Below are 118,047 nucleotides of genomic sequence, written 5' to 3' on the forward strand. Positions count from 1 at the left end.
AAGAGCGTGAGGCGTGAACCAGCCACATCTCCCAAGCTGGGGGTCCGTTAGCCGCCACTCCGGGAGCCGGGAAGGGCCTTGGGCCCAAGGACAGGAACACCCAGGCCCCTCGTGGACGGGCAGCCCGGCGTCCTAAGCCCGGCTCTGGAGGGCGGCTTCTGCTCAGTCTCTCCCCTGGGCCCGGGCCCAGCGCGGCAGTGACATAAGGACACGGCAGATGGCAGGTGTGGGTGGCGGGCGGAGACGCCGCCTGAGTCAGCAGGAAGCAATAGCTGCTGGCGACCGGGGTCCGTGCGGCAGGAAGACAGACTCGGGCCGCTGGGTGGAGGCAAACCGTCCTCAGCCCTCAGGCCCCGCCCTGTGGCCGCGGGACCCAGCACGGGCAGCCACAGGGACACCCACAGGCCAAGGCCACGGGCACCACCCACCCCCTCTCCTAGAAGCCAGCGAGGGGCGCACCGGCTACTGGGGAATTGTAATCACGTGTTCGTTCAAAAGGTGGAGATTTCCCCCGAGATATCCTCACAGTTCATTCTTATCAGTTCTTTGATCAATGTCACCTTCCTGAACACCCCTTAGCTTCCTTTCTTCTTAAAAAAAAAAAATATATATATATATATATATATATATATATATATATATATATATATATTATATTTTTTATTTCAGAGAGGAAGGGAGAGAGAGAGATAATAACATCCATGATGAGAGAGAACCCTCAATCAGTTGCCTCCTGCACACCCCCTACTGGGTATAGAGCTTGCAACCCAGGCCTGTGCCCTGACTGGGAATCAGGAGTCAAACCGTGACCTTCTGGTTCATAGGTCGATGCTCAACCACTGAGCCACACCAGCCAGGCTCAGCTTCCTTTCCTGCTACACATTTCTTCACACCAGTTACCGCTAACATAACATTAACCAGTTACTGCTCCCTGTCGCTTGGCTATCCTCCTTCTCTCCTGCCTCAGAGGAACGTGAGCCCTCCACGGTTGGGGGTGGCTTGTTCTGTCCATGGCCGAGTCTGGGGGAGCACGTGTCTGGCATCTGGTGGGCACTCACTCTTCACTGAATGCCAGCATGGAGGGAGAGAGTTATTATTTAGAAAACACATTTCCTTTTTAAACGGTCATACTGTGGAAATAGGGAACGCTAATGCGGAAACGCTAGAATTTTTTAACGTGAGGCGCATTATTTATAAGTTCAGACATAGTGCAATAGGGATTTGCTTATTATGTGCACACTCACACTTTTTAAAATTGACTTGAGAGATGGGGGGGAGAGAAAGAGAGAGAGAGAGAGAGAGAGAGAGAGAGAGAGAGAGAGAGAGAGAGAGAAACGTCGATCTGTTGTTCCACTTATCGGTGCCCTCAGGGGTTGATTCTTGTACGTGCCCTGACCAGGGGCCAAACCCTCAGCCTGGGCGAGTCAGGAGGACGCTCTCAGGGCCCGAGCCCCCGGCCCGGGCCCACGGCCCTCACCGGAAGGGCCAGCGCTGCACACGCAGAGCTCCTGCCGGCTTGAGGCGTGTGCACACGGGACCTCTGGTTCTCCCCGCGGCTAGGCGGCCTCAGATCTTATCGGCTCTCCGCTGCCGAGGTTTGACAAGTCTGGCCTTCGCCTTCTGAGAATTCTTAGAAGGAGGAAGCGATGCTATTGATTAGAAATGCGGGCGCTGCCGGGTGAGCCCAGAATCAGTCTGTGACCGCTGTTCACGTGCCGTCTGCAGCGGGCAGGCGGACGCTGTGCCTGCGGGGGGCGCGGGCAGAGGCAGGCACGCGGGGGGCCCTGGGGCCGGCCCAGCCGTCTTGGCAGGTGCTTCCTTACAAGACGTCACGCCTCCGTCTTTGTTTTTCACGGGACGTCGGAAGCTGTGAAGTGCTGTACAATTTTGTGGAATCATCATCCTCTTATGCAGGTTGCTATGGGTCTGACTTTTCTCACCCAACAATACCTCCTGGACATCCCTCGTCGTCCGGCAAAGCTCTGATTTTATGGCTGCGTCTGTCGTGATGTGGAAATGACACACTGTCTTCACCTGGTCCTGTGTGTACTGACGTTCACTTGTGCCTGGCTTTTGCCGCGGTGAACAATGCTAACACACACACACACACACACACACACACGTGTGCATGCCCCTTTGTTATAGAGACAATCTCTTTCTTTGCAATAGATCCGCAGGAGGGGGCTTTCTGGGCGAAGCAGCTACAGCTAAGTCAACACCCTTCCGCCTGTCTGCTCCGCGCTTGGTAAGCGTCTGCAGTAAACACTCCGTTAGGTGAGATCGCTAAGATTCTCCTCGGGGAGGGAGTCCCGTTCTGGAAAAAGCGGGCTCATTTGTCGATCTCCACTGAGATAACGAACGGCCTTTACGTTAAAGGCCCCTTATCTGCAATCCCCCGGCCAGCCTGCCGCCCTCCTTTGTTTACAGAAGTCACAGGAAGCGGGGCTTCCCCGGGACTGAAATAGACCGGCTGGCTTCCTCCCCAGGGCCTCCCTCACCTCACCTCACATCCCCTCCTCCTCCTCCTCCCTCACCTCACATCCCCTCCTCCTCATCCTCCCTCACCTCACCTCACATCCCCTCCTCCTCGTCCTCCCTCACCTCACATCCCCTCCTCCTCCTCCCTCACCTCACATCCCCTCCTCCTCATCCTCCCTCACCTCACCTCACATCCCCTCCTCCTCCTCCTCCCTCACCTCACATCCCCTCCTCCTCCTCCTCCCTCACCTCACATCCCCTCCTCCTCGTCCTCCCTCACCTCACATCCCCTCCTCCTCGTCCTCCCTCACCTCACATCCCCTCCTCCTCCTCCCTCACCTCACATCCCCTCCTCCTCATCCTCCCTCACCTCACCTCACATCCCCTCCTCCTCCTCCTCCCTCACCTCACATCCCCTCCTCCTCCTCCTCCCTCACCTCACATCCCCTCCTCCTCGTCCTCCCTCACCTCACATCCCCTCCTCCTCGTCCTCCCTCACCTCACATCCCCTCCTCCTCGTCCTCCCTCACCTCACATCCCCTCCTCCTCGTCCTCCCTCACCTCACATCCCCTCCTCCTCCTCCTCCTTCACCTCACATCCCCTCCTCCTCGTCCTCCCTCACCTCACATCCCCTCCTCCTCGTCCTCCCTCACCCCACATCCCCTCCTCCTCCTCCTCCCTCACCTCACATCCCCTCCTCCTCCTCCCCCCTCACCTCACATCCCCTCCTCATCCTCCCTCACCTCACATCCCCTCCTCCTCCTCCTCCCTCACCCCACATCCCCTCCTCCTCCTCGTCCCTCACCTCACATCCCCTCCTCCTCGTCCTCCCTCACCTCACATCCCCTCCTCCTCCTCCTCCTCCCTCACCTCACATCCCCTCCTTCTCCTCCCTCACCCCACATCCCCTCCTCCTCGTCCTCCCTCACCTCACATCCCCTCCTCCTCGTCCTCCCTCACCTCACCTCACATCCCCTCCTCCTCCTCCTCCCTCACCTCACATCCCCTCCTCCCCAGGAGGCAGGACTGGGAAGCTAGGGCTCTGCTCCTGTCCTCGGAGAGGCTGGCTTTGTGTTTTGGTTTCATTGTCGTCAGCCGCTCTGTGTGTCTGATTTGAGAAAGAAAAAGAGGCTCATGGACGTGGGCTCCCTGTGGTGAGAAAGGAACCCATGGGTAGCCTTTGAGGGAGGTGCGTGATGGGCCCCTGTCAGTGAGGTGAATGGCGCGCGTGTGTGTGCGCGCGTGTGCATGAGTGTGTGCATGTGCATGTGTGTGTTACTGTGTGAGTGTGTGTGCATGTGTGTTAGTGTGTGAGTGTGTGCGCATGTGTGCATGTGTACGTTAGTGTGTGAGCGTGTGCGTGAGCGTGTGCATGTGTGCATGTGTGTTACTGTGTGAGTGTGTGTGCATGTGTGTTAGTGTGAGTGTGTGTGCGTGCGCATGGGTGTGTGCATGTGTGTGTTAGTGTGTGACCGTGTGTGTGCATGAGTGTGTGCATGTGTGCATGTGTGTGTTACTGTGTGAGTGTGTGCATGTGTGTTAGTGCGTGAGTGCGTGTGCGTGTGCATGAGTGTGTGCATGTGTGCATGTGTTAGTGTGTGAGCGTCTGTGTGTGCATGAGTGTGTGCATGTGTGCATGTGTGTGTTACTGTGTGAGTGTGTGTGCTTGTGTTAGTGCGTGAGTGTGCGTGCATGCGCATGAGTGTGTGCATGTGTGCGTTAGTGTGTGAGCGTGTGCGTGTGCATGAGTGTGTATGTGCGTGTTAGTGTGTGAGCATGCGTGTGTTAGTGTGTGTGCATGTGTGTGTTAGTGCGTGAGTGTGTGCATGTGTGTGTGTGCATGTGCGTGTTAGTGTGTGAGTGTGAGAGTGTGTGTGTGTGTGTGTGTGTGTGTGTGCATGTGCGTGTGTGTGTGTGTGAGTGTGAGAGTGTGTGTGTGTGTGTGCGCACAGGAACCCTCACGCCCAGGCAGAGGCTGGCGGGGCCCAGCGGGCAGGTCCTGGTTGCAGGTTCTCCGATGCCCAGGAGCCCGCCCTGGCTAAAGCCCGGCCGCTCCGCGAGGGGAGGGCGCGGCCCGGCGCTGGGTTCAGGGTCAGGACGCGGCGCCTCGGGTGGACCCAGTGCCTCAGATCTCACAGTCGCGACCCCGTGGCGTCCGCAGGGAGGCCGGGCCCGGACACAGCCCGGCTCCCGAGGGACTGACGCTGCGAGTGGACGGCGTGGTGCTGAGGAAACGGAAACAGGAACCGCCGTGTCTGCGGCTGAGTTCGGCCGTCCGAGGCCGGGAGCCCGAGGGGAGGCCCGATGGTGTCCCGCCTTGCGAGCACCCTTCTCGCCGCCCGTCTGTGATGTCCTCCTCCCTCTGGCCAGGCTCCAAGCTGACCTCGCCCAGCGGGTTATCTGGCCCTGCCCTCCCTGCCCTCCCGCGGCTGCAGCGTGTTTCCCTCTGACGCCACTGCCCTGGCGACGTTTGTGATGAACTCCCCCCCCCCCCATCCCCCTGGACTCTGCCCCCTTCCATCATGTCCTGCGGCACCTGGGCCAGCGCTGGGCACAGAGCAGGTCCTCCCAGCACTGAGTGAGCGGGCATGACCTTACCTCCCACCCCCGCAGCCTGACCGCGCCCGGTCTCCCACGGCCCCGCTGGCCTTGGGGGGCGTCTGCTTCTTCCTTCCTTCCTGTCTGTCTGTCACTCTGATGGCCGTCTCCGAGATGCGGGGGGGACACAGGGTGCGTGCCGGCTGGGGTCAGGGTGGCGGCGGGAGCCGGTGCAGCAGAGGGCCGCCTCCGTGCCCTCCTGAGAGGATCTCAGAGATGAATACGTCAGTCCGTGGCCTCCAAGAGCCGAGCTGGAGGGCCTGGGGTTGGGGGACAGAACTAACACACAGGGCAGCTCAGGAACGAAGGCCAGCCCTGGCTGGTTTGGCTCCATGGATGGAGCGTCGGCCTGTGGACTGAGGGGTTCCGGGTTCATTCTAAGCCTGGGTTGCAGGGTCGATCCCAGGTGTGTGTATGTGGTGGTGGTGGGGGGGGGGGGTACAAGAGGCAGTCAGTCAATGGTTCCCTCTCATCATTGGTGTTTCTCTCTCTCTCTTTCTCTCCCTTCCTCTCCAAAATCAATAAAAAAATATATTAAGCCCTGACTGGTGTGGCTCAGTGGATAGAGAGTCGGCCTGCGGACTGAAAGGTCCCAGGTTCTATTCCGGTCAAGGGCATGTACCTTGGTTGCAGGTACGTCTCCAGTAGGGGGTGTGCAGGAGGCGGCTGATTGATGTTTCTCTCTCATCGATGTTTCTAGCTCTCTATCCCTCTCCCTTCTTCTCTGTAAAAAATCAAAGAAGAATGAATGGCGATAGTAGCATTTGGTAAGCACCTGCAGTGTGTGGGGCACTCACTGCTCCCTGTCTTTCCGGGGTGTAACGGCCTTACAGGCTGTGAGTTAGTACTACGCTAGTGGCTGCCAGCTCAGACCCGGGAGCTGCCCTATATGTCAGGGGGTAGAAGCTTCTGGCCCAGGATTTGAAACCAGACCTTGGCAAAGAACGGCCACAACTTACTTCTTACTGAGATGTCACCAGGGCCCTGGCCAGGTGCTTCAGTGGGTGTCATCTGGATAATCCGAGGTTGTGGGTTCGATCCCCAGTCAGGGCTCATACAAGAAGCAACCATGAATGCATCCGTAAGAGGAACAACAAATTGATGTTTCTCTCTCTCTCAAATCTATAAATTAAATTAAATCAGATTAAATTAAATTTAACTTAATTTAAAAAGACGTCCCTCGGGGGTGTGCTCCCCTCCCAGTCTCCTCCTCACTGGGACCCTTGCACAGCAGAGTGGGGGCGGACGGGGCCGGGCCTCGGCCACGGCTCTCGCTCTCTGTTCTGCCAGGAACACCTGCGTCTAATTTGGAGGGTGACTCACAGTCCCGTTCCCAAAATAGGCGACCCGGGCCCACACACGCTGTGACCCCCTCTTCCGCTTGTCGCAGGAACCCCGCTTCCCGCCTGCTCTCCGAGCCGGGGAGGGAGCAGGGCGGGCAGCGGAGCGCTGTTCCCACCCTCAGCCCGGACCCCGTCACCGCGCGGGCACAAATCGCCGTGCCAGTGTTTGGTGAGAAACAGGCTGGAAAAGGACAGCTCGCCGAGACGCAGTCAGTGGCTGGGCCGTGTGTGCTTGTGTGTTAGTGAGAAAGGTGCCTGCCGGCAGCGCGGCTCAGGGCCTGAGCGTTGGTCCATGAGCCAGGAGGTCACGGTTCGATTCCTGGTCAGGGCACATGCCCGGGCTGCGGGCTCCAGCCCCAGAGGGGGGCGTGCAGGAGGCTCTCTTTCATCACGGATGTTTCTCTCTCTCCCTTCTCCTTTAAAATCAATAAAAATATATATTTTTTAAAAAGTCTATCTGCAGCCGAAACCGGTTTGGCTCAATGGATAGAGCGTTGGCTTGGGGACTGAAGGGTCCCGGGTTCGATTCCGGTCGGGGGCATGCACCTTGGTTGTGGGCACATCCCCAGTAGGGGGTATGCAAGAGGCAGCTGATCGATGACTCTCTCTCATCGATGTTTCTAACTCTCTATCTCTCTCCCTTCCTCTCTGTACAAAATCAATAAAATATATTTTAAAAAAAAGTCTATCTGCAGAGTTTTCGCCTTTATGTTCTCAAACCAAAGACACCACACCGAGGTGCCAATCACACGGAGATGCCAATCACACGAAGAAGCCAATCAGATGGAGGTGCCAATCACATGGAGAAGCCAATCACATGGAGGTGCCAATCACACGGAGAAGCCAATCACATGGAGAAGCCAATCACATGGAGATGCCAATCACACGGAGAAGCCAATCACACGGAGAAGCCAATCACATGGAGGTGCCAATCACACGGAGAAGCCAATCACATGGAGGTGCCAATCACACGGAGAAGCCAATCAGATGGAGGTGCCAATCACACGGAGAAGCCAATCACATGGAGATGCCAATCACACGGAGAAGCCAATCACACGGAGAAGCCAATCACATGGAGATGTTAATCACATGGAGGTGCCAATCACACGGAGAAGCCAATCACACGGAGGTGCCAATCACACGGAGAAGCCAATCACACGGAGGTGCCAATCACACGGAGAAGCCAATCACACGGAGGTGCCAATCACACGGAGAAGCCAATCACACGGAGGTGCCAATCACACGGAGGTGCCAATCACACGGAGAAGCCAATCACACGGAGAAGCCAATCACACAGAGATGTTAATCACATGGAGGTGCCAATCACACGGAGATGCCAATCACACGGAGAAACCAATCACACGGAGATGTTAATCACATGGAGGTGCCAATCACATGGAGGTGCCAATCACATGGAGAAGCCAATCACATGGAGGTGCCAATCACATGGAGGTGCCAATCACATGGAGAAGCCAATCACATGGAGAAGCCAATCACATAGAGGTGCCAATCACACGGAGAAGCCAATCACATGGAGGTGCCAATCACATGGAGGTGCCAATCACATGGAGGTGCCAATCACACGGAGAAGCCAATCACATGGAGGTGCCAGCCAGCTGGGAGGACTTGACCCCGCCCACTCCAGGGGAGGCCCAGAGCAGGGACTTCGCTTTCCCTCTTACAACGTAGTGTCGCCATGCGCCTGAGGACCAGACAGAGTTTTCTTTTCCCACCGAGTGAATGATCCAATCCACGGCGAGAAGCCGGGCTCCATCCCGGAGGCACCGGGAGAGATGCCCTCTCTGCTCGGAAAGGATTCTGCTTGACCCCAAGGCCAGCCGTACGCCCCATGGATTTCCAGCAGCAGATGTCTTTGGGGTCCACTCCTCAGGACACATGGTGGCCAAATGCCGCTGTTCGAGGAGAGAAGCCTCCATGCCGGGGAGCACCCTGGCGTGGCATGGAGGCCGCCCTGCCCGGCTCCTGCCCGGCTGCGGGCTCCGGGCGCCCTCTGTGAGCGGCCGGCCTCCCGTCTGGCGGGCCCTCCCCTCGCTGCAGCGTCTGTCAGGCAGCGCTTCGGCAGCAGAGCGGCCTGAGCTGTGCTGAGGTCTCGCCGTGGCATCCCTGGAATGTCCGTCTTCCCGGTTCTGCTCGCTCCCGGGAGGGAAGGCAGGGAATAAAGGGGCTGTTTGTGCTGGCCGGCCTTCCCGGCGCATCTCACTGCTGAGCTCTGAGGCCGTGAATGTCAGGGACAACCTGTGAATGGCCGGGGCCTCTCCCGGGCGGGGGGTGCCCCCTGGCATTTGACCCGGGCTGGGGACAGCCTCCAGTGGCCCGGGGTGCCTGCAGCTGCCCAGTGCTGGGCACCTCCCACTAGCAGAGCCACCAGCACCGAGGCCCTGGCACTGAGGCCCTGAGCTCACAGCTGGCTTAGCAGGGTCAAGGCCAAGCTGGCTGTGGTGACTTCTCTAATGAGACTGGCCACCAGCTTGCAGACAGCCCCCTGCAGCCGACGGCACACTTTCATATGCAACAAACCACCCATTCTCCCCTCACAAACTCAGAGAGGTGGGTCTTACTCTCCATATGTATACACATACAAGTGGCCCTCGTGCATGGAATTTGTGCACTGGGGGAGGGGTGTCCCTCAGCCCGGCCTGTGCCTTCTCACAGTCCGGGAGTCCTCAGGGGACGGAAGAGGCTCCCACCATATATATTTCAGAGAGGAAGGGAGAGGGAGGAAGAGACAGAGACATAAATGATGAGAAAGAATCATGGATCCGCTGCCTCCTGCACCCCTACTGGGGATCAAGCCCGCAGGCGGTTCCTGTGCCTGATCAGGAATTGAACCGGGGACCTCCTGGTTCCTGGGTTGAAGCTCAACCACTGAGCCACACCAGCTGGGCTCAAAGTTTCTATTCTTTTTTTTTTTTTTTAATATTTTATTGATTTTTCACAGAGAGGAAGGGAGAGGGATAGAGAGCCAGAAACATCAATGAGGGAGATACATCGACCAGCTGCCTCCTGCACACCCCCCACTGGGGATGTGCCCGCAACCAATGTACATGCCCTTGACTGGAATCGAACCCAGGACCTTTCAGTCTGCAGACCGACGCTCTATCCACTGAGCCAAACCGGTTTCAGCAAAGTTTCTATTCTTGATGCAGAGCTTGATGCTTCTCATCTTCTGCTAGGCCCTGGGATGGGAGGCCCGTACTGGCGGGCATGGGGCACCTATGCCTGCCCCGTGCAGACAGAGCCACGGAACTCGGGACAAACGCTGAACCCGTCAGGCAATGCCCTAGGAGCCAGCGAGACGGCTCTGACAGCTTCCCTCTGTCTAGTTCAGGGACACTCGAGGCCCTTTGGCCCCTGAAATATCCCGTATCTTTGTGTAACAGGATGTTCCGTGAGAACACAAGGATTTATTAGAATTAAAACAATTTTTTAAGTGAAAAAATCTAGCAGCTGCTATGTAGAGAGACAAAGATGGCACAGCAGCCACAGGCCAACCCTGACTTCGAAGCCAGGCCTCAGGGCATCTGCAGAGCTCCGGGCGGGCACAGGGCCTGGGGCAGGGAGAGGCCCCTTTTCCCCACCAGCCGGAAGGGGGCTGTGGAGGACATGGGAGATGGCCCAGGCAGAGCCGGCGTCGGAGCCGGACAGTGAGGCCCGGAGCAGCGCGGTGTCTGAGCTCCGGGCTTCCTCCCGCTTCCGCAAAGGGCACCAGGTCAGCTTCTCCGTCTGGTCTCAGGGCTGCGATGCGTGACCGGTCACGGGCGAGGTGCTGGCCACCCCCACCCCACTGTTTCCATGACCAGTTTGCCTGCCGAGCAGGCAGAATCCACCCAAAATGAGTGCTTTGCCGGCGTTTCTGGGCCGCGTGATGGAGTACAAATATTTCCCTTTCCGAGACTCTCTGAACTCCCAGCAATATTTCCACGGCTGTCAGCCTCCTTGTCCACAGAAATAAACCAGCTAAACTCAGCGTCCCGGGCCCGGGGACGTCCGAAATAGCCTTGTTTGTTGTCGCAGCGCGTGGCTGCGATCACCGCTCCCCTTCCCGGTCGGCTGGGGCCTTCTGGAACTTGTCGTGCTCTGAGGAGGGGGAGTCCGGGATGAGCTGGGTCCCTGGACAGGGCCCAGGGTGACGGAGCGCCCAGGGTGACGGAGCGCCCAGGGTGACGGAGCGCCCAGGGTGACGGAGCGCCCAGGGTGAGGGAGGGCCCAGGGCGACGGAGGGTCCAGGGTGACGGAGCGCCCAGGGTGACGGAGCGCCCAGGGTGACGGAGCGCCCAGGGTGACGGAGGGCCCAGGGTGACGGAGGGCCCAGGGTGAGGGAGGGCCCAGGGTGACGGAGGGCCCAGGGTGAGGGAGGGCCCAGGGTGACGGAGCGCCCAGGGTGACGGAGGGCCCAGGGTGAGGGAGCGCCCAGGGTGAGGGAGGGCCCAGGGTGACGGAGGGCCCAGGGTGAGGGAGGGCCCAGGGTGACGGAGCGCCCAGGGTGACGGAGGGCCCAGGGTGAGGGAGCGCCCAGGGTGAGGGAGGGCCCAGGGTGACGGAGCGCCCAGGGCCGTGGCCAGGTGGGCACAGGGCTCCGGAGCCCACGTGTACACCGTCCCGGGCCTGGACCCAGGTGACAGTGATCGCCAGACACGGAACAGCCGTGTGTTCCAGAGGGTCCGGACCAGCATGGGTCCCGCCTGGCACCTGCTCCATTCGGCTGAGTAAACAGCGTTTATGGCCTCTGGGTGGAACAATAACTTTTTCGACGTGCATGGTGGCTGAGTGGCCATCGGGAGAGAAAGCCCAGAAGCCTCCCCCCCCCCCCCGTCCTCCGCGCCCGGCCGTCTGCCAGGGGCGGTGCCGCCTGCTGCCAGCGTTCGGTCTCACAGGAGCCCGGAAGCAGGTGCAGGCGCCGCCACGTTCAGATTCTGCTCGGAGAGGCTCGGCGACCTCGCCGCCTCGCCCGCAGCAGGGCCGGGTTCGAACCCCGGCTCCCAGTCCTCCGCCAGCATCCCTTCCCTTTTCTTTCTGCCCCGTGTTGCTTTCCCCGTTTTGATGGCAATCCTGCCGGTTAAAGTTTCACCTCGGCCCCGCCCGCGTGGCACCGGGTTGACGTCAGTGAACCAGGAGGTCACGGTTCGATTCCCGGTCCCGGCACATTCCTGGGTGGCAGGCTCGATCGCCCCACGTGCAGGAGGCAGCCAGTGCATGATTCTCTCTCCTCATGGATGTTTCCATCCCTCCCTCTCCGAGATCAATAAAAACATTCGTTCTCTTAAACCCTAGGCTCATGCCGCCCTCACCTGGGCAGTAAGCCCTGCTGCTGGGCGGGAATTCCGGGCCGTGGGCTCGGCACCGGGCCTGGGCTCACGGAGGGCTCCGCGAGGCCGGCACGGGCAAACCCTCATGGCTGCGGGCTCAGAGGGCCGGCAGAGCCCACCGCACCCCGTACAGCCGCACAGGGTGCCGGCCTGGCTTCTGGGACCTCTGACGGGTTTGGACCCTGCCTTCCGCACGGGGACCGTGAGTGGACACCGAAGGGTCACCCAGACCCCTTGCCCAGAGGACTGGCCTCGAAAGTGGCCGGGACACCGTCCCCTCGGAGCCTGCCCTCTGCACCGCTGCCTCAGTGGGGACGGAGGGAAGGCGTCACCTCTGTCCACGGGAGACCGCTGTGAAGGCCACTGCGGCCCCTCCCCCTCTGCCCGACCCTCTCCTTCCTCCCCTCCCGGGGAGGGCGCCGGGACACTTTTAAAATACATACATTTTTTATTGTTTTTTTACAGAGAGGAAGGAAGAGGGATAGAGTTAGAAACATCGACGAGAGAGAATCATCCATCAGCTGCCTCTTGCACACCCCCCACTGGGGATGTGCCCGCAACCCAGGTACATGCCCTTGACCGGGATCGAACCGGGGACCTTTCAGTCCGCAGGCAGACGCTCTATCCACTGAGCCAAACCGGTTTCGGCACCAGGGACATTAAAAAAAAAATGTTATATATATATAATTGATTTCTGAAAGGAAATGAGAGGGAGAGAGAAACATCCATGATGAGAGAGAAACACTGATCAGCTGCCCCCTGCACGCCCCACACTGGGGATGGAGCCCGAAACACTGGCGTGTGCCCTGACCGGGAAGAGTACCATGACTTCCTGGTTCATAGGTCGGTGCTCAACCACTGAGCCACACCAGCTGGGGCGGCAGTGAGACCTCTTCACACACACCCTGTCCACAAGCTCCTCTCCAGGTCTGCTTCCTGGCTGGCCCCGCCGCCCCGCCGCCTCCTCCCCCTCTCACCGCCTGGGCCTGCACCAGCGGCCCACCCCGGCCTCTCCTCCCTGCGCCCCAGCGCCCTCCCTGGTGCCACCACCTAGCCGTCCTCCGGGCGCTTCTGCATTCGCAGGCCTGGGGCTCCTGAGGGTGGCCACCCCGAGCCCCTGGACTCAGTCACTGTGGAGCTGTCACCAGAGGCTTCCGGCCCAGAGGGACACGCTGCTCAGGACGCCCACAGCGAAGAGCAAAGTCCAGTCCGTGGCTGTGCTTCATCGTCTGCTTCCCAGTCTCTCTGGCCCCAGGGGGAGGGAGCGGATCCGGCACCGGCTGGAGACCATCCCTTTTATTGAAATATTTCTTCCCAACTAAAAGAGGCGGAGCTTCTTATTCGACCCATTTTACAGATGAGGCAATGGGGGGGGGGGGGACCCACAGGGTGAAATAATGTGGACAAACCAGGTCAGCGTGGGCACAGAGCCTACGCAGAGCTCTGCTCTACAGTCCTGGAGAGTCTCTCACTTGCAAAACTGTCACTGTTGTCATACAAGGCCCTCACCCAGGAGGCCACACGTTGGGGGGGGGAGGACCTCTGCGGGTGGGAGCTGGGACCAGGGACAGATCCTCTGAGCCTGACGGCCTCACCTTCCTCATCATCATCATCATCATCATCATCGCCAAGGAAACAAGCGCTCCTTTGCTGTTGCCATGGAAACCATCCCACTTTCACCATGGAGACAGCCAATGGGAAGGCAGCTCCTTGAGGGGGAGGAGGTACCTGCAGGGGAGGGGGGGAGTGCCCCGGACACTCCTTTGTTGCCTGAGAGGCTCAGGAATGCGGAGGTGTGCTCAGAGGTGCCCGCAGAGCTCAGGGTCAAGGCCAGGGTGCCCTGGAGAAGCGGAGTGGGAAGAACTGCTCTGCAGGTATTTCTGGCAGCGGCCTGCTCTCTCAGCCGCCATTGTCCGGTCAGAGGACACGCTCACATTTGCGTGTCTCACAGAGGCTGGAAACCGGCCAGGCCAGCTCCTCTCCCTGTCTGAGCTGGCTTCCAACCCGCTGGGTGGCCCTGGTGACTCAACAGCCGCCCTGGCACCTGTCAGACAGGGCAGAGGGGCCACCCAATGGCCCTGGGTCTCCAGACCACCACAAGGTGTGTTTTTTACTTGTATCTATTTCAGAGAGGAAGGAAGAGAGAGAGAGAGAGAAACATCGATGATGAGAGAGAATCATGGATTCTCTACTTCTTAGTGTCTTTGGAAGTAACATTAGGTTAACAATAGCATCGGTCTTTTAAGGTAAATGAGAGAAACTGTGCAAAGCCAAAAGCACTATGCCCAGCCCGTGGAAGGGAGAGGAAGGAGGAGGAAGGGAGAGGAAGGGAGAGGAAGGGAGAGGAAGAAGGAGGAAGGGGGGAAGGGAGAGGAAGGAGGAGGAACGGAGAGGGAGGGAGAGGAAGGGGGGAAGGAAGAGGAAGGAGGAAGGAGGGAGAGGAAGGAAGAGGAAGGGAGAGGAAGGGGGGAAGGAAGAGGAAGGAGGAGGAAGGGAGTGGAAGGAGGGAAGGAAGAGGAAGGAGGAGGAAGGGAGAGGAAGGGAGAGGAAGGGGGAGGAAGGGAGAGGAAGGAAGAGGAAGGAAGAAGAAGGAGGAGGAAGGGAGAGGAAGGGGGAGGAAGGGAGAGGAAGGAGGAAGAAGGGAGAGGAAGGGGGAGGAAGGGAGAGGAAGAAGGAGGAACGGAGAGGAAGGGAGAGGAAGGAGGTGGAAGGAGGAGGAAGGGAGAGGAAGGGGGAGGAAGGGAGAGGAAGGGGGAGGAAGGGAGAGGAAGAAGGAGGAAGGGAGAGGAAGGAAGAGGAAGGAGGAGGAAGGGAGAGGAAGGGGGAGGAAGGGAGAGGAAGGAGGAGGAAGGGAGAGGAAGGAGGAGGAAGGAGGAGGAAGGGAGAGGAAGGAGGTGGAAGGAGGAGGAAGGGAGAGGAAGGGGGAGGAAGGGAGAGGAAGGGGGGAAGGAAGAGGAAGGAGGAGGAAGGGAGAGGAAGAAGGAGGAAAGGAGATGAAGGAGGAGGAAGGGGGAGGAACCCAGCAGCACAGCCCTGTGGCACCGATGGGGAGGGAGGGCAGGGGGCTCTGGCACGGGCAGCTACATGCAGCCACCAGGCAGCTCCAAGGTGAAGGCTGCCCACAGCCCCATTTCTTGTCCAGAGCCCCCCGGACCCCCTCTCTGTCTGTCTCTGTCTGACGGGAGACAGCGTGTGTGGCCCGCGCCCGGGCCTCCTGGGGCTCCTGCCGCCGGCTCCGGCCCCCGGAGGCTGTGGAGGGTGTGGGGGACGTGCGGACTCCCAGGCCCACGCCCCTCCCTCGGACCTGGGACAAAAGTCCTACAGAGAATTCCGCTCCCGCCCTGTGCCAGGGGATATATTTATTTGCGCCTGAGATTCCCATCTCTCTTTTAAAGAAAAACACCACACATTTGGCCAACAGGCAACGTGGAAAAAATGTCCCGTTGCACAAATAGCCAGAATGGTCGCTCAGAATGCCTGAGATGATGAACTGCGCGGAGGAAAACGCCTGTGGCGGATTGTCAGCAGGCTATATTTGGGGGTCCGAGGCCGGGGGCCCTGCCAGCCGCGCTCACACAGCCCTCCTGTTTGTCTGTGCCTATTTATAACCGGCCACACATTCACCCACCAAAAATGCAGTGGGCCCTGGACTTCGCTTATAAATGACTAAAATGTTCTCGAATGCTCAGGTTTCAGCATGTGACCGCCTTTGATTCGGCCCGAGATTAGGCCTGCTTACTGGAGAGGGGATTAAGCAATGTACAGAAAACAGCGTAATTGGACCCTTTGGGAGTTTGAAAGTATGAGAACAAGTTTTTTTTTCTTCATTTCCATTTTAAAAGTGTCATTCACATCAACAAAACTTTATTAAGCACCAACTATAGGAACAGCTTCGTGAGACCTCAAAATGAGGAAGCCCAGCTCTGATCCCATGGAGTTTTCTGGGGAGGCATAGACACTAAAATAAATTATACGGCCCTTGCCGGTGTGGCTCAGCGGATAGAGCATGGGCCTGCGGACTGAAGGGTCCCAGATTCAAATCCGGTCAGGGGCATGTACCTTGGTTGCAGGCACATCCCCAGTAGGGGGCGTGCATTATCGATGTTTCTCTCTCATCGATGTTTCTCTCTCTCTCCTCCTCTCTGTAAAAAATCAATAAAAATATTTTTTTAAATGGAGTGGTTTCCATGTTGTCTGGTCCCTGCAGGTCCTGGGCGGGAGGCCGCACTGTCCTGCTCTCTCAGTTGCAGGGGGCAGTGCTCCGGGTTGTCTCAGGGCACCCAGGGGTTCTGTCCGCCGAGGCCGGCCTCCTGTGCTTCCTTCCAGGCGGGAGTTCAGCCACGAGTGTCCGGGGCACCCACCACCCCCATGGGGAGCCCCACGCTGGTCATGCTGTGGTCAGGGGGACAGGGTCCTCCCCCGCCACCCCCATGGGGAGCCCCACGCTGGCCGTGCTGTGGGTCGGGGGACAGGGTCCTCCCCCGCCACCCCCATGGGGAGCCCCACGCTGGCCGTGCTGTGGGTCGGGGGACAGGGTCCTCCTCGGCCACCCCCATGGGGAGCCCCACGCTGGCCGTGCTGTGGGCTGGTGGACAGGGTCCTCCCCCGCCACCCCCATGGGGAGCCCCACGCTGGTCGTGCTGTGGGCTGGGGGGACAGGGTCCTCCGGGGAGGCAGCGGCCACCGCCATGGGGAGCCCCACGCTGGCCGTGCTGTGGTCAGGGGGACAGGGTCCTCCCCCGCCACCCCCATGGGGAGCCCCACGCTGGCCGTGCTGTGGGCCGGTGGACAGGGTCCTCCCCCGCCACCCCCATGGGGAGCCCCACGCTGGCCGTGCTGTGGGCTGGTGGACAGGGTCCTCCTCGGCCACCCCCATGGGGAGCCCCACGCTGGCCGTGCTGTGGGTCGGGGGACAGGGTCCTCCCCGGCCACCCCCATGGGGAGCCCCACGCTGGCCATGCTGTGGGTCGGGGGACAGGGTCCTCCCCCGCCACCCCCATGGGGAGCCCCACGCTGGCCGTGCTGTGGGTCGGGGGACAGGGTCCTCCGGGGAGGCAGCGGCCACCGCCATGGGGAGCCCCACGCTGGCCGTGCTGTGGGCTGGTGGACAGGGTCCTCCTCGGCCACCCCCATGGGGAGCCCCACGCCGGCCGTGCTGTGGGTCGGGGGACAGGGTCCTCCGGGGAGGCAGCAGCCGGAGCTGACATAAAACCCCCGTTACGTGGGCTGGCTGAACCCCACTTGACCGCCTGACATTTGAAGTCCGGAGAATCTTTCGATTTCCAGACTCTGGCAGGAGGAAGGGAACATCTTGGGTGTTTATACGATCTGGTGACCTCTTGAATCTGTGCCACTGGAAGGAATAGCTGAGTTTCTGGGCCCCGGGTCCACAGCCTTCCCAGAAAGGACGCGTGCCATCGGCGCCCCCTGCAGGGCGAGGCCTCTCGGCCAGGCCTTCCCCGAGGTCCCGCCACGGGGAGCGTGGCTGCTGGGGAGACGGGCCCTCTCGTAGATGGACACGTCCACGGCCAGGGACTGGCCACCTCTCTGCCGGGAGCCGCCCGCGGGCAGCATCTGCGGCTGAGCCACCACAGTATAATACAGGTGCCACCGGCAAGCAGAGGCCAGCGGGAACCCCAGGTCTCGTGAGCATGTTCCTTGCACAAAATGCATTTAAAAAAATATATATATATATATATTTTATTGATTTTCCACAGAGAGGAAGGAAGAGGGACAGAGAGCTAGAAACGTCGATGAGAGAGAATCATCGACCAGCTGCCTCCTGCAAACCCCCTACTGGGGATGTGCCCACAACCAAGGTACATGCCCTTAACCGGAATCGAACCTGGGACCTTTCAGTGCACAGACCGACGCTCTATCCACTGAGCCAAACCGGTTTCGGCAAAATGCATTCTTAATATTCTCTTACCGCTCTCCTGCATAAGAGAGGTATGTGCCATGGCTCCTCAATAGATTCATCACAGATAAAATGTCTCTGTGAGGACCATGTGCTGAGACATGACGTGGGGGCCTGCGGTGTGTTAAGCCCACAACTTGGTTCTCAAGCAGTTGTGTATTGTCCCAAATTTTATATGCTAGTTGTCTCATTCATTCTTTCGTTCGTTCATTCAGGAAATACTGTGAGCCCTAATCGGTGTGGCTCAGTGGACAGAGCATCAAACTGGACTGAAGAGTCCCAGGTTTGGTTCTGGTCAAGGGCACAGGCCCAGGTTTTGGGCTTGATCTCCAGTGGGGGGTGTGCAGGAGGCAACTGGTCGATGTTTCTCTCTCATCGACGTTTCTAGCTCTCTATCCCTCTCCCTTCCTCTCTGTAAAAAAATCAATAAAGTGCCGAAACCGGTTTGGCTCAATGGATAGAGCGTCGGCTTGGGGACTGAAGGGACCCGGGTTCGATTCCGGTCAAGGGCATGTACCTTGGTTGCGGGCATATCCCCATTGGGGGGTGTGCAAGAGGCAGCTGATCGATGACTCTCCCTCATCGATGACTCTCCCTCATCGATGTTTCTAGCTCTCTGTCTCTCTTCCTTCCTCTCTGTACAAAATCAATAATAAATAAATAAATAAATAAATAAATAAAAACATTAAAAAATCAATAAAGTATATTAAATAAAAAATGAATAAAAGTAAAAAAGTCTTTTTAAAAAAAAGCCACTGAAAGTCTAGTCCAGCAAACACGGATTTTAGAATTGCAGACTCCCCCCACCGCCCCGCCCAGCGTGCGCTTCTCTTCCCATTCACAGGGGCACCAAGCGAGAATAATGCACAGGGACGTGTCCCTCACCCGCCTGCGGCTCTGTGGGGAGGCGTCCCCATGTCCCCGCTTACTCTGTTCTCACTGTGTAAGCCGTGGTTTTGTGTGGGGGGGCACCCCACCTTTTTTTTTTTTTTTTTTTATAATTCTCACCTGAGGGCATTTTTCCATCGATTTTTAGAGATTGTGGAGGAGAGAGGGAAAGACAGAAAAAAACATCGACTGGTTGCCTCCTGCAGGAGCCCTGACCACGGAACCTGCAACCGAGGTACGTGCCCTTGACCAGAATCGAACCCAGGACGCTTCGGTCCCCAGGCCAACACTCTACCCACTGAGCCACACCGGCCACGGCCCCCGCATCTTCGCGGGAGAGGGAACCGGGGAAAGGTTCCCTTTCGGGCCTGCCCGCTACGTGCAGCGGCGAGAGCTATTTCTAGAAGAAACGCTTGATCTCCCGCCAAGTTGTAGCTGCGTCCACGTGTGCCAAGTGAGTCGTGCTCCAGGGACAACGACTCACCCAGTTGGCGCCACCCCGCACGGCCAGCACCCGAGGAGCCAGCCGCTCGGGGCTGCGGTCGGATGGGAGGGTTCTGCCACCAACTGCGGCCCGCGGCCGGGCGGGAACGCGAGCCTGCCCACAGGTGTCCCAGCCAGCGCCCCCGTGAACCCGCCAACGCTCCCCATCGCTGTTTAAAAAGCCCAGCGAGCTCTGCATGGCCTCAGAGGGCGGTGGGCAGAAAGGCAGGGCAGCGCGCACCGAGCAGGGAAAGGACGAGAAGTCCCGCTGCCGAAACAGCCAGACGGGGGATCCGAGTGAGCAGCCCCGTTTCAGGAAAGCGGCCGAGCCGGGTTATTTTTAGAGCGGAGGCCTCGAAGGGCAGCCCTCCGCATGCCGACCTCTGCCCGGCTCCGTTCCCCCTCGCCCGCTGCCCTCTGCCCCACTTCCCTAGCTCCCTCTTTAGAAAAGCACCTGACTGCCGAAACCGGTGTGGCTCAGTGGACAGAGCATCGGCCTGCAGACTGAAGGGTCCTGGGTTCAATTCCGGTCAAGGCCATGGACCTTGGTTGTGGGCGCATCCCCAGTGGGGGGTGTGCAGGAGGCAGCTGGTCAACGTTTCTCTCTCATCGATGTTTCTAGCTCTCTATCCTTCTCCCTTCCTCTCTGTAAAATCAATAATATATATATTTATATATATAAAAGCACCGCACTGCGCGTGTTTGTGAGACGCTGGCAATGCCGTGCGCTGCGGTGGGAAGTGTAAGTAAAAATGCCACATTCAAAGCATGAGCGCAGACTTTCCTGCTGGGCTGTGACATCGTTTCAGGTCAGTCTGCTGAAAACATCTCAGATCAAACTCCCTCCCTGAATATAAGTCAAAATCTAAATAGGTGCCCAGCTGGCTCAGTGGTTGAGCATTGATGGACCTATGAACCAGGAGGTCATGAGTTCGATTCCTGGTCAGGGCACATGCCTGGGCTGCAGGCTCAGTCCCCAGTAAGGGGCAGGTAGGAGGCAGCCAATCAATGATTCTCTCTCATCATTGATGTCTGTCTCTCTCTCTCTCTCTCTCTCTCTCTCTCTCTCTCTCTCTCTCTCTCTCTCTCCCCAGTAAGGGGCAGGTAGGAGGCAGCCAATCAATGATTCTCTCTCATCATTGATGTTTCCCTCTCTCTCTCTCTCTCTCTCTCTCTCTCTCTCTCTCTCTCTCCCTCTCTCTTCCTCTCGGAGATGAATAATTATATTTTTTAAGAATCTGAATAGTTACCCTGGAATACATGTGTGTCTATGTGCGGCTCCGCCCACCCAAGGTACCTGATGAGTATTAACTGGGAAACCAAAGCCAGAAGCCCTCCTGCTCAGGCAGGGGGCCCTCCATTCGCCTGGTCTCGTGACACCCTATGTATTCAGACCCTCACGCACCCGTCAGAGGAGGAGAGAACTGATCAGTGATAAAGAAATGGAACTAGTTAGAATGTCACGATTGGATAGTTAATATTTGCCACAACTTCTGAAGAGCTGTCCAAAGATTAAGACACTTTCTCATGGCTACAGTATTGAGCCCAAAAAATTCTAGATGCTGAAACCACATAGCACCATCCTGATATGTCAAGGTTGCGGATTAGATCTTGAGTCAGGGCACATGTAAGAATCAACCAATCAGAGCATAAATAAGGGAGACAAATTGATGTTTCTCTCCCTCCCTCTCTCGCTCTCAAATCAAAAGCCCACAGAACCCGCATGGGTGTCACCTTTTTAAAAAGTCTACACTAATAAAAGAGAAATATGCAAATCGACTGTCATTCCACAACATCACCAGCCAATCAGGAGCGGGTATGCAAATTAACTCAACAAAAAAGGTGCTGCTGGAGTGTCTGGGCCTGTCAGCCTGGCCAGAGGCCGCGGGAGCCCAGCGGCGAGGCTGTATCCACCATCATTGGAGTGTCTGGGTCTGTCAGCCCCTATATGAGGCTGGATGCTGCGTCCAGGTACCACTCACAAATTGTCCCCTTAGGAGTTCGACTGGGAGACCAGGAGTTCCATCACTTGCTATGACGTGCGTTGACCACCAGGGGTTGGCTCAGAATGAAGAAAACCCCAGTCAGCAGCTGGCAGCTGATAGCTGTGGAAGGGAGGCCCCAGCTGGCAGCCGGAAGGCCCCGATCAGCCCTGATCACTGGCCAGGCCTAGGGACCCTACTTGTGCACGAATTTTGTGCCCTGGGCTTCTATATATTTATTGATTTTAGAAGAGGCAGAGGGAGAGATAGAAACATCAATGAAGAGAGAGAATACTGGATCAGCTGCCTCCTGCACGCCCCCTGCTGGGGATCGAGCCCACAACCCGGGCATGTGCCCTGACCATGAATCAAACTGTGACCTGGTGCATAGGTTGATGCTCAACCACTGAGCCGGGCATCACCTGCTTTTAAAGGGCATTTGAGTCACTCTCTTGGGCCCATATCTTGGCTCTCCCATGTATGGGCTGTGTGGCCCTGGGCCGGCAAGCCACTTGCTCAGCTTTCCTGTTTCTAAAGTGAGGATCAGGATACCCACCTGACCAGATAATGTGGAAACGCAACTATTTATGTCCCTCACTCCAGTGACTGGCATGCGGTAAGGGCTCAGTGAGATGAGCAGATAATGACCGTAACGAATCCATGTAGGAGTCATAGAAGCAGATCTAGGGCCCTGCAGGAGCTAGTCACGGCCCCAACAGGATACAACGTCTACCTACCACCCAAGTCTCCTTTGGCACCAAATTAAACCCAGCAGCGGAACTGGGGGAAAATGGCTAATCTTGGAAAGGATTGTAAGTATTTTTAAAGTTGAATAGAAGACGAGGGTCTGGCTGGTGATGCCATTTCCTACCAGTCTGCACGAGAGGGTCTGGGAGAATTCTGCAAAGTGCTGGACGGGACGTTCAGCTCCCTCCGCGGGCTCACGAGTGCTCGGCACCGGAGCGCCTGCCACGTTATAAATAGCAGCCGGTGTCACTCACCGGATTATGCGACTGAATAAGTCACCCCGGGCTGGACGGACGCTTCTAGAAGGGCTTTAACTGAGTGACATTCCGATGTTCCTTTTAAGTCTGAACCAATATTTCTTTTCTAGCACGAACATATATATATATATATATTTTTAATCCTCATCCGAGTATTTTTCCACTGATTTTTAGAGAGTGGGAAGGAGGGGGTGAGAGAGAAATCTGGATGTGAGAGAGACACATCGATTGGTTGCCTCCTGCTGGTGCCCCAAGAGGTCGAACCTGCAATCCAGGTACATGTCCTAACTGGGAATCAAACCCATGACCCTTTGGTGAGCAGGCTGGCGCTCTAACCATGGTACGCCAGCCTGGGCTGCCGGGGCTTTCTTCCTGGATCCTGGCAAGTACGGCACTTGGTATCCAGAGCGGTCGTTGCCCTGTCAGGCGGCTCAGCTGGTTATGCATTGCCAGGCACCGAAGGGTGGCAGGTTTGGTTCCTGCTCAGGGCACACACCCAGCTTAGGGTTTGGTCCTTGATTGGAGTGCATATAGGCGGCAATCAGTTTCTCTCCCACAATGATGTTTCTCTCTCCCTCTCTAAAACCAATAATAATAGTTAAAATAAAATTTAAAAAAGCATATCCTTGGGTGATTAAAAAAAGACTGGGTTTGTCTACCACCTTTGGCACACTCCTCCCTAGAACATCCTGACCCCGGGGCCAGGTGCCACGGACCAGTGTGATGCTGTGAGGTGCCCAGACAATTAAGGTCTCTGAAGACTAGATTATGGCAAGAACACTCAGCATAGGCATGTCATTTCCCCCGCCATTCCGTTTCAATTTTGATGCGTAAAAATTAGTATCCATTCACTTTATCAACACAATGGGATCTAGAATTTTTTTAAAAATGCTGTTGCCGAACACCTGCTTCATTGACAGCAGGTGAAGAAATCTAAGTAACTTCTCTCTCCAGCAGGTGGCAGTGTCCCACGGACCGGTTCTGAGGAAGGAGGGACAAGTGGGCAGTGCCTGGGCTGGAGCTGGGAACAGGCGTTTTTCCTTTTAGAGCAAATCCAGTCTGTTGGTTTGTGTGTTTGAGAAGTCAGGCTTCATTTTCGAATTCTTGGGAATGGGTTGAAGCCAGATCACTTTTCTCATCCGGCAAAAATGTACCCAAGACTACAGAAATGTGGGGAACATAAGCCAGGGTGGGGGGACGGGGCCCCTCCACCGAGAGCGGGAAATAAGGGTGGGGAAAGCCGACTGCAGGGTGGGTGGCCACCCAACGCCCGGTGGGGACTGCAGCCCGAGGGGTGAAGTGGAGGGCGGGTGTCGGAGGATGTAGCTCTGAAAGCAGGGAAGAGGAGACGGGAAGTGCAGTGGGTTGCAGGCCCAGCCACCACACCACTGCGGGCTGAGTGGAGGGAGGGCCTGCAGGGAGCAGTGAGGTCAGAAAGCGAGGCCTGCAGGGGGCAGGGGACACCCTAGGCCTCCGAGGGGGTGAAGGACAGGCAGGGACAGTGCAGGCGGCAGCGTGGGCAGCATGCGCGGAAGGCTGGGCTGGGAGCTAGCTCGGGGCTGAAAAGCCGCTGGAAGAAGACACGCCGGACACGGGAAGATAAAGAACATTCCTTTATAGCACACGTCTGTGGTTACAGAGAGCTCTGTTCACATGATCTTTTGCCCTCGCACAAATCCGTAAAGCTGAACACGTGTCACGTCTCGCGAGTTCAGAACTGCTGCTCAGAAACAAAGCCATCACCTGCGCCACGCTTCCCTTGTTGGCTTTGGGGAGACTGCCTTCCTTACCCCCACCCCATTCCTTCTCAGCAAAGGCCTTTTCTGTCTCCCCTTCCCCACAGGGGCTCAGGCCTCCTCTCCTCCCGCTCTACCCTCGTGAGATCAGCGGTCACCACGTGGGGACCTGTGAGGTCCGAAAGGCTGGTGACCGCTGCGTTAATGACCTCATCCTCAGGGCTGCGGCCATCACACAGACCGACAGCTGCCAGTTCTCACTGAGACCTGGCCTGCTTCAGTCCCACGTGGGAGCACTCGCAGCAGGCAGGCCTGGAGAGAAAGCGGGGGTGGGGGTGGGGGTGGGGATAGGGAGGCAGCTGCGGGGAGGCAGCACGTGCACAGGGCACAGGGAGAAGCCACGGGAGTGCAGAGGTATGTGCATCCTAAACAGGCAGCACTATTTTTCAATATTTTGATTCCCATTTTAAACCTTTATACATGATCTTAATTTCAAGTTGCTTCATATTTTTCTTTGAAAGCGAGAGACGTTTAAAATATAAATGTGGATGATGCTCCTACGGTCCTGTATGGCAGACAAGCCACAGATGTGTGGTCTGATTTTACAATCCACGCACTTGCTACTGAGCACGTCTACGCGCAGGCACTGTGCACGGCTCCGGGCGGGGCGGGCGGTAACGCAGTGACTGAGGCACAGGTGGCACGTGATTCACCAGTGAGGTAGACATCGCCAGGTGCTCGGCGAAGGGCCTGGAGCGGGAGAGGGAGGGGACAGCTAAGGCCTAAAAGCACCCTCTGGGGAGGAGCAGAGCTGCACAGAGACATCACACACCTGCTGGCACAAAGCTCAGAACAGCGGCCAGCGGCCACCACCATCGAGGTCCTGTCTCACACCCACTGAGCCGCTACCTGATGGCCTTCCCACCCGTCCCTGAAGGTGTGGGGCGCCACCGTCTGCTCAGACACAGTCACTGCAGGCAGCCTGAACCCTTCCACCACAGGGATCACACAGAAACTCGAACCAAACCCATGATCTTCACGTTCAGAGGATTCTAATAAGTTACAGATACCACAGATCAGGGAATCCGCTAATTTCCATATATACATGATTGCGGCTGTACACGGCGAAGACTCACTGAGGCACACATGAGCCATCGAAGCATTACAGATGTGTACAGACGTCACAGTGAGATGCGTGTGCACGCCCGCCCACCGCGCAGCAGCTAATGCAGACGTGACCTCGTGTAAGGCAACTGCTCCCGGGCGGACGACACATGCCCTGGGAGGAGGGTCCACCAGGCCTGGCCTCTCGGGGGAGTGGCGCTCGCTGAGGACGGAGCGTCAGGGGCAGGACGTCCAGGTCACTGATGAAGGCCAGCAGGTATGAAGAGCCGCTGTGAGTGCGCGAACCACAGGGATCCCGGAACCCCCGGAGCGAGCGGCTCAGAGACGCTCTGGCCGCGATGCCGCTGCCGCCGGGGGGGCCTCACAGGACCGACCGCTGAGGACCCGCTCGGGCGTCACATCCGCGCGGCGCTCTGAGCCGCTCACACACGGCACCGGCTCCCCTCAGTCACTCGCCTCCCTCTGCTGCGGAGGGTCTTCTTCTGAAAAACCACCAGCAAAAAGGAATCCTGTTAGCGAGGCTTTGAAAGTAACCAGGTAACAGAGCACACACTTCGACTGCAGAGAAAGATGAGGAACGCTGGTCAGGCGCCAGGTGACTGGCCTGAGGCTGCCGCCCCCCGCCCCCGAGCACACTGCAGGCACCCGGAGTTCTCACTCATCAAACCCACAGGAACGTAACTGTCAAGGTGTTCGCCTACGTCCTCCCAGGCGGTGGCTGCCGTCATATTTCTGATGCTCTCGGTTGCTTGCAAAACTTTGTAGTTTGATGTAGTCCCATTTGTTTATTTTTTGAGTTTCCCTTCCCCAAGAAGATAGATCAGAAAAAACATTGCAACGTGAAATGTCCAAAATTTTACTATGTTTTCCTATAAGACTTTTATGGTTGAGTCTAACATTATTCCAACACCATTTATTGAAGAGACTATCTTTACCTCATTGTGTGTTCTTGTCCCCTTGTTAAAATACTTTTTAATGTATTTTACGTTTTTTTATTGATTTCAGAAAGGAAGGGAGAGGGACAGAGAGATAGAAACATCAATGATGAGAGAATCATTGATTGGCTGCCCTCCTGCACTCCTACTGGGGATGGAGCCCACAACCAAGGTACATGCCCTTGACAGGAATTGAACCCAGGACCCTTCAGTACACAGGCCGATGCTCTATCCACTGAGCCAAACTGGCTAGAGCTGTGGTCGACAAACTGCGGCTCGAGAGGCACATCCGGCTCTTTGGCCCCTTGAGTGTGGCTCTTCCACAAAACACCACGGCCTGGGCGAGTCTATTTTGAAGAAGTGAAGTTTAAGTTTAAAAAATTTGGCTCTCCAAAGAAATTTCAATTGTTGTCCTGTTGATATTTGGCTCTGTGGGCTAATGAGTTTGCTGACCGCTGGGCTAGGGCACCCTTGTCAAGTGGTAATTGCCCATGAAGGTGTGACTTTACTTCTGGGCTCTGTCTGTCCCGCTGACCTGTGTGTTTTTATGCCAGTTCCAGGCTGTTCTAATTACTATGGCCTTGATGTCATACTACCTGATACCATGTAGTGCGATTCCTCCAACTTCGTTCTCAAGATTGCTGTACCTTTCAAGGTCTTTGCGGTTCCGTGTAACTTTCTGGATTGTTTGTTCTAGTTCTGAGAAAGGCACCATTGGTGTTTTGATAGGAGTTACATTGAATCTATAGATTGCTTTGGGTTGTATTGGCATTTTAACGATGTTAATTCTTCTTATCCGTGAACATAGTATATGCTTCCACTTATCTGTATCCTCAATATTTTTCCAGAAACCTATGTAATTTTATTAAGCAACATCACCCAGTACATTTTTAAAAAATATTACACAATTTAAAAATCACTGGAACCTTAAATGTCCCAGGCCAGGAAATGGGCGTGCTCACCTTTGTCGGGCTTTCTAGAGTGTTTGCTTTTCTTGGACGCCGAGGGCCCTGCACCTTCAGAGCGCTTCCTGCGGGAGCGGCCCTGCTCCACCTCACACAGGTAGACGTCGATGGGCCCGTTGGTGCTCCGGATGTGCACAGTGACGGAGTCCTGGCAGAGACACGCAAATGTCAGTGTCAACTGGAGGGTCCCAACGGCACCGTCACCTCCCGGACAGAACTGCCCGCTTCAGGGGGCGTTTCTAGACACTAAGCCCAGAGAATGCCCCTTCTGTTGGAGAAAACCACGACCAAGCTTTGCGGCATGACATCCGCTGGCCGAGCCACATCAAACAGCTCCTCGATCACAGAAATCGTCCCAGAGCCACGGCGCTCTGAGCACGCCGCTGCTCCGGAGCCCCCTTCTCCCCCAGGGCTGACCGGCCCTTCCGGAACCTGCACCTGAGCCACCCCAGTGTCTTGATGGCAAACTGAGAATCCCGTGGTCAGATGCTCCGAGCTGCAGACCACTGGAGAGCTACCTGACGACCACTCTTCTGTCCACTTGGAAAAGCAGCTGAGACCAGACAAAATATACCTCATGCCAGTCAGCCTCTGGGATCCACGAGCTGTCAGGAAGTTGGAGCTTCTACAGAGAGTTCTGCTACTTCTTAGGGAACAGCTCCAGTTAGAAACGGTTCCTTGTTCTGACTGGGAGTGGGTTCGACTGTCTTTGTCTCCCGTCCGTGCAGTGGGCCTGCTGGGTGCCACGGCAGCACTGCCCAATGCCCAGCCCGGATCCCGGAGCAGAGCCCGGGAGAGGCTGTGCGTCAGCCTCCTGGGCCCACAGCAGCGGGAGCAGCTGCACCCACTTGGACAGTGCTGCCGGGACAAGGAAGCGGTGTTGAGTCCTCCCCCTACAGAGAGGCAAGTCCCTCCAGCATCACTGAGCTCCCAGGGCCTACCAGCCTGTCCGAGCCACCGGTCTGTCCCAGGAATGCCCACACCCCTTGTTCTGAGTCCGTCCTTACCAAGCACCCTTCCGATGACAATTACCTTTCAATGCACACGTCCCTATAAGGGTAGGAGTGTGCTGAGCACGGCTGCTTGAGAGAGTAGTATTTTCATTTACAGGGTAACTTTACTTCCCATTTTTACTGTATAACTTAACAGTCTAGTTTCCTCACCTGTCTTTTGAGTTGGGTTAGTGCCGTGGTTGGCAAACTGCGGCTCTTTGGCCCCTTGAGTGTGGCTCTTCCACAAAATACCACGGCCTGGGCGAGTCTATGTTGAAGAAGTGGCGTTAGAAGAAGTTTAAAAAAATTTGGCTCTTAAAAGAAACGTCAATCGTTGTCCTGCTGGTATTTTGCTCTGCTGACTAATGAGTTTGCCGACCACTGGGTTAGTGAATTATAATTCCCTAGAGCCTTGGCTGACACCAGATTTCCTCCTGGAACTTCAAGACTTCAGCCAGCCGAAACCGGTTTGGCTCAGTGGTAGAGCATTGGCCTGTGGACTGAAAGGTCCTGGGTTCGATTCCGGTCAAGGGCATGTATCTTGGTTGCGGGCACATCCCCAGTAGGGGGTGTGCAAGAGGCAGCTGGTCGATGTTTCTCTCTCATCGACGTTTCTAGCTCTTTCTCTCACTCCCTTCCTCTCTGTAAAAAATCAATAAAATATATTTAAAAAAAAAAAAAAAAAAAAAAAAAAAAAAAGAGAGACTTCAGCCAATTCCTGGGGATTCCTCTAAGAGGCTTACAGCCCAACAGTTAAGAAGACTCTGAAGACACACCCCCTGGGTTGAGTCTGGCTGTTTCTTACTCTGACCGCGAGGAAGTCCATTCCTCTCTCTAGGCTGCAGGCTCCTCGTGTGGGCTCATTTCAGTGCGATTTCAGTGAAACCGTGACGGGGCTTTGAGCAGGACCAGCGTGCGTGCGAGGCCACAGCAAGGCTGCCAAGAAGCTGCCTCCGCAGGTGCCTCCCCATGACGTTACCTACCTCTCTGGGGGCGGGGACGTCCAGCCTGGTCTCCGCCGGCGCCTTCACAGCGATCACAATCTGCTCGTGGAAGGCGCGGATGCTGTGGATGTCTTGGTATGTCACGTACGCGAGCGTGAAAACCAGTCAAGGAGCTGCAGGGGTCGGCTTGGCGGGGAGGGAACTTAGCTCTTGTGACAGGAATGCGAGTGGAATGTTTGAACATCACAAACAATTAAGGGGCAGGTGGTAAAAATACTTCCATACATAGCTCGTACTTCATGACTTAGTGTTTTACATCTACAACTCAAGAGTTCCTTTAAACTGTACTAATGTGATTATGATGACAATTTCTGGAGAAAAATATTAATAAAGACAAACACAACTCAAAGGTATCAAGTCTACCCACCCAAACCCATTCTCTATTCACTGCTAGGACTCACTCCAAGAACCTCTGGGGAAAAACAGTCAGAGTTTAAGGGATGAGAACCCCTAAAATAAAGGCGGGAAAAACCTGTAAAAATTAGAAACAGCTCAGCTGGTGTGGCTCAGTTGTTGTCAACCTGTGAACCAGGAGGTCACGGTTCAGTTCAGGTCAGGGCACATGCCCGAGTGCATGCAGGAGGCAGCCGATCAGGGATTCTCTCTCATCACTGATGTTTCTATCTTTCCCTGTCCCTCCCTCTCTGAAATCAATAAAAAATATGTTTTTTAAAAAGTAGAATCAGAGAATATAGTTTTTCAGGATTAGCACCTACTTATGGGACTTGTTGTCCAACTACCTGAATGTTTGTTCCTGGTTACTGTGTTGAGTAAAAGTGTAACAATTGCACATTTTACTGGGTTACCCCCGCATTCTTTTTTACTCCACAGACCTCCTGAGGGCAGTAAGGTTAGCAACGTCTTTCCTTTTAGTAGCTGCTGAACAGCGGCCTAGACTGCTGTCGAGTTTACATAAACCGGAAGCACAGACAGCTCAGCCGGTAACACCTCCCCAAGGTGCTAAGGGGACCAGCAGCAAACAGCTCAGGAGACCAAAGACCAGCGGCAGAGACAAGCCCCTCGGACCCAGACACTGAGCTCGGAATGCACACTCACTGCCTCGGCCCTGTGGCCTGGAGGCGCAGTCCGGGTGCCATTTCATTCCGTTTCAGAAGTACATGCGGCTTTCCAACAAGCCTTTTACCTCATGATAGTAACCAGGCTCCGAAAAGGAACAAGAATGCCCACTGGTTTAGTTTCAAATGCAGTGCCAACCGTGGCGTCTACTGCCCGGCTCAGGCCAGGATGTGGCGTTTACCGGAACGCCACACTGAGCAGCCATGGGCCAGGCTGTGTCATTGGCTGCATGACTAGCCCTTCGCTCACTTTGACTTCTAAAGACCTAATTTTGTTTACATGGAATACCACCCCCTTCCCAAGCTGGCGGCTAATGAAGGGCGCCGCTCTGGAAGGAGACGGCCCGAGAGGCAGGGCTAAAGGATATCTCTCGTTGTCTTTGTCGTCCGTCAGCTCGAACAGCTGCTGGGCACAGTCCTTAATCAGGTCATCCAGAGCCACCTCCATGGCCGACAGGTCGGACAGCTCCTCCCGCAGCTTCTTCTGCTGCGGCACCGCTCCGAAGTTGTTGAGGTCGGTTCCTCTGGAAAAGCATCCACAAGACCACGTCAGCCACACGCAGGAGACGGCAGAGCGCGGCACACTGGTTACTGCCTTCCCCCAACGCTTCCATCACACTCCCCACAGGACACACTGACTCCACCTCTGCCCTCCTCCTTCCAGATCGCCATCATTCTCCCGCCACACTGACTGGGTTTGTCCCCATTCCCAGTCCCTTCCACAGGGACTCACACACACACTTGGTGCCCCCACGGAAAGCTGAATGAGGAGCAGGGCACGCTTCCTGAGATGGTCACTGAGCCCCGTGTAGCTCAGCTCCAGCACACACAGCCCGGCTTTGCCAAGTGAGGACCTTCGTCCCTCAGTCCCTGCATGTAAGAACCCAGTGCTGGCTACGGACAGCTCCCCTGCTCAACGTCCAGGCTGTGTTCCCCTAGTGTGCACATGCCATCTAGTTCTACCTGAACACAATGATTGTAATCACTGTTCTTAAAAAACTTACTTTCTTTATTATTATCTAACCCAATAGAGGACCTGAGTAACAGCTGCTCTTTTTTTCTTCAAGCTAAATGAAAATAAAGACAGAAAAGACTGCTACCACTATTTCTCCTTGCTAGTTTTCAACCCGATTCCCATTAGTGATTCAGGACACAAACAATATTACCCCCCGGAGCTGGTGAATGTTATTTGGTAAACACATTCAAATTAGAATTCAGTCTGCATTTCCGTGCTATTGAGAAAAACCCACCTCCTTTACAAACTCCTTGCCTCTAATAACCTGATTACTGTGTCATTTTCCGGTCTTTGTTGGCAGCTTCGTTTGCCTGAAAGGTCTGTGTGCTCAGCTGCTGGGACTGTCTCCTCCTGTGAGCTTAGAACTATTCCCCAACGACCGGTCCATGGAAGCCCAACGGCTGTCTTCTCACGCGCATGTGCAGCCCGACCCCAGCACACACCCAGTCTGCCTACATCTGCACTGTACGGGCCTCCTTCACGGGCTCCTTCCTCACCACGTTGTCTTAGCAACTGCCTTTTCAATATGAAGTCCACCCTTTCCAACGAGGGCCAGGAGCTTCCAAGTGATCCAGCGCCTATCCGCATCCTCCTCACGACGGGGCGGGGTGTGTGTGTGTGTGTGTGTGTGTGTGTGGCTGACACTCTCCTCCAGAGCAGTGCTCACAGCCCTGGGTGTCTATCACACTACCTGCAAGGACCACTGTGTTACAAACTCCCCTGATTCCCCTGGTATGAGACATCAACAGGAACTGAAGAAATACTTCGAAAAGTATCTTAAAACCAATCATATTCCATTGAACTTATCCATACTATCCCACTATGACTCCTCAGTAGGAAAAAGTAGCGATGTATTTTGTGGGACAACGTAAAAGATGTTATAGAACACCTGTTCTAACAGAAGTCACGTGCTCTTCCCTGAAACACTGCTGAGAGCCGGTCTGTTCTGAGCACGGCATTGCCGCCTGCTGAGAGGGAAAGAGCCGTGAAAAGGGTGAAGCCAACTCACATCCATCGGATGTGGTTCTTGGACTTCTTTTCCACCAGGTCGATGCCATCCAGGACGTTGGTGATGTCGTACACTCTCCGCTTCCGCACGCCCAGCTTGGTGGCCACCTTGTTCAAGTCGAGAATCCCGCCGGGAGCATTCCTGACCAGATCCATGAACTTCCGGGTTAAATACACCAGCGACACATCGAACCGGGGCGTCTTCACTTTCAGAGTTTCTGGGAAACAAAACAAACCCATCTGTAAAATTGTAAATATCATTTCTTTCTAAACTCGTTAAAGATAAGTATTTCCTCTTGATTAGTAAGCACAGACACCTACAGAAATTCTATACACTGTTCAAATCAGAGCTCATTTTTATGAAAGATTTATGAAATAGATTTCTCAAACGGGATAAAAATTAGCCTATCCCAGGTAAAAGGCTTTATTTAGACCAAGCATGTCAAACTTGCGGCCCAGCCAATATAACGGTATGTAAGAATCGTCCTAATAAAAATGTCGTAACTTTTGAGAAACGATCAGCTGCCTCGGTTTACTCGTCTATCCGGTGAGTAACAGCCATGCCTGCTGTGAAGGGCTCCAGTGACCGTCCATGCAGAGCTCCCGGGGCCCGGTCTGTGAGAGCTCAATGATGCCAGGCAGTTCCCGAAGCTGGCGGTGCGGGCAGAGGGCGGGCACCCCCAAGATAAAACCCGAAGGCCAAGATGGTGAGAGGACGGGCTGAGGAAGGCGTCAGGGCTGGCGTCAGGGTTTCTACCCGGGCGTCATGTGTGCACTGTGCATCCCAGGAGAACAGCACACGTGGAGGGGCAGTGAGGAGTGGGCACTTATAACCGTTTCCAGAGTAGGAGCCCCTCCCCTCCCACTGGCTGACTGCTCAGGGCGGAGCCAGAGGGAGGACGGAAGTCCCAGCAGCCAGGAGCCTGCAGCCAGGAGCCAGGAGCCAGGAGAAGGGCCGGCCCCTGCTCCCTGGCAGTGGCGGTGCTGCTGGGGCAGTGAGGACGGCCCGGCCTGTGGGGCAGCGAGCAGAGCCTCCAGGGGGCACCGTGCACCGCACTCAGCCCGCAGCCTCAGGCAGCGCCAGAGGCCACATCTCAGGGCACAGATCAGACATCTCATTTCACTCTCTCATCCACTCATGTACATTTAAAAGTAAATCACTTAATCACTGTTCAAACTCAAAACCCACAACGTATTCAAGAAACAACTTACTTCTCATGGACACGTACTGTACATTATCTTCTAAATTAATCATTATTTTCGATGGCTGGAAAAAAGAAACAAGAGAAATTTAACTCAGTAACTTAAAGACAACAAATGTACATGAGCCGCATTTTACTGGAAAATGCAGACTTTTTTTCCACTCTGGAATAATAATTTGGGTGAGAAAACCAGTCCTTCTTCCAAATTATATGTAGTCTAACTGTAACCACATCTGACAGTGTCATAGATTTACATTTCTAAAGCAGTTCAAGAGAAAGGAGCAATGATGAGGGAGAGGAAGCACGGACTGAGAACACGTTACTGAATGGGCATGATCTGTGGACTCATCAGATCCTGAGGGAAAAGAAAGAGCAGAACCATCAGGACACTGGTGCTCTGGAGGGCTACTTGAGGTCAGGTACGTCTCAGTGAGTGAGTGCTCCCTGTGAGGGCTCCACAGATGGGCCAGGCCTTCCCCAGGCAGCGGTGTCCCCTGTCCGCGTACAAGGAGCAGCACTTCCCCCGATGGGCACCGCTCCTCCCCCCCCGCCCCCCGACTGGCACCGCCGCTCAAGGTGGGCCACACTGCTCCTCTCGATGGGCACTCTACCCCCCAAATTGTTCATGTGCAATTGTAACCTGATGGCGTTCAGAACTGCGCATTCCACCAGGTGCCCCCAAGACTGAGAGTCAACACGCTGTGGCAGTGTGAGGCTGCCAGCGGGCTCTCCCCAGAATGGCAGAGCTGGGGGAGAAGGGAGAACTTGGCCTCTTATCGATGAATTAAGCAACCTAGTAAAGTATCTGGACCTGTCATATTCCCCGTGTATTTCTAGGTCTATAATACAATGGTCAATATTGGGGGGTGGGGGGTGGGGGGAAGAGAGCTGAGATCTAAAACTAAAATAAATAAATAAGAGGTGAGTTTTAGGGGCTGATATCTTAAGCATTGCCTATAAATTGGTTAAAAGTTTATACAGATTTGTCTTTGTATTTCCTGGGGAATAATATCCCTTTAAGAGCCCTTTGAAATATGCCTTTCTCCAAAGCAACTGTGTCTTCTCACTCTTAAATTCCTCTGGTTTGTCAGTGTGTGGACTCAGTTCCACCTCCAACACCACCACCTTCTCCCCTCTCAAATCCAGGGCCCGAGCCATCTCCCCGGGGCGCATCACACACTCAGCCGGACTCTCACTCACCTTTGCACAGCGGTATGCTCTGTGCCTTTAATTACTAAATACTTCCGGTCCCGAGCCAGCTAAAGAGCACTGGGATGGCTCAGAGTGTGAACAGGCATCTCTCAGGCAGGAGAGTAAACACTCACACACCAGGCATTTGCCATCACAGACCACCTGCTGCATCCACTCAACGGCTACTGAGCGAACCTGTGGTGAGGCCCACGTGTGCGGACGTTAATGGGGAAATGGACGGTCACTCCACCCAGGGCCCTGAACACACACATGTCAGAGGGGGGAGAAGCCGGGGATCTGTGCTTAACTCGTTTGTGAGGCCCCACGTGTGCAGACGTTAATGGGGAAATGGACGGTCACTCCACCCAGGGCCCTGAACACACACATGTCAGAGGGGGAGAAGCCGGGGATCTGTGCTTAACTCGTTTGTGAGGCCCCACGTGTGCAGACGTTAATGGGGAAATGGACGGTCACTCCACCCAGGGCCCTGAACACACACACGTCAGAGGGGGAGAAGCCGGGATCCGTGCTCACCGTGCTGAGGGCCAGGGAAGCCTCAGACGGGTCCCTAAACCTCTGGACCCGGAGAGCCGTGGGTCCCAACAAGGAGGAGTGTGTTCGGAAGAAAAACAATAGCTTTCTGGAAGGGGATGCGGCCATGCGAGGGTCCAAAAGGATGAGGAGAGAGAAAATGGGGCCACACCAGCAGGCACGCTGGTCAGGAAGGCGCTGAGCAATCTGAGAGGCAGACGATGGCCGGAAGGGGCAGTATCGGTGAGTAGCTTTACCCGGGCTGGGAGCTGGAGGGCCTCGGCTTGGAAAAGGCAAGGACGACGCTGAGGTTAGGAGCGTGGGCCATACAGCGAGTGACCATGTCCTTCTCAGACAGGATGAGCAAACTTGTTGCCTGCTTAGCAAGAAGCCGGTGAGTTAAGTGTTACCTGCATGAGTTCAAACCTAAGCAGAGATCTCAGGAGACAGCTGAGGAGCTGTGAGCCGGCTCTGTAGATCCGGGAGTTTCCATGACGCGGTAACGGAAACGAACAGCGGGTAAGGATCTCTGAGAGTTCAGGGGGGTGCGGACCTTCTGACATTAAATGCAAAAACCAAGTGGTTTATCTACACTGGCAGCCAGAGCTTTCATCAGAGTCTCAAAGACGAAGACCACTGCTACAGAGGGCAGCGGGTAGCACGTCAGAGGGGCAGCGAATGAGTTCCCACGCCGGGAGTGCGCAGAGGGGTAGAAGGGGTAGAAGGAAGGCAGCCCTGACAACACCGACACAGAGGAACGGCAGGGCAGTGTGCACAGGAGCCCGGGAGAGGACTGGGGAGTCGAGGGGGCAGCGGGGTGCGCGGTGGTCAAGAAGCCACTCAACAGTGAGTGTCCAACAGAAACAAGCCGTCCATCGTATCAAAACCGCAGATCCGGAGGGCAGCATCCTCTGGAACTAACGACGGTGTCTGCAGGCTTGGTTAGAACAGCCCGAGAGCCGGGCGGAGGGCAGAGGCCCCGGCAGCGGGCGGAGGTGGTAATGAGAGAGAAGCGAGTGGGCACAGTGAATGCCAGTCATTCTTTCCCAGAAGGTCCGGCCGGGAAGGGGAAGAGATGCAGGAGATGGGAGGACAGATGGAAGCACGGGAAGGATCTCTAAAGAAGCAGTCACGCGTTGATCACCTGCCATCAGACACAGTGAGGTCAAACCCAGGCTTCCCTGCCTCCTGCCTTACCCTGCGCAAGCCACTGCCCGCCTCCAGGTCTATCCTGGCAACGGTCAGACCAGAACCGTCCTCTCTCAGGGCTGCTGTGAGACATGAAGTCAGACCACACCGAGTCCCCCTGGGGACTGGCCACACTGACCAGTTCTGGGGAGAAATCAGCAGAGAAATAGGAAACCTGGGGGAAATGGAAAACGAAGGGTTCACCCCGACCCCGAGAACCAAGGAGGAAAAAAACACACAAACACGTCGCATCCCGTCTAGAGCAAGAAGAAGGGGAATCCACCTTTTGCAGGAGAGAAGCCCATTTTTCTGGGCCCGACAGGACCGAGAGAATTCGCTGAAAAGTGGGTGGGAAAGGTGAGTTTCCAACAGAAACAAGTCTCCAGGCTTTCCCGGGGTTGCAGTCACTTAGGCGAGGGGAGAGGCGGCGGAGAGAAACAGAGAGCCTGCAGGGGTGCAGGGAGGGTGCGCGGAGAGAAACAGAGAGCCTGCAGGGGTGCAGGGAGGGTGCGCGGAGAGAAACACAGAGCCTGCAGGGGTGCAGGGAGGGTGCGCGGAGAGAAACACAGAGCCTGCAGGGGTGCAGGGAGGGTGCGCGGAGAGAAACACGGAGCCTGCAGGGGTGCAGGGAGGGTGCGCGCCGTGCAAGCAGCAAAGCAAGGCTTCCCAACGCAAAGCCGAGCCACTGTCCCCGCCGCTGCTCTGCACCCCGAAGTGAGTGCCCAGAACACCTTCGAGAGCTCGTGCAAGGAGGCGACAGGGTTCGGCGAGGGGCCGTCCTGCTGCACGGTCCGTCCTGGGCGGGAAGCAGAGGGGGGCGGGGTGCAGCGCGGGCCCGGCCCTGGGGGGGGGGGGAGGGGGGGTTCCCGGCTCCGGAGACGCTCAGACCAGCTTCCCCGCGGCGGGACGGAGGCGGCCGAGCCCGGGACCCGGCCCGGCGGGGCAGACCCGACGCCCCGCCCGCCCCCCCCCCCGCGGGGAGCCCCGGGCGCGGGGCGCGGCCGCCGCGGACTCACCAGCAGGCCCTCCACGTTGATGGGGTCCTGGCAGCGGCGGCGCACCGGCTCCGCGGCCGGGTCCACGAGCTCGCTGGGCAGCCTGCGCGCCGGCCGCTGCTGACTCATGCCGCCCGCGCCCCGCGCCTCGCGCCCCGCGCCGCTCCCGCCTTCTCCTCCCGGGCCGGGCCGGGCCGCCGCCCCCAGCGCCCCCGGAGCCCAGCTGGGCGGCGCCGCGGGCGGGTCCGAGGCGCGCGGGCCGGCCGGGCCGCGGAGGGACCGCACTGCCCACGCCGCGGGGCCAGGCGCGGGGGCGGGAGCAGGTCAGCCACGGCTCCCGGGGCGCCCGGCCGCCATCCGCCCGCATGCGCAGTGCGCCGCCCCCAGCGCGCAGGCGCGAAGCCGCCGCGGGAACGCCCCGCGCGCCAATCCTCGCCCGGAGGCCGGCGCCCGCGAAAACCCGGGGCGGAATCCGGGAGCGGATGGCGAGGGCGAAGGAAGAGGTGGAGCTGGGATTCAGGGGAAGGGAACCGGGCAGGGAGTGGAGGGCGGAGGGTGAAAGGGGTGGGGGGGGGGGGGGAAAGCACGCAGAAGGCAGGGGCCGGGACACTGCGGTTGTTCCTCAGAATTTTTTTTTTTTTTGTTAATCCTCATTTGAGGATATTTTTCCATTGGTTTTTATTTATTTATTAATATATTTTATTGCTATCTTGCCAAAAGGAAGGGAGAGGGATAGAGCGTTAGAAACATCGATGAGAGAGAAACATCGACCAGCTGCCTCCTGCACACCCCCTACTGGGGATGTGCCCACAACCAAGGTACATGCCCTTGACCAGAATCGAACCTGGGACCTTTCAGTCTGCAAATGGGTTAGGGCAGTGGTCGGCAAACACTTCAGCCAACAGAGCCAAACATCAACAGTACAGAGAATTGAAATTTCTTTTGAGAGCCAAATTTTAAATCTATATATTTTATTGATTTTTTTACAGAGAGGAAAGGAGAGGTAGAAACATCCCTCAGTTGCCTCCTGCACACCCCCAACTGGGGATGTGCCCGCAACCACGGTACATGTTTTTGACCAGAGTTGAACCTGGGACCCTTCAGTCTGCAGGCCGACTCTCTATCCACTGAGCAACACCAGCTAGGGCGGGATCAGCGCACTTTGTATGAAACTGAGAGGAGGAGGGGAGCGCTGGAGAGAGGGAGGATGCTGAAGCGGAGGGGGCATGGATAAAGGAAGCGCTAAACCCGCCAGAGCCAGGCCTGCGTCCACCCTGGCCAGTGTCTTCACCCTCAGGACCCGGGGTCTGTGTGTGTGAACACGCGTGTGCGTGTGTGTGTGTGTGTGTGTGTGCGCGCGCGCGCTAGAGACAAGGCACGTCCAGCCTGGTGTGCCGTCCATCTTCCAGGGGGGGGCAGGAACGGCAGGATTTCAGGGGGGGGCTGTTTTCTACCCACATCTCAAAGCTCCCAGACTGGGCTCCAGCTCCAGTGACTGCAAATGGCTGTGACATGACATCAAAGGGAGCGAGGAGCAGGGCCGTTAACCCTTTGTTTCGAGGTTTTGTTCAGCTCCCGCTAGCTTTCCGGGAGCTGGGGGAGGATGCTCGCCGGAAGTTTTCCTTGGTCCAGGCACCCACCATCTTCACTTAGCAGTAAGGTGTGCCTCCTGCTTGGGATGAAACACACACACAGACACACAAACACACACACACACACACACTCACACACACACACACACTCACACACACACACAGTGCTCCTGCAGCCACAGGCACCACCAGGGCAGGCTGTCCCCCACGGCCTGCGGGGAGGCGGGGGCCGGGGGGGGGCTGCCATGTCCGCCTCAGTGAACCCCAATGCCCCGCCACAAAGGCTGTCAGCTCCATTCCAGAGGGGCCTCCAGCCCTCCCCCGTCCCGGCCCCATTGTTCCCGGGCTGCTCCACTGCCTCCTAAGTCCTGCCTTCCCGCCTCTCCCGTCACTGTCCGGACCGTCACTGTCACTAAAGGGAACATTTGGGTCACTTTTTTTTTAATCCTCACCTGAGGATATTTTCCCGATTGATTTTTAGAGAGAGTGGAAGAGAGGGAGGAGAGAGAGAAAGAGAGAGAGCTATTAATTGGTTCATTGGTTGCCTCCCACAGGCGCCCTGTCGGGGGCTGGGGATCGAATCTACAACGGAAGTACATGCCTTTGACCAGGAATTGAACCTGAGACCCTTCAATCTGTGGGCCCATGCTCTGGCCACTGAGCAAACCGGCTAGGGCTTGGATAACTCTGAAGCACAGACGTGACCTCATTGCTCCTCTGCTTCCGAGTGAAATCCGTCTGGGTGCTTTGTCGTCTCCCCCCTGGACACTGGTCACTGGACACTCGCCAGCCTGTCTGCCCCCCACACACACTCTGGAGTCAGGGGTTGAGTCCCCAGCCATCAGGATCAATGGCCCAGGTCCTTCTCCCTGGCCCAGGCACACGCATCTTCTTCCTTCAATCCCTAAAAATCCTGGCTTCACTGCCGTCTTCTCACAGGCTGTTCTCTTTGCCCAGAACATTCTTCCTCTGGCAAACTCCCCACTTTAGTTCCCCAGCCTCCTCCCCGTGGGGTCTGCTGAGACCCCCCCCCAGCCCCAACGGATGTCCTGAATAGCATGTCAGCGTCCATAGCTAGGTGACATTATAAATAACAAAAGAGAATTTGAAAAAAAGAACACCTCTACGACAGACAGCTAACCCTGCAGTTCAATGCCTAGGGCAGAACCAGAGGGCACCAGATAAAAAACCAGATAAAAGGGCACCATTTTGTATGGAAGGCTGTGAAGTGTGTCTGCCATGGATTCTGTTTGGGTTCGGCGTTATCCAATGACTGCTAAGTTTAGCAACTTCTGTTTTTCCTTCTGCTTGAATTTTAGGCTGGGCGATACGCATTTTTCTTAGTTGTTTTGTTTGTTTGTTTTAAATAGTGTAGGTTTAAAGCGTTCTGTCCGGGAGGAAGGGTGCTATAGAGCCCGCATTGGGAACTCAGCGTGTCCGATGCTTGAGCACCCACCTGCCACAGACCCGCAGCTCGAGTTCAATTTGTTAAAGATTTTATCACAGCAAAGCCCCACGGGTAATAATTCAGATGAGCCATTTGAATATGTTCTTTTGTGTTTTCTGTATTAGGGGTATGATTGACATTCATTTGAGTTGTGTTGGAAAAATATAACCCGCAGACTTGAAATCTGTGTTGTTAGCTAGTTCCATATCCTTTACTTAAAGGTGAAGTGAAACTGTCATACCCTCTCTAAAAGAAAAGAAAGTGGCCGAGTATTAGACAAGAATCACATTGGTTTCAGACTTAGACTTTAAAAAAGTTTAATGTTTTTAGATCTTTGAGAAATTTTGGCCAAAGAAAAGGATACAAACAAAAACATTTTAATTCATTTTTTGAATAGATACATTTACATGAACATTGAAAAGTCCCCCATCTCACTCCCATCTTTCAGCATAAAAACGGGGATGGGATGTTGTGGGAAAATACTGGGGATTTGTTTCTGTACACATAATTAATGTGAACAGAGCATCTTCCCAATCAAACTTTTATATAACTTCCATCTTTTCTCGTTGGGGTGGGGGCAGTGCTAAATAGTCAGGGTGTCACTATGTTGCAACTATATAAACATACATAATATATACAATGTTTGCTTTATTTTTCCATCACCATTTATCCTCTCTATCAACTATGTTTTCAAAGAGTTCCACCAAAGTTGAATTCTCACATTCAGCCCACTTGAATTCTGTACAAGCACAATTCAGTTTGTTCCCTCCTGTCCTGTTGAGTGTCGAGTGTTGGACTTACATGTTCACCTCCCGTGAACTACCCCCATGGAATCTACCTGTTGCACTAAAGCTGTTTTGCCCTCCGGCTCTTGCCCCTGTTTTTCTACTCCAGTGTCTGATGCCCACCAACGTGGCATTAGCAGGGCAGGTACCAGCTGGCCTCTCCTTGGCTGGAGACATAGTGCCTGGACTCCCCACCAGGTGGAGCAGTTTCGCTTCAGGGAGGCTGTGGTCACACAGAGCAGCTGGATTTGGGGTGGCCAGCATTCCTGGTAGAGAGGAGGTGGATCGGGGGTGCAGTCAGATTGCAGTGTAAGGTTCCAGGTGAGGAACCCCACATCTTTAGCCACGGAGCTGCTATTGATCAAGGTGGAGTTTAATATCTAGTCTACACCAGTGGTTGGCAAACTCATGAGTCAAGAGAGCGGCAAACCGTGGCTTGAGAACCGCCGTTTGCCGACCACTGGTCTACACCATGTGCAGCAACAAGCCTAGATCCTGCTGCTACGAGGCCTGAGCTTGGGCTCTGGTATGGTCGTGAGAAGAGGAAACGTGGACACAGGTGCGCATGGAGGGAAGGCGATGGGAAGCCACCTGGGGAGGAGACGGCGCCTACCATTCCATGGAAGGAGAAAGAAGCCTGGTCAGGCCTTCCCTCGTGGACCCCATCCTGCTGGCCTGTGGGCCGGGGGCTCCTGGCCTGCAGACCTCAGAGACAGTGAAAGTCTGTTGTTCCGGCCGCCCAGCTTGTGGTTCTTTATGACAGCAGCCGGAGGGAGCTATCACACCTGCCCACTCACCTTTTGGGGTGACTGAAGCCAGCTGGGTGCAAGCATTGACTCCCCCACGGAAAGTGACCATGAACATAACCCGGATACAGTCTGGAGCTGTAGGATCACAGCCATCAGCATCGCCATGGTGATTATTGGAGCCAGGGCGGCAGGCCTGCGGGGACTGGCCAATGGGAGCGCCGTTGGAGGATTCCTAGGGGCCTGGATGTCTCAGGGGAATCTTAAGTCTGTCCCTCAGATGCTCAAGGAACTGACGCCCACCAAGAAGGAGCAGCTACACAGCCAGGTCATGGCCATCGCCAGGGACCTGAAGGGGCTGGACATCAAGCAACTGACGAAGCAGGTCATGGCCAACAAAGCCATGCAGGAGAAGCTGCTGGAGTGACCAGGGGCTCCGTCACCAAGAAGCTGGAGACCGTCCTGGGTTCGATTCCAGTCAAGGGCATGTACCTTGGTTGCCGGCACATCCCCAGTGGGCAGTGTGTAAGAGGCACCTGATCAATGATTATAACTTTATTCCTCTCCCTTCTTCTCTGTTAAAAAAAATCAATAAAATAGATTTTTTTTTTTTTTTAAAGGACATAAAATAAACCCTGGCTGGTTTGGCTGAGTGGATAGAGCATCCCAGGTTCAATTCTGGTCAAAGGCACATGCCGGGTGTGGGCTTGATCCCCAGTAGGGGGCGTGCAGGAGGCGGTCGATCCATGATTTTCTCTCATCATGGATGTTTCTATCTATCTCCCTCTCTGAAACCAATAAAAATAAATTAAAAAAAGCCCTAACTGGTTTGGCTCAGTGGATAGAGCGTTGGCCTGCAGACTGAAGGGTCCCAGGTTCGATTCCAGTCAAGGGCATGTACCTTGGTTGCAGGCACATCCCCAGTAGGGGGTGTGCAGGAGGCAGCTGATTGATGTTTCTCTCTCATCAATGTTTCTAACTCTCTATCCCTCTCCCTTTCTCTCTGTAAAAAAAAAAAAAAAATCAATAAAATATATTACAATAAATAAATAAATAAATAAACAAATGTCTTTAAAAAAAGACAAATAAGTGGTCAGCTGCAGTGCAAGAAAAGCAAATCGAATCATTACATATGTGTGCTCATGCTTAAATCAGTGGCTAGGAGCCAAAGGATGAGCCATTAACAGGAAAAAATAAACAACTCTTAGAAGTTGAATATCATTTCTTGCGTAGTTCGTTCTTAATTGGTAGGAGTCTATTCAGTCCTCAGATTTATTATAGATATTAAAAACCAGAATTAAATGCCTTTCCAAAAGCCAAGGTATTAAGTAGCTAAGGTAGAGGGCATCTTCCTGCAATTGTTTCCCAAGTAGTAACATGATACTCACTTTGTCTCTTAGGTTGAGCCCAATTACATGTTTGTGTCTATTAACAGTGAGTTCCTTTTTAGTGTTGGCTTCAAGGAAAGACATAACCCATGTTCTGTAGAATTTTGTGATTTGATAAAATGTCAGCTGTCAAAATGTGAGGGGGCGGGAAGAGTCTTTCTTAGTGAATGCTGGTATGCCAGTTGCACACACTTAAACCACAGAACGCACGGATTGGTGAACGTTACCTCAGCACAGCTCCCTCCACACACGTTCGCAGGAGCTGCTGGAAAAAACGGGCTGTGCCCTAGACACACGAATGCATGCGGTTTTCAGAGTGTTCGCTGCAGTTGTGTTTGTAACCATGAGAAACTGGGTCAGCTTAAGTGTCCGTCTGACGAATGTACCTAGAAATCGGGCCACATTCACCCAACCAGAACGCTAGTTGGTGGTGAGAATGAAGAAAGGGGAGCTGTGTGCTTGATTGGCTGGATCTTACATGGTACTGAGTGAAACCAAAGGGCCGGTTACAGAACAAAACACAGAGGGTGCTAACGCACAGAAAAAACACTCACGGTAAAGCTGGTGACGATGCTGCACGCAGTTTATGAACACGTTATGCAGTAACGGCATCAAAATGTGGATGGGTGTTTTGGAAGAATACTGGGATGGAGGTGGGGGGGGGAGAATTGGGATCATCGAGGGCTGTGGCGGAGACTGTATTGTGATTTATTTCTCACACGAACATCTCAAGCAAGCACGGTGCTGGCAGGACTGGCTGGCTCTGGGCACACAGGGCTGGTGCTGGGACTCCCTGCTGAGGTGTGTTCTGAGGATTTCACAGAAGAAAAGGGAAGTGCTGGTGTTGCCAATCACGCACGGGAGGCGGCAGAGGGTCCTTCGGGCACTACTTGCCCCGAGGACCTGTGCGCTGGTCCTTGCCTGGAGCTACGCCCTCGTTACCCTCATTCAGCCTTGACCGTCTCCCCGTCTGCAGGGACACCGTTAGGTGGGCGTGGCTGCGAGTGGACAGGTCGGCGGACTGACTATCCTGCACCTCCCGCAGGTTCCTGAAGCCGCCAGGGCTTTCCTTGGAGAAAGGAAGACAGAATCTCCGAGTTCTCCCTCTGCCCCGCGGGACCAGCTCAGCGCCAGTCGCCAGCGAGGTCTGCAAACGCTTCTTGGAGGTTGTTCTTCCTTCGTTCGTTCTGATCAACACGCGGGCCAGGGATACTTGCCTGGGTCCCATACCCAGGTGCCCGTGTTTCCAGAATCTCCTTCCTCTGCTAGCCTCACCCGGGCCGCCCCGGACCCGGGCAATGGGGGCCCTGGGTCCCCAGCCCTCAGCCCGGAGGGAGCGGGCGCGGGCTGCGGGGTCCCTGGGGAGCCCGCGGGGTCGGTGTGGGGCCCAGGCTCCACTCCGGCGCCTCCCAGGCGTGTCCCCCTGGGCGTCTGGGTCCCGGAGGCAAAACGACCTGTTCTCCGGGGTTCTCCCAGCTTCTGCCCACACTGACCCCGCCGCCAAGTCCCCGAGCTGGGGGCTCCCCGCTGCCCCGCGGGGGGGGGCGTCTGGGGGTGCACGGGGCCCGGGGGGGGGGAAGGGGGAGGGGGAGGAAAGGGTCCCTCGTGCAGAGCCGGGAAGGAGGGACACCCGGCACCCCGGGCGCGGGTTGGGCATCCCCTCGCGGTGGGCGCGCGGACAGAGCTGGGGCCTCCGGTGCCGCAGACCGGCCTGGGCGGGGGCGCCGAGCGCCGGGGGCGGGGAGGGGCCAGGGTCACCGGGGCGCCACCCCGGGGAGAGGGCGTGGGGGCTCGGCTCCGCCCGCGTCCAGCCCCCCTTCGCCCGCCCCGGCCCCTCCCCGCCCGGGTCCCCGGCCCGCGCCGCCGCCGCCGCCCAGAGCGGTCCCCACGCCGGTCCCGGCGGCCGAGCCCCCCGCCTCCTCCTCCTGGAGCCCCCTCCTCCCTCCTCCCCCTCCTCCTCCTCCTCCTCCTCCTGCTCCTCCTCCTCCTCCTCCTCCACCTCCCCCCGGAGCCCCCCGCCCCGCGGCCGCCCCGAAGACCCGGAGGGCGGACCGGGCGGCGGTGCCAGGGGTCGGCTCCCGCGGGCGCCTCCGCGGATCCGGGTTTGCCGGGCGCCCCGGGCCGGGCCGGAGCCGGAGTGCGGGCGGCGGGCCTCCTGGACGGCGCGGCGCGGCGCGGGGCGCGGGCGCGGACAAAGGCCCAGGTAGGCGCGGGCGCCGGCGGGGGGCGGGGGCGGGGGCTCCGGGCGCGGGGCGCGGGGCGCGGGGCGCGGGCACCTCCCGGCCGGACCCGCGGGAGGCGGCGGGCTTCGGGCTCAGCCCGGGGGGTGCGGGGGCCTGTGCCCCGCCTCGTGCGCGCGTGTGAGCGTGTGTGCGCGTGTGAGCGTGTGTGTGTGCGTGTGAGCGTGTGCGTGTGCGTGTGAGCGTGTGTGCGCGTGTGAGCGTGTGTGCGCGTGTGAGCGTGTGTGTGCGTGTGAGCGTGTGTGTGTGCGTGTGAGCGCGTGTGTGAGTGTGTGTGAGCGTGTGTGTGAGTGTGTGTGTGTATGTGTGTGTATGTGTGTGTGTGTGTGTGAGTGTGAGAGTGTGTGTGTGTGTGTGAGCGTGTGTGTGTGTGGGCGTGTGTGTGAGCTTGTGTGTAAGCTTGTGTGTGAGCGTGTGTGTGCGAGTGTGTGTGTATGTGTGTGTGAGTGTGTGTGTATGTGTGTGTATGTGTGTGTGAGTGTGTGTGTGTGAGTGTGAGAGTGTGTGTGTATGTGTGTGTGTGTGAGTGTGTGTGTGTGAGTGTGTGTGTGTGAGTGTGTGTGTGTGTGTGAGTGTGTGTGGTGTGTGTGTGTGAGTGTGTGTGTGTGTGAGTGTGTGTGTGTGAGTGTGTGTGGTGTGTGTGTGAGTGAGAAAGGGGAGAGGGAGGGAGGGAGGGAGGGAGGGAGAGGCGCTGGCGCAGGACGCGGCCCCATCCCTCCGGCGCGCGGGCCGGCGGTGACAGCGGGCCCTGTGCGCTCCGCGGCCGGGGGTGCGGCTCGGCTCCCCGCCGGGCCGGAGGACGCGGGCTTCTCGGGGCCCGGACCGCCGTGGGGGCGCCCTCCCCTGGGCGGCGGCTGCGGGGCGGCCCGGGGCCGGGCGGGAACAAAGGCCCGTCCCGGAGCCGGAGGGGCGCGGGGCTCCGGGCCGGCTGTCCGCCCGGGGAGGACCGGCGGCAGAGAGGAGCGGCTGGCTTGCTCGCAGACACTTGAATACACTTTTATTGGGAAGTCAGTGCACTCCGGGGCTTGAGCGGTGTCTGGGCACCTGTGAAACAGGAGATGTGCACACTGAACTTGAATAAAAGCTTGTGTTCCCAGTGAGGTCGTTCCGAGTGGCGGGTTTTTAATCCTGGGAGGAGGAGGGTCCTGAGCGTCATTGTATCCGGGGTGTGTCCCCCGAAAATGTGTACACACTCTGAGTCACTATCAGTTCCAAGGGGTTAAATCTGAGAAGCAAGAGCCACCCCTCCCGCTGTCCGCTGTACAGGGTGCGCACATGGGGGGGCACAGAAAGGCTGGGATCCTGTCCCTGTACAGGGTGCGCACATCGGGGGGGGGGGGCGCCCCACAGAAAGGCTGGGATCCTGTCCCTGTACAGTGTGCGCACATGGGGGGGGGCACAGAAAGGCTGGGATCCTGTCCCTGTACAGGGTGCGCACATGGGGGGGGCCCACAGAAAGGCTGGGATCCTGTCCCTGTACAGCACATGTGTCAAACACAAGGCCCGGGGGCCAAATCCATCCCGCCAGGCCTTGCAATGTGGCCCTCACCGCGCAGTCATCACTGCACTCCGCTGCGTTTCCATCACAATGACAGTTTATGACTGTTCAGTAAACCATTCGGCCCGCGATTTAGGCTGGATTTTAGATTTTGGCCTCTTCTCTGATTGAGTTCGACACCCCTACTGTACAGGGTGCGCACATGGGTGGGGGGCACAGAAAGGCTGGGATCCTGTCGCCGGTGAGCACCGCTTGGCAGGAAAAAGGTTTTGGAAGTTCGAAAGGCCAATTCCAATTCCACCTCTATTATTTTATTTTTATTATTTTCCTCTGCAATGGAAAAGGTCTGTGTCGAGCAGAGTTGGCGCTGACTGGCTTCTTAGGAATTCTTAAATCTCCGGGTGGCGTTGAAGGGTTCTTGCTCGCCAAGCTGTTGCTTCCAGAGGACCGTGTCTCGGGCTTTTCCAGAAAAGTCTGTTTCTGGGGAACAAAAACCAAATCTCAAAAGGGAAGTAACGGAACAGAGCACTGCCAGCGAGGAGAGGTACCCGCAGGCCCTTTCCTGCTGAAATCGGGGTTCCCTGCGGAAATCGGGGTTCCCTGGCATGCAGGGTGTGGAGTGGGGTGCTTCCGGTTCCCACGGCCGGGACCAGCGCTGTGCCGTTCCTGCCAGGACCGGTGCCCTCTGTGGAGGAAGGAGTGAGCTCGGGGTGAGCCGGATGCCATCCTGGCCTTTCCTGTTATTGTGGACGGTGTGGACGACGTGTTTGTGGCTTAGAACGGTCTTAGTGGCTGGAATAGCCAGGTGGACCGGTACCTGGGATCTTTTACGAGGGGGAGGGGTGAGTGTGTGTGTGCGCTGCAGCGACACTTGAAATATCTGGATTTTTGTGCCTTCTTTTATTGTTATTATTATTATTTTTTAATAGGAGAGTTTATAATCTGTCCAAAAGATTCGTGCTTAGGGTGAAGCTGGTCACGCTTTCATTTCGTAAGCGGCTTTCTGGCCTCTGGCATGGTGGGTGTCCACTCTCGTATCACCCCTTTACTGGACGCTAGAAAACTGTGTCTGGCTCGTGGTTCGATGTTTGAGTTAGAGAATCCAGGGTGTTCTTTACCCGCCAAATGACAGGCTCCTCGAGGACAGACATTGGCGCCTTCATTCTGTCTGAATTCCACTGGTGCCGAGGCTCGGCACGGCCCAGATGTTTAAAATCTCCTTTTTTTGGGCGGGTGGGGACAGCCTGTTTCCAGGGCTGCGTGGACAAGCCGATCCTCTCAGACCCGCATGACAAACGTGATCCACCAGGTTCCTGCTGATTGACTATGGAAACCGTGGGGCCGGCTCCCAGAGTAGAAACATGTTACAATGAACTTCTTTGCCCTCATCCCTCGGCTTCAGAAGTCGTCAACATGTTGTCAGTTTTGTATCTTCTAGCTTCTGCCTGCCCACGTTGCAGCTCTGCGGGGCTACTTTGTAAATTCAAGACATCCTATTCCATACCCCTCCGTGTCTGACCCTGGTGTGCCTGGCAGTGGGGGAGAAGGGCGTGTCTTCGGGCTCGGGGTTTGCCTGGAGGCTGTGTGACCTGAGAGTGAGTGAGGGACCTGCCTCGTTTTGACCTTGAGAGCCTGGCTTCTCACCTCTGGGCTCAGGTTCTCATCTGTGCGCCGGGAGGGTGGCCAGGAGGTCTGTGAACTCGGCAAACTGCGGGCCGAGAGCCACATGCAGCTCTTTGGCCCCTGGAGTGTGGCTCTTCCACAAAACACCACGGCCCGGGCGAGTCTGTGTGGAAGACGTGGCGTTAGAAGAAGTTTAAGTTTAAAAACTGTGGCTCTCCAGAGAAATGTCAGTCGTTGTCCTGTGGCTAATTGGCTCTGTGGACTAAGGAGTTTGCTAACCTCTGTCTTAAACACAGAAACGAAAGCCTGCTGTAAATTGTGCGTTTACCCACCATCCGGTCTGTAAATCTTTTTCTTTTTTTTTTAAATATATTTTATTGATTTTTTATAGAGCAGAAGGGAGAGGGACAGAGAGAAACATCAATGAGAGAGAAACATTGATCAGCTGCCTCCTGTATATCCTCTACTGGGGACGTGCCCCCAACCAAGGCACATGCCCTTGACCGGAATCAAACCCTGGACTCTTCAATCCGCAGCCCACGCTCTATCCACTGAGGCAAGCCGGTTTTGGCCAGTCTGTGAATCTTGATCAATGGCAGATTTCTTCCCTGCGTGCAGGCTGGTATTAACTGTGGAGTGACTGGCATCTTTGGTCGATCAGGAACCCTGAACATGTTCTTGACTCAAACAGATCTCACCATTTGCTGAGCTAAGGGAAATACACTGAGCGGCCAGATGATGATCTCTGAACGCATAATCATCTGGCCACTCAGTGTACTTCTCTTGAGCACCTCGTTTATGTGATATCAAAGATACTATAACTTGTGCACCTGATCAGTTTTCCTCTTTGCACTGGCTGACAGAAAGCTCAGGGCAAATAGGCGGTTGATCTCCAAGCAAAAGTCTAGAACAGCGTTTTTCAACTGCTGTTCCGCGGCACATGTTGCCTGGTGTGCCGTAGGTGCAGACAAGACAAGAATTTTATAATTTTTCACTATTTTGTTTACTTAATATTTCATAATAAAGTAATTATAAAATACTTTCTTTGTGTTTATTTGATTCCTATTCAAGAGAATTACTTTATATATAGTCAATATAGGCACAGAGTTAAATTTTTTAACATTTTCTAATGGTGGTGTGCCTCGTGATTTTTTTCATGAAACAAGTGTGCCTTTGCCCAAAAAAGGTTGAAAAACACTGGTCTAGAATACTTTTGGATCCCATTGGAGATACAAATGCACCAAGTGGCCAGATTATTTATTATGTGTTCAGAGATCATCATCATCTGGCCACTCTGTGTAAGTCAGACAGAGAATGACAAATGCCACGTGATTTCACTTATATGTGGAATCTAAAGAACGAAATAAACATGGAAATAGATTCGTAAATACAGAGAACAGATTGGTGGCTGTTGGGGGTGGCTGACAGAAGAGTTATGGAGAGAAATTGTGAGAGTAACTATTTCTGAGTCGGGAGGGATACGGAGAGGAAATGTCCATTGGCGCGGTCGGTTGAGAATACCTTGTGTGACAGGCCGCAGTTGTCACTGCATGTTTCTTTGCGGGAGGTCTGTCTGCCCCGGTGTGTGGCAGGGGCCGGAGGGACCGAGGGCCTTCGCTCACCATTGAGCCTCCCTCCCACCCGCCCAGCACGATGGCTGGCCCGCAGCAGGTCTCAGTAAGTATGTGAGGGATGGATGAGCTTCTGTGCTTCAGGGCGCGGCCCGAACTCTGGTTGGAGAGCCGCGCCTCACGCCGTGGAAACCATTAGAGGACAATTAAGGGTTCCATTCTGAGCTGAGACCGGTTTGGCTCAATGGATAGAGCGTCGGCTTGGGGACAGCAGCGAGAATCATTGATCGGCTGCCTCTCCCCCCGTGGGGATTGAGCCCGCAACCTGGGCACGTGTCCCTGACTAGCATTGAACCTGGGACCCCTCAGCTTTCAGGATGATGCTCTATCCACTGAGCCGAACCAGCCAGGGCAAGAATTGGTGCTTTTTATTAACAAGGGTAACAAGGCGCTCATGCGTGTGTGTCCAATATATCAGGCCATAAAAGTGTCTAAGCCCCAGCCAGTTTGTCTCAGTGGACAGAGCATCGGCCTCCAGACGGAAGGGTCCCGGGTTCGATTCCGGTCAAGGGCACATACTTCAGTTTCAGGGTCCTCCGCGGCCTGGGCCCTGGTCAGGGTGGGTGCAGGAAGCGTTTCTCTCACCTCAGTATTTCTCTCTGTCTTTCCGTCTCCCACTCTAAAAATCAATGGAAGAATACCCTCGGGCGCGGATTAAAAACAATAAGTGCTCCGGTGAGCACAGTCAGTGGGGTTGCTCTGTAGCCCATTCTAGGCACCAGGAGGCCACGGGCTGCGCGGCTGCCGATGCTGGAGGTCAGGACCGGGTGGCAGTGGGTGGGGGTGCGGGCCAGGGCTCCGGGGGCCTGGGGGGAGGGAGGCCGAGTGCCTGTGGCCTTTCCCTGCTGCTCTGCCCTGGGCAGCCTCCCTCTCCTGGCAGGGGTGGGGACAGCGGGCACAGCCGGGTCAAGCTGGGGCACCCTGACCTTGGGTGGCGTTGACCTTGTGGTGGGCACAGGCATGACCTGGTCGGGCTCCCGCTTGCTCTCCGGCAGCTGCGGGAGGCCCTGTGACCTCTGGCTGACGGCAGCTGGCGGCTCCTGCGAGGCCCCGCCCCGCCCCCCACAGGCAGTGAAATGTGGGAAGTGTGGGCTGACATTTTTAAACATTGTCACCGTTTTAAAAGGTTTTTGTTTCACACAGACATGTGTCCTAGACAGCACAGTGAGATGGACCGGGAATCCCTGTAGCTGAGATAGTCCCTGCAAACACTCCACTCTCACCGGAGCTTTGCCGGGAAGACCCGAAAAAAAAAAAATCAAAAAGGTTTTCTCACTGGCTGAGGGTGGAGAGAGCTCTGGCCCCGCTGAACAGGCGGCCCCTGAGGTATGGGCGCAGGGGTCAGCCTGGGTAACCCCGCAGGGTCAAAGGGTGGGCGAGGGAGGGCGGCTGGGCCAGGCCCCCCCCCGGAGGAGCGTTCGTTCCCACCCCCGCTGTCCGCGCTGGGGCTGAGGACATCAGAGACGCGTCTGAACACTCTTATCTGGCCCTGCCCTTGGCCCCGCCCGTGGCAGGGCCTCCCGCTCCCATCCTGCCGTTCACGCCGGCAGGAGCCAATCCATAGCATTTGCATTCGCCACTTACACCAGCCCCTGCTCTCTGCTGGGGAAATGTACTCACGTCGCTGATAAAAAAGAGTAGAAAGCACTTTTTCCCCCCCCTGAGATAAAACATTATATGCGTTAACTGCAGAAAACATACAACACAGACAAATTGAAGAACGAAGACTGTGATTCCTCTACCTAGACACAGCCGGGAAGCATTTGGGGGGCGTTCTTCCTGACTTAGAAAAAAACGCCATCATCCTGGGACACTGTTTCCCGGTAGGTGTGCCCGGAACCTTTACCCAGGCCTTCCTCTGAAAATGGGGCTCCCCATCGTTTGCTGTCTGCAGAGCGTTTTTTTTCACATCCTCTACACAATTTCCTTACAATGTGGAATTGTTCACCTTTTTAAAACAATTCCCACCCAAGGACACCCTTTCATTGACCACTAGAGAGAGGAGAGAGAAGCATCAAAGTGAGAGAGAAACATTGAAGAGTTGCCTCCTGTATGTGCCCCAACTGGGGTCGAACCCACAACCTTCTGGTGTACTAGACCACAGGAGTGCCACGCAGGTGTGGGCGGTCCCACGCTGAGTCCGGGACAGGGGCCCTCGTGAGTCTGTACAGCCCCCCTCTCTGCGGAGCCCAGGGCTGCCTCCCCCTCGTTAGGGCACTCACCGTGTGCTGACTGAGTGACTGGCACTTTGCCCGGCTAGGCCGTGAGCTCCTCTGAGGCTGGGAGCAGGTACCCTCCAGCTCGGTCTCCCCAGTGCCTAGTGCTGTGCTTGGCTCAGAGCGGGTACTTTAGAGATGCTGGTTGAATCCATTCATCTATCTGCCCTAGCACCTACCAGTCCATCCATCTGGCCATCCATTTATTCTCTATCCATTTTTCTGTCCATCCACCCATCCACCCACCCATTTATCCATCCATTCATCCATCCATCCATCCATCCATCCATCCATCCATTTATCCATCCATCCATTCATCCATCCACCCATCCACCCATCCATTTATCCATCCATCCATCCATCCATCCATCCATCCATCCATCCATCCATTCATCCATCCATCCATTTATCCGTCCATCCATCCATCCATTCATCCATCCATCTGTCCATCCATTTATTCACCAGCTGTCTGTCTGTCTATCATCTATCTATCTATCTATCTATCCACCCATCCAGACCTTCATTCATGCATTCATCCACAATCCATCCACCCACCTATTTCCCCCCCCCACTCATCCATTTACCCACACATCCATCCATCCATCCACCCACCTGTCTGTCCATCCCTTCACCCACCACCCGCCTGCTCCTCCGTCCTCTCCCCATCTGCTCTCTCAGGCCTCCGTGAGGCCCTCCCCCAGCAGCACCGAGGCCTGGTGTTGGGGCTGGTGCCGCAGACACAGAGATCGAGTCAGATGCAGACCCGGCTCCCAACAGCTCTGAGGTGGGAGCAATGAGAGGAAAATGCGGTAAATAAATAAAAACAACGGAATGAAAATTATTGTTCCCAAACCTGTGGCTCTAAGAAGGTATCCTAATAAATGAGGTGGATGTGAACGAGGCAGTCTCTCACGGTGGCACGTCCGGTGTCTGGGTCCCCTGAGATTGCCTGGCGCCATCTGGCACTTCCTCTGCAGGAGCCTGTGAGGGGGGATGCTCCCCATGGGGGGGGGGGAGGGAGGATTTGCGTGCGGAGGGCAGGGCCGGGCACTGACCCTGTGACTTCCAGGTGACCTGTTGTCCCGCCCGTGTCTCCCCAGGAGGAACGCTGCATGAAAGGACCAGCAGATGTCCTCGGGGCAGAGCGGTCCCCCCCCCCCCCCCCCCCCCCCGCCCCGGGGAGCAGGGGTGATGGCACAGGGACCTGCGAGCAGAGGCTCTCTCCATTGACATTATTCTGCATTTTTGTGACACGCTCAGACCCCTGAGGGCCAGCGTCCTTCATTCACCTTCTCCAGCAGCCCTGGTGACCTCCTTTTGCGAGAATGTTTCCTAGGAATAAAAATCCATGCATGGCCCTAACCGTTGTGGCTCAGTGGATAGAGCGCCTGCCTGCGGACTCAAGGGTCCCAGGTTCAGTTCAGGTCAAGGGCATGTATCTCGGTTGCAGGCGCATCCCCAGTGGGGGGCGTGCAGGAGGCAGCTGATCGATGTTTCTCTCTCATCGATGTTTTTGACTCTCCCTCTGTCTCCCTTCCTCTCTGTAAAAAATCAATAAAATATATTTAAAAAAATCCTTGCATGGACCTAATATATTTTTATGGATGTCAGAGAGGAAGGGAGAGGGAGAGAGAGATAGGAACATCGATGATGAGAGAAAATCATGGATCGGCTGCCTCCTGCACCCTCCCCCCCCCCCCCCCCCACTGGGGATGAGCCCGTAATCTAGGTACGTGCCCTTGGCCAGAATGGAACCTGGGACCCATCAGTCCGCAGGCTGATGATGCTCTATCCACTGAGCCACACTGGTGAGGGCTCTCTTCTCCGTCCTCAGTAGAAGGTGTTCGCTGCGGAAGGCAGTTTGGGTGTGAATGACGAGGCCTGGTGAAGACCCGCAGAAGGAAGGAGCTTGCTGCCGGGTCTGTAGGGGACGAGCTGCCCAAGGTCAGGGTCAGGGGCGGGTGCCACAGCCTGAGCGGCGTCAGCAGCAGGTCCTGGGAGGCCGGGGGGCAGCGCAGGCAGAGCCGAGGCTCTGACTTGAGGACAAAGCCAGGGGTGGCCTGTGGGCCCGGCAGACCTCTCGGAGGGAGGTGGCGGTGACAGGCGGGTCTGCTCTGGCCCAGGAGCCCGGGGCCTGGGTGGAGCAGGACGGAGGTCCCCTTGGCCTCCTCAGGCCATTGTCCAGCGCCCAGAAGTCTAGACGGGACACGGTAGAGAGGCCCCAGACGTGGGGTCCCGTCGCCCCCTCTCCCTGGTGTCCTTGGGCACGCGACCCCGTCTCTGTGGCCCTCCCCTCCCCTCTCCTGTGGGCTCAGGGTGCTGCGTGGGGGTGACCCGGAGCGACGTGCAGGGTGCCGGGCGGGCCTGGGCCCCCTCCCCGGGCACAGCGCCCTCCGGGGGCTGGGAAACAGCACTTGGATACTTTTGCGTCGGCCTCGCAGTGCGTGTGCCACGTCCGGCCGAACATCCTCTTCCCCCAGGAGGTCAGCCTGACCTCGCCGTCTGGGGCGGACTTGGCCTCGGTGTGCTTTGGTCTTATCATCACTTCCCGTGCCATGCCTTCCAGAGCACGTCCTCCTCGGCACCGGCTGAACCGACCCCGCGGCGGAGCCGGCTCTGGTCAGGGGAGCACCGTGCAGGGAGCCGTCCGGCCGTGCTCCTCGGGATGGAGGGAGCCCTCAGACCGCGTGCTGGCCAGTGTGTTACCAGCAGAAGTCATTTGGGGAGGGGGTTCCCCCTGGGAAAACAGCTGCCCAGCCACCCGTGGCCCCTGGTAGGGAGGGGCCGTGCCCCGGCCTCTGCCATCCGCCTCCTCCAGTCTGGAGGAGGGACTGCAGGTGCCCCTTCGAGGCAGAAGCTTGGGTCCTCGATGTCAAGGTCAAGGTGGCTCCCGGGCCTGTGCTCCTCCCTGCAGTCTTGTTACCTGGGAGGGACGAGTCCCTGTCAGGCTGAGGCACAGACTGGGTTTCTTTCCTTTTTTAAAAATTTTATTGATTTTTTTACAGAGAGGAGGGAGAGGGATAGAGTGTTAGAAACATCGATGAGAGAGAAACATCAATCAGCCGCCTCCTGCACGCCCCCCACTGGGGATGTGCCTGCAACCAAGGCACATGCCCTTGACTGGAACCGAACCTGGGACCCTTGAGTCCGCAGGCTGACGCTCTATCCACTGAGCCACACCGGTTTTGGCCCCCAGTGGGGTTTTCGTTCCCCCGGGGTGCTCTCACCTGCAGCGGCTGAGGCTGCCAGAGGGCCCACCTGGCCCGGCCCTGGGTTGGATGGATGCCTGCCCGCCAGGGCATGTGGGGCTCGGTCTGTGCGCTCTGGTCCTCCGTCTGTTCTGCATCGCGCCGCCCGAATGGACTCCAGTTTGATGGCATGTCATGTTATACCCCCGCCCCCCATTCATTCCTACAAATTGCACGTGCGAATTAAAAACATTTAAAAAAAAAATTGATTTCAGAAAGGAAGGGAGAGGGGGAGAGACAGAAACATCAAGGATGAGAGAGCATCCTCGATGGGCTGCTTCCTGCGCGCCCCACACTGGGGATCGAGGCTGCATGTGTCCTGACAGGAACCGAACCGTGACCTCCTGGTTCCTAGGTGGACGCTCAGCCCCTGAGCCACACCGGCCGGGCTGCAGGCGGCCGCTTATAAAAAACTTACAGAAACGTACAGAACCTTAGAAACAAACAAACAAACAAACAAACAAACAAAAGGGTCTCTCATTGCATTTCCCCAAACGCCCGCCGTTCACATGTGAGTGTGTTTCCTCCCGGTCTTTTTCCCAGTGCGGTCCAGGCGGTACGGGGATGCTGGGTGCGGGGACGGGAGGGACCCCGCGTCCTGTCCCCGCTCTGCCCGGCCGTGGCCGTGCGTCCCGCTGTGGGAACCGGCCGTGCTAACTGTGTGGACACCGTCCTCGGGCGTGAGTCAGCCTCAGCGGGCACGGAGTCAGGAATGCCCAGTGATTCCCGGAGAAGACCTCAGCAAAGCCCCATGCTGCTGGGTCATCCTCTCCTTAATTCTTACTTCTTGAAAAGGAGCCTGACCCGGGAGCACTCTGTCCATAAACACTCTCCTGCTACTTATTTCTGTACGAGGTCGAGGCCCCGGGGGCAGCTGATGGCGAGAGAGGCTTCTGGAAGCTTGGTCGTGGGGGTGGGCACGTCCGTAGTGTGCCCCCCCCCCCCCCTGTATCTCATAAATGGCCTCCTGGCTGGCCTTCCTTCTGAAGGGCAGAGCTGATAAAGGTTTGCTTCCGAAGGGCAGAGCTGATAAAGGTCCTTATCTCCTCCTGCGAAGCCTTTGTTTTTGTTTTAAGGTTCAGCGCAAACGTTAGCAGCGCAAAGGAAAGAAAAAAAAAAAGGCAGGCACTGGGTCATTCTGACCCAGAAACCAACCAAAATACTTCTAATTACCGGAGCGCCAGCGATGAGTCACGCCGGCCGGCTGCCTTGCCCTCGACGTGTCTGTAACCGGACTCATTGTGCGGCGTTTGCTCAGCGTGTTTGGGTTCCGAGGGGAGGGGGCGGGGTGGAGTGGGGAGGGGGGGGGCTGTGGGGCCGTGGGAAGGGAGTTTCCTGCTGTCAGGGCCCAAGCCTTCCCAGAGCAGGGCTGGGGCTGCATCGGAGCCAGCACGATGGGGAGCCCCATAAATCCTGCCCTTGGCCTAGCGCCCGCCGAGGGCCAGGCCGTGGGAGAGCCGCTGTCTGTCTGGTCCTGGTGTCTGTACGGGAGCCTCCCGGCCGCCTGGTGAAGTCAGCATTGCTATCTGCCTTCTGCGAGGTGGGGGAGGCCCTGGGCAGCTCCACGGCTCACCTGCCAGGTGCAGAGGGCACCCGCAGAGGCTGAGGGAGCGAGGGGTGCAAACGCCCAGCCCAGGGCCGGGGGAGAGGGGGGGACAGCAGGAGAGAACCTGGCCGGGAGGGGCCACCAGAGTGGGCCCCAAAAGGAGGAGGTGTTGTGTCTCCCAGTTGCTCAGTTTTGTAATTTTTGTTGTTGTCAGTCCTCACCTGAGGAAATTTTGCCCACTGCCTTTCCGAGAGAGTGGGAGGGAGGGGTGGGGGGGGGGGAGAGAGGAACATGGATGTGTCTTGAGAGAAACACATTGCGCGCGCCCCCGTGGGGGGGGCAGGGAGCAAACACGCAACCCACATGTGTGCTTTTCACCAGGAATCGAACCAGTGATCCTTTGGTGCATGGGCTGGCACTCTAACCACCAAGCAACGCCAGCCAGGGCTCACGTTTGCAGCGTTTAAGCTCCAAACTCACATGGCAGTGGGGGAGGGGTTGTCAATGTAGGCAAATAACAGAAGGCTCAGCTGAGGGGGTAGGTGTGTGAGCAGCGCAGAGGTCAGCCTGACTGGTCCTCAAAAAAAAAAAAGGCCCTAACCGGTGTGGCTCAGTGGATAGAGCGTCGGCCTGCGGACTGAAAGGTCCCGGGTTCGATGTACGTACCTTGGTTGCGGGCACATCCAGTAGGGGGTGTGCAGGAGGCAGCTGTACGATGTTTCTAACTCTCTCTCCCTCTTCCTTCCTCTCTGTAAAAACGAAAAAAGAACAACCCAGCCGTTGCCTTTTGTCACAGGGGGTTCTGGGTCCGGCCACGTCATCTCTGCAGGCAAAGACAGGACCCTGGCGAGAAGGTGCCGGTCGGCGTTAACAGGAGCCAGTGGCTCCTGCCATCTCCTTTCCTCCTCCCGCTGGGGTTCCGGCAGGATCCCGGGTCCGTGAGCGCTCACGGCAGCTCCGGGCCGCGCTGTGCCTGCCCGTTCCCGTCGTGGAGATGACTTAAGTGGGAGGAGCGTAGGAAGGGGCACGGGTGGCTCTCAGGCTGTCCCCGGGCGGGCGTTCACGGAGGGGGATCCCTGCAGAGGCCGCTGCCCCCACCCCCCGGCCAGCCGCACGCCTGGGCCTCCGGGCAGGGGGCGGGCCGCCCGGGCCCCGTGGCCGAGCCCCGCTCCCGCAGGGAACACAGCTTCCCGCCGGCAGAGACGCGCTGTGCCTGCGGGGTCAGACGGACAGACCGCGCTGTGCCTGCGTGGGGCACTCCGACCCGGCACAGCGCTCGGCGCTGACCGGATGGGAGCGTGGCCTCTGCCGTCTGGCCTGCGGGGGCCCGAGGGGGGCGGGGACCGCTCGCCGCGGCCCTTCTTTTGCGTTTTTGCTTTTTTCTTTCCTGGTTGGGGCAGCCTCGGCTGCAGACACCGGCTTCGAGGCCTTTCGCCCGGCGGCGTGGCCCCTCTGACTCCCGGACGCGGGCTGGCCAGCCGGGGTGCCAGGCCAGCCCAGCGCTCGGCACCTTTCTCGGGGGCAGGAGGCTCCCTCGCCGCCGGCTGGTGGCTGGCGGGGGCCCGGCCGCCTGAATGACCAGGTGCCGGTGGAGAGGGTGTGCCGGCGTCTGCTTCGTGGTAAGGACGGCGTCGGCCTGGCGAAGCGGAGTGGCCGCAGGGCACCTGCTTTCAGGAGGGCGGGGGCAGCGAGCCGGGGACTCCGCCCGGGGAGTGAGCGTGTGTCCCAGGGGGTGGGAAGGGCGTGTTTTGCGCACAGCGAACACGCGTGGCCGTGGCTTCGTCATACGTGATGCGGGAGAGGGACAGCACGCGGGGTCCTGCCTGGCTGGCTCCGAGGGGCTTCTTTCCGGAATGTCGTCCTGGCTTCCTCCTGCGGGTGCTGTGCCCTCCGCTCACCGTCCCCCCGGGCACCCACTCACGCTCTGAGTTCTGTCTGGAAGCCGAGGGCGCTCCGAGCAGGTGCAGCTCCAGCCTGGGAGCAGCTGTCCGGGGTGACACAGGCAGGGCCCGCTCCGTCCGAGAGACAAGGGGGTTAGACAGAAGTCCAGCCCCTGGCCTGGCTGTCCTCCCGCCTTCCCCCTCTCCCCCTTCCCTCCCTCCTTCCCTCCCTCCCTGCGGTGAGTTTATGAGTTCCTGGGGGGAACCTGGGCGGAATCTACATGAGAAAGCCGCTTCCTGCCCGGGGCCATCACCGGTTTATAGGGGACCCTCCTGCATGTGGATGTGTTTATGGCCACGTCATATACTCAGGCCGCCGCCCTGCCCCTGAGGGACCGGCAGGACCAGGGCCCAGGGGCTGAGGAGGAGGAGGAGGCGGCGTGGCGTTTGCTTTCCAGAACTCTGGGCCCCTCCGAACCTGGGTGCCGGCCGGAGGGTCCTCGGGGTGCGCCGTAGGGACGCTGAGGACCGAACGGGGTCAGTGGGGCTCCCATCGGAGGGGTTTGGGGTGCTCAGGTGGGGCTGTGTCGCCCTGGCCGCGGGGGGGGGGGGGGGGGGGAGGGGAAGGTCAGGTGCCTGCCTGTGCGGCCCGGGAAGGCGAGGGCGACCGGGAAAGCCGTCTTCCAGGAGGGGGTGAGAGGGAGGCTGGGAGGACCGGTGTCTTGGACGGGATTCAGGAGGCAGATGGCGGTCGGGAGGGGAGGGACCCAGCAGGCTCCGTGGGGGTGGGTGTTCTCTCTCATGGACTTGAACTCCGGCCTTTGACTCCGGAGTCCCCCCTTTTTTCTCTGCACGGCCACTTTCCCGGGCGAGGGGGAGAGGACAGGGTAAGAGCAGCGGGAACCCGAGCCAGCCAGCGAGTTTGCGCCAGGAGGGCTTGGCCAGAGCTGGTGGCTGAGGGTCGGACAGACCTTGTGCCCTGAGCTCCTAGGCCAGCGCCGTGTCCGACCTCCGTCCCGGGCTGCTGTGTCCCCGCTGGTCGCACGCCCTGCAGGACAGGCCCTCCGTGGGAAGTTAGGTGACCTGCCCCAAGCCCTCCTGGCTCCACGGGGAGTCCGAGCTGGCCCCCGTCTCTGTGCTGTCCCCGCTCCCCCATCCCCCTGGGCTCTGCCTCTGTAGGGCCTTGTGCTCCCATCACACACTGGGCATCACTCTGGGGCCAGTCGGGGTGCTCTGCCCCCCTTCTGCCCGGAGGACCCTTCCTTCCAGCTGCAAATGCAAGCTCCCAGACTCACCTCCTCCAGGCGGCCCTCTGAGATTGCCCCGAGGCAGTACCTCCGCCCTCCCTCCCCTGCCTCCCCTCGGCTCCTGTCTCTACCAGAGACTGCCTCTTTTTTTTTTTTTTTATTATTATATTTTTATTGATTTTTTACAGAGAGGAAAGGAGAGAGAGAGAGAGCTAGAAACATCGATGAGAGAGAAACATGGACCAGCTGCCTCCTGCACTCCCCCCACTGGGGATGTGCCTGCAACCAACGTATATGCCCCTGACCGGAGTCGAACCCGGGACCTTTCAGTTCGTGGACCAACGCTCTATCCACTGAGCCGCACCGGTCTCGGCCGGAGGGCACCTCTTGCCGGCTCAGACAGCGGCCACACTTCCCTAGACGCTGCCTCGCTCCCCTGCCTGCCTGCCTGCCTGCGGGCTTCTTCAGCTCAGGAAGCCGTCTGTCTCACTCTGGCCCTCACGTCCACGCAGGAGTGAGATCTCTGGGTCCTCCCAAACCAGACGCCTCACCTTTGTTTAGGCGAAGCCCGGAGCCTGGAGGCGGAATCTCTGCTTTCACAGAGGAGGCCAGTGTGGGTGACGGGGCCTCCGTGGCTCAGGGCAGACCCGAAGGCCCCGGTGCGTCTTCTCTTCCCGCCTGGGGTGGCCCGTGGCGGTCCGTCCCCGCCAGACCCGGTGCCGAGAGGCACGTCCCGGGCTCCGTGGGGGGTGGAGCCACGCGTGGGCTTGGCGGTGCGTCTGCAGTTCACCCCCCGCCGGAGGCGGGAGACACGGACACGGCCCGTGAGGTGCCAGCGTGGTGCTGGGGTCCGGGGCGAGGAGGGGGCATGCGTTTTCCGTAGCGCCAGGCCGGGAGGGCCAGGCCCGGGGGCCGTGGGGGAGCAGGCGTCCGTGGGGAAAGAGCACAGGGCACGGTGTACCCCGACGCTCCCCCCAGACCTGGTTTGGGCTGGAAGCCGTAGGTGAGCTCGGGGGTCCCGGGGCAGGTGGCACCCGCGAATCCGCGTTCCGGGGCCCCTTAGGGCGGCTGGGAATTCAGTTCTCTCCCCAGGAGTCCAGAGCCTGGCATTCCGTCTCGCGCTTAGAAGCTGGAATCGGGAGCGGGGAGCCCCACGTTTAGAGGGGCTGGGGTTGGTGGCGTCTCTGCCTGCCGGCCGCCCTCCACGCGTCCCTTCCTGTACCCCTCCCTGCGGCTCCAGAGCCGTTCCTATCCGTCTGGTCTTACAGGCGAGGGGACGGCAGCACAGAGAGGTTAGGCCACTTGCCTGAGGCCGCCCAGCGTGAGGAGGACAGCCGCCCTGAGTGAAGCCCCTGTGGCCTCACGCACAGTCCCCGCGGGGGGCCGTGAGGAAATGGGGTGCGGGGGGCTGTCCGGGCGGGGCCGGGACCGAGGAGGGGGCGTTATCTCAGGAGGCTCCAGCCCCGCTCGGGGACTCATAGGCGCTGTTGGCAGACCGTGGCTCAGACAGAGGAGGCTGATAGCAGGACAGGAGCGGCTCCGCGGTGAGTGTCTGCGCGCCGGTGAGATAAGTGGCAGCGCCTCTGAGAGCCTGGGCTTCGGAGAAGAAAGACAGACAGAGGGGGGCGGGGGGGGGGGAGCGCGGAGAGCTCAGGGAACAGGCTGGCGTCGGCGTCTCCGCTTTAATCTGGGGCGGGGGGCGGCCGAGGGGCTGATGGGGCGACACTGTCCAGGCCCGGCCCCCTCCCCTCCCTCCTACTCCCTCCCCTCCCTCCGCCAGGCTCTTCAGGCGGCATTCTCTCTCGGAATGCTCTCCGCTTTCTTTGTTGTCTGGAAATGCCCTCTTCCACGGGCGCTGCCTTTATGTACCGCGGCGGCCTGTTCTCGTCCCCGCAGCCCCTTCGGTAAAGACCCGCTGAGAGAGAAGTAACCTTCAGTTCTTAGTACATGTAAGCACACGCTGTGTAAAAAGACATGCTGTTCTGTTCTATTGTATTCTATTCCATTGCATTGATGCTATCCATCCCATCCCATCCATCCATCCCATCTATCCCATCCATCCATCCATCCCCATCCCATCCATCCCATCCCATCCCATCCATCCCATCCCATCCATCAAAACCCATCCATCCCATCCCATCTATCCCATCCCATCCATCCCATCCCATCCATCCCATCCCATCCATTTCATCCCATCCCATCCATCCCATCCCATCCATCCCATCCCATCCATTTCATCCCATCCATCCCATCCATCCCATCCCATCCATCCCATCCATCCCATCCATCCCATCCCATCCCATCCATCCCACCCCATCCCATCCCATCCATCCCATCCATCCCATCCATCCCATCCCATCTATCCCATCCCATCCATCCCATCCCATCCATCCCATCCCATCCATTTCATCCCATCCCATCCATCCCATCCCATCCATCCCATCCCATCCATTTCATCCCATCCATCCCATCCATCCCATCCCATCCCATCCCATCCATCCCATCCATCCCATCCCATCCATCCCATCCCATCCCATCCATCCCATCCCATCCATCAAAACCCATCCATCCCATCCCATCTATCCCATCCCATCCATCCCATCCCATCCATCCCATCCCATCCATTTCATCCCATCCCATCCATCCCATCCCATCCATCCCATCCCATCCATTTCATCCCATCCATCCCATCCATCCCATCCCATCCATCCCATCCATCCCATCCATCCCATCCCATCCCATCCATCCCACCCCATCCCATCCCATCCATCCCATCCATCCCATCCCATCCATCCCATCCCATCCATTTCATCCCATCCCATCCATCCCATCCCATCCATCCCATCCATCCCATCCATCCCATCCCATCCCATCCATCCCACCCCATCCCATCCCATCCATCCCATCCATCCCATCCCATCCATCCCATCCCATCCATTTCATCCCATCCCATCCATCCATCCCATCCATCCCATCCCATCCATCCCATCCCATCCATTTCATCCCATCCCATCCATCCCATCCCATCCCATCCCATCCATCCCATCCATCCCATCCATCCCATCCCATCCCATCCATCCCATTCCATCCCATCCATCCCACCCCATCCCATCCATCCCATCCATCCAATCCCATCCCATCCATCCCATCCCATCCATCCCATCCATCCCCATCCATCCCATCCATCCCATCCCATCCCATCCATCCCACCCCATCCCATCCCATCCATCCCATCCATCCCATCCCATCCATCCCATCCCATCCATTTCATCCCATCCCATCCATCCCATCCCATCCATTTCATCCCATCCCATCCATCCCATCTCATCCCATCCATCCCATCCCATCCCATCCATCCCATCCATCCCATCCCATCCCATCCATCCCATCCATCCCATCCCATCCCATCCATCCCATCCATCCCATCCCATCCCATCCATCCCATCCCATCCCATCCATCCCACCCCATCCCATCCATCCCATCCATCCAATCCCATCCCATCCATCCATCCCATCCATTCCATCCATCCCATCCATCCCATCCCACACCATCCATCCATCCCATCCATCCCATCCATCCCATCCATCCCATCCATCCCATCCATCCCATCCCACACCATCCATCCATCCCATCCATCCCATCCATCCCATCCATCCCATCCATCCCATCCATCCCATCCCACACCATCCATCCATCCCATCCATCCCATCTATCCCATCCATCCCATCCCATCCCATCCCATCCATCCATCCATCCCATCCCATCCATCCCATCCATCCCATCCCATCCATCCATCCCATCCATCCATCCCATCCCATCCATCCCACCCATCCCATCCATCCATCCATCCCATTCCATCCATCCCATCCCATTCTATGCTATTCGATTCCATTCCATTGGTGCTGTTCTGCCCCATCCCACCCCACCCCTGCTCTCCCACGTTACTGTACGTGATGCTGTTCTGTGATTTAAGATGAAGAGCAGCACCCCCTCTGTCCGCTGTGAGGCGCTGGGCAGCTGGCCTCTCTAGGGAGCACCTCCTTCCTGTTGGGGCGCCCTCCCGGGGCGATGCTCCCTCAGCGCGGTCCCCCAGGCTGCACGGGGGGAGTGGAGGCTGACTGGGGGCCGAGCTTGGGGAAGCTCTCCTGGTTCCCGCGGCTCCCAGTGGAAGAGGGAGGGCCGGGGGCGATAGAGGCAGAGAGTCCAGGGGAGGGAGGCTGGCCCTGCACCCCCAGGGGGGAGGCAGCCCTCCTGAGGGCGCCGCCCGCCCCAGCCGAACCCGCACCGGGGACTTCTCCCCTGCGCTGAGGCTAAGGGACGTGCAGGAGCACTAACCCTCTGGCCGGAGCACAATGCATCCCCCGGGAAGTGGGCGGCCGTCACCGCCTTCACGGCTGAGGAAGGAAGAGGGACGAGAGGTTTGCAAGAAGAACAAAAAATTCAACCCGAAGGCATTGGAGAGAGGGTGAGGCACACACACAGCGGGATTTCCTGACACGGACTCCCCACCTGGGGAGCCTCAGGGAGGAGCACAGATCCCGGTGGCGGTTCTGGGCAGGACGGACGGGCGGTTAATGCTCTGTCCGTGCACATGGCCCCGGAGAAATGTGTGAGCAAACACGGCCCCTCCTGCATGGGATCTGGTGCCGCCGTGAAAGCTGCTTCCCGAGCGTCTGTGAGAGGCGGGCGAGGTGCTTGTGTCCGGTTAAGAAAGCCTCGGACATCGAGGTGTGGAACGCCATGGCCGTGTGAGCGCCGAGGGCCACCCTCTCCCTCCCCCGGTCCTGGAGGGAGTTCAGGCTGGGAGAGCCCGCAGGGACAGGGTGGCAGACGGACGCTGCCACAGTGACAGACTGATGCCCGAATGCACCGTGCTGACCCAGAGGAGCGTCAGGGAGGACCATGCCCGCTCCGGAGCGGGCACGTCGACGGGGACGGAGAGTGAAGTGGCAGCCGCCTGGGGCTGCGGGTGAGGGACGGGCGTTTGGGAGTGACAGTAACGGGTGCGAGGTTTCTTTTCAGAGCGATGAGATGGTCTAAAATGGGCCCTGACTGGTTTGGCTCAGTGGATAGAGCATCGGCCTGCGGACTGAAGGGTCCCCGGTTCGATTCCGGTCAAGGGCATGTACCTTGGTTGCGGGCACATCCCCAGTGGGGGGCGTGCAGGAGGCAGCTGATCGATGTTTCTGTTATCAATGTTTCTAGTTCTCTCTTCCTCTCCCTTCCTCTCTGTAAAAAATCAATAAAACATATTTAAAAAAAAGAAAAGAAAAAGAAATGGTCTAAAATGGATGATGCGGCCCTGGCCGGTTCGGCTTGGCTGATAGAACGTCGGCCTGCAGGCCAAAGGGTCCCGGGTTCGATTCCGGTTGGGGGCAGCTCCTCCCCGGCCTGGGCCCTGGTTGGTGCTTGTGCAGGGGACAACCGATGACGTGTTTCTCTCACATCGAGGTTTCTTCTTTCTGTCTTCCCTTCTCTCTTCCACTCCCCCTAAACATCACTGGGAAAACACCCCCGGGTGAAGACTACATAAACGAATAAATAAGGAAATAAAATGGATGATGCGATGGCTGCACCGAGAACTCGCGACTTGCCTGTGACTTGTGCCTGTGCAGGGTGAACGGCGCGATATGTAATGATGTCTGAACTCAGCCGATACCCAGAGTAAAGAAAAGAACAGCCGCCCGCAGGTCCCAGTGCGTCCCCTACGGCTTCCCCTGCTTCCCGCCTCCTTTGTGACTCCGAGCTCACATGGGGTCCTGCGTCACTGCCGTACCAAACCGTAAACCCAACACCCAACGCCACTTCAGAGGAGGATTGTGAATCATCGGCCGCTAGCCGCCAGGACAATGCTGGGAAGTCTGTGGCCGCCCCTGGGCAGCCAGCGTGGGCTGAGTCACCCTGCAACCCCAGCTGGTGGTCACGGATCACCGATGGTCACCGATGGTCACCGATGGCCACCGATGGTCACAGATGGTCACCGATGGTCACCGAAAGTCACCGATGGTCACCGATGGCCACCGATGGCCACCGATGGCCACCGATGGTCACCAATGTCTCCGATGTCACCGATGGCCACCGATGGTCACCGAAAGTCACCGATGGTCACCGATGGTCACCGATGTCACCGATGGTCACTGATGTCACCGATGGCCACCGATGGTCATGGATGTCACCGATGGCCACTGATGTCACCGATGTCGCCGATGGTCACTGATGTCACCGATGTCACTGATGTCACCGATGGTCACCGATGGCCACCGATGGCCACCGATGTCACCGATGGTCACCGATGTCACCGATGGTCACCGATGTCACCGATGTCACTGATGTCACCGATGGTCACCGATGGCCACCGATGTCACCGATGGCCACCGATGTCACCGATGTCACTGATGGTCACCGATGTCACTGATGTCACCGATGGTCACAAATGGCCACCGATGGCCACCGATGTCACCGATGGTCACCGATGGCCACCGATGTCACCGATGTCACCGATGATCACAAATGGCCACCGATGTCACCGATGTCACCGATGGCCACCGATGTCACCGATGCTCACCGATGGCCACCGATGTCACCGATGCTCACCGATGGTCACCGATGGCCACCGATGTCACCGATGTCACCGATGGCCAGCCGCCATCGCATACAGCGGCACGGGCCTTTTCAGGAAAACTGCCTCCTTGGTCTGGAGTCTCTCAGGGGCAGGGCCACACTCGGGGGGGAAAGCTGGAGCCTGGGAGCCCCCGGAGGACTGGGACCCCATGTCCAGGCAGATCCTCTAAGGCGGTGGTCGGCAAACTGCTGCTCGCAAGCCACATGCGGCTCTTTGGCCCCTTGAGTGCGGCTCTTCCGCAAAACACCACGGCCTGGGCGAGTCTGTCGAAGAATTGGTGTTAGAAGAAGTTTACCTTTAAAAAATGTGGCTCTCCAGAGAAATGCCAATCGTTGCACTGTTGATGTTTGGCTCTGTGGACTGATGAGGTGTTGGAGGCTGCCTGCGGGGGGGGGGGGGGCATCCCGGGGGACCCCCACCCCCAGTGCTAAGTCAGGGGGAGCTGTGACTTCTATAACTTCCTGTAATTGCCCCGGGGCGGCTGTGGCTGAGGCCTGAGATCCACCCCCTCCTCCTGTTCGCTGAGCAGGGGTGGGGGTGGGGGTGGGTGGGATGGGAGGGGATGTGGGTGGGGAGTGGGATGGGGTGGAAGGTGGGGCTGCCTCCTGCCTGTGGGCTCGGCGGGCCCGGCCAGTGTTTCTAACGGGACCCGGGCTGCCGTTCTGCACAGGAGCCGCGGCCCCGGGAGGATGGGGAACTCCTACGCGGGGCAGCTGAAGAGCACGCGCTTCGAGGAGGTGCTGCACAACTCCATCGAGGCCTCGCTGCGCTCCAGCAGCCTGGTGCCGCGGCCCGTCTTCTCCCAGCTCTACCTGGAGGCCGAGCAGCAGCTGTCCGCGCTGGAAGGTACGCCTGCCTGCCTGCGAGGCTGGGGTGCGGCCGCTCCGCCCGGGGACAGGGGTCCGGGGGGGACATTGCCGGGGAGGCCGCGGCCCTGCGCTCTCCCTCGGCTCAGGCTGAGGTCGCAGCGGGTGGCATTGGGGCCGAGCGGGGAGAGGAAGAGGGCGCGATCGGATTGGGGTGACTCAGGAGAAGGTTCGGGTCAGGATTGTTAACGTGCTCCTGACCCTCCGCTGCTCCCCCTCTGTCCTGGCGAGGCTCCTTGCGAAGCCGTGTGGGCGGTTCCCGGGCCACAGCAGGCCGGAGTGAGTCCGCTGTGGATGAGCCGGTGTTGCTCAGTGAGTGGAGCGTCAGCTTGCGGACTGAAGGATCCCAGGTTCGATTCCAGGTTCGATTCCGGTCAAGGGCATGAACCTTAGTTGCAGGCACTTCCCTAGTGGGGATGTGCAGGAGGCAGCTGATCGATGTTTCTCTCTCATCGATGTTTCTGACTTTCTATCTCTCACCCTTCCTCTCTGTGAAAAATCAATAAAAATAAATAAAAGCTGAGGATACACCTTCACGGTGTCCAGTGTGCCAGGAGTGACGGCACTGCCTCCAGGCGCTGGCAGCGCTGCCCGGAGAATGACGGTGGCATTTTCCCATTGTGAGTTTGCACTTTCACAGCCGGTGTTGTCACGGCAAGAGGGACCGCACTGCGATCGCAGCATGGACAGTGCCTGTGATCCTCAGTGAAGGTTTTCCCTGTCATTTTTGTCCTCCACCCAAGTTCCCCACAGGCTCCCCTGAGCGGCTGAAGGGACACGGGCTGTGGGTGAAAACCACCGCCAGGGAGCTCGCTGGATAAGAAAGCGTGCCGGGGCCAGGCCCTGTGTCAGGCTGGTCATGACGTGTGTGTGTGTGTGTGTGTGTGTGTGTGTGTCAGTGTGCATGTGGACCTGTGTGTGAACGTGTGTATGTGAGTGTGCATGTGGACCTGTGTGTGAACGTGTGTGTGTGTGTGGGGGGCGGGGGCAGGCAGGTGGAGGGCTGCATGTAGGTAACAGTGGTCGGCAAACTCATTAGTCCACAGAGCCAAATATCAACAGGACAACGACTGAAATTTCTTTGGAGAGCCACATTTTTTTAAACGTAAACTAGATAGGTGGGCACCTTGTTATTAACTTAATGAGGATCCTCCTAAGCTGGCCTTTGCTAAAAACTCGAGGCCAAAGAGCCACATGTGGCTTGCGAGCCCGCAGTTTGCCGACCCCGGTTCTAGGGAAAACCCCTTGTTGTGTTATTTATTTTTATTTTTTAACATTAGTAGTCATTTCAGAGAGGAAGGGGGAGAGAGAGAGAAATATCAATGGTGAGAATCATGGATCACCTGCCTCCTGCACGCCCGGGCACGTGTCCCTGACCGGAATCGAACCCGGGACCCTTCAGGCGATGCTCCACCCACTGAGCCAAACCATCGAGAGCGTTATTTATTTGTTAAAAAGAAAGACCAACCAAGCTAAAGACACCCCACCCCAGCATGTGAGGGAAGTATTTGTTAGAGAAAATGCAGGTCCATTTCTATAGGACCCTCCCCCCGGCCCCGCCGGGGCCCTAAGTGCAGGATTGGGGTGCTCACTGGAACAGCAGCTGCCCGGGAGCCCAGGGCGGCCTGGGGACCTTGGCTCCTGTCGCAGTCCCCTCCCCTTGGCTGTATCTGGCGCCATTCGAGCTACCCCCCCTTCCCCTGCTCCTCCTCCTCCCCAAGACCTGGGTACGCAGTCTGGGCTCTCCCTCTGCTGAGGAGGGCTCTGGCTGGTCCCTGGCTGACTCACCCCATCAGATGCCCCGGACGCCTCTCCTGGACTTTGACCCTTCATCCCGCTTCCCTGGAGATGGATTTGGAGGCTTTCTCCCACCTTCTGGGCTTCAGGCCCTCCTCCCTGCTCTGCGGGGGTCTGAGTGCTGTGCTCTCCGGCCGAGCAGCATCGTGTGCAGACCCCTGGGCGTCCTCGAGCCCCAAGACCTTCTCCACCTTTTCACCCCCGGCCTCGGCTCCGGGCCAGCCCCTCCCCGCCTCGGGGTCGCCGGCTCAGCGTGGTCTGGAGTTTGCACCGGAGTGAATGCTCTATGCCACCTGCGCCGTAGGTGGCCAAGGCCTGTGTGGGTGCTCGCGGGGGGCTGGGCCGCGTGGCTGGCGCCTGGGGTCTGGGTGTGACTCTATACCTGCTGCTCAGACATCCCCCCATTTCTCCCCCACATTCAGTGGCGGGAAGGAAACATCAGTGTGTCCTGCCGAAACCGGTTTGGCTCAGTGGATAGAGCGTCGGTCTGCGGACTAAAAGGTCCCAGGTTCGATTCCGGTCAAGGGCATGTACCTGGGTTGCAGGCACATCCCCAGTGGGGGGTGTGCAGGAGGCAGCTGGTCGATGTTTCTCTCTCATCGACGTTTCTAGCTCTCTATCCCTCTCCCTTCCTCTCTGTGGAAAATCAATAAAATATATTAAAAAAAACAAACACCCCATCAAACAAATGTCTATTTAAAACAAACAAACAAACAAACAAACAAACAAAAAAAGTGAGAAGGGCTGTATGTCAGCGGGCCTTTCTGGACTGGAGCACCCCTTTCCTTAGCGACTCTTTGGAAAACGGGGTGTCACCGTGCCCGCTCAAAGCGGGTGGGAGGGCCGCCTGAGGCTGGGCGCCCACCGCAGCCCCGATCACAGAGGCGGGAAGGGTCTCCCCCCCCCTCCCCCCCTCCAGGAGCTGAGTCCGTGGGGAGTGACAGCTCACGGGCGTTTCCGTGGCTGATTCCTGGCTCTGGGGGCAGTGCCCCCTGACATTGCTCCCCAGCACCAGCCCCTCACACAGCCCCTGTGCCTGGCTGTCCTGGCCGGAGGCACCCTGTGGGTGTGGCCGTCGGTGTTTGTGTTTCTGTGGCGGGGCCTGGCTCGCCCTGGGTAAACACTGACACCTGTCACCTCCTGCTGTTGGCGGGTCACGCCGGCCTGCACCCGCCCGGAGCAGCTGTGAGCAGCCCGAGTGGGCGTCCCGCTCCAGGGACAGCGGCAGGCTCAGCATGGCCCTGGGCAGCTGTGGGCCGTGTGGGTCTCTGAGCCTCAGCAGCCTTGTCTGTATGATGGTGGGTTTGTGTGGCTTTTTAAAAGTATATTTTTATTGATTTCAGAGAGAAAGGGCGGGGGGAGAGAGAGAGAGACACCACACACACACACACACACACACACACACACAGAATTATTGATCAGCTATCGGCTGCCTTGTACACCCTCCCCTGGGGTGTGCCCTGACCGGGAATCAAACCCTAACCTCCTGGTTCATAGGCTGATGCTCAGCCACAGAGCCCCATCGGCCGGCATCCCCAGGCAGCACAATCTCAGACAGATGCCGAAAGAACTTCTTCACCGACACTGCCCCTCAGGCAATGGGAGCTAAAGAGAAAATAACCAAATGGGACTCCATCAAAATAAAAAGCTTTTTTTACAGCAAAAGAAACTGTCAACAAAACAAGAAAGCCCCCTGTATGGGAGAACGTATTTGCCAATGTTATCACTGGTAAGGGTTTAATCTCCAACATCTACAGGCAGCTTATACAACTTAATAAAAGGAAGGTAAATGATCCTATAAAAAAAAATGGGCAACGGACCTAAATAGAATCTTTTAAAATGGTCTATTTTTAAAAAGATATGTTTTATTGATTTTTTTACAGAGAGGAAGAGAGAGGGATAGAGAGTTATAAACATCAATGAGAGAGAGTCATTGATCAGCTGCCTCTTGCACACCCCCTACTGGGGATGTGCCCGCAACCAAGGTACATGCCCTTGACCGGAATCGAACCCGGGACCTTTCAGTCCATAGGCCGACGCTCTATCCACTGAGCCACACCGGTTTCGGCTAACATGGTCTGTTTTAACACCACTGCGCCTCCCACTCGGAGATTCTCGGGGTGCCTGCTGTGTACGGGTTTCATGCTTGGTCCTTCTTAACGCTTTCTATACGGGCTGAACCCCGGTGCGTGTGCAGAGGGGTGCGACCCTCCTGGGTGGGAAGAGATGTGACCCTGGGTCGGAGGTCAGGACCCGGGCCCGGCCTGACCTGTGACGCCGGGGCTGTCACGGACCTGCGCGGGCCTCCGCTCTCCCTCTGAGGACAGCGGCAGGCCGGGCCCAGCCCGGGTGCGGTGTGGGGCCTGCTCCCCTGCTGGATGCTCACCTCTGCCCACCCCCCCCCCTCCCCTTCCAGGTGGCAGCCGTGCTGACAATGAGGACGAAGAAGAAGAGGGGGACGGGGGCCTGGAGCCGAGCGGTCTCCCAAACCCCTACCAGATGGTCCCTCCTCCCGAAGGATGCTGCACCACGGACGGTGAGCTGCCAGCCCCACGCAGGCCCCGTGGGCTCGGCCACGCTCCGCCTCTCAGCCGCTGCTGGGACGTGACGAGTGGATTGAGACCCCGGAGGTCATTTTTCTACATCGTTTATTTTAAAATACACGGAGTAGCCAGAATGTGATGATCTCTGAACGCAGAATAATCTGGCCACTCCATGTCCATCCTATAGAATAAAAGGCTAATATGAAAATTGTCCCATCGACCAGGAATTCGACCAGCAGGCAGACTGGCCAACCGCCTACGTCCCCTCCCCCTGGCCAGGATGGTCGGACCCCACCCATGCACAAATCCATGCACTGGGCCTCTAATACACCCACCCACCCACACACACACACACACACACACACACAGGAGTGGCCAGATTATTATGCATTCAGAGATCACCATCATCTGGCCACTCCGTGTGTATTTCCCCCACTCAGGAGGGCTTGCACCTGTGTGCTTAGCTCGGCACTGATCGGTGGAACAGACTCACACCTGTGGGTATTTTACTGCTGAAAAAGCAGACAGGCGTCCTCTGAGGAGCCTGTAAACTCAGCGATGTGATCCCTGCCACTGGGAGGCGCTGTGGCTCGGGGGTGCCGGGTGGGGGACCGCTTGGGGCTCAGGGACGCCCGGATCAGCTCCCAGCTCTGCCACTCCTCCGTCCTCGCCTCAGACAGCCAGCAGGTGTCACCCGTGAGCGATGAGTCGGTTAATTCCTTAAGACCGCTGACCTCAGCCTGGCCCGCTCCCTCTTGCAAATCCGAAACCCGCAGTCTGACATCCCCCAGGGATGTGGTAGTGCTCGAAGCGGCAGGGGCCGGGGAGAAGCCCACGCTGCCCTGCTACCACTCCCTCCGGCCCCGCAGCACCTGCCTCCGCTCAGGAGTGCCACCCTGGAGGCGGGAGAGCCTGTGCTGCCCCAGCTGCGCTCGCTAGCCATGAGCCCCACTTCTGACACCCTGGGGTCAGCTGAGCTGCACCCTGGCTGTGGGAGCACACTGACCACCAGGGGACAACTCCTATAGTGAGCACCTGCCCCCTGGTGGTCAGTGCGTGTCACAAGTTGACTCAGTCGGTCGCGTAGGCTTTTATATATATAGACTAGGTGCCCCTTGCAGGAAGATTCCTGCCATAGGATTTCCTGCTGTGGTCACTGCCCTGCCAGCTTCCCTCCCTTCTCCCCACCCCACTTTCTTGCTTCTCTGCAGCACTTGGCTTCTTTCTACCCTGTCTTCAGTCCTCGCTCTGGCCTGGATATGCAAATTAACCACCATCTTGGTTGGGTTTATTTGCATACTCACCCGGATTGGCTGGTGGGCAGGGCACGTGGGCATAGCGAAAGTGCGGTCAATTTGCCTGTTTCTCTTTTATTAGGTAGGATAAGAGCGACACAGGGGTGGGCAGAAGTAGGTTTCCAGTGGTGAGTATGTGAAACTGTTGATATTTGTGTTATTTATCAGTTCTTGCTTTACCACTGTAAACCGACTTCTGCCCACCTCTGCATTTAGAAGCTCTTCAGTACAAGATGTTCCAAGGGTGCAGAGTAAAAGTCTACGCTGAGTGTCCCCTGGGTCCCAGGCCCCCGGATCCGTCCCCCGAGGCCAGCACCGTCCCCAGGACCTCACCCCTTTATTCCTGCCTCTCCCTGTCCTCACACACGTAAAATGCAGGGTGTGGAGATATCAGATCACTCTCCATTTCTTGCAGATTTATCTTGTGTACATTTAAAAAAATAATATTGTCCCATCTGGGTGCATCTGACACCGTTTTACTTTATTTTTCTGTTGTTAATCCTCACCCGAGGACAATTTTTTCCATTAATTTTCAGAGTGAGTGGGAGGGACGGGGAGAGACACAGAGAGAAACATTGATGTGAGAGAGACACATCGATTGGTTGCCTCGTGCACGCCCCCTGACCGGAGCTGGGGATGGAGCCTGCAACCCAGGTACGTGCCCTTGCCTGGAATTGAACCCGAGGCCCTTCCGTCTGCAGCCGACGCTCTGTCCACGGAGCCCTACCTGCTCTTACATTCATTTTAGTTTACCATAGTTTGTCTGCAGTGCTTCCCACTGAGCTTCCCTTGTGCCATCGTTACATGGAGACACTGACAGTCCTATGGGCATGGGGCTAATGTATCCGTAACCACAGGGTAATTCCATCTCTCAGGGCGGACCTCACAGCCGACCACCCCAGAGGTGGAGGCTGGGCCCCCCCAGGCCCGGGATGCCCTCCTCCTCCCCTGTCAGGTGGCCCTGGCCCCGCCCTTGGCACACCTGTCCCTCCCCGCAGGGTTCTGCCAGGCGGGGAAGGACCTGCGTCTGGTCTCCATCGGCAGTGAGCCCATCGACGTGCCTGCGGGCTTCCTTCTTGTGGGGGCCAAGGCGCCCAGCCTGCCCGGCCACCTGCTGGTGTGCGCCGTGGACCGGCGGTTCCTGCCGGACGACAATGGGCACAACGCCCTCCTCGGTAAGCTCCTCCTCCTCCTCCTCCTCGCCCTCCTCCCACTCCTCCTCCTCCTCCTCCTCCTCCTCCTCACTCTCCTCTTCCTCCTCCTCCCCATCCTCCTCCTCCTCCTCTCCATCTTCCTCCTCCTCCTCCTCCTCCCCATCTTCCTCCTCCTCCTCACTCTCCTCCTCCCTCCCTTCTCCTCCTCCTTCTCCTCTTCCTCCTCCTCCTCGCCCTCTTCCCACTCCTCCTCCTCCTCCTCACTCTCCTGCTCCCTCCCTCCTCCTCCCCATCCTCCTCCTCCTCCTCACTCTCCTGCTCCCTCCCTCCTCCTCCCCATCCTCCTCCTCCTCCTCTTTCTCCTCCTCGCGCTCCTCCTCCTCCTCCTCCTCCTCCCCATCCTCCTCCTCCTCACTCTCCTGCTCCCTCCCTCCTCCTCCCCATCCTCCTCCCCCTCTTCCTCCTCCTCCTCCTCGCCCTCCTCCTCCTCCTCCTCCTCCTCCTCACTCCGCTCTGTCCGTTCGGCGGGCGGGCAGGGGGCCTTGGTGGGGGCGGATGGACCACCTTTGGGGACTTGTTAGCATGTCACACACCGCTTACGTCTTCCAGTGACTATCGCTGTGGAATGGAGTGGAAATGACATTTGTTTTATTTTTGTTGATTTCAGAGAGAGTAGAAGGGGGGAGAGAGACATAGAATCATCAGTGATGAGAGGGAATCCTTGGTCGGCTGTCTCCTGCACCCCCCCCCACAAGGATGAGCCCACCGGGGCACGGGCCCTGACCGGGAGTTGAACCGTGGCCTCCTGGGTCATCGGGCGATGCTCAGCCCCAGCCACGCCGTCCGGCGAGGTTTGTTTTAAAATGTGACACCTTCCTGAGGAAACGCCACCATTGCATTTCCTTTTTTGTTTTGTTTTTTGTATTCGTGAACCCTCCCCTGAGTGCTCACCTGTGTCAGGAACGGGACCCAGACTCTGTCCCAGGCCTCCCCGGAGCGAGGGCGTGAGGCAGGAGAAGAGGCTGCCGTGGGTTCCTGCCTGCAGCACCTGCCTGTCCCAGTCACCCGGCCCCTCCGCCCGGCTCCTGGGGCTGCCTCCATCCTGAGGCCGCCTCCGCCCTGGGGCCGCCTCCGCCCTGGGCCCGCCTCCGTCCTGGGGCTGCCTCCGTTCACACCTCTCAGCGGGTGCCCCTCTCCTCCTGGTTTGGGGGTCGGCTTGGACCTGGTCGTGACCTTGCCCCAGGCACACGAGGAAAGGAACAGGGGCAGGATTCAAACTTGCTTCCTGGCTGCAAACTCTACCCTTTCATGAATACCACACCACCCACCTCCCGGTCAGTCCCTGGTCTAGGTCAGCTGGGGGGACCCTGGCGCTTTGGTCTCTCCACCAACCCCTGGCTACGGAGACCCCGATGCCCGCCCGCCCGCCCAGGCAGAGCTGAGGCCGAGCTTACGGGCCTGGCCCTCTCCTCTGACGGTGTGCCCGGCTCTGCGCTCAGCACACGCCCCCATCGGGGGACACGGAGCCCCGGGAGCCGGGTTCCAGTCCTGCGTGGACCACAGCTTGCTCATGGCGGCGGGCCTCCGTGTCCTCCCCCAGAAGGGGAGAGGGGATGCCCACTCCTCTCCTGACCCCTCTGCGGTGTGACCCCTTCGCCGGCGCTGGGCCTCGTAGGAGAAGCTTGGCGGTGGCCTGTCTATTCCGGACGTAGCCCTGGGGACGGCGTTGCCGGAGGGGCCGGCTGGGTGGTGGGGGTTTGTGGGAAAGACCTCCGGGCTAATTCCCTTCCCGGTTTCCTGTGTGCGTCCGTGTGCACAGCATTAGACGCCCCGCGGGTGCCGGGCGGGGGAGGGGGGGGCGCTGCTGGGGATGCCTGCTGAGCACACTGAGGCCTGGGTGCGCAGGGAGGGTGGAGGGCGCGGGGGTCCACCCAGAGAAGGAGCCGGGGTGGCTCCTGCCCGCGGGGGGACACGGGCACCTCTGGCCGCTGACCGGAGGGACAGCCGGCCTGGGACAGCGGTCGCCAGGGGGAGAGCCGAGGCCAGCTGGCATCGTGGGCAGGCTCACGGGCTGGTGGAAACCGGCGCTCGGGAACAAGAAACCCCGGGAAATTGGCCTTCCAGAGCCGCTCCGGGTGGTGGCTGGCGACTCAGATGGAATTGCTTCTGAGGCCACGGGGACGGCCGTGTGGGGGGGGCCGCCGGCGTGGGGGCCCCGCGTTTGATCTGGTGGAGGCGGCACCGGGACCCCCTCCTCTGCCGCCGGGAAGGAAGTGCCGGGCAGTAAACCCCGGAGGGAGGGCCTGCGGGGACCGGGATTGCCCATCCGTTCTCTGCCAGCCCCGAACGAGGGAGGAAGCGGGGTCTTTGTTAATTGCCCGCCAACAAGCCCCCGGAGGCAGGGTCCCGGCCGGCGGGTAGTAACCAGGCTTTCTTCTTTGAAGGGGACTTTATGCTCTCCGCTCGCACACCCCACTCCGCTCAGGTCTCCTGCAATTAGCCCGCTGTCTGCAGTGTCTGCACGACCTGGCGCCCCCCCCCCCTCCCGGACGGCCCCAGGCTTTGTAGTGGCTGTAAAACAGAACTGAGGTCATGGGGGGAAGGAATGGCAGGCCCCCCTTCTCCTCCCGTAATGGATAGTGGGGAGATGACAGTCCAGGTGTGCGTTTCTGTTTTCGTTGTTGTTGATTGTTGACAGTAACTCAGCTAAACAGGCCCATGGCTGAGGCAGCGCGGAGAGAGGAACACTGGAAGAAGCATGCTCGTTTTTAGATGGAGTAAGGGTGTTTTGTGTTCATCCAGCGGCAGGTAATGGAGCATCTTTGGGATGGGTAACCCCAGACAGAAGTGTTCAGCCTGGGCCTCAGAGCCAAGTCAGACCCGCTCCTTCTCCGGCTCCTTCTCCGAGGGGGCATCGGCGGGGAGACCCCAGGCAGCCGGACTCAGGGGCCCGCACCCCCACGGAGGCACAGCTCCCCCAGATCTTGGGGTGCAGCGTGGCGGGGACCGCCAAAGGCGCACAGCTCCCCGTGCCCGGAAAGCCGTCTCAGGATGTGGGGTTGGAGTTGGGCCCTGAGAAATGAGTGAAGTTTTGCCGGATCGGCGTGGCTCAGCAGTTTGGGGGTCAACCCAGGAACCAAGAGGTGTCTCGGGTTTGATTCCTGGTCAGAGCACGTCCTGGTTGTGGGCTTGATCCCCATTAGGGGGCATGCAGAGGCAGCTGGTAGATGATTCTCTCATCATTGATGTTTCTATCTCTCTCTCCCTCTCCCTTACTTTCTCTAAAAACTCGATTAAAAAAAAAGTATTAAAAAAAAGAGAGAGAGAGAATCAGATTTTGCTGGCGGGAGAGGAATACTAACGGCAGCTACTTGACGGAGACACATCCTGTGCCAGGAGCTGGGAGGTGGGAGCGCTCTCATCCAGCCTGTGTTTGTGAAGAAACGAAGACACAGAGATGTCAGCCGATTGGCTCAGGGTCACCCAGCTAGCAAATGGCTGGCCCCAGATTTGAACCCAGATGACCTTGAGGTGTAAGCAGCTTCTAGCGGGCAAAGCGCAGGCCAGGCGGAGGGTCGCCGTGCGTGAAGGGGCGTGGCTGCTGGAGGGATGGGGCGGACTGGTGGCCCCAGCAGGGGCTGCAGCGTGGGGTCAGGGGTCCTGCTAGGAGGGGTACCCAGGCAGCTGCTTCCAAACTGCAGGGCTGGGCGGGAGAGGGAGCAGTCGAATGTGTCTGTCTCCCGTCATTAGCAGCTCCTCACACATGGCCAGCCTGGTTTCATGTCCAACTCTTTCTCCCTCTGGACTTTCCAAGCTGTTTGGAGGCAAGTCCCAGACACTGTGCCGTTCCATATGGACCTCGAACAGATAAGGGCTTTAAACAATATATATATATATATATATATATATATATATATATATATATATATATATATATATATATTATTGATATTTCACAGAGAGGAGGGATAGAAAGTTAGAAACATCGACGAGAGACAGACATCAATCAGTTGCCTCCTGCACACACACACACCCCCACCCCCCAACTGGGTATGTTCCCGAAACCAAGGTACGTTGACATCTCTTTGGAGAGCCCAATTTTTTAAACGTAAACTTCTTCTCACGCCACTTCTTCAACATAGACTCGCCCAAGCCGTGGTGTTTTGTGGAAGAGCCACACCCAAGGGGCCAGAGAGCCGCCTGTGGCTCGCCGGCTGCTGTTTGCTGACCTCGGTTCCGGGCCATTGCCCGCGCACAGTGCACGGAAGGACTGATTTCCCTCGGCCTGGGCCTCGGTGCCGGGCAGGAATCTGGGGACTCGGGTTCTGGGCGTGCTTTCCAGGCCGCCTTCTCTGGTCACCATAGACGCCCGGGCCGGAGGGAGGTGCCCAGAGCGAGGCCGGGCTGCGTTCCTCCTCAGGAGGACGTTCACTGCCTCTCAGTCGGTTCCTGGAAGGACTGGGATGCGGGCACGTGTCCAGCGGGTGGTGTAAACCACGTCCGTCTCCTGGGCCCGGCGGGAAGCCGGCCTCTGGTTCTCGGTCGGCCCTCCGCGGCCCAGGGTCATCGCTCAGAAGAGCCGCAGATTCTCCCCACCAGAGAGCGCCTGCCGGCGCCGGGGAAGGGGGCGGGTTGGGGTAGGGATGTGTGTGGGGGGGTGGGGGGGTACGCCTCGCTGCTGCCCTGGACGATTCCTGCACCAGGAAGATCGAGGCTCCCGCTTCCATTTCGGGATCACAGGGCCGCGCCTGTGGCCTGTGGTCCGGTCCCCGCTTCCGGAATGGCCCGGAATGGCCCGGAATGGCCTGTGGTCACATCTCTCCCGGGACGAGGCCTCCGTCTGCCTCCGGGCAGGAAGGCAGCGCCGGCCTCGGCACACGGCTGTCCGCGTCCCCCCTCCGGCGCTCTGTGTCTCGTTCAGCCGTCGTGTCCACCCTCGGGTCCGAGTCCCTCCCAGGGGGCGTGGCAGGTCTCAGGGCCTCCGTTTGTGATGGCGGCCGAGCTGTGGGTCTCAGGTTCCCACGTGGGAGCCAGGAGGCTCAATGCCCGGGTTCGACGGTTCCGCTCGCGGGCGTGCAGAGATGGGCCGGGGTCCGCGCGTGTAGTGACCCTGTTTCCGGTCTCCTTCCTCCCTCCGGTATTTACCGACAGCCCGCCGCGGGCCAGGCACACGTCCGTACACGTACACGTCCGTACACGTACACGTACGTAGACGTACGCACACAGACGCAGTCGCACCCCCACGGGTCTCAGTTACGGGGAAGAGAGGGATCGCAGTAACTGCACCTCCACAGAGGGCGTCCACGGCCTCTGAGCAGTGCGGGAGGCTGCGGGTCCGGGGAGCAGGGAGGCAGCCCCGTGGGGCTGGGGCGATGGCTGGGGCAGTGGGGGTTCGGGCGGGGTGTTGAGTGATGGGCAGAGGGCACGGAGGGGGGCTTAGCGGAGGAAGAGCAGGTGCCGGAGGAGGTGCTGAGAGGAGTGGACGGGAGAGTCCATCGGAGCGGGGCCAGCCCAGGAGGACGCCCCGGCGGCCGGTCAGGGGTCCCGGGAGCGGGGTGTGGTGCGGGGAGGGCTCGGCAGGGCCTGGGGGTGGAGGCTCACCCGTGTCCCCCTGCAGGCTTCTCCGGGAACTGCGTGGGCTGCGGCAAGAAGGGCTTCTGCTACTTCACCGAGTTCTCCCACCACATCAACCTGAAGCTGACCACGCAGCCCAAGAAGCAGAAGCACCTCAAGTGCTACCTGGTCCGCAATGCACAGGGCGCACTGACCCCGGGGCCCCTCATCTGCTGGAGAGGCTCCGGTGAGCGAGGGTTCGGCTCCGGGGGGCGCGGGATGCCCTGCGGGTGGCCTCGGTGCCCGGCAGAGGGCCTGGCAGAGGGGCAGTTCTACAGCAGGCACCATCGGGGGCGAGAGGGCGGCCTGTGGAATGAAAACGCCACTTAGCAGGACAGGTAGTCGGCGTACACTGTCAGCCGAACTCCGTGGTCCGCAAACCGCGTCTCGCGAGCCACAGGCGGCTCTCTGGCCCCTTGAGTGTGGCTCTTCCACAACGCACCACGGCCTGGGCGAGTGTATGTTGAAGAAGTGGCGTTAGAAGAAGTTTAAGTTTAGCTGAAACCGGTTTGACTCAGTGGATAGAGCATCAGCCTGCGGACTGAAAGGTCCCGGGTTCGATTCCGGTCAAGGGCATGTATCTTGGTTGCGGGCGCATCCCCAGTAGGGGGTGTGCAAGAGGGAGCTGATCGATGTTTCTCTCTCATTGATGTTTCTAACTCTCTATCCCTCTCTCTTGCTCTCTGTAAAAAATATATTAAAAAAAAAGTTTAAGTTTAAAAAAAATTGGCTCTCAAAAGAAATTTCAGTTGTCCTGTTGACATTTGGCTCTGTTGACGAATGAGTTTGCCGACCGCTGGCCTAGCCGTGCGGGCCATTTACAGTAGATTTAAAAAGCGGGGTTATGTTGACGAGAGAGAACCTGTGTCGTGTCTCTCTCCTCCCCAATCGCTCACCCTTGTCCTCCGCTCCGCCGGGGGTCACGGCCCTGTCTTGTCCCGTAGAGTTCCGAGGCCGGCCGACCCCCGCCGGCCCTGCCTCCAGCGCCCTCTTCCCGCCGCCGCCGGACAGCTCCGCGCCCCCGGCCGCCTTCTCCGGAGAGCCCGGTCCCGGGACGACCCCCGGCGCCCCCACGGGGGCACAGCCGGCAGGTGAGGCGACGGAGGGCCCCGGAGGAGCCCCGCCCCATCCCGGGGGCTGCCTGGTGATGCCGCCGGCCCTGCGGGTGCACCGGGGCTGCTGTGCTCCCCTTCTCTGCAAAGCCTTCGCCGTTCACCTTGAACTTGCTCACCTGACATGGAGGGTGGGGGGGAAGCTGCACAGTCAGCCCAGCCCCGGGTTCATGGAGCCCCACGGGCCACCTCGTCCTCCGCCTTCCAGCAGAGAGTGCTCCCTGCAGGAGCGTGTGCCTGTGTGTGCCTGTGTGTGCACGTGTGTGCGTGCATGGGTGTGCATGTGTGTGTGTGTTTTCTCAGGGACAGAATCACTGTATCAGGAGTCAGACCTCCCAATGGGGCTCACCAGGGAAAAACTAGTTTGTGAAAATGGAAGGACAGTGATTTCTGGCTCACTGGGTGTGCCAAGCGCGGGTAGGCTGACCTGAGCTCCCCTCTCTCTCTCTCTCTCTCTCTCTCTCTCTCTCTCTCTCTGTCTCTCTCTCGCAGGCCCAGGCTCCGACGCCCCCTCCCTGCCCGCAGTGGTGGGCCCCGCGGTGTTCAATGGCAAGGACTGCCCGCAGCCGCAGCAGCTGGCGAAGGGCAAGCTGCCGGCCGGGCCCCGGCCCTCGGCTCTAGGTAGGTGCCCATCCGGGGTCTGCCCTTCTCCGGGTCAGGACTTTGGGGGGATGAAGAACGGTGTCACCCAGAATGCCGACCTACCCACCCCCGGACACTGGGTACCGGGGGACAGAGGCTGGGACATCCCGGGGAGACGTGATGGGCTGGAGCCTGCTGGGTGTGAGGCCCAAGGGGGAGCGTCCACCGTCCTCCGCACCGAGCCCAAGCGCAGCCCTTCCCCGCGGGGTGCAGGCCTTCCTGAGGTCTGGTAAGCCCTCCCCCGAGGGCATTTCCTGTTGATGTTTAGAGAGAGTGGAAGGGCAAGGGAGAGACAGAGAGACATGGGTGCGAGAGAGACACATGAATGGGGTGCCTCCCACATCCACCTGACGGGCCGGGGATCAAGCCTGCAACTGAGGTCCATGACCTTGACCAGAATCGGACCCGGGACCTTTCAGTCTTTGGGCTGACGCTCCAACCGCTGAGCCACACTGGCCAGGGCTCAGTGCCGTGTTTAGAGGCACTGGCTTCTGGGTCTTCTCGGGAGCTCGTGAGGATAGAGGCCGGGGAGCCGGCGCCGTGGCCTCCACACAGGGTCTGTCTCCGCCCGGAGCCGCCTCGGGGGCCATAGCGTGCAGGGAGCCCCGGTCCGAGAGCTCCTGGCACACAGAGGACTGAAGGGCTTCAGCTCTTTATTTGCTTTTTAAGAAATGTTTTCTTGGTTTTTAGAGAGAGAGGCATGGAGAAAGAGAGAGAGAGTCACTGATTGGCTGCCTCCTGCATCCCTCCTACTGGGGACCGAGCCTGTGCCCCGACCGGGAATGGCGCCGTGACCTCTGCTGAGCCCCAGCCGCTGGGCTATTCACTCGTTTTTATTTTTATTTTATTTTATTATTATTTTAAAAATGTATTGATTTTTTTACAGAGAGGAAGGGGGAAGGAGGATAGAGAGTCAGAAACATCCATGAGAGAGAAACATCGATCAGCTGCCTCCTGCACGCCCCACACTGGGGATGTGCCCGCAACCAAGGTACATGCCCCTGACCGGAATCGAACCTGGGACCTTTCAGTCCCGTGGCCGACGCTCTATCCACTGAGCCAAACCGGTTTCGGCCTCTTTACTCATTTTTAAAAAATGCATTTCCTGTCCAGATGGAAGGTGTGCGGGGTGTTTCGGAGCCCTTTCCGTCTCCAGCGGCCGTGAGCTCGGGCGGCCGCTGGTGAGGGAGGCGTTTTCTCGCTCTCCGGAGACCTTTCGAGACGGGCTTCTCGGCAGGGGCCCAGGTTGGGCCCAGGTGCCGGCAGACTGAACCGGCTCCAGCTGCTTCTGCCCGCCCCTCCTCAGGCCACGCATCGAGGAATGGCGCTCTGAACAGCGGCTCCTCTCCCCTGGAGACGCCTCAGACCCGTGGTCGGCAAACTCATTCGTCAACAGAGCGGCACCCCGCGGCTCGCCAGCCACAGGCGGCCCTCTGGCCCCGTGAGTGTGGCTCTTCCACAAAACGCCACGGGCTGGGCGAGTCTGTGGTGAAGACGTGGCGTTCGAAGGAGTTGAAGTTTAAAAAACTTGGCTCTCAGAAGACATGTCCATCGTTGTCCTGTTGGTAGTTGGCTCTGTGGACCGATGGGTTTGCCGACCGCTGCCCGAGACTCACCAGGCAGCTTAGCCGCCCGGCGGGCCCCCTCCTCCCCGCCCAGGCGCTGGGGTCTGGTTTCCCTGGGAGCGGGCTGCCACAGGCGCGGAGGACGGTAGGAGTCTCCCGGGTGCCTCGACTATGCAGTCAGGACTGAATGTGCCACTCTGAAGGTGGGGGCAGTTTTGCATCCGAAGTTTCTCGATATTGGGAATCACCCACGCGCAGGGCCTGGTGAGTCCCGGCGTGCTGTCACCAGGGTGGGCAGGGCGGCCCACTGCCAGCGGTGGGTTCCAGCCTCGAACCCTCGCTGCCCTGGATTGTTTTAGTCTGAAATCAGCTTCCCCGCCTGGGCGGGGGAGCCAGCACGGGTGGCTCCGTACCGCCCCCACGTGGCGAAGGGTGGTGGTGGCTTGGAGGTGCGGCCGCTCCTCCTGTGAGAGGCTGCGACTGGGTCTCCCAGGCCACCACTGCCTGGGCCCAGACTCTGTGCTTTACAGATATCCCTTTTAAAAAAAAAAGATATTTTTATTGATTTCAGAGAGGGAGGAAGTGGGAGAGAGAGATTGAAAGGCTCATTCCTTGGTTGCCTCCTGCTCGATTGGGGATCGAGCCCACAACTTGGCCTGTGCCCTGACTGGAAATCGAACTGGGACCTCCTGGTTCATAGGTCGGCGCTCAGCCACTGAGCCCCACGCTGGGCCACACAGATCCTTGTGAGTCCTGATCGGAGTGCCTCGCAGGCAGGTTTCCGCACAGCTTTGAGCGATACATTCACATGATGCGTCCTGGGGCCAGGTGATGCCAATGGAGGCCAAAACCCACCGCAAACTGTGACTTTAAGAAACTTAGCCCTAACTGGTGTGGCTCAGTGGCTAGAGCGTCGGTCTGCGGACTGAAAGGCCCCACAGGTTCGATTCCGGTCAAGGGCATGGACCCTGGTTGCGGGCACATCCCTAGTAGGAGGTGTGCAGGAGGCAGCTGGCCGATGTTTTTCTCTCATCCATGTTTCTAACTCTCTATCCCTCTCCCTTCCTCTCTGTAAAAAATCAATAAAAAAAAAAATATATATATATTTTTTAAAATGAAAGAAATATAAGTGAGTGTTCTGCGCGCTAGTTAGGGGGCTGTCTTATTGAAGCTCCCTCCCCCACCCTGTGACCGCCTAACCCTCCCTCTGAATGTTGTCCAGGTATCTTCTCAAACTCCGGGCCCCCCAAAAAGCGCCACAAAGGCTGGTCCCCGGAGTCCCCCTCGGCTGCGGACGGCGGCTGCCCCCAGGGCGGCGGGCACAGAGCTAAGTACGGTGAGTGACAGGAGCCGTGCCCCACATCAAGGCTCGGGGGCCAGCGGGTGGCGTGTGAGTGCGTGTGGGCCTGTGTTTTGCGTGCTGGTGAGCATTCCTAGGGAGGCTGGCCCTGCTCCAGCCCAAGGCTCTCCTGCCGTGTGTCTGAGTCGCTAACACAGCCCGGGGTCCTGACCGCACAGGAATTTACCCAGGAGCTTGCCTGTCACCTGGCAGGGACGTCGAAGAGGAAAGGGGGCCGTTTGGTGGGAAAGGTTGGACCAGGTGACCTTGCAGGTGCTTTTGGCCCCAGCAATTTGGGGTTCCACGACTTGGGTGCCCCCGTGGATGGAGGGGGCGGTAAAGGTCAGCTTGTAGCAGGTGTGGCGGCCGGCCTGACCTTGGTCTGGGGGTGTGTGTGTGTGTGTGTGGGGGGGGGGGGGATGCCTCGTCGGTGGCGTCCTAACACGCGGTGTGCTTCCAGAGGGCGCGGGCGTGGCCTGCGTGCCCCCGGTCGGCGTGGTGGGACCGGCCTCCGCCACCTTTCCCCTGGCGGCCGCTGGGGAGCCGGTGTCCGTTCCCGACAACTTGCTGAAGATATGCAAGGCCAGGCCGGTGATATTTAAAGGCAAGTGGTGGGGTGGGGCGGCTGGGAGAGGCACGAGGCACAGGCCGCCTCCAGGGTGTCCTCCCAGGAGCACGCGGACACTCCTGCCAGGCGCCAGCAGGGGGCGCGCCTCCATTTCCACCGCAGGACAGCGCCCTGCTCCGCGGCGGGCGGTCCACTTGCTTGTCCACTTGTCCTTTCCTTCCTTCCCTCCCGCGACCTCCCTGAGCGCCTGCCGTGTGCTGAGTGTCCGGTTAGAGGTGGACCTCGGCCTCTGCTGGTGGCGGGACCAGGGCCCTGGGCGGGATGGTCTGTGGGTTGGCCGAGGCCGCTGTGTTTCTGACTGTGAGGTCCGGCTCCGCTGGGCAGGGACAGCCACGGTCACCACGAGAGGCATGGACCACGCTAGGCTTCACTGCTTTGTGTCACTGGCTAACGGGTGCTGCTGTGTGGAGGGCGGTTTGGGGAGCCCCTGAAGAAACCCCTTTTTCTAACGAAGTGGGAGGCCTTGTTTGATGGTGGCACCCACTGCTGGCATCTATGAACGCATACCCACGCATGCGCACACATACCCCCCACCCACGCATGCACATGTGCACAGGCAGGTCCTTAGTGTGTTACTACTGTGTGTGAGATGTCATGCTCGCAGGAATGGAGGAGGGGGTGGTGGGAAAGTGGGAGTGGTATCTCACTGCTCAGAAGTCAGAGCGGCATCCGGGCTTCCTCCTGCACACGGAAGGCGGCCAGGCTGTGCAGGAAGGAATGGGCACGTGTGGGTTTCCAATGGGGCCCGTTGGCCAACCAAATGCAGGCCCGCATTTCGTCACCGGGCCGTGCTTTCTACATGGCCATGTTCTCTGCCTGGCTGTGTCTGGGCATGGCCGTGGTCTGTGCATGGCTGTGTCCTGTGCATGGCCGTGTTCTGTGCATGGCCGTGTTCTGTGCATTGCCGTGTTCTGTGCATGGCCGTGTTCTGTGCATGGCCGTGTTCTGTGCATTGCCGTGTTCTGTGCATGGCCGTGTTCTGTGCATGGCCGTGTTCTGTGCATGGCCGTGGTCTGTGCATGGCCGTGGTCTGTGCATGGCTGTGGTCTGTGCATGGCCGTGTTCTGTGCATGGCCATGTTCTCTGCCTGGCTGTGTCTGGGCATGGCCGTGGTCTGTGCATGGCTGTGTCCTGTGCATGGCCGTGTTCTGTGCATGGCCGTGTTCTGTGCATGGCCGTGTTCTGTGCATGGCCGTGTTCTGTGCATGGCCGTGGTCTCTGCCTGGCTGTGGTCTCTGCCTGGCTGTGGTCTCTGCCTGGCCGTGGTCTCTGCCGGGCCGTGTCCTGTGCATGGCCGTGTCCTGTGCATGGCCGTGGTCTCTGCCTGGCCGTGGTCTCTGCCTGGCCATGGTCTCTGCCTGGCTGTGTCCTGTGCATTGCCGTGTCCTGTGCATGGCCGTGTCCTGTGCATGGCCGTGGTCTGTGCATGGCCGTGTCCTGTGCATGGCCGTGTCCTGTGCATGGCCGTGGTCTGTGCATGGCCATGTCCTGTGCATGGCCGTGGTCTCTGCCTGGCCGTGGTCTCTGCCCGGCCGTGGTCTCTGCCCGGCCGTGGTCTATGCATGGCCGTGTGTGTCTGTGGTGGCCCCGAGGACACCCTGCAGGGAAACGGAGCAGCGCAGGCGTGGGCGTGGTGGTGTGGGGTGGGCTGGGGGCGGGACCCAGGCTGAGCCGAGCCCGCTGACCTCCCCCGCAGGCCACGGGAACTTCCCCTGCCTCTGCGGGAACCTGAGCGACGTGGTGGTGAGCCCACTGCTGCACACGTGCTACCAGAACGCCCAGTCCATCTCCAGAGCCTACGAGCAGTACGGGGCGCCCGCCGTGCAGCCCATCTCCGAGGAGACGCAGCTGCTGCTCACCGTGTACTACCTGGTGCAGCTGGGTGAGTCCCTCCGCGCCCATCTGCCCGCCCACCCGCGGGGACCTCTGAGGAGCCATCGCTACCCGGGGGCCGCCCGCCCACCTCGCTGCCCTCACTGGCGCCCTCACTGGCTGGTGGAGTGGGATTCAGGGAAGGTGCTGGCAGGTGCTACCAGGAGCTGCAGCCGTCACTGCCCTGGGGCTGGGAAGGGCTTAACATAGGTCAGAGTCAGATTCACCTGCTGATAATTAGAAAAGATTCGCCTGCGAGCGAGGTTGAGTGAAGGCTGATGAAGACCGTTGGGCACCCTTGGGGGGCGGAGTCTGACCGTGGGGACCAGTGCTGTATTGGAGAGAAGACAAGCATGGCAGCGTGGGGTGTGGGGGGAGGAGGGCTGTGGGGGGAGAGGTTCTGGAAGGGAGGGGGGCTCGGGAGACCCAACCGCTGATCCAAGGAGATGCTGCCGCAGCCCAGCAGTCCAGTGCGTGGGGGGCGGGACCCCCTTGCTTCAGATCCGGAATCTCGGTGGTGGGGAGCTCAGGGCTCCGCAGCCGGCTGGGTGGGGACGGGTCTTCCCAGGAGAAATGCGGTGTTTTGCCCTCCGCTCACCTGGACATGGGACTTGGACGTGCACACCAGAAAGTGCCTGCAGGAAGCCAGTGTGGAGCGTAGTCGGCCTCGCTGGTCATCCAAGAGACGCAAGTGAATGAGTCAGACAGGGACGTGTTTCTCCGTCAAACGATTGACAGCACCTCGAGTGATGGCCCCCGGAGCTCAGTGATATGAAAAAATAGCAAATAAAGTTTGTTGTTGTTGCTGCAGTCCTTCTGCACGCTCACGTCTGAGGATTCAGGCTGAGGCCATCAGCTCTACAGCAGCAGTTCCCAACACGTCCCACAGAGGGCAGTGTGATTTAGAAAATATATGTTTATTGATTTCAGAGAGGAAAGGAGGGGGAGAGAGAGATGGAAAGAAACATCAATGATGAGAGAGAATCATTGATTGGCTGCCTCCGGCACACCTCTCACTGGGGATCGAGCCTGGAACCCAGACATGTGCCCTTGATTGGAATCAAACCTGAGGCCCATTAGGCCGCAGGCTGATGCTGGCACTGAGCCAAACCACCTAGGGCGGCAATTTGCTTTTTAAGGGGGCAATCTGAGAAGGAGTTACTAGGAGTGGTATTTTTGCATTTCTCATGGTTCTAGGGGCCTCATATACAGTATATAAATACATATGGTGACACATTTATGCATTTCAATTCTCTATGCATTCTGAAACGCTGTTTGCTATTTTTTCATATCACTTCATATTGTTTTTTAAACAATCTTGTAGTGATGTTTTCCTCAGGACTTCACTGCCCTTTCGATCTTTCATTTTTCTCTCTCATGGGTGCCATGTTCTTTGGAAGCGTGTTTAGACCAAGTTCACGGCTTGTTAGGCTTCCTCCACATGACTAGGAGTCACTTAAAAAAAAAAAAAATATATATATATATATATATTTTATTGATTTTTTTACAGAGAGGAAGAGAGAGGGATAGAGAGTTAGATACATTAATGAGAGAAACATCAATCAGCTGCCTCCTGCACACCCCCTACTGAGGATGTGCCCGCAACCAAGGTACAGGCCCTTGACCGGAATCGAACCTGGGACCTTTCAGTCTGCAGGCTGACGCTCTATCCACTGAGCAGCACCGGCTTCGGCAGGAGTCACTTTTTGAATAATGAGAATGAGGTGTCACGGAGGGGGGCACCCGATGTTAGAGGTGCTCAGGGGGGCGAGGCCAGAAGCAGGCCGGGAGCCGCTGCTCTCTCAGGTGCGCACTGAGGCCTGTTTGTGGGGATGGTGCTCTGGAGGCAACGACAGGACGGATGGCAGAGGCGCTGCCAAGTAGGTGTAGGTGCCTCCCTGTCACGGAACAGCATTTGCCCACGGTGACTGCCCACTGTCAGTGCCCACGGCCAGGGCTCTTTCTGAACACGTCAGCGTGTGGATGGGATTCCGGTGGGCTGGGAGGGAAAGGGGACCGGCTCTGACGTTGCGCACTCTGAGGTTAAACCTGCCCGAGGAGGGAACTCCTGAGGAACCCACAGGAACAGCTGTGGTTGTGTTCGGAGGGGGAGGTTATGGCCGCTCTGCTCTCCCCCGTTCCCAGCTGTCTGCGATACAGTGCCACAGAAACAACTCGGGGTGTGTTGTTTTTAAATGAGCTTAGGCACGTTTCCCTTGTATTTGTATGGAACTGCCACGTGGGGCCCGTGTGGGGGGTGAGAGGCCTCCGTGTGGGGCGTGTGGGGCGGGGAGAGGCCTCCATGTGGGGCGTGTGGGGGTGAGAGGCCTCCACGTGGGGCGTGTGGGGGTGAGAGGCCTCCGTGTGGGGCGTGTGGGGGTGAGAGGCCTCCACGTGGGGCGTGTGGGGGTGAGAGGCCTCCACGTGGGGCGTGTGGGGGTGAGAGGCCTCCGTGTGGGGCGTGTGGGGGTGAGAGGCCTCCGTGTGGGGCGTGTGGGGGTGAGAGGCCTCCACGTGGGGCGTGTGGGGCGTGTGGGGGTGAGAGGCCTCCGTGTGGGGCGTGTGGGGCCTGTGGGGCCTGTGGGGGGCGCGGGGAGAGGCCTCCACGTGGGGCGTGTGGGGGGGAGAGGCCTCCGTGTGGGCGTGTGGGGCGGTGGGGCCTGTGGGGGGCGCGGGAGAGGCCTCCACGTGGGGGCGTGTGGGGTGGAGAGGCCTCCACGTGGGGCGTGTGGGGCGTGTGGGGCGGGGAGAGGCCTCCATGTGGGGCGTGTGGGGCGGGTGGGGCCTGTGGGGGGCGCGGGGAGAGGCCTCCACGTGGGGCGTGTGGGGCGTGTGGGGCGTGTGGGGCGGGGAGAGGCCTCCATGTGGGGCGTGTGGGGCGGGTGGGGCCTGTGGGGGGCGCGGGGAGAGGCCTCCACGTGGGGCGTGTGGGCGGGGAGAGGCCTCCGTGTGGGGCGTGTGGGGCGGGTGGGGCCTGTGGGGGGCGCGGGGAGAGGCCTCCACGTGGGGCGTGTGGGGCCTGTGGGGGGCGCGGGGAGAGGCCTCCACGTGGGGCGTGTGGGGGGGAGAGGCCTCCACGTGGGGCCTGTGGGGGGCGCGGGGAGAGGCCTCCACGTGGGGCGTGTGGGGGGGAGAGGCCTCCACGTGGGGCGTGTGGGGCGTGTGGGGCGGGGAGAGGCCTCCATGTGGGGCGTGTGGGGCGGGTGGGGCCTGTGGGGGGGCGGGGAGAGGCCTCCACGTGGGGCGTGTGGGGCGGGCACTGAGGCCTGCCGGCCCCGTGTTGGCAGCCGCGGACCAGGTGCCGCTGATGGAGGACCTGGAGCAGATCTTCCTGCGCTCGTGGCGCGAGTCGCACGTGGTGGAGACGCGGCCGTACCCGCCGGCCATGCCCCCCTGCCCGCCCGCGCCCTGCCCCGCGGGGCCCGTCACGCCGGCGCAGCTGCCCTGGCTGGCCGGCCTGGCCGCCAGCTCCTGCAACGACAGCGTGCACGTCATCGAGTGCGCGTCCTCGCTGGCCGAGGGCCTGGCCGAGATGTTCCGGCTGCTGGTGGACGGCAAGCTGGCCAAGACCAACTACGTGGTCATCATCTGCGCCTGCCGCAGCGCCGCCCTGGACTCCTGCATCGCCGTCACCGGTGAGCCCCGCCCGGCCGCTCCGCCCGGCGCCGGGGCTGGGGGAACCCGGCTCCCAGCCGGCGGGCTGGGGGCGAGGGACAGAGCCGCAGGCCCGGACCGCCCCGGGACCCCCGTGCGGACGCGGAGCCGCGCGGCCACCAGCTCTGTCTTCCAGGGAAGTACCAAGCCCGGGTGCTGTCCGAGAGCCTGCTCACCCCGGCCGAGTACCAGCAGGAGGTCAGCTACGCACTGGTCACCGGGAAGGTGGACTCCCTGGAGGCCTTCTTCAGCTCCCTCTGTCCAGGTGGGCTGGCGGAGACAGGTGTAAGGCCTGAGCGGATCAGGTTACACAAAGACCAGGCGGGAGGGCATCATGGGGAGCCCCTCTCGACCTGCCGGGGCGTCCCTTGGTCCAGACGTGGGGGTGGGGCCTCTGGCTTGGGCACCCACACTCTGGCCTTGTGGGCAGGGCCCCGGTGTGGTCCCGGCCGGCACCTTCCTCCCTGGCTGTGGTTCTCCTGGGCATCGCGGTTTCTGTCTCTCTGGGGCGCGGGAGGGCCTGAGCCTGTAGCGCTCTGCCTGACTCCGCCCTGCTCCTACCGTCCCCCCTCCCCACACTGCTCTCAGCCTCACAGGAGCTGGGTGCCCCTGTGCCACATGCTGCTGTGCCTGCCCTTCTCTGTCCCTGGCTGCTCCCCCTCAGGGCCCCACAGAGTCCCTCACCCCCCCCCCCCCCCAGGATGGGCTTGGCCCCTTCCCTCTGTCCTCCCGCTGCTGTCCCTCTGTCCGGGCACCTGTGTGCTCCCGGCTAACCTCCTTTCTAAGCCAGGACCTGAGGGGACCCTCCTGCCTGCCTCCTCCCTGCGCCCCCAGGCCCAGCGCAGCCGTGGGCCGTCACAGGCAGCCCTGGGTGTGGGCCGCGGGTCCCCAGATGGAAGCCCCAGGCCTGCTGTTCCTCCTGTTTTGGGCAGAGGGCGACATTGACATCCTGCTGGACAAGTTTCATCAGGAGCACCAAGGCCGCCTTTCTCCCTCGCCCTCTGCCGCCTCTGCCCCCATGGCCCTGGATGTCGGCGGGGTCCCGGCATGCACGAGTGAGTGCGAGAGGGGGAGCTGGCGGCCAGGGCCCCCCTTCTCCCCTCCATCCCCCCATCCCCCAGGCTACTAGGAAGCGATGTTAGAAGCACACCCAGAGGGCGGGGCTTCTTCTCAGCATCCCTAAGGTGACCAGACATCCCATTTTAACAATTTGTACCACGTCCTGCGGCATTTAAAAAAGTCCAAAAGATTCAAAAGAACCTTTCCAAAAATCGGGACTTTTTAAAAATGCCACGGGACATGGGACAAATTGTTAAAAATCGGGACTGTCCCACCAAAAGCGGGACGTCTGGTCGCCTTACAGTAAGCCAACACCCAGCTTTAACGTTAGTCTTCAGCGATGAGGCCACTTACCCTGAGATGGCCCCTTACTCTGCTGAGCCTCCCTGACCCGCAATTGCTAAAATATTCATCCCGTTACGTCCCGAGGGGCCGCCATCTCCTCTTCCTGCAAACGCGCAGCCTCCCCCAAAGCCCACACTCGGCGCCGCTCCCCTCGGTGCTGCCCTGCCCCAGGGTGAGGGCTCCCGGCCTCCGGGCCCCGGGCAGCTCATCCCCGGACCATGAGGCCGGGCAGGCGTGTGCGGGGCCCCTGGTGGTGAACAGCCTGGGCAGGTGCGGAGTTCCGCGGGGTGCTGCCGGCCGGTGACCGTGGCCGTGCGCTCTGGACGGCGCTGTCCGCCCCCCGCAGCGGCCCCTCACCTCTCCGGCTCGGCCCCAGGTTCCAGGCGGGAGCCGCCGCGCGTCCGGCCCCTCCAGCTGGCCGTGGCCCAGAAGCTGCTCTCGCACGTGTGCTCCATCGCGGACTCCAGCACCCAGAACCTGGACTTGGGCTCCTTCCAGAAGGTGGACTTCCTGATCTGCATCCCGCCCTCCGAGGTGGCCTACCAGCAGACCCTGCTCCACGTCTGGCACTCGGGTACGGGCCTGGGGGAGCGGGGCATCCGCCGGGAGCTTCCCCTGCGGGAGCTCGGGTGGGCTCTGGACAAAGCGGACGGGGCGGGAAGTGTCACCCTTTTGTCGGTCCCGGAACCGAGGCTGAGAGAGAATAACTCGCCCGAGAGTTTGCACTCGGGGAAAGGGAGAAGCGTGACAGGTTTTCCCTGCCCCGTGCTGGCCCGTGACCTGCGTGTCCGTGTCCTGCCTGAACGTGCTTCCCCTGTGCTTTTGAGGGAGCTGGGGGTGGGCCTTCCCTTCCCTTCCCCTCCCTCCTGCTGCCGTGATGGTGCTGGAGCCGCTGTGCCAGGAGGCGGCTCTGCTGGGCCCCTGGCGGCTGCGGGCACACCGGCGGCTTCACCACAGTCATTTGTGGAGGAGCCAGCCCCCCATGTCCCGGCACCCTGTGGCCTCGGGGCCGAGCACCGTGCCGGCCGTGCAGCTGCTGAGGGAGTGGAGCCTGGGACAGCGCTGGTGACCCGCGTCCTGGCGGGTGCTCCCCGGGTGCTCACCATGTGCTCCCCGGGTGCAGGGTTGCTCACCAGGTGCAGGGGTGCTCCCCGGGTGCTCCGCAGGTGCTCCCCGGGTACAGGATGCTCCCTGGGTGCAGGGTGCTCCCTGGTTGCTCACCGGGTGCTCCCTGGGTACAGGATGCTCCCCGGGTGCAGGGGTGCTCCCCGGGTGCTCCGCAGGTGCTCACCGGGTACAGGATGCTCCCCGGGTGCAGGGTGCTCCCTGGTTGCTCACCGGGTGCTCCCCAGGTGTTCCCCAGGTGCTCCCCGGGTGCAGGGGTGCTCCCCGGGTGCTCCGCAGGTGCTCCCCGGGTACAGGATGCTCCCCAGGTGCAGGGTGCTCCCCGGGTGCTCCGCAGGTGCTCACCGGGTACAGGATGCTCCCCGGGTGCAGGGTGCTCCCTGGTTGCTCCCCGGGTGCTCCCCAGGTGCTCCGCAGGTGCTCCCTGGGTACAGGATGCTCCCCAGGTGCAGGGTGCTCCCCGGGTACAGGGTGCTCCCCGGTTGCTCCCCGGGTGCAGGATGCTCCCCAGGTGCAGGGTGCTCCCCGGGTGCTCACCGGGTGCTCCCCGGTGCAGGGGTGCTGCTGGAGCTTGGCCTGGACGAGGAGCACGTGACCAGGCAGCGGGCGGAGCAGTATGTCCTGAAGCTGGACGCAGAGGCGCAGGCGCGGTTCCAGGTCTTCCTGCAGAGCTCCTTCCAGAACCCGCACACACTCTTCGTCCTCGTCCACGACCACGCGCACTGGGACCTCGTGAGGTGGGGGCCCTGGGACCGTGAGGTGGGGGCCCTGGGACCGTGAGGTGGGGGCCCTGGGACCGTGAGGTGGGGGGGGCCCTGGGACCGTGAGGTTAGGGGGGCCCTGGGACCTCGTGAGGTGGGGGGCTCTGGGACCGTGAGGTGGGGGGGCTCTGGGACCGTGAGGTGGGGGGGGGCTCTGGGACCGTGAGGTGGGGGGACCCTGGGACCGTGAGGTTAGGGGGGGCTCTGGGACCGTGAGGTGGGGGGGCTCTGGGACCGTGAGGTGGGGGCTCTGGGACCGTGAGGTGGGGGGGGCCCTGGGACCGTGAGGTGGGGGGGGCTCTGGGACCGTGAGGTGGGGGCCCTGGGACCGTGAGGTGGGGGGCTCTGGGACCGTGAGGTGGGGGGGCCCTGGGACCGTGAGGTGGGGGCCCTGGGACCGTGAGGTGGGGGGGCTCTGGGACCGTGAGGTGGGGGGGCTCTGGGACCGTGAGGTGGGGGGGCTCTGGGACCATGAGGTGGGGGGGCTCTGGGACCGTGAGGTTAGGGGGGGCCCTGGGACCGTGAGGTGAGGGGACACTGGGACCTCGTGAGGTGGGGGGCTCTGGGCTGCCGCGTTCCCCCTCTGGGGTGACACACGTGGCTGATGCTGGGCGGTGGGCATGGCCTCCCGGAGCTGAGTGCCGTGGGGCTGGGCACCCGCAGGCAGGTGCGTGGATGTCTCAGCACCTTAGAGCTGGATGGTACCCAGAGCCGTGGTCGGCAAACTGCGGCTCGTGAGCCACAGGCGGCTCTCTGGCCCCTGGAGTGTGGCTCTTCCAGAAAACACCACGGCCTGGGCGAGTCTGTGTGGAAGAAGTGGCATTACAAGAAGTTGAAGTTTAAAAAATGTGGCTCTCCAAAGAACTGTCTGTCGTTGTGCTGTTGATGTTTGGCTCCGTGGGCTGATGAGTTTGCCGACCGCTGCCCAGGGGCAGGCCGAGCAGCCTCCGGAAGGGGCCAGTATGAAAACTGAGGCTAGAGAGAGGGGCGCGTCCGCTCAGCGTCGGGGGGGGTGGGGTGGGGGGGCAGCGGCAGGCAGTGCCCGTCTCAGAGGCGGCCTGGAATGAAGGTCCTCACAGGGCAGTCATTTAAAACGTTTATTCCCTGGTCGCGGAGGAGCCATATTCTTGGACTGTCACAGGCAGCGTTGGGGGGCTGGTTATAAACGCACTCAGCTGCTCAGTCTTGGTACAGCTGCTGCAGCCTCAGCCAGTCCGCTCACTGCCCGTCTCCTCTGCCCCCTCAGCAGCACCGTCCACAACCTCTACCCGCCGGGCGACCCGGCGGCCGGCCTGGTGGACCGGCTGCTCAACTGCCGGGAGGTGAAGGAGGCCCCCAACATCCTGACGCTGCACGTGACGTCCCTCCCGTACGCGCTGCAGACGCGGCACACCCTCGTCAGCCCCTACAACGAGATCCACTGGCCCACCGCCTGCAGCACCGTGAGTGCGGCCGGCCGGCTCGCCGGGGCCGCGCGGGGGGCGGCTCTTCAGGAAAGAGCTCGATGGACGGGCTGCCTGGGGTCACCTGGATCCCAGCTCCTGGTATCTTTTTTTTTTTTTTTTAAATGTCTTAACTGATATCGGACAGGAAGAGCGAGAGACACACCCATGAGAGAGAAACATCTATCCGTTGCCTCCTGTACGCCCCCTGCTGGAGGTCGAGCCCACAAGCTGGGCATGTGCCCTGACCGGGCATTGAACTATGACCTCTTGATTCATGGGTCGATGCTCAACCAAGTCGGGCTACTTTGTCGATTTAAAAAATATATATTTTATTGATTTTTTACAGAGAGGGAGAGGGATAGAGAGTTAGAAACACCGATGAGAGAGAAACATCGATTGGGGATGTGCCCACAACCAAGGTCCATGTCCTTGACCGGAATCGAACCTGGGACCTTTCAGTCCGCAGGCCGATGCTCTATCCACTGAGCCAAACCGGTTAGGGTTGCTTTGTCGCTTTAACAACCTCCCAACATTGCTCTGGAGCTGGAGAAGCGCGGATCTTGGTTTGGGAGGGGTTATGCCAATGTGAGCCAAAGTGGTCTTCTGCTGATCTCAATGGCAGTGGGAAGCAAGAGAGTTGACTTCCTAAAACCAGTTTAAATTGTGGGGGAGAAGCCGTCTTAACGACGAGAGTGGCGTGTTACACAGTAAGGCTGGGCTCCTTCCTGACACGCACGCTGGGCCGAGTGAGTGGAACGTCCTGGGTGACGGGCCTATCGGCCCTTCAGGCGGGAGTGCCCTGGGCTCCGGTGGGGGCGGGGAGGGGGAGGAAAGCCATGAAGTCTCGCCAGGGGCTGCACGGGGAGGCCCAGGTGCCGCCAGCCCGTGACCCTCCGCCTCCCACGCGCGGTGTCTGCGTGACGGCTCCTCTCTGTTTCAGGGCGCGGACGTGTACGCCGAGGACAGGCGGTACTTCGGGCTGTCGGAGTTCATCGAGTCCACCCTGTCGGGGCACAGCCTGCCCTTGCTGCGCTACGACAGCTCCTTCGAGGCCATGGCCACCGCCCTGGGGAAGAGGTACCGTCTCCGCGCTCCCGGCGCCCGGCGGCAGCACGCCCGCCCTGTGTCTCCCGCTGGACACGCAGAGCAGATCCCGGGCTCGCCCGAGCGAGGCGCTGGGCCAGGCCTGCAGCCGCCCCACAGGGACGCCCGCCCCGTTAGAGGCCTGGGTGCTGCGGGTGGCCTGGGCGCTACTGTGCCGAGCGGAGGCGGCCCGGCCCTGTGCCTCCTGGCCGCCCTGCGAGTGCGTGGCCGGGGGCGGCCGCATGGCTGTGGTATCTACGTGGCCGTGGCGGCTGCGTGGCCGTGGCAGTGCGGGCTGTGGGCTGCGTGGCGGCTCCAGGCGGCATGGCTGTGGCCGTGGCGTCTGCGTGGCCGTGGTGGCCGCGTGGCCATGGTGGTGTGGGCTGCGGGCTGCGTGGCCGTGGCGGCTCCAGGCGGCATGGCTGTGGCTGTGGCGTCTGCGTGGCCGTGGTGGTGTGGGCTGCGTGGCCGTGGCGTCTGCGTGGCCATGGTGGTGTGGGCTGCGTGGCCGTGGTGGCCGCGTGGCCATGGTGGTGTGGGCTGCGGGCTGCGTGGCCGTGGGGCTGCGTGGCCGTGGTGGTGTGGGCTGCGGGCTGCGTGGCCGTGGCAGCTCCAGGCGGCATGGCTGTGGCCGTGGTGTCTGCGTGGCCGTGGTGGCCGCGTGGCCATGGTGGTGTGGGCTGCGTGGCCGTGGTGGCTGCGTGGCCATGGTGGTGTGGGCTGCGGGCTGCGTGGCCGTGGCGGCGTGGGGGCTCACGGCGGGCGTTCCCGCAGGTTCCCGCGCCTGCACAGCGCCGTGATCCGCACCTTCGTGCTGGTGCAGCACTACGCGGCGGCCATGATGGCGGTGCGCGGGCTCCCGCAGATGAAGAACCGCACGTCGGTGGAGACGCTGGAGATCGCGCAGAGCCTGCTCAGCGCGCCCCAGCAGGGCCCCTGCGGCCACGGGCCCATGGTGCTGCTGCGCGTGCCCTGCTCGCCGCTGGCCGCCGTGGCCTACGAGCGCCTGGCCCGCGTGCGGGCGCGCCTGGCGCTGGAGCAGCGCTTCGAGATCGTCCTGGGCGGCCCCAGCGCCCGCCTCGCCGTGGGCACGCACTTCGTGAAGCAGCTCAAGGTGGCGCTGTCGGGGGCGGAGGGGGCGGCGCTGGGGGTGTGGCTTCACATCGCAGGAGGCCTTCGGGGTGCCCGGGGCTGGGCTGTGGGGCTGCCCGGGGCTGGGCTGTGGGGCTGCCCGGGGCTGGGCCGTGGGGGTGCCTGGGGCTGGGCCGTGGGGGTGCCGGGGCTGGGCTGTGGGGTGCCCGGGGCTGGGCCTTGGGGTGCCGGGGCTGGGCCTTGGGGTGCCCGGGCCTGGGCCGTGGGGGTGCCCGGGGCTGGCTGGGCCGTGGGGGTGCCCGGGGCTGGCTGAGCCGTAGGGGTGCCCGGGGTTGGGCCATGGGGGTGCCCGGGGTTGGGCCGTGGGGGTGCCCGGGGTTGGGCCGTGGGGGTGCCTGGGGTTGGGCCGTGGGGGTGCCTGGGGTTGGGCCATGGGGGTGCCCGGGGCTGGCTGGGCCGTGGGGGTGCCAGGGCTGGGCTGTGGTGTCAGGGTCAGGCTCTTTCCCTCTGGCGGCCTGCAGGTGTGGCAGAACATCGAGGACGCCGAGTGGAGGCCTCAGACGTACCTGGAGCTGGAGGGCCTGCCCTGCATCCTCATCTTCAGCGGGATGGACCCGCACGGCGAGTCCTTGCCCAGGTGAGGGGGCGTTTGCCACGGGCCTGGGCCCGGGACACTCTGCCTGGTTCTCTGAATGCGCTGTCTGTGCCCGTGGGGGCCGGGCGGGCGCCGGGCGGGGCCCTGCAGCTGGAGACAGGACTTAATGCCTCTGGGTTTCTCCCCTCGGTGGGGGAGGGCGGTCACCGTTCGTTAGGGATGGCCGGTCCATCGAGGGCAGTTTGGGGTCCTCTCGGGGGCGCCTCTCCCGCTGTGTCCAGGCTGCAGGATGGCGGGTCCCTCCTGATCCAGGAGGTGACCGAGGGAAGGGGAGGAACCGTCTTTCCAGCCCTTAGGGCTGACTGTTTCAGGCTGTGGTGCCCACCATCACTGCCCCGAGCACATGGCGGCCGCAAGTCCCCTGGACGCCTCCCGGGTGTCCACACAGACGGGCAGGCATGCGGGCAGAGGGCACCGCCTTCAGGAAGGCAGTTGCTGGAATGGGAGGTGACAGGCTGGCTGGCTTCTCTCCCCACCCCCCCCAATACATGTTTATTAATGTCAGAGAGGAAGGGAGAGGGAGAGAGAGAGAAACATCAATGTTGAGAGAATCATAGATCAGCTGCCTCCTGCAAGCCCATACTGGGGATCGAACCCATAACTCAGGCATGTGCCCTTGACCGGAATCGAACCCGGGACCTTTTAGTTCAGGCCAGTGCTCTATCCATTGAGCCACACCAGCCAGGGCCAGGTTGGCTTTTAAAGACATACTTCACACCCACAGGGCAGGGCCGGGCGTCCTGCTGGGGCCTTGCACGTCTTTGCTTGTGGAGCAGCCGTAGGGCTGCAGCCCAGTCCCTGCACAGCTGGTGCCCTGGACGCTGGCAGCTGTGCCGGCTGCACCGTCTTGGTGGCGAAGGCTCAGGGAACGCCATGCTTTTTCGGGCGCACCTGTGCCGGCCCCGGGCGCCGGTTCCCCCCGAGGCCCCTGCCCGCAGAGGCCCTGCACGGAGCCCCGTGTCGCCCCCAGGTCCCTGCGGTACTGCGACCTGCGCCTCATCAACTCCTGCCTGGTGCGCTCGGCGCTGGAGCAGGAGCTGGGCCTGGCCGCGCACTTCGTGAGCAGCGAGGGGCCCCCGGAGCGGGGGCCGCGGGCCGAGGGCGCGGACAGCGACGCCGAGAAGCCGAGCAGCACGGACAACGAGGAGGAGGAGCCGGCGACGGAAGGTCGGCCCCTGCGTCCGCCCTCGGGGGAGCCTGCGCTGGTCCAGCCGGTGGCTCCCATTTCACGTGGCCCGGGGCCGTCTGCTGGCCGGCAGCCCTGGCAGAGCTCCCTAGAGCGGGAAAGGAATTCAGCTCCCCCCTTCACTGCTTTTTTGGTGTAAGAAAATAGAAGTCCAAATAGGTTCTTCCTAGCTCTAGAATTATTATTACTATTTTTTTTTTTTTAAAGAAGTTCACACCCCGGCTGGTGTGGCTCAGTGGATAGAGCACCGGCCAGTGGACCGGAGAGTCCCGGATTCGATTCTGGTCAAGGGCACATTTCTGGGTCGCATGCTTGAGCCCCACTAGGGGCGTGCAGGAGGCAGCCGATCCATGGTTCTCTCTCATTGATGTTTCTATCTCCCTCCTCCTCCCTTCCTCTCTGAAATCAATAAAAATATATTTAAAAAAAATTTATTCCTTTAAAAATACATTTCAGAGAGAGAGAGGGAGAGAGAGAGAGAGATCAATGGTGAGAATCATGGAGCGGCTGCCTCCTGCAGGCCCCCCACTGCGGATCGAATCTGCAACCCAGCATGTGCCCTGGCCGGGATCGAACCGTGACCTCCTGGTTCCTAGGTCGATGCTCACTCACTGAGCCACACTGGCCTGGCCCTAGCTCTGGAGTGGGAAGAACTGAGGTGTCGTAGGGTTCACACTCGTCTGAGTTGCTGCCCGGGGTAAGGTTCACTCGCTTACTCCTTCTGCGGGCCAGCCTTCAGCACGTGCCCATGTCGGAGACCTACGGGCACCGGCCGGGGCCCCGGGCAGCGTGGACAGCTGACCCCGGCATGGCAGAGGTCACAGGCAGAGCAGGGCATTTGGCTGCAGCCCTCGGGCTGGTGAGAACGAGCACAGTGCTCCTGAGAAAGGCAGGGTGCTGGCGGGGTGGGGTCGGGGAGGGACGGTGTGGGATCAGAGACGGGGGCTCCTCGGCCGCCTCCACCTGCGACCTGCGTGACCTCGGACAGGGCCTGTGGCCTGTCCCGCCTCCGAGCAGGCCCCCGTGTGTGGCAGACCCACAGGCCGGAGCGTGACCCCGCCGCGGTGCCTCCACCTCCCTGCGATGCGTCCGGCATCCCCCCACGCCGGCGTCGGCTCCCTGGTCCCTCCCCCCTCCCTCCAGCCCACGCGCCACACCCAGCCTCAGGGGCTCCCGGCTGTGCTCCGCTCTTGTCCCCCGGGCCGCACAGACATTCTTCCTGTTGCTCCAAGTCCTTCTCTGCTTTCCCTGGAGACCCTGCTGGCCCTGCAGGACTCCGGCGGGTCACCTCTCCCTGCCTCTCCCCTCCTGCTGCTGCCTCTGTCTGTGTGGGAGCCTGGCCGGGGCCCACGGCCCTCTCCCTGCCCGTCTACACCCTCCTGTACCTGCTCGCCCTGCCCCTGCCCCTCCGTCCTCTCCCGCAGTTGGAGACGCAGGGAGGGGTGGGTGGCAGGAGGGTGGGGACGGGAGCGGGAGAGGTGTGATGGACAGGTAAAGCGCTGGACCTTGTGGGACGATGACGGGCGTTTCCGGGGGTGTGTTTGGACACAGGCGCTGCCGCCGAGAAGAGGAGCCCCGTGAAGAGGGAGCGGCCCGGCTCCCGGGACTCGGCCTCCTCCGGCCGCTCCTCCAGGGCGTCCGGTAAGTCCCGGGGAGAGCCTGCCCGCCACTGGGCTATTGGGAGACTTCAGACGTGGACAGAGAGCCTGGATCTCGCCCAGAACTGGGGAGGGAGACTTGGCAGAACCGGGCCTTCTGGATGACGGGGTCCTCTCTCCCCAGGCCCGGCGCTCGGTGGCGAGACCTCGGCTCCGCCCGGGGGCCCCCCTCCGGGCGAGCAGACCTGGTCCCCGCAGCCCTGCGGCCCTTCGGAGGACACCCAGCGGCTCCGGGCCAGCCAGGGGCCGGCCTCGGCCCTCAGCAGGCACAGCCCCGGGCCGGCCCCCCAGCCCGACGCCGCCGGCCGCCACCCCAGCCAGAGGGGCGTCCAGGCGGCGGTCCCCTCGCCACGCCGGCTCCCCGCGGCGGGCGCCTCGTCCTCCCCGCCCCCGGGGCCGGCCACGGACACGCTGGTGCCGCCTCCGCCGGCCTCCCGGTGCTCCCTGGCCAAGGCCCACCGGCAGCCGCCCGTGGTCTTCCTGCCCAAGCTGGTGTACGACATGGTCACGTCCACCGACAGCAGCGGGCTGCCCAAGGCCGCCTCGCTGCTGCCCGCCCCGTCGGTCGTGTGGGCCAGCTCCTTCCGGCCGCTGCTCAGCAAGACCATGACGTCCACGGAGCAGTCCCTGTACTACCGGCAGTGGACCGCGCCGCGGCCCGGCCACATGGACCACGGCAGCCGCGCCGAGGGCTGCGTGGACGGCTTCCACCCGCGCCGGCTGCTGCTCAGCGGGCCCCCGCAGGTGAGGGCGCCCGCGGCCTGGACTCGGGGAGCAGGCGTCTGTGCTCAGGCCCAGCGGCAGTGTGGGGCCGATGGCGCCCCCTTTCGCACATCTTGCCATTCTCACGGCGGAAGCTTCTGGGATGGCCCCAAGGGGGGCAGTGGAATGGGGGGTCAGGGCCCAGCGACATCTGTCCTCTCTCCTCCGTTTCCTCCACGGCCGTGGTCGGCAAACCACGGCTCTCGAGCCACGTGCGGCTCTTTGGCCCCTTGAGTGTGGCTTTTTTTTTTTTTTAATTATTAATTTCTTTATTGATTAAGGTATCACATATTTGTCCTCAACCCCCCCTTCCAATCCCCCACCCCACCCCACTCATGCCCCCACCCCCTATTGTCCTTGACCACTGGCTAGGCTCCTATGTGCGCACACAAGTCCTTTGGTTGATCTCACCCTTTTATCCCCACCCTCCCTCTGAGGTCCAACAGTCTGACCCACGGCTCCTTATCTCTGGGTCTGTTCTCGTTCATCAGTCTGTGTTGTTCACCATTTCCCCCAGATGAGTGAGATCATGTCCTACTGGAAATACACTTATAAGAATTAAAGATGAGACAAGCAGTAATCGTTACGCTGAAAGGCAGATGAATCAGTCTGTAGTGAGCTTCTTTCTGGGCCACCAGTTCTTTTGAGACCCAATTTCAATGTCAAACAGTTCCTTATGTGTACATGTCAGCCGTGATATTTCAGTTCTGGATGGTGGGCACATGGTGGTTGACTGTGGCACTTCCACAAAATACTCGGCCTGGGTGAGTCTATGTTGAAGAAGTGGCGTTAGAAGAAGTTTACGTTTAAGAAATGTGGCTCTCCAAAGAAACGTACATCGTTGTCCTGTTGATAGTTGGTTCTGTGGATGAATGAGTTTGCCTACCACTGGCCTATGCATGGAAGGGTCCCAGGTTCAATGCCAGTAAGGCTTTTCCTTGGCCGGGACCCTGGTTGGGGTGTGTGCCAGAGGCAGCCTGTGGGTGTGTTTCTGACTTTCCCTCTCTCTAAAAAGCAATGGGAAAACACGCTCAGTGAGGATTTAAAAAAAAGTTGTAAGAAAAAAGGGAGGTGCCCTGAGGCGTGGCAGGTGCTCCGGGTGCGGAGACAGGGCGCACTGACTGGGGCGCCCGCCCCTTGTGCCCGCAGATCGGGAAGACGGGTGCTTACCTGCAGTTCCTCAGCATCCTGTCCCGGATGCTCATCCGGCTGACGGAGGTGGACGTATACGATGAGGAGGAGATCAACCTCGGTGAGGCTCAGCCTCGCGCAGCCACGGGCGGGACGCTCGGTCCTCAGAGGGTCTGGCCGGGGCTGGTGGACATGGGCGGGACGCTCGGTCCTCAGAGGGTCCGGGCGGGGCTGGTGGACATGGGCGGGATGCTCGGTCCTCAGAGGGTCCGGGCGGGGCTGGTGGACGCGGGCGGGACCCTCGGTCCTCAGAGGGTCCGGGCGGGGCTGGTGGACGCGGGCGGGATGCTCAGTCCTCAGAGGGTCCAGGCGGGGCTGGTGGACGCGGGCGGGATGCTCAGTCCTCAGAGGGTCCGGGCGGGGCTGGTGGACGCGGGCGGGATGCTCAGTCCTCAGAGGGTCCGGGCGGGGCTGGTGGACGCGGGCGGGATGCTCAGTCCTCAGAGGGTCCGGGCGGGGCTGGTGGATGTGGGCGGGACCCTCAGTCCTCAAAGGGTCTGGGCGGGGCTGGTGGACGCTGGCGGGATGCTCGGTCCTCAGATGGTTTGGGTGGGGCTGGTGGGCCCGGGATGCGGATGGGACGCGGGTGGGCGATGGGTGCCCTCAGCGCAGTTTCCATTCCTACGGGCCTGCCTCCTGGTGTCCGGCTGGCTTTCCCCGCGGGTCTCCGATCTCGGGTGGCGGGACGCTGCCCGTGGCCGTTAGGGGTCCGATGGCCTGTGGTCCGACACGTGCCATGGAGGATCACTCGGCCGCAGGAGCGGGTCCCCGTGTCCTCAGCAGCACTTCAGCGGGTGCTCTCGACCGCCCTCCGTGCGGGGGGGGAGTTCAGGCCCACGGAAGCCGCGCAGCCGGGTCTCCCCTCGCCTCTGGGTTTCCCGCGGTCCCCGCAGGGTGGGCCGTTGATCCGTGAAAACCCTCCGTGGTTCCGTGGCGTGTCCGCCGCCGCCGTTCTCGGCGAGACGGAGAAGGAAGCCGCTCTCTGTCCGTTTGGTCACGCGCCCCCCGGGTCTCCCCCGGGTCTCCCCGGCCCCCAGACCTCCGGGAGGAGTCCGAGTGGCGCTACCACCAGCGCAGCGACCCCTGGCCCGACCTGGAGCTCTTCCGGAAGCTGCCTTTCGACTACACGGTCCACGACCCCAAGTACGAGGACGCCAGCCTCATCTGCTCGCACCGCCAGGGCGCCAGGAGCGAAGGTCAGGCTCCCGTCCCCCAGGCCGGGGAGCAGCCCCTGAAGGGGAGAAGCTGCATGCGGGCTGCGCTCAGTCGCCGGGGGGCCCTGAGCCGATTGGCGGCACCCAGCACAGGGCGGAGGCCACACCTCCCGCACAGGGAGGCCTCTTAGGGCAGTGGTCGGCAAACTCAGTCCACAGAGCCAAATATCAACAGGACTATGATTGACATTTCTTTTGAGAGCCGAAAACCGACGTCTGCTCATGGGCCAAGATGTTTCCATTGCACTGTAAGTGCGTGCCCCGTGTGGTGTTTTGTGGAAGAGCCACACCCAAGGGGCCAAAGAGCTGCATGTGGCTCTTTTTTATTGATTTTTACAGAGAGGAAGGGAGAGAGACAGAGAGCTAGAAACATCGATGAGAAAGAAACATCGACCAGCTGCCTCTTGCACACCCCCTACAGGGGATGTGCCCGCAACCAACGTACATGCCCTTGACCGGAATCGAACCTGGGACCTTTCAGTCCGCAGACCTACGCTCTACCGCTGAGCCAAACCGGTTTCGGCTGCACGTGGCTCTTGAGCCGCAGTTTGCCGACCACCGTCTTAGGGACCCAGGAAGGATGGCGTACTGCTCAGGGAGTGCTGGGAGCGCTGAGGACATGGGCTGGGCTGTGTCCCGGTCAGGATGCCCTAAAGCTCTTGGTAAAGAGCGGATAGAAGACGTGTGTATTTCTGTGGTTGATCCTCACCTGCGGGCATTTTCCCATTAGTATTAGAGAGAATGGGAGGGAGGGGGAGAGAGAATCATCAATGTGAGAGAGACACATCGATGGGTTGTCCCTCACAGGTGCCCTGACCAGGGCCGGGCATCAAGCATGTAACCGAGGTATGTGCCCTTGCCCGGAATTGAACCCTGGACCCTTTAGTCTGTAGGCCGACCTCCATCCACTGAGCCAAACTGGCCAGGGCGACACGTATCTCTGTGAATTGGGATTGCGGTGACAAAATGCTCGTCTTCCCTCTGCTCCCTCGGTCTCCTGTTTCCCCCCTCCTGCTGCAGGGACCTCTCCGTCACCGTGTTGTCACCTGCGGTGGTGCAGGGTGGAGGGCGGCCTTAGTGTTGGGACACGTTCAAGCCCGGACTGAGGAGAGGGCACAGTCCTCTCGTGGCAAAGTCACGTGCAAGTCCCAGCGTGGAGGGCAGAGCCTCCCGGCACAGCGACAGCCAACAGCTGTGGTTGTGAGCTTGGACCTGTGGTCCGAACACGTGGCCCCATGTGCCTGAGGGATGTGGGCTTGATAGGGTTCAGGTGCGCGTAGTTGAGTGGGATCGAAACCCACGAGAACGTTGTAAACATCTGACCCCGCCCTCACCTTGCCTCGTGGCATCGGCTGTAAAATGAAGACACGGCTTGTGGCCCGTGGCGCTGTCGATTGCTCTCCGTCAGAGGACAGCATCCCACCCAGACCCAGCTTTCTTCTCGTCTGTCTTTTCTCCATCCTTCACCGCCTCAGGGTTGCCGAGCTGGCTTGGCACAGAAGGTGCCCTGGGGCTGAGGGTGCCATGGCCGTGCCGGCTCGCCGGGGACCGCTGAGCAGGAGACCCACAGACAGTTCAGGGTCCCCATCAGCCCACACAAGCGTTAGTGACGGGAAAGCTGGGGGGATGCGGAGTGAGGAGAATCGTCACCAGTGGCCATCGGATGAGAATGTCTCTCCATGGTTCTCAGGCAGACCACTCACGTCCCTGGGGGCCCTCATGTCCCTGGAGGGCCCTCTCAGTCCCTGGGGAGCCCTCACGGAGGCGGGTCATAACAAAAGCCAGGGCTGGCCTCCTACTCCCCCTAAGTCGCTGGAAAGATGGGCGCTTCCCCCATTGCAGTTGTGCTGGCGAGTTGTGCTGGCAACCAGTTGTCGTCAGGTAGCGAGTCCTCGAGTAAACGTTGATCCGACATCCACAGGCTCACGTGTAACATGACGGGGACAGTCTGTAGTGTGTCCCACGGAGACTGTCCTGTCTGAGCTGCTGGGTGCCCTCGTCCGCCGGCTCCCACCCCGCAGTGGCGGGCGGGCTGGTGTCCGGGGGAGGGCAGAGGCTCGCCTGCCGTGCGCTCCGTGACGCCGGCTCCCCGCAGACAGGGCGCCGCCCCGGAAGCCCGAGGACCTGTTCGCACGGCGGCGGACGGCGCGGATGCGGCTGTCCCAGTACGCGGCCCACAACACCTACCACCACTGCGAGCAGTGCCACCAGTACATGGGCTTCCACCCCCGCTGCCAGGTAGGCGGCGCCTCCCGCACGCCCTGCTACCCGGGCCAGCACCATCGTCTCCCCAGTTCCGTGTCCGTCCCCGGGGGGGGGGGGTGGGGGTGTGGAGCGTTCTGGAAGCCGTGGGCAGAGGTGGCCGTGGCCGGCGCCGGCGGGCCCGGCGGGCGGGGGGCTCCGGGAGGGCCCGCCGGACGCTGACACCGGCTCTGTCCTCTCCCCGCACCCCAGCTCTATGAGTCCTCCCTGCACGCCTTTGCCTTCTCTTACTCCATGCTAGGAGAGGAGATCCAGCTGCACTTCATCATCCCCAAGTCCAAGGAGCACCACTTCGTCTTCAGCCAGCCCGGAGGCCAGCTGGAGAGCATGCGGCTGCCCCTGGTCACCGACAAGGTACCGGCCTCGGGCCCGGGGTGGGAGGGGTCTGACCGGGGTGGCCGGGGGCCGCTGGGCGGGAGGCCCAGGGCAGGTGGGGCCGGCGGAGGGACCGGTGCGGTCACTGGCCTTGGAGGAGGCGGCGGCTGGGAACGTCAGGGCTTCGGGGACCCCCAGCGTGAAGTTGGAGCCTTGGTCTGGGGTTTCCAGACTGTGCCGAGGTCCCTGGGCCTCCGCTTCCCCACCCGTTCACCCAGGCCCGTGGTCGGCAAACTCACTAGTCAACAGAGTTCAATATCAACAGCACAATGATTGCAATTTTTTTTGAGAGTCAATTAAAAAAAAAAGTATATATATATATATTTTTTTTTTAATTGATTTTTTACAGAGAGGAAGAGAGAGGGATAGAGAGCTAGAAACATCAGTGAGAGAGAATCATCGACCAGCTGCCTCCTGCACGCCCCCTACTGGGGATGTGCCCGCAACCAAGGTACATGCCCTTGACCGGAATCGAACCTGGGACCCTTCAGTCCGCAGGCCGACGCTCTATCCACTGAGCCACACCGGTTTCGGTGAGAGTCACATTTTTTAAACTTCTTCTAACGCCGCTTCTTCAAAAGAGACTCACCCAGGCCGTGGTAGATATTTTGTGGAAATCGAACCGTGACCTCCCGGATCCTCGGTCGGTCGACGCCCGGCCACTGAGCCAGGCCGGCCCGGCTGGTGCGCCATTGTTTTCACTGCGTTTTATCCGTGAAAGCAAGTCCCAGGGCCGAGCTGGGTCCCAGGAGGACGGGAGGGACGTGTCAGAGGGAGGGGACGGCGGTGCCCACGCTGAGGAACGCGCCCCCCCCCCTTCTGCTTCTGCGCCAGAGCCACGAGAGCATCAAGAGCCCGACCTTCACGCCCACCACCGGCCGCCACGAGCTCGGGCTCCTCAACCTGTACCATGCCATGGACGGCGCCAGCCACCTGCACGTGCTGGTCGTCAGGGAGTGCGAGGTGCCCGTGTACAAGAAGTGCTGGCCCAACCACATCATGCTGGTGCTGCCCGGCAGCTTCAACAGCGCCGGCGTGGGTAGGCCCGCCCCCCGGCGCCCCGCGGCCCAGGCCCGGGACCGTGTTCCGGAACCGACAGTGCCGCAGTTTCCACCAGGCCTGTCGGCTTAAAAACGTGGATTATATATATCCATATATGTAATTCACATGTATGGATGTGTATAACTCACTATATATGTGTGTATGCATACATATACATGTATTTTTAAAAATACATATTTTATTGATTTTTTTACAGAGAGGAAGGGAGAGAGATAGAGAGCTAGAAACGTCGATGAGAGAGAAACATCGACCAGCTGCCTCTTGCACACCCCCTACCGGGGATGTTCTGCAACCAAGGTACATGCCCTTGACCGGAATCGAACCTGGGTCCTTTCAGTTCGCAGACTGATGCTCTACCACTGAGCCAAACCGGTTTCGGCTATATATGTTTTTTTGTTTGTTTGTTTGTTTGTTTTTTTGATGGACTTCAGAGGGGTGGGGAGAGGGAGAGAGAGAAACATTGATCGGCTGTGGGTGCTGAGGGCCTGGGGCGGGGGCGGGGGTGGGCTGGATGGGGCCGATGGGGAACAAAAGGGGACATATTGAATACTTTCAACAATAAAGATTTGAAAAGAGAAAGAGCCCTAGCTGGTGTAGCTCAGTGGATAGGCCTGCGGACTGAAGGGTCCCAGGTTTGATTCTGGTCGAGGGCACATGCCCAGATTTTGGGCTCATCAACAGTTCTCTCTCATCATTGATGCTTCTATCTCTCTCTTTTCCTCTCTGAAATAAGTAAAATAAGAATATATTTTAAAAAATAAATACAAAAATAAAATTAAATAAAAAGAAGAAAAGCGAGGATAAGCAGACAGATGTACGTGCAAATGGGAGGTGTGTTTTCTCCTCTAGAATTTCCTCTCCCAAATCAGCAGCTAAGGGAGTGGACGAGGGGTGTGGGTGAGGACTGCAGGGACTGGGGGCCTGGGGGTGGGGGCCTCGGTGAGCAGCACCCCCTCTGCCCGGCCTGGCTGGGTGGGGGCCGGGCGGACCGGGGTGGGGGTGGGGGTGGGTGGTCAGCGGTGGCTCTCTGGCTGGGTGGGGTCCGGCGGACCGGGGTGGGGGTGGGGGTGGGTGGTCAGCGGTGGCTCTCTGGCTGGGTGGGGGCCGGGCGGACCGGGGTGGGGGGGGGGGTGGGGGGTCAGCGGTGGCTCTCTGGCTGGGTGGGGGCCGGGCGGACCGGGGTGGGGGTGGGGGTGGGTGGTCAGCGGTGGCTCTCTGGCTGGGTGGGGGTCCGGCGGACCAGGGTGGGGTGGGGGTGGGTGGTCAGCGGTGGCTCTCTGGCTGGGTGGGGTCCGGGCGGACCGGGGTGGGGGTGGGGGTGGGGTGGGTGGTCAGCGGTAGCTCTCTGGCTGGGTGGGGGCCGGGCGGACCAGGGTGGGGGTGGGGGTGGGTGGTCAGCGGTGGCTCTCTGGCTGGGTGGGGGCCGGGCAAACCGGGGTGGGGGTGGGGGTGGGTGGTCAGCGGTGGCTCTCTGGCTGGGTGGGGGCCGGGCGGACCAGGGTGGGGTGGGGGTGGGGGTGGGTGGTCAGCGGTGGCTCTCTGGCTGGGTGGGGGCCGGGCGGACCAGGGTGGGGTGGGGGTGGGTGGTCAGCGGTGGCTCTCTGGCTGGGTGGGGTCCGGCGGACCGGGGTGGGGGTGGGGTGGGTGGTCAGCGGTGGCTCTGCCGCTGCAGGCGCCGCCCACTTCCTGATCAAGGAGCTGTCCTACCACAACCTGGAGCTGGAGCGCAGCCGGCAGGAGGAGCTGGGCATCAGGCCTCAGGACATCTGGCCCTTCATCGTGATCTCCGACGACTCCTGCGTCATGTGGAACGTGGTGGACGTGGACGGCGGCGGCGAGAGGAGCCGGTGAGGCAGGCGGGCTCCCCAGCGGGACCCCCCGCCCCGCGGGGACCCCAGGGCCCTCGGTCAGGGGGCCTGGCGTGTGGCGTGTCAGCGGGGAGCCGTCCAGAAGGCCTTGCCCGGGTTTACACGTGTCTCTCTCCCTCCCTCCCTCCGAGCAGGGAGTTCTCCTGGTCCGAGAGGAACGTGTCCCTGAAGCACATCATGCAGCACATCGAGGCGGCCCCCAACATCACGCACTACGCCCTCATCGGCCTGCGCAAGTGGTCCAGCAGGGCCGGCGGCCGCGCCGTGCAAGAGCCCTTCTCCCGCTGCCACGTCCACGACTTCATCGTCCTCAACGTGGACCTCACCCAGAACGTGCAGTACAACCAGAACCGGTGAGCGCCGGGCGCGGCCACCGGCTCCACCCACAGGGTGCAGCCCTCCCCCTCCCCTCCCTCCTTCTCCCCTCCCCTCCCCTTCCTTCCCTCCCCCCACCCCCTCCCCCTCCCCATCCCCTATCCCCACCTCCCCCTCCAGAATGGCAGCCCCCTCTCCGCTCCCGCCAGCTCCACACACACGGTGCAACCCTCCCCCTTCCCCTTCCCCCTCCTTCCTCTCCCCCTCCCCCTCCCCCTCCTCCCTCCGGAGGGGCAGCCGGGCCTGGCCGACAGCACCCTCTCTGCGGCCACCGGCTCCACCCACAGGGTGCAGCCCTCCCCCTCCCCCTCCCTCCTCCTTCCCCTCCCCTCCCTCTCCCCCTCTCCCTCCTCCCTCCGGAGGGCAGCCGGGCCTGGCCGACAGCACCCTCTCCACTGCCCTATAGGCCATGGAGCCAGAGGCCTCCCGCCATAGCACCAGCCTGGCCCCTGCTGTCAGCTTTATGTGTTCTTACTGATTTCAGAGAGGAAGGGGGCGGGGAGAGAAACAGCAATGAGCCCCCCACTGGGGATTCAGCCTGCATGTGCCCTGACCAGGAATCAAACCGGGACCACCCGGTTCCTAGGTTGATGCCCCTTCCTTCCTTCCTTCCTTCCTTCTTCCCTCCCTTCCCTCCTTCCCTGTCCTGTCCTGTCCTGTCCTTTTTTTTCTTTCCTTCCTTTTCCTTGCACGGGTGGCACTCCCTCTGTAGCGTAGCCTGAGGGACGCCCGCTCCTGTGCCCACACCTCGCAGCCGGCGGTCTATTTGTCGGCCTCTGCCTCCGGGGGGAGGATCTGAAGGGAGGGCCGGTAGCAGGCACAGGTGCCATGGCCTGGGGTGTGAGGGCACCCAGTGCGAGCTGCCCCTCCCCCTCCCCCGGCCCCACGCAGGTTCCTGTGCGACGACGTGGACTTCAACCTGCGGGTGCACAGCGCCGGCCTCCTGCTGTGCCGCTTCAACCGCTTCAGCGTCATGAAGAAGCAGATCGCCGTGGGCGGGCACCGGGCCTTCCGCATCGCCGCCAAGGTGCGTGGCCGTGGCCGTGGGCGGGCACCGGGCCTCCCGCATCGCCGCCAAGGTGCGTGGCCGTGGCCATGGCCGAGGCCGTGGGCGGGCACCGGGCCCCCCGCATCGCCGCCAAGGTGCGTGGCCGTGGCCGTGGCCGTGGGCGGGCACCGGGCCTCCCGCATTGCCGCCAAGGTGCGTGGCCGAGGCCGAGGCCGTGGGCGTGGGCCAGGCGCTGTGAAACCAATCTTTCCTTTCATTCCCTCAGGAGCATTCTTGAACTACTAGGTGTTTTATCTTCATTTCTGTTTTGAGCGCAGTCTTATTTCCCCCTTTAGGTTTAATGGTGCATTGATTATACACGGAATGGCCAGATGGTGGTGATCTCTGAACGCATAATCATCTGGCCGCTCAGTGTCTACCCTGTAGAATAAAAGGCTAATATGCAAATTGTCTCCTTGACCAGGAGTTCGACCAGCAGGCAGGCCAGCCAGCCACCCACGTCCCGGACCCACCCATGCACTTTTCTCCACCAGACTTGGTTGTCCAGGGCGGCGGGCTTTTAGCTCGCAGCGCCGCCCCGGGGCCCTCTTTGTGGCTGGACCCCCGGCCTGGCATCCTCGCAGCGTTGGGGGCCCTTCTCTGCCGGGGGCCGGGGTGCTGACGCCGCCTCCCCTCGCAGGTGTCGAACAGCCCCGTGGCCGTGGTGCCCGCCCAGTACATCTGCGCGCCCGACAGCAAGCACCCGGCGCTGGCGGCCCCCGCGCAGCTGCTGCTGGAGCGGTTCCTGCAGCACCACAGCCACCGCTTCTTCCCGCTGTCCCTGCACAACCACGGCCACCCCGTGCTGCTGGTGGACTGCTACCTGAACCTGGGCCCCCAGGTAAGCCCGCGCCCGCAGCCCGGCCCCCCACCCCCCCAGGAAGCCCCCTTCCCGGCTGGTGACACAGAGGCTGAGAGGGTGTTTGTTTCATAGCCCAGTAACAGCTTACTCCGTTAGAACCAGGAGGCCAAAACGGTGTGGCTCAGTGGATAGAGCCTCGGCCTGCAGACTGAAGGGTCCCAGGTTCAGTTCCGGTCAGGGGCATGGACCTTGGTTGCGGGCACATCCCGTGTGTGTGTGTGTGTGTGTGTGTGTGTGTATGTGTGCAGGAGGCAGCTGATTGATGTTTCTCTCTCATTGATGTTTCTTACTTTCTCTCCCTCTCCCTTCCTCTCTGTAAAAACTCAATAAAATATATATTTTTTTAAAAAGAATGAGGATCGTCCATTCCCCCTGGGCAGCCTGACCGTCCCATCACAGTAAGCACAGGGATTGCACAGCACAGGGGCCTCTGCACCGGTTCCAGCCTCAGGAGCCTTCCATCGGTTTTCCCGCTGGTGCTACCCTGTTTCCCCGGAAATAAGACAGTGTCTTATATTAATTTTTTCTCCCAAAGTTGTGCTAGGTCTTATTTTCAGGGGATGTCTTATCTTTCCATGTGCTAGGTCTTATTTTCGGAAAAACGCGGCAAGTTTCAGGTCCTCCAGCGCTGACCCTGCAGGTGCAGCCATTTCAAATCATGCCAGTCCGTCTCAGATCTGGTACACGTGTGTTCATGTAGCCACAGGAGAGCACTTGAATGGTTTGCCACAATATAATCTGCTGGGAATCAAACCCAACGCTGATGCCAACATTATATATACATATTATTGATTCCAGAGAGATAGAAACAGTGATGAGAGAGGATCATTGATCAGCTGCTTCCTGCATGCCCCCTACTGGGTATCAAACCCACAACCCGGGCCTGGTCCCTGACTGGGAATCCAACCATGACCTCCTGGTCGATGTTCAACCACGGAGCCATACTGGCTAGGTGCCAAAACATTTCCGATTCTCCGGTTCATCAATGCATAGATAAATCCGGGTAAATCTCTGGGAATTGAGTGTTCGGCTGTCGATTTGGAAATAATAAAACAATATTGTTTCTGGTCCCCCAAAACCTTGAGCGTGGCCGAGGGTGGGCACGCTGGCGGCGAGGCCGTGGCGTGGCGGAGCCGTCACGGAGCGGCCCCCCCGCTGTCTTCCAGATCTCCGTGTGCTACGTGAGCTCCCGGCCCCACTCCCTGAACGTCAGCTGCGCCGACACCACGTTCAGCGGGCTCCTGCTCTACCTCTGCGACTCCTTCGTGGGCGCCGGCTTCCTGAAGAAGTTCCGCTTCCTGAAAGGTGCGCCCCCTCCGCCGCCCGGGCCGGGCTCCCGTGCTTGGCCCTGCTGCCTCCTGGTCGTTGTCCTCCTTCCCCAGGGGGTGCACGGGGGCTCAGAGGGGCACCGAAACCACCAGGAACGTCCAGGAGGGTTCTGGGGTGTCCCCCCTCCCCCCCACTCCCCTGCGTGTTTGGCTGGAGAGGAGACACATCCTTTCTTTTAGGCAAAAGGCAGAGATGTGTTCCTTTCCAGTAATATATATATATATATATATATTTAAACGTATTTTATTGATTTTGTTACAGAGAGGAAGTGAGAGGGATAGAAAGTTAGAAACATTGATGAGAGAGAATCATCGATCAGCGGCCTCCTGCACGCCCCCTACTGGGGATGTGCCCGCAACCAAGGTCCATGCCCTTGACCGGAATTGAACCCGGGACCCTTCAGTCCACAGGCCGATGCTCTGTCCACTGAGCCACACCGGTCAGGGCTGCCTCTTTCTTTCTGTGAGCCGGCAGGGTCCGGGCGGTCGGTGTCCGCGGGGTGCGCTCGCCCCGTGCCTTCACACGCCTCCCCCTGCCGCTGTCCGTGCAGGGGCCACCCTGTGCGTGATCTGCCAGGACCGCAGCTCGCTGCGCCAGACGGTGGTGCGCCTGGAGCTGGAGGACGAGTGGCAGTTCCGCCTGCGGGACGAGTTCCAGACGGCCAACGCCCAGGAGGACCGGCCGCTTTTCTTCCTCACGGGGCGGCACGTCTGAGGGGCGCCCCCGGGCTCCCGGGAGGGGGGGCCTTCGCAGCTTCGTGCTGCTGAGGCTGGCGGAGGAGAGCCGGGGCGCTGGAACAAGAATGCGCCCCGGACACTGCCTGGCGATTCCCCGCGGCGCCCGAGCCCAGGGGCGACGGAGACTCAGAGCGGGACGGCCTCTGGGTGCGAGCGTCGGTCACGCACACCCGCCCTCCGGGCCTGGCTGGGCCGGCCGCACCACCCTGGGCCCCGTCCACGCCCGTCTCATGAAGAACAAAGCGCCGCCGCCTGCGATGCCAGCCTCATGCTTCCATGGACGCGCCTGCCTTTTCTCCCAGCTCCAGGCCTCTCGGATCCTCTCCCAGAGGGGCCAGTGTTCCAGGCGACAGGGAGGGTGCCAGCCGCGTAGTTTTCCTCTCCGTCCACCACAAAGCAATACTTTAGAGAAGAACGCTCTCGCCGTAAAGGCTGGAGGCAAGGGAGAGACAAACCAAACCGAAAAACAACAGCGGGTCCCGGGATAAGAACTGTGTCCCTGCCTGGAAGGCTGCTTTCTGAAAAGCCCAAAGGCATCCACTTGAAGCAAGTACAACCCTTGGTTTTACTTCAGAGCAAAGACGAGTCTGTTCAGATAGGAAAGGGCAAACGGGAGGAGGATCTCTCTTTAAAAGATTGCAGGAGGGAGACCGGGACCCCGGGGGGGGGGGGTGGAGGGGGTTTGACCTGAAGACACAGGACCTGCCTCACAAGGGAAAGAGAACCAAACGGTTTACTTGAAACCAGCAGTGCAGACAGCCAAAGGGACACATGCACAGCTCGGGGAGGACTAGACTTCCCGCCGTAGTTTTCTGAAGCTCCGTTTTCAGCTCCTCAAACAGCTTCACTTTTCCCGTGAATGCGGGGCCTCTGACCCGAGAGGCGGGGGGACAGACAGAGGGCAGTAGGGATGTTCCATGACCCACGTTCACTTACTGCCAGAATGATTTTTTAAAAAAAATACTTTGATTTTTAGAGAGAGGCAGGCAGTAGGGTGCTAGTCGCTAGTCACCCCCACAACTCCCATGGCTCAGGGTTTGGGCTCTGGAGGAGGCCGCACACAAAAGAGACTAGAAAATATTAACTTGTCAATATTGGGGGCCAGGAGGGAGCCCAACTCAAGGGGGAGGACCCCACCCGCTCTGGCCTTAATGTCCCTTTTATTAAGACTGTGGGATCCACTCGTAGCCGCTAGGCAGGCAATTCCAATAATAGCCAATCAGCAAGGATTTACATAAAACTAGAAGGTGGAAGTAGCTTCAGCTGCCATTGTCTCAACTAGACAGTGGGCGGTGGGCTCCCTGGCGTCCACCCACTTTCAGAGCTTCAAGGTTGACCAGCCCTCCGGGTCCCTTGTCCACGCCTCTGCTGGTGAGGGCGATGGGCGGCTTCCCACAGGAGGGGGGAGAGAAACATCGATGTGAGAGCAGGGATCGAGCCTGCAACCTGGGCATATGCTCTCACTGGGAATTGAACCGGCAACCTTTTGCTGCATGGGATGGTGCCCAACCAGCTGAGCCCACAGGCCAGGGCCAGATGCTTTTAAGGTGACCAGATCGTCCCGTTTTTGGCGGGACAGTCCCGATTTCTAACAGTTTTCCCCTGCGTCCTGCGGCGTTTTTAAAAAGTTCAGGTTTTTGGAAAGATTGGAAAGATTTATAAAATTTATACCAGCACTGCCTCCAGGCCAGGCGTCGGCCACAGTGATGATCCTGCAGCGGTGTGGGTGGGTGGACTTACTCTCCCATCTGAAAGACGAGAAGGTGGGGTGCGGAGAGTGCCCAGCACTGGAGGAGGGCGAGCCCCACTGCTGGATTCGGGTCCCCGAGTTCGTCTTCCCCACACACCCCGCCCTTGGAGCGGCCTGGAAAGCCGATCCTGGAATGCGTTGTCCTGTGCCGGTCTTAGGCTTTTTATAAGCACTCTCCTGGATAACGGTGCAAAAAGACACTATTTTACAAGATGAAGCCAAAGAATGCCAGCCCTTTCCCCCCTAGGAGTATGAGATTTAGAGCTACGTTTATGAAATCATCCCTTTGTACATGTCATTGTTCCTATTTTGGAATAAAAACATACCTTTAATTACATTTGTCTTTTGTACATATGCAACTTCATTCTGTTCTCCCCATTTTATTAAACTAAAAAAAAAAACCAACCCCAAACCACCCCAAGCGAATATGCTTGTTGGTTCCAGTCTTACAAATAAAACTCACACGTTTGTTTCTCTGGGGGTGTGGACGTCCTTTTAAGCAGAAGCTGTGTGGCCAGTGCTTTCTGGGGCTGCCTGCTAATAACCAAACAGCATGACGGAAAAGGGTTTTGGAAAGGAAGTAAGACTAACCCCACGCTGGAGGGGCAGAGTAACACAAGGAAGAGTCACAGAGAGAAGGCAGATGGGTGGACATGGAGGGGACCGTGGCTGGGCGTGTACGAAGGAGCGTGCCGCGCGGGACAGTGGCTCTCGGGGTGCTCTGAGCCCCCCCTCCCCCCGTGGCTAAAGCTGAAAGGGGCTTCTGTGAGGAGGTTTGTGGGAAATACAGGCTCTTCGCCATCATCGCCATCACTATCATCATCATCATCATCGGTACCACCAGCAGCAGCAGTGTAGAGAGAGCAGGGCCGAGCATGAGGTAGCGCAGCTGCCTTGGGGCCGTGTCCACAGCTTCAGCACCAGGGGTGTGGACAGCGCATTGCTCCCAGCCTAGAGCCAAGATGAGCAAATGGAGCTCCGTGCCCAGAGGGCGTGCCCACATCAGCTGGAAGTCCAGGTTCATCGCTGGGCTGGGCTGGGCTGGGGTTGGGCCCCCCTCGGGCTGCTGGTCTCCACCCCCCTGCCTCAGCCTCCGCTCCCTTCTTCTCAGGGCTTGGAGACTGGGGGGGTGGGGAGGGGGGAGCCCCCAGCAAAGGCAGGGTCACACAGATGTGTGCAGCAGATTTGTTTACAGTTGCCCAAACCTGCAGGCAGCCGAGATGGCCTTCTGCAGGTGGATGGATGAATGCACTGGGGCCTTCCACTCAATGGAAGATGGCTCAGCACCAAAAAGAAATGAGCTATGGAGCCATGAAAAGACAGGGAGCTGGGGAGGTGGCGAGGTGAGCGCAGGATTTTCAGGGCGGTGGAGCTACACTGGAAGGTACTCTGATGATGGATCTCTGTCAAAACCACAGAATGGCCCAGCCAGGTGGCTCAGTGGTTGAGCATCTACCTATGAACCAGGAGGTCATGGTTCAATTCCTGATCAGGGCACAGGCCTGCATTATGGGCTTGATCTCCCACAGGGGGCGTGCAGGAGGCAGCCGATCCATGATTCCCTCTCATCATTGATGTTTCTATCTCTCTCTCCCTCTCTGAAATCAATGAAAATGTATTTTTTTAGAAGGCCGTGGAATGTACAGCATGAGGAGTGAGCCCTAGTGATAATGACGTGTCAATGTCACTTCGTCGGTTGTAACAAACAGTCCACTCTGGTGTGGTGGTGATGGGGGGAGGGTTTCTCGGTGTGGGAACAGAGACATAGGGGAACTCTCAGCTCAGTTTTTCTGTGAGCCTCAACTGCTCCAAAAAGCCACTGGTGAAAAACACACAAAACATTTACTTTATTGAAAAAGAGCCTGATGTGACTTTTCCCATGCTGTGTCCTCCGCACGGAACTCAGGGTGAGTCGGATCCTGTTCCGAGAGCCCCTGAGGCGGCTGGGACGCTGAGTCATGAGCCCAGGGAGCTCCCATCAGAGATGCTGAGTCATGAATTCAGGGAGTTCCCCTCTGGATGCTGAGTC

General features: G+C 59.5%; 2 protein-coding genes across 5 annotated transcripts; one reads left to right on the forward strand and one right to left on the reverse strand.

Moving 5' to 3' along the window:
* Window positions 1-23,619: 23,619 nt before the first annotated feature.
* Window positions 23,620-37,352, reverse strand: E2F6 (E2F transcription factor 6). The gene is made up of 7 exons (XM_036434632.2): window positions 37,006-37,352; window positions 33,090-33,144; window positions 31,879-32,095; window positions 30,223-30,378; window positions 28,758-28,872; window positions 26,780-26,930; window positions 23,620-25,364 (listed from the first exon to the last, which is right to left on the reverse strand). The coding sequence occupies exons 1-7, from the start codon at window positions 37,111-37,113 to the stop codon at window positions 25,327-25,329; spliced, it is 840 nt and encodes a 279-aa protein (XP_036290525.1). The 5' UTR covers window positions 37,114-37,352; the 3' UTR covers window positions 23,620-25,326.
* A 7,601-nt stretch (window positions 37,353-44,953) lies between these two features.
* On the forward strand, window positions 44,954-114,302 carry GREB1 (growth regulating estrogen receptor binding 1). 4 transcript variants are annotated; one of them, XM_045580472.1, is made up of 33 exons: window positions 44,954-45,145; window positions 67,365-67,540; window positions 71,774-71,893; window positions 74,194-74,370; window positions 79,967-80,149; window positions 80,907-81,053; window positions 81,567-81,695; window positions 84,504-84,617; window positions 85,081-85,224; window positions 86,945-87,130; window positions 90,408-90,755; window positions 90,911-91,039; window positions 91,707-91,829; window positions 92,555-92,752; window positions 93,860-94,040; window positions 95,311-95,506; window positions 96,450-96,586; window positions 97,367-97,706; window positions 98,206-98,321; window positions 99,310-99,506; window positions 101,077-101,166; window positions 101,308-101,927; window positions 103,095-103,197; window positions 104,174-104,332; window positions 106,446-106,588; window positions 106,805-106,966; window positions 107,822-108,026; window positions 109,722-109,896; window positions 110,052-110,270; window positions 111,184-111,319; window positions 111,981-112,181; window positions 113,369-113,507; window positions 114,082-114,302. In XM_045580472.1, exons 2-33 carry the CDS (start codon window positions 67,384-67,386, stop codon window positions 114,243-114,245), a joined length of 5,838 nt encoding a protein of 1,945 aa, XP_045436428.1. In that variant the 5' UTR covers window positions 44,954-45,145; window positions 67,365-67,383; the 3' UTR covers window positions 114,246-114,302. The 4 variants fall into 4 exon arrangements, with proteins under 4 accessions (XP_045436428.1, XP_036290530.1, XP_045436429.1 ...); XM_036434637.2 differs by having other exon boundaries at window positions 95,314-95,506; XM_045580473.1 differs by lacking the exons at window positions 110,052-110,270; window positions 111,184-111,319; window positions 111,981-112,181; window positions 113,369-113,507; window positions 114,082-114,302 and having other exon boundaries at window positions 106,854-106,966; window positions 109,722-109,858.
* Window positions 114,303-118,047: the final 3,745 nt, after the last annotated feature.

Source organism: Pipistrellus kuhlii, unplaced genomic scaffold (genome assembly GCF_014108245.1).
Source record: "Pipistrellus kuhlii isolate mPipKuh1 unplaced genomic scaffold, mPipKuh1.p scaffold_m20_p_13, whole genome shotgun sequence".
NCBI classification, from domain to species: Eukaryota; Metazoa; Chordata; class Mammalia; order Chiroptera; family Vespertilionidae; genus Pipistrellus; species Pipistrellus kuhlii.

Bases quoted from the DNA above. Each gene is read 5' to 3' on its own strand.
- GREB1 (XM_045580472.1), top strand. From the start codon at position 67,384: ATGGGGAACTCCTACGCGGGGCAGCTGAAGAGCACGCGCTTCGAGGAG. The intron at 91,040-91,706 runs GTGGGCTGGCGG...TGTTTTGGGCAG, and splicing joins CTTCAGCTCCCTCTGTCCAG to AGGGCGACATTGACATCCTG. The intron at 91,830-92,554 runs GTGAGTGCGAGA...GCTCGGCCCCAG, and splicing joins CGGGGTCCCGGCATGCACGA to GTTCCAGGCGGGAGCCGCCG.
- E2F6 (XM_036434632.2), bottom strand. From the start codon at position 37,113: ATGAGTCAGCAGCGGCCGGCGCGCAGGCTGCCCAGCGAGCTCGTGGAC. The intron at 26,931-28,757 runs GTAGGTAACGTC...TGTCTCTGCCAG, and splicing joins ACGTCCCCGCCCCCAGAGAG to GACTCCGTCACTGTGCACAT. The intron at 25,365-26,779 runs GTGAGCACGCCC...GTGGTTTTTCAG, and splicing joins CTCTAGAAAGCCCGACAAAG to AAGAAGACCCTCCGCAGCAG.